At 37.9% G+C, this 144,179-nt stretch overlaps 10 protein-coding genes and 4 long non-coding RNA genes across 16 annotated transcripts; 6 read left to right on the top strand and 8 right to left on the bottom strand.

Annotated features, from left to right (window-relative positions):
• Positions 1-8,627: 8,627 nt before the first annotated feature.
• Positions 8,628-24,916, top strand: LOC134820946 (hypoxanthine-guanine phosphoribosyltransferase-like). 2 transcript variants are annotated; one of them, XM_063831618.1, is made up of 11 exons: positions 8,628-8,704; positions 8,886-8,989; positions 9,142-9,221; positions 9,471-9,577; positions 9,724-9,789; positions 12,621-12,721; positions 14,436-14,482; positions 15,138-15,184; positions 16,764-16,793; positions 24,288-24,367; positions 24,521-24,916. In XM_063831618.1, the coding sequence occupies exons 1-10, from the start codon at positions 8,663-8,665 to the stop codon at positions 24,333-24,335; spliced, it is 672 nt and encodes a 223-aa protein (XP_063687688.1). In that variant the 5' UTR covers positions 8,628-8,662; the 3' UTR covers positions 24,336-24,367; positions 24,521-24,916. The 2 variants fall into 2 exon arrangements, with proteins under 2 accessions (XP_063687688.1, XP_063687695.1); XM_063831625.1 differs by lacking the exon at positions 15,138-15,184 and adding an exon at positions 16,175-16,221.
• Positions 24,917-28,913: 3,997 nt separating this feature from the next.
• Positions 28,914-61,533, bottom strand: LOC134820974 (septin-7-like). Its single transcript, XM_063831644.1, has 10 exons — positions 61,523-61,533; positions 42,045-42,200; positions 39,893-39,999; positions 37,232-37,332; positions 35,098-35,229; positions 32,800-33,007; positions 32,342-32,610; positions 31,989-32,124; positions 30,437-30,594; positions 28,914-30,004 (listed from the first exon to the last, which is right to left on the bottom strand). The coding sequence occupies exons 2-10, from the start codon at positions 42,184-42,186 to the stop codon at positions 29,950-29,952; spliced, it is 1,308 nt and encodes a 435-aa protein (XP_063687714.1). The 5' UTR covers positions 42,187-42,200; positions 61,523-61,533; the 3' UTR covers positions 28,914-29,949.
• Positions 42,726-43,949, bottom strand: LOC134820985 (plancitoxin-1-like). Its single transcript, XM_063831653.1, has one exon. The coding sequence runs from the start codon at positions 43,913-43,915 to the stop codon at positions 42,857-42,859; it is 1,059 nt and encodes a 352-aa protein (XP_063687723.1). The 5' UTR covers positions 43,916-43,949; the 3' UTR covers positions 42,726-42,856.
• On the top strand, positions 60,221-65,593 carry LOC134820995 (palmitoyltransferase ZDHHC3-A-like). Of its 2 annotated transcripts, none has more exons than XM_063831664.1 (7): positions 60,221-60,347; positions 60,482-60,644; positions 61,314-61,383; positions 61,626-61,741; positions 62,389-62,566; positions 62,723-62,853; positions 63,147-65,593. In XM_063831664.1, the coding sequence occupies exons 2-7, from the start codon at positions 60,510-60,512 to the stop codon at positions 63,312-63,314; spliced, it is 798 nt and encodes a 265-aa protein (XP_063687734.1). In that variant the 5' UTR covers positions 60,221-60,347; positions 60,482-60,509; the 3' UTR covers positions 63,315-65,593. The 2 variants fall into 2 exon arrangements, with proteins under 2 accessions (XP_063687734.1, XP_063687741.1); XM_063831671.1 differs by having other exon boundaries at positions 60,270-60,347; positions 60,505-60,644; positions 63,147-63,386.
• A 225-nt stretch (positions 65,594-65,818) lies between these two features.
• Positions 65,819-70,037, top strand: LOC134821021 (uncharacterized). The gene is made up of 3 exons (XR_010160962.1): positions 65,819-65,902; positions 66,352-66,440; positions 69,784-70,037. It is a non-coding gene; the product is annotated as an uncharacterized LOC134821021 (long non-coding RNA).
• Positions 66,530-68,066, bottom strand: LOC134821013 (uncharacterized). Its single transcript, XR_010160961.1, has 2 exons — positions 67,281-68,066; positions 66,530-67,150 (listed from the first exon to the last, which is right to left on the bottom strand). It is a non-coding gene; the product is annotated as an uncharacterized LOC134821013 (long non-coding RNA).
• A 3,284-nt stretch (positions 70,038-73,321) lies between the features above and the next one.
• Positions 73,322-74,866, top strand: LOC134811998 (organic cation/carnitine transporter 2-like). Its single transcript, XM_063819211.1, has one exon. It carries the CDS (start codon positions 73,322-73,324, stop codon positions 74,864-74,866), a length of 1,545 nt encoding a protein of 514 aa, XP_063675281.1.
• A 305-nt stretch (positions 74,867-75,171) lies between these two features.
• Positions 75,172-77,751, bottom strand: LOC134821026 (uncharacterized). Its single transcript, XM_063831693.1, has 2 exons — positions 76,168-77,751; positions 75,172-75,997 (listed from the first exon to the last, which is right to left on the bottom strand). The coding sequence occupies exons 1-2, from the start codon at positions 77,135-77,137 to the stop codon at positions 75,834-75,836; spliced, it is 1,134 nt and encodes a 377-aa protein (XP_063687763.1). The 5' UTR covers positions 77,138-77,751; the 3' UTR covers positions 75,172-75,833.
• Positions 77,752-78,850: 1,099 nt separating this feature from the next.
• LOC134821044 (kynurenine aminotransferase-like) lies at positions 78,851-87,371 on the top strand. The gene is made up of 7 exons (XM_063831715.1): positions 78,851-78,975; positions 79,467-79,575; positions 80,142-80,307; positions 85,601-85,691; positions 85,872-85,979; positions 86,217-86,354; positions 86,669-87,371. Exons 1-7 carry the CDS (start codon positions 78,891-78,893, stop codon positions 87,226-87,228), a joined length of 1,257 nt encoding a protein of 418 aa, XP_063687785.1. The 5' UTR covers positions 78,851-78,890; the 3' UTR covers positions 87,229-87,371.
• LOC134821034 (uncharacterized) lies at positions 80,642-84,363 on the bottom strand. Its single transcript, XM_063831703.1, has 2 exons — positions 82,561-84,363; positions 80,642-82,385 (listed from the first exon to the last, which is right to left on the bottom strand). Exons 1-2 carry the CDS (start codon positions 84,095-84,097, stop codon positions 81,994-81,996), a joined length of 1,929 nt encoding a protein of 642 aa, XP_063687773.1. The 5' UTR covers positions 84,098-84,363; the 3' UTR covers positions 80,642-81,993.
• Positions 87,372-90,292: 2,921 nt separating the features above from the next.
• Positions 90,293-95,375, bottom strand: LOC134821054 (ADP-ribosylation factor-like protein 2-binding protein). Its single transcript, XM_063831725.1, has 4 exons — positions 95,267-95,375; positions 91,112-91,173; positions 90,759-90,951; positions 90,293-90,637 (listed from the first exon to the last, which is right to left on the bottom strand). Exons 1-4 carry the CDS (start codon positions 95,326-95,328, stop codon positions 90,466-90,468), a joined length of 489 nt encoding a protein of 162 aa, XP_063687795.1. The 5' UTR covers positions 95,329-95,375; the 3' UTR covers positions 90,293-90,465.
• Positions 95,376-95,553: 178 nt separating this feature from the next.
• Positions 95,554-97,014, bottom strand: LOC134821064 (uncharacterized). The gene is made up of 2 exons (XM_063831735.1): positions 96,830-97,014; positions 95,554-95,916 (listed from the first exon to the last, which is right to left on the bottom strand). Exons 1-2 carry the CDS (start codon positions 96,984-96,986, stop codon positions 95,723-95,725), a joined length of 351 nt encoding a protein of 116 aa, XP_063687805.1. The 5' UTR covers positions 96,987-97,014; the 3' UTR covers positions 95,554-95,722.
• A 4,078-nt stretch (positions 97,015-101,092) lies between these two features.
• On the bottom strand, positions 101,093-122,618 carry LOC134811861 (uncharacterized). Its single transcript, XR_010159861.1, has 10 exons — positions 122,486-122,618; positions 122,139-122,207; positions 121,196-121,396; positions 120,754-120,948; positions 120,450-120,588; positions 120,115-120,240; positions 118,088-118,161; positions 117,656-117,766; positions 105,493-105,783; positions 101,093-101,646 (listed from the first exon to the last, which is right to left on the bottom strand). It is a non-coding gene; the product is annotated as an uncharacterized LOC134811861 (long non-coding RNA).
• Positions 122,619-130,194: 7,576 nt separating this feature from the next.
• LOC134819135 (uncharacterized) lies at positions 130,195-135,250 on the top strand. The gene is made up of 3 exons (XR_010160729.1): positions 130,195-130,286; positions 134,004-134,177; positions 134,309-135,250. It is a non-coding gene; the product is annotated as an uncharacterized LOC134819135 (long non-coding RNA).
• Positions 135,251-144,179: the final 8,929 nt, after the last annotated feature.

Raw genomic sequence — 144,179 nt, forward strand, 5'->3', positions numbered from 1 at the left:
ATCTCGCCAGGGGAGCATTTTAACCCAATGTCATGGTGATCGACATGGTATGGGGGATTCGGAATCAGCGTCCGAAAATACATCGATTCAAGTTGTTTTCATGAAGGGCCCTTTTAAAACAATCTCGAAGATCGAGTACTGTAATTGACCATTGTTAATAGTCTGACCCGGCGCGCGCTACTTCGTAGCACTTGCCATCGAGAAGCAAGCGGCGCGCGCTACTTCGAATAAATTTAGACGAGTAACATCCGTCAAGTACTGTAAGTGTAAAGTGATTTAGCACGCGCACGCTCGTATTTATTTAATTTTAAGCTACATTTGCATTTTATTTTAAGGACTACGGTTAACGGGTGATACTCGTAAAATATCTGTTCCAACTCGGCGCGCGTCCTGGTAGGTTGTAAACCTACATCATACATGCTACAAAAACAAAAAACTACGGCCGCGGCATGGTTTATATTTTTATTTAAGTCCTCTGCAGTCTGCACTTCTAGTTCTAACATTAATAATGATAGCACGATATACAAGCTTTATATTTTGACTGTTATTACCGTTGGAAGTGAAACAAAATAGATTAGATAGCTATTAGCTAAGAAGCCAATTTATAATAAAACCCAAATACACTATACAGCTATTATATACCTTTACTTGTTATGTAAAACTATTGTTATAGTCTTGTACCTGATTTGATTGACGATGTCAATCCTTCGCATCTCGCCGATCTGTGGTTGCGAGAAGCATTATTTGATGCGCGCGCGACCCAGTAGTGCATCGCGCTACAAGTACCTGATCTGAAAAAACACTTCTTTTTTAATAATTCAGTGTTTTTGGATTACTAATTATATTATGTCATCTGACTTGGATCAGATCTTTACACATAATACGTTGAGTTTTTTGTTTCAAAATTATAGGGGGAAATTTTCTTAATGAGCCGCGCACACCAGAAATGCGAAAAAAATTGTAAGAAATCGAGCGCTATCGGGAACCATTACAAATCTGCATACAATCCCGCGACTGGGAAGCAGTAGCTGGACTGTCTTTGTTCGTTTTTCTACTTTGTCCAGGTGCAGCATATATGTGCGGTAATATATTGAAAATAGTGCGATACCGACTAAAATTGTTGTCTGTGAGAAAATTTTGGAGAGAAGAAACTTCTCAATTTAAAGCTGAGCATTTCGCCAAAGTTGCAGACTCAAGGTTAATGGAATTCTCAGGTTGGATTATTCAACAGCGAAAGTTATTGTCTTTCACCGAGATTCCTGACAATTCAAGATGTATAAATCTATTGAATTACCCTCATAGAATGTTTTACAATCAGATCGGCAGATGACTAGTTGAGCTGGTAACATTTGAAACAGGGTATTCAATATTATTTTTTTATTGAAAATCTTTTCAAAATAGTACATACATCAATGTAATTGCATGAAAATAACACGGTCAAAAAGTGATTTCTATGTACTATAATGACGGGAAACCAGAACGTAGTTCGTGCAAAAATTACACCTACAAAATATGGTCCCTGACAAAACATTTCATACAATCAACACATATAAATGTAAGATATATAGTAATAGAGATGATTGTGCAATGATAAAATACAGCGTGCATAAAATATCATAATGTTAATAATTTGTTAACTTTTTAATGAAATAGATTATATCATACAATACTTTTAAAAACCCAACCCACAAGCCAACCCACCCCTAACCCCTTAAATAGTTTGGATCGGTTATTTTAGATTAGAGAATTGGCATTGGGAGAAATGAGATGCATCTAATCATTATCAGACAGGTAGAATTCAGCGTGACTATCGTTTGGATCTGTGGGTAGCATTTCCGACCATAGGTGATCCTTAAGTTTGGCCTTGAAGATATCAGGACAGCTATGGTCTCTTATTTCGAGAGGAAGTTTATTCCAGAGCAGATGTGTCCGATAAAAGAATGATTTCTTAAGGAGACTGCTATTACACTGTGTTTGAACAAGAGTCGTTACATAACTTAGGCTGTCATGGTGACATGATCTTAAGCGTGTGCTTCCTTTGTATAGTTGTAAGTAATTAGGAAGCTCTTGTGTGCATACACCATTGACTATTTTGTGAAACAAGGTCAGGTCATTCAATTCAAACCTCTTGCTGAGAGGAAGGATTTTCAATTGATGACATTTGTAAGTATAGTTTTCAAAGGACTGATAGCTTGTGAATTCCTCATCAAAAATCCACTTAATACACCTTTTTTGAAAAGCATCCATCTTATCTAGTTGTGTTTTATTAAATGGACGCCAGATTTGGGAACAGTGTTCAAATTGACTTCTAACAAGTGCAAGGTATAAATTTCTTCTTCGTCTCTCATCTTGGACAAATGAGCAAGTGCGTTTCAGCAGCCCAAATTTTTGGTTAGCTTTGGACAATATTTTAGTTATGTGTTCTTCAAAACGAAAGCCCTGATTTATAACGACTCCAAGATCTGTTTCCGTACTGGTGTAATCTAAGGGAGTATTACCGAGCAAATATTGAAATCTGATAAATGGAATAGGTAATATCCTACTGCTGAATTTCTTTCCAGGAATAGAGAGGACTTTACACTTTGATGGATGGAATCGCATCTTATTTTCTATGCTCCAAGAATTAAGTTCATTTATGTTATTCTGAAGTGTGCAATAATCGTTGTATGATTTAATAGGACTCCATATTTTCGTGTCATCAGCATAAAGTACCAAATTTGTGCACCTGAACTTAATCTCATGGGAAGATCGTTTATGAATAAGACAAATAGAATGGGACCTAGGACGGAGCCTTGAGGAACTCCAGACAAAACAGGTTTGATCTCTGAATGTCTACCATCAACTAAAACACATTGTTCCCGTTCACTAAGATAGTTGGTTAGGAATTTGAGTAGCCTTCCTTCAATATTAAAGACGAGTTTAAGTTTCTTAAGAATAAGATCATGATTTACAGAATCAAAGGCTTTAGCAAAATCAAAGTAAATGATGTCTACACTTATAGTCGAACAGTCATTGAGGGATAGCGTGACACTGTCAATAAAGTTAATCATATTTGTGGTACAAGATCTGTCTCCAAGAAATCCATGCTGTCTATCATCAAGAAGATGCATTGTTTTATTCAAGAGTTCCTGTTTTATAAGGCGTTCAAATGTTTTCATTATAAGACTAGTTAGGGAAATCGGCCGATAATTCTCAATGTCCTCCTTACTACCCTTCTTGTGAACCGGAACTACGTGAGCCAGCTTCCATTCAGTTGGAATAATAACGGAGTTATATGATATCTCAAATAAAATTGAAAGTGGGCAAGCGAGACTACCAGCGCAGTTTCTCAGTATCTTACCATGGATACCGTCAGGGCCGCAAGCTTTGTTAGAATTAATGTTCCTTAAGAGATGTTTTATATTCTCTGCACAGAAAGTTAAGTCGAATTCAGTATCACTTCTCCAATCAATATCAATATCATACTTAGATTCGTCAGAAAATTGTTCTGAGAAATACTGATTGAACATATTTGCTTTGTCTAATGGAGATTCTCTGTATGTTTCTCTAAGGTACATCCTATCCGGTATTCTTGAATTCTTTGAAGAGGATTTTACATGCGACCAGAATTTCTTTGAGATCAATGCAGGGTCATCATCGTTATATAGATTATCGTTCATCTTCTGATCAGATAGATTTTTGAACTGTGTTCTTAGTGAGCAAAACTTAAAATAATCCTTTTGTTGGCCGGTTAGTTTCCACTTTTCATGAGCTCTTTTTTTCTTCAAGTATGCCTCATGGGCCTCTGAGTCAAACCAGGGATTTCTATATGCTAACTTTAAAGTAATAGTTGGGATATGCTTTGAGATACTTTTCGATATTACAGACTTTAAGGCAAGCCAACAGTATTCAGGATCTCCTAGCTTTAAAAACATAGCATTCCAGTCAATAGAATTCAAGTCTTCGTTAATGGCCGTCCAGTTTGCCTTCTTAAAGTTGAGAATCTTTCTTTTAGGACATTTAGAATAAGTGATTTTTGTAGCAACTTTAAAAGCTATTGGATAATGGTCAGATTTGCAAGCACCGTGACCCTTCAATACCGTAAGATCTCTTACTAAATTTTTACAATTACTCAAAAGAAGGTCTAGTATGTTACCCTTAACATGTGTAGGACTACTTATACATTGATCTAGATCAAAGTTATGGAATGTTGTAATGAAGTCCTCTTCAATTAAACTAGAAGGTGTAACAATTCCGTCCTCAGAAAACCAATCTACTCCATTGAGATTAAAATCACCAACGATGAAAAGTTTTTTAGGGCGTTTGCTTGAGTAGAAAGACTTGATTGTACTGGCAATACTTTCATGGTTTACTGTTCCTAAAGTTCCGACTCTGTAAACCACACAAAAAATGTATTTACTTTCACCTATGTTTATTTCAATAGCGGCCATTTCGGACCCCTTACGTACAGACAGTCTTTTGATTTCAGCTTGAATATCAGATTTGATTGCTATCAGGACTCCTCCACCATTTTTCCTATATTTTTTCGGATTGTTATCATCAGGTGGATGTGATACTTTTGAGCGATCATTTCTAAATACTTCATAGTTAGAGCTTTGAATGACCTCTCTATCCATTACAGAGTTTTTAAGCCAAGTCTCTGTAAGCAGAATAACGTCAGGATGTGAATCTTCAATATGTGCATTAAGTTCATATATTTTGGATTTATCAAGATGAGGTTGCTTACTGTTAAGTTGAGAAAACGGTATCAAGCCTTGAACATTCTGATAATAGACTGATATGTGATTAGGGCCGGGATTAAGCATACTAGGGTTTGATATTGCAATAAGCAAGAAGTTTAAGGTCAATAGAAGTAAAATCGACATACTCAGAACTTGCCTAGATGTGCTAGTTACTGCACCAAACACTATATTAGCGGCAGTCAGCCTTTCAACTCGGTATCTCCGACTGAGTCTTTGGTACTGAGTAAAGATGAAGTTCTTAATTGCAAAACCAAAGATATACAGGTATGCACAATTAATATGAGACACAAGTGGGAAGGCCTTACTGGTATTAAAGTAGAATCTACTGGGATGAATAAACCTATCAATCTCATTGGACTCTTTCGAGCTTGTTAAAATCATACCAATTAGACAAAACATGATGAACAAGTGCAGAACATAGATACCAATGTTAGATGGTCTAGAATTGAAGATAAGTGCATCTTCAAATATCCTAGTCCTGATATCCGATCCAAACCTAACCCCCCTACCCCAAGCAGAACTATCCACTTGACAGGAATTCTTTGGTGCTCTAGAATTACAAAAGCAGCCGATTCGCATCCTGTAAAGTGTTAGATCGATCATTGTCAAAAATTTAATTCAAATGTAATTTAAAATATGCATACAGCCTACCAGTGTGAACCATTGGGTTGCACCCTGGCAATTAAAAATCATTTGTGTTAATGAAAACATATTTCAAAATTGTTCAACCCTGAATTGACTCCATTACCGCAGCACAGTAGGTATCAAATTTTTAATTGAATTGCGGTTTAGAAACCAAGAGGATTGAACCATTTTGAATGAATAATAAATATGTAGAATCTTGCAAGAACACCCATGCCTTTATTATTTGGGTGAATATCAAAACGCTGTTTCTTAGTGTCAAAATGCGGGAAAAGTCTCGTGTTGATGCAGCCCCTAGCATCCAAGAAAGCAGGAAAGATATCTAAGAAATAATGCCTATACCGGGAGCACATATTGTAAATCAGATTGTTCATTCGAATAACATTTCTCTCAGTAAATTTACAACCATTAGGATTAATTGGAGGAACAGATTGAAACCATACTTTTGCAGTTGGAAGTATCAACTTTATGGAACTCATTAAACTAGATACCGCACTTTTAAGATGTGCTATTCCATTATCACAGTACCGTATATCATTAGTACCAACAGACACAAATAATTTAACAACTTCTAAATTAGGGTTATCTTTCACGAATTTCTCGATATCTCTCTTGACCTTATCAAGTTTACTGCCTCCAACGGCGATGTTCTTAACTACTTGCTTATTCTTTCCTAACAATTTTTCATCTAATCTAGCAGCAAAAGAGTCCCCAGCAACAAGAACAATCTTCTGCTTTTTCGTGACTTGTTCATTGACTTGGGATAAATCCACTTGATCCTCTTCAGGAGGTTTAATCTTACGGAACGAGAGACTAAAACGTACTTGTTCATTTTCACCGACAACATTACCAGAATAAACTGCATGTCTCATTTTAGATTGAGCACCAGGTTTCATAATGTTCATGGTTTTATCAGTGGCTGGTAGCACATGATCAGGACTATCGCTGTTTTTATTACTATCAAGAACGATTGAAAGTTCTCGTGGTGCACCTAGTGAAACAGTACAAATTGAGCTAGTCTGAGATATGAGTGGCTCGTTATCACGATGGAGTCGGAGAGTAGACTTGCTCGATGCATAACGAGTTATCAGGCAGGAGTCCATATCACCAGATGTTGAAGGGTGATTGTTAACCACTTCCATGAGCTTGCAAAAATTGGGGTAATCGTTTATAGGAATTGGTTTGTTCATAACATGACCATAGTTATAAGAATGAGTGGTCGGACTAAGCCACTGAGTAGTGACTGGACGACCCCTCTGTTTTAAGTTAAGAGAGTCAAGCTCTTTTCGGAGGTCATCACAAAGGGTTTTGTCCAAGTTAAGGTCGTTAACATGTTCAACAAGGGATACAATGTCATCAGACGAGGCAGTAGATTCTGCAGCAGATTCAGAAGCAACGTCGAGGGTTAGGGCTTCCAACATTGCACGTTTTTCAGCTAGAGTGGCTGTTTTGAGAAGATCGACGAACACTTTGGGTAATTCTTGCATTGTTTGTCGAAGTAGGACGCCAGGTGATCAAGGGGCAGATCAGGAGTACAGCAGTGTCGGCAGGACAACTATCAGTGATCAGAGACCTGGGAAATAAAAGGGCCGAGCAGATCATGTAAATAAAAGGATCAATGACAAAAGAATGAGAGTGAAGGGAGATCTATGTAGAGTAATAGTTAGTAATGAAAACTATCAATCAAAATGTAAGTGAGCTAGAAAATTGGAAATTGAATAAATGAAGTTAGAAAACTGACCTTGTTAAGATTTCAGAGATGTCCCAGCCAAGCTGGGACAGAGAATAAAAGACTGCCGTACACCGCTACACTGCCTCACTACCCCCGTCTCAACCCGGGACACCGGCTGACTTTACTCCAGCGACATTCTGTCCACGAGTGGACCCATCGTCTTAGCCATGCCTAAAATTATTTGTTATATAGTAGTGTTGAAAGTATTAAATTTACAATGCAATTTTTCCCACAGTACAGCTTTGATAGGTTTGCTGCCTAGAATTTCAATGTTTTGATACATTGTGAGAGAGAGACATGAGCGGTGAGTCCTTAAATTTGGTCACCAGCTACATGTAAACTGTAGTTTAAATCAGTGCACCGCTTTCTGACGAAGTTAAGTTGTGAAATGTATGCAATTTACTAATTTCCAACGAAGAAAAGGCGATTTTTCTTGTTGTAACTTTAATAATCTTTGATTTTGCTGAAGTACTTCTGACAGCATAAATGTGCTGTATTTGATAACTTAAATTCTAGATGTTTTTAGATGCCTTTTAAATTATATTATTAAATAAATACAAACTAGGATTAAATCCAGCCATGGAACTCTGAATTACATTTCAATTACATTAACAAGAATTGCGCCCGTTGTTTCGTTTTGGCGGACGCTAGATTTCCATTTCACATTTACTATAAATTTAAGTATAAGCTCCAATCAGCTCACTTCAATCTTCATAATATTAATAATATTGATAAATTATGCATCAAATACGGGAAAAAATTCAGTTCAATTGCCGTAGAACTTAACTTGTATCTGTAATTCAAGAAATGATCAGCAAAGGTAAACTATACTCGTGTACAAATCAATACACTACGCGTGCCACGTACAAATTGGGCGTATTACCTAATAGTAATATTATACATTACATGCATCATATACATTAAAACACAGTCGCGCCGCGCATTCATAGATCACAGGCTATCTATACATCACATCTCCGCAAGCAATCCTCGCGCGCGCGCAACTTTTTCGTTGCTTGGTAACGGACGGAAGGAACACGACATACTCAGACCCACCTACTGCAATCTCCAAAATCCACGTTTTTCTGCAAAAACCTCCATTCGTAACCTTTCACTATTGCCTTTTTTCAAAAGGGTGAAAAGGAAAAAATCTAGCTGCGATAGAATTTCATGCAATTAAAGCCGTCATAAAAGCCATGGTTGTGTATTTTATGTTATTGGATTACATGGTTCCTCTTTAATATTCCTTGAATAATTTTCAAAATAATTCCTGCTCCATAATAGAATCTAATAAGGGAGTGGTATCAAGTTTCACTATAATATGTTATGAGGCTGCTACACTTCCCAATATATCGCATCTAATATAATTTATTGCAGCTTGTTTTTATCTCCTAGTGCCATGTAAGGCTATAATCTATGCACAGTGCTAATTAGCAGGTTTTTTCTGGTTTAGTGCTATGCTAATTCACTGTGGTTAATGCTTTACTATGTTTTTGTACGAATGTGACAAATTTATCTTACTTACATATCTCAGACACACTCTACAATGGCTACAGTGTCAGCTGACATCAAAAAGAAGTGTTTGGTGGTGAGTAAACACACATCACATTAGATAATGGATGTTAAAATGTGTTATTGATGTTCTTAATTGATTGACTTTTGACATACATTGTTACAATGTAAAGGTAATCCAATTTTAGATATTTAATAGTTTTCTGTGACACAGTGTTGAGTGTCGTTAATACTTAATATCCTTCAATTCTTGACAGATACCAGATCACAGTGGATATGATACCAACATGTTCAACATACCTGTAAAGTATGCAAACTTTCTCACCTCAATCCTTATCCCTAATGGTCTCGTCAAAGACAGGTAAGAGGGTTCATATTTAAAATAATACTTCACTTAAAACTTCATATTGCCAATTATTATAATATTCAAATCGAGTGTGCATAATATTAGTTTCTGTAATCTTATGCTTAATTTTAAATTTTGAGATGTGATCACGAGACTTTAATTAACAGGACACAGAAGTTAGCAGTAGACATTCTATCCTCGTTACCAGAAACCAAGTCACTTGTGGTTCTGTGTGTACTCAAAGGAGGTTCGTTAATTAATGTTAGATTTTGTAAGTTAATTATATTTACATTTTAACTAAGATAACATTGCCTTTACTTCCTTTAACCGACTTTAACACTTAGTAATCAGAACTCACGTAATGAAATCCACTGCACAGTTCAATTTAAAATAGCAGTGCGTGGTTTCTCAAGTGACCTCATATTACTAGAGTGCAGCTGCTGTCAAACAAAGAAGCAGTTCCGGCATTTTTCCACTTAATTCAATTTGTTTGCAGGATACAAGTTTTGCAGCGAACTTGTTGATGCTATGGAGCGTTACATCTGCTCGTGTGAGATCAACATGTCTGTTAAAGTAGAGTTTATCCGCCTTAAAAGCTATCATGTAAGTAAAACTCGCTTACCCATGTTTGTTGAATTATAAACCTACAATTTTTTTAGAAGTCGTACTGTATGTCTTATTAATTTTCTGAGACCTTACTGCCCCCAATTTTATAAACCTAACACAATTCATGATGACGTATTCTTCAGAATATTTCTAGCACTGGTGAGGTGGAAGTAATTGGGCTATCTGACCTATCTCACCTGACGGGAAAGGTAAGCTAATAACATTACCGGACTGATTAGCAATTCAGAAACTTTCACTTTAACAAGTTAAGATAAGACTTGTACAGACAACATATTAAGATAAGAATTTAACAGTCCACATACGATACATGAAATATGTAGAGCTATGAATGCATTCATTACCGGCAGTAAATTAGATTAACCACGAGTTCCGTATGACATCATGCTAAAATCACGTTTTTGGTTGTGCATTAATGGAAAACAGAGCTGCTGAATTTAGCCTTAAAACTGTATTGTAGAGTACAAAAATCTAACTCAATCTTTATTAAATTAAATCCCTTCCATACCCTGTTATAAACTTATAAAGAATTCAGTATTCAAATCTTACGATATTTTAGCTTTTTAGTGAAACAATAATCTGTCGACAACTTTATAAGGGCCGCTCACTCCACTCACTTCACTCACTCCACTCACTCCACTCACTCCACTCACTCCACTCACTCCACTCACTCCACTCACTCCACTCACTCCACTCACTCCACTCACTCCACTCACTCCACTCACTCTACCCACTCTACCCACTCCACTCACTCCACTCACTCTACCCACTCCACTCACTCCACTCACTCCATAGGGCCTGTCATGATATCATGGATCGCTTAGGTTCCACCAGGATCTGGTAGTCCTCATAATTCTGCGGCCTCTATGTATCGTTATCTCGCACAACTCTGTTGATTGGGTCTGAGGTCACGTGATTATGAGCCTGAGGGCACGTGACTGTGACGTCACCAGAGCTTGTTCTCTGGTTCCCGCTAATTGGACCAGATGTGTTCCTGATCATCATAAGCAGGAGCGGCAAGGTCAAAAGGAAATCGCGGCTCGTGCAGAATCGCGATTTTTCCCATTCCCGCTGCGACAAATCGCGATTTTTGACGTTTGCCGAGACAAACAGATCTCCGCGACAAATTGCGATTATTCCAGTTCTCTGAGGACCAAATTTGCGCATTCTCCTTTAAATCCGAGGGCAAAATATCACGATCTTTATAATTATATTGAACTTATCACATCCACAGCCTTTCGAATGTAGGACGTAGGTACGGACCGAAAAAGTATTTTCGGCTCATAATGCTCAGGGAAGCATGAAACATGAACAAAAGTAGTTTCCAGAAAAACTTTGAAAATAATTTTAGAAAATTTTCGGTCCGAGTCATTCTCGATAGGTACAAGAAAAGTGCCTCAATATGTAAGTTACTCTCCTTGTTTCTATATAAACATAACTTTTATTATAATTCTTACGTAATAATTATAATAATTTTCTATTATCACTAGAAGCCGCACAGACCTACTATCTACACACAAACCAACTAGTAATTTTCATTACCCTAATCCTATGAACCAGTTCATCCCTAATTCATAATTCGTGGAACAACATCATGAAGAAGAGTCTGTTTAGATCTTAACACTTAAGATTATTAATGTAGATGCTATTGTTTTGCCTAACGAGCCTGTCGCTCCCTAATCTATCTATACTCACAAGCTAGTTAACGAATTTATGACATCTAACTTAGCTATATATTATTAGGAATGGTCATCAAAATAAGTTTATAACAATGTCGATATTTTGGTAAATTTTTAGCTTCTGTCAGAAAATAAATTTACGGTTTCTATAATAGCGAGTAATTAGATATAAACTACAGTACAGCTGTACTTACACCCACATTCACAAGCATGCAAGCTTACCTGGTCCAATTAGCGGAAAATGGAGAACAAGCTCTGGTGACGTCACAGTTACGCGACGTGCCCTCAGGCTCATAATCACGTGACCTCAGACCCAATCAATTGGGTTCTGGCCTGGTCAGCCCCCTGTCACCCGATCTTGAGGTGACGTACGACACCTCGTTAACCCAATCAATGTCTGGAAGGCTGCAAATTTTTACATGCCAAACTCACAAGGGTCTTACAGAGTTGTGCGAGATAACGATACATAGAGGCCGCAGAATTATGAGGACTACCATATCCTGGTGGAACCTAAGCGATCCATGATATCATGACAGGCCCTACTCACTCCACTCACTCCACTCACTCCACTCACTCTATACACTCTACTCACTCCACTCACTCCACTCACTCCACTCACTCCACTCACTCCACTCACTCCACTCACTCCACTCACTCCACTCACTCCACTCACTCCACTCACTCCACTCATTCCACTCATTCCACTCACTCCACTCATTCCACTCATTCCACTCATTCCACTCACTCTACTCGCTCCACTCACTCTAACCACTCCACTCACTCCACTCGCTCCACTCGCTCCACTCACTCTACCCACTCCACTCACTCCACTCACTCCACTCACTCCACTCTTTCCACTCGCTCCACTCACTCTACTCACTTCACTTACTCTACTCACTCCACTCACTCTATTCACTCTACCCACTCCACTCACTCCACTCACTCCACTCACTCCACTCACTCCACTCACTCCACTCACTCCACTCACTCCACTCACTCCACTCACTCCACTCACTCCACTCATTCCACTCACTCCACTCATTCCACTCATTCCACTCACTCCACTCACTCCACTCCACTCACTCCACTCGCTCTACTCACTCCACTCACCTACAGTAAACACCGTCTCACCCTGCAAACACCCCTGTTAGTGTTAGTAAACCCTCTTCATTATCCTGGAAGTAACACTTTGCTGTTGACAGCTTGCTGCTTTACCTGCAATGTACACTTCACAGTCTATGCTGTGTATTGACATGCACACACACATACAAAACAGCAAATATTGCAAATGTAGTAGTGCTACTTTGGAATTGTCGCTGAGTGCTGACTACTACTCTTTTCAGGATATATTGATTGTTGAAGATATCATCGACACAGGCAGGACCATGACAAAAGCTCTGAAATTGTTAAAGGAATACAGTCCAAACACTGTGCAATGTGCTAGGTTTGTAAAACTTTGAAATCTACAGATTGTTTTATTTAGCTTTTCATAAAATTAATAATTCTAAATTGAATTTATTAATTACTATTTATAATAAACGGAGTTAAAGAATTTATCTATGTCAGACTAAATTTTTTAGTCTCTAAGACGATTTACGGGAGTTTAAATCTAGAGCTATGATACAGATGTTTCTTTGACGCCTTCAACTTAACTTTCTATCTACCACAGCTGCTAAAATCTAGATAAAATTAAAGCTTAGGGAATAGGGTTAGCTTATCAAGGCCGCTGTGTAGTCTATTTATAGATCGTACTTTATCATCAGTAAAAGAAGAGGGTATATTTTAAAATGTAACATAATTATCAATTAAATGGTACGGGTGCAGAGTATAGCCTAGAGGCTGCAGTCTGCACAGTCCTTAAGTCCTACAACTGATGACGCATTAGTATGTATAAATAACTTTCTCCACAACTGTGTGATAAATTCTGTGTTTATACTGCCCGGCTGAATATTTTATGTAATAACACCAGTGTTCAACTTGTTTAAAAATATTCTCCTTCACTAATACTTCATGTTAAAGAGGCAAGGAAACAATCACAATAACCGTCTTTTAGGCTAGTCGGCCACCACTCATGTCCTGTAAAATTGGAAATAGCCGCAAAAAATTTGTGTGGTCACTGTGAGGAAATGAGACTAGTTAGATAAACATTGACTAGATCAGGGAGTTTATTTCAGGGAGTGTGGGTTATCAGTTATTTTACAGAGAAGTACTAAATTCGGTGATCGACCGAGGCCTCGGTTTTACCTAGGAATGACAATTTTTCCTCGGCCTCGGTCAGAAGAATGATTCCTCGGTTTGCCTCGGCCTCGGTAAAAAATCGAGTTGCCATTCCTCGGTTAAATTATAATATGCCTTCCTCGGCTTCGGTCGCAAATCCTGCCCTCGGTCGATCACTGCCTAAATTCCATGCTATAATTAATACAGAATAACGTGTAAAGTGACAAATCGAGGCCCTAGGCTGACTTTTTTAGATATTTCAAAACCTGGGAATTCTTAAGATATTATGGCTCTGAAATTTAACTTGGTACACTTCTGGGATTAGAGGCTAATTTCGTACTGGATAGTTAGGGAAAATAAGGATTTTATAGTGTATAAGTGTAGAAAATTTGCATAGCTCAGTTCGCAAATGAGTTAATTGGTAGGATTGTTTCCACATCTAAACATTAGTCATCGTTGACCAGGATTATATTTCAAGCTGGCTTATTAAAAGAACGCCATACCAGGATAACCAGGGTGACCAGTAACCAGTAATCAGGGTGACCAGTATAGTAATCAGGGTGACCAGTAAATATACTGTGCAAATATGCTGGTGACATAGGTAGGTGGTAACAGAACCAATTACCAATTGGCCACCTTTTACCTTAGCTTCATTGTAAAACCTGGGGTAATCACTAATCAGGGATATTGCATTTCCACAAATCACACGGATTCTCAGTGCATGAATGTTACTTACCAAGGAATGTTCAGGAGGAATGATCAAAATCAGGAGGAATGATCTGAATCGGCGAAACATATTTCTGCTGCAGAGTGCAGACTCGCACTTTGGAGTGGAATTTGCATGGCAAACAAACTCGATCGGTGTCGACTGTCATATATGTATAATTAAATACTACAACCTTTTGCAGATTTTGTATCACTTTCAAGATCAATATTTTCAGTTTACTACTTAAAAGGACAGACAAGAGTTGTGGCTACGTTCCAGAATGTAAGTATTTAACAATGAGGGCTCTCACAGCATCACAAACTGGATACTGGATAAAGTGGGGATACTAGAACCAGGGGGGGGGGGCGCATCCCCCCTCATCTCTTTTAGTCATCCCCAAACTCGGCCGATTATAATGATGAAAAATTCTTGATACGTGATTGGCATCCCGATTTGATTCTCTACTTGATTTATATCATACATTAGACATTACTTCTAAAATTAAGAGACCGCTTGATTTTTCTCAAGTTTAAAACATTAAAAATGTCTTAACTTCTATCAAACGGAATTTATTTTGAAATTTTAAAAATTCACAAACTTACAACATACGATCTCCCTTTTAACATTTACAGAGCTAATACTGCTAACCAGAGGCAACATTTGGTTGTGCAGTCGGCCGTATATATTTTGCATTTTTATGTGTTATTTGCGATTAAAGAATCAAAAAATGCACATTTTACCGCCCAAATTTTGCCTCTGCTGCTAACTACATGTTTTTGTGAAAAATGGCATGTGCTATCGTTATTTTGAAGCACATTTGTCATCTCAGCTCGACTTCTATTATCACATTTTCACCGATTCATGTTACCATTATTCTCTACGGCACTCTATTTTTTGATATGAATGTTACGGGTATTCGATTTTGATTTTTCTTCAGTTATTGGGTTTTCCTGTCCTGACGAGTTTGTTCTAGGATATGGGCTCGTAAGTCGATTTATTTGTTTCTTTCTAAAATTGTATTTTTTACTTTCTTACTGTATTTTGATTTAAGATGATCTTTTAACTCAAAAAAACAATCTATATTAGTGTTATTACCCGAAGTAGTGCAACTTCAAAAATTATAATTCTGAATCAAATTTTTAAAAAATCAAAATAGAGTCTCGATTGCAAACACTGTAGAAAATAAGACATACTCGAAAATAAGTTTAGCACCTTATATAATGGTATTATATTAAGAATTAAGAATGGAGGTAGCAATTTCGCATAGGAGTGAAGCATAGTCTAATTAGCTCACTCATGGTTTAATGAACCTAGTACATAATAGATGGTCCTCATTTCAGTACGATTTAAGCCATGGAATTTAAGAACCTGTTCTGTTAAAACATTCACAATCCAGTTCACTTTGTTTTTTATTGCTAATCCCTCCTTTTAAATGTTTCACTTTTCATCTTCATCTAGCTGAAATGACCATTTAATTTTTCTATGTGAGTTCAAACTCTTTCGTCGCCTTATTTTTTTCTGAAAAAATCTTGGACGTCGAGTATAAAGCCTTTTATTCCTAAAGCATGTTTTCTTTCCAATATTTGTAAACTAAATTGCTTTGGAGCTTCATTATCATATAATGCTATTATTATATGATATAATGATATAAAATCGGAGATGTTTTCTTCTTCGAATGAATATGCTCAAGCCTCAATCTTGAAAGCTCAATCCTTATCTTTTATTGATCATTGAACATTCAGATGTGTGAATTGTGAGTTGTTTCTGCTATATCAACTGCTTTGAGCATGCCATGATGTTACTATAGTACAGTAAAATCCCGATTAACCGGGAAAATGGATTCAAACCTGAAATTCTTGAAAACGGGATTTTGATTTGAAATAAAGTCAGGGTTCCCGGTTAATTTGGATTTATCTGTATTTATTTGCATTAAATATAAATAATATGCTTATAAGCTGACATAAAGTACTTCAGACGTAGGATTCACCGTTGAGGACAGTTTCATAGTCGGTTTTGGAATAGTGAGTCAAACATTAGGATTTTCCGTTTTGTTAATAATTAATATACTGTCACTGTAACTAAAGCACCACGTTCTCGTTAGATCAACTGTATGTTTGTACTTACAGCCCTGCTGAAGAACGCTTATTGAGAAGTACCCGTAAATATAATATGCACTAAGGGGTCGTTCACATATAACTACTGTATAGAAGTCACGTGCTACACTAGCGTTACCATTTCCAAAACCCCTCCCCATACGTCATATATGTGAATGATCCCTTATCCTCTTTTAAACGTCTTGTATTCTAAGTTCTACGGTTTCTTTTCCTTTTAATCTTGTAGCTGCTTATAGAGAATAGTAATTATAAAATTATATGAAATATGCACAATTCAATAGTGTGATAGTTATGTACTTTATGTAGTTAGTTATGTAATTGTAGAATTAGGATGGTGGTGTGTAAACTTTGTAGTAAATAGAGAAAATAGCGGGTTATAAGATGGAATGTAATGATTTATCAACCAGCAAATCTATGCAGTCTCTTTAATTTACAAGCCCACATTTCAGGATTACAACGAATTCTTCAGAGACCTTCCGGTAAGAATTTCTTCGATTAGCCAAATTTTGTCATTCTACTAATAGCGTGCCAACCATTTAAAGTACCTTGTTGGAGTCAAAAAGGTCAAACTGCTGTATAATTTTTCATCGGCAAAATCTCAGCAGACTGCAACCAACTACGGTGTACCATGAAACCAGATTAGGTACTACATAATGCACGCATATTGAGGCCAGTGCACCAGTAACTAGTCATTATGAACCAAAATGAAAGGAACTAACGTTTGCACTATTTTGCATCTGAACTTGGGGCGACATTCCTTTACAATTCTTGTCTAGTTCAGAACATCTACTGAAATAGTCTTATCATATTTGTGTGCGTTTTAAATGAGCAGCTGATAAGCTCGTACATCGTGGGCGACTGCTTATACTTTACCAACTATACTACACACCATGGCCGAAACGGACACTACAACTACGAACCTTCCTGATGGAGAACTTCAGACGGAAGATAAGACGACTACTCCCGGGCTGCTAGGTAGCGGGCCGCCCACCGCTACCAGTACTCAAGAGGGCTACCTAGCAAACACTCTCGAAGCAGGTACGCAAGTTGAACATTTTCCACGCGAATTTACTGACCGGGAAACTCAAACCACAAACCTATACACCTTCACACCTGGACTATGCCTTGAGTTAATTCGCGACCGCCACCTCTCAGTTGCACAAATGCGCAATGAACTAGCTCTAGTTCTTGACGAGAAAGCTCTGAATGAACGAAATACAGAGAGGAAACTCCAAAACGCATTAGAAAAGCGTATTGCACCTGAGGTTGAGTTTTACAACAAGGACTTGACTCGCAACACTAGTGAACTAATATCAATTTTTACGAGGCACGAACAAGAAGCTGCTGCACAGATGGAACAGCTTAAGAAAAGCATCCAGCACGCGACTACACTGATAACTGAAGTCCAGCAGACAACACACACTGATACGGGTAACGAGGAGAACACAGGTACTTTCCTCGGCCTTGCCTATTTGACTTTCCCCGGTACACCGTTTGAAAGCTTCACACCTGACCTGTTAGACGCCGACACGGATTATGACCGCACATTCAGTAATAGGAAAGTGGCCTACTATGGGGACGTACCCTACAAGTACGCAGGGGGGTCACACAGTCCACGGGACATCAGCACGAATCCGTATCTCAAACAAATTGTTGAACACTTTAAAACACTTGCCCCCGACCAAACTCATCACTACAACAGTTTTATGGTCACTAAATACGACAAACACACGTCCAGTATTCCCCCACACAGTGATAACGAAGACTCAATAGACCCTGAAAGCCTCATTATGACCATCTCTCTGGGGGCATCCCGCCCAATTACCTTTCGGAGGAAACTAGCCTTCGGTTATGGCAAGGGAGAACTTACACCACACCACGGCTCTCTGTATGCTATGTCACGTGCCAGCCAAGACATGTTTGATCACAGCGTTCCACCCATTCAAGAATCTGATTTTACTGGGCCTAGAATCAGCATCACATGTCGAGTTCTTCTAGATCACTCTGCTAGATCAACCAGGCCGCCACGCAACCCTGCCAGCACTGCGAGCCGACCTAAAAAGGTCCTCATACTATCAGACTCTAAGAATGCGTCCTTTGACTGTTCCTTATTCCGTGAGCCTGTTATCGCATTTAGAGAGAACCTCTTCTTTTTGCGTGATCTCCATGAGCACAGCAAATCCATCGAACAGGCTGACGTGGTTTTGATATCAGCAGGCATAAATGACATGATGAAAGTCTCCGCAGCTAACCCGATAACACTGCACAACCACCTGAAACATTTCGTGCAAAAATACAAAACACAATTCCTCTTTGACTGCATCACAAACCTCTCCATGTCCGCTGATCCTTACAACAACATGAACAGACGCATTAACTATCTCAATGAATTACTTCTCAAACTGTCACTCAGAACTCCAAATTTCAAACTCTTTGAGAACATATGTTTCGGACTTCCTCACCTGTCACGTGACGGCTTACACCTGAACCACGCGGGGAAATCAGCAATGACTGACTGCTGGGTACACTGCATACTGCTAGCACTCGGCTTTAGACAAGGACCATTGCCACTACGCCGTCAATTTATTAGTATAGTTGAAGAGTTTTACTGCAAATGAGTGTTGTAACAAGATATTATCATGTACTATGAGATATGAGCTAAATTTTATTCTGAACAACATACCACTTTTGGTCCCAGAACTTAATTCTATGCTTGCCACAATCTAGCAACGAAACAAAAGAATTACCAAATCTAAGCAACTAATTCTCATCTTCATTCTGGAAAAATAAACATCGATAAAATCGCTTATCTTATATTATCTTAGCTCAATTTTTCGTTATATATAGTCCTTGATTAAACTTAAAACCTCGCCACACAGCTGCGTTCTTCTTTATACATTGTACATTACATTACACACTACACATTGTACATTACACACTGACAGTAGACGACTAACACAACTGACAGTAGACGACTAACATTAGACTAACATTAGATTAGCGGTCGCCCCACCCTGTACAGTGTTTACATAATTTCGAAGTAAAAGTAAAGTTTTCTCATAGTTAAGAACAGAACAGTTAGAACAGCAGGAGGTAATTAACTGCAGGAGGTATTAAGGTATAGGTACAGGAAACTAGGAAATCACGGGCTGATTTACAAACAGGGCTGAGCAGTCCTCGCTAAACAGTCCTGATAGGATTACGTGCTATATTAATACTACACATCATATCATTTTATTTTTACTTTTACTTTTACTTTTACTTATTGTTCATCTATGAAACCATGTGCGAGTTATGTAGACCAGATCAGGCCAAACCACTGTGACAAATGTGAAAAACGGATCCCAAAGAACCACCCTCATCTTTACTGTACACTGTGCGAACGATTGAAACATTACAAATGTGAAAAGTTAACTAAATTAGAAGCCGTTGAACTAGCTAAAACTTATTGGACCTGCTACGAATGCCTTAGTAGTATTTTGCCAATAAGAGCCTGCGATGAATGTATCTTAGATTCGCACAATACTTCAAAAAAATACAAGCAGCAATGTCACAGTTGTCTGGGCTGGTCTTACTCTTCAAGAAATGTGAGAGAGTGTGATTGGTGTGAACTAGCAGTCCACAAGAAGTGTTATAGATATGAGCTAGGATGCGTCAAATGCTGCGTAGAAAACATACCTGGTTACAGCACTAGCAGTATAGATCTAAATGATGATTATAACTCCTCCTCAATCCGGCACACTTACAACCCTTACAATAAATCCAGCCTCATAAATTCAATTGGTAACCAAATAGAGGAACTTGAGCACGACTCCATGTATTGGAAAGATCTTAGTGAAATGCTAACAAGATGTGAGTACATTCAACAAGTCCATATCTCACCATCAAAAACCAATGAACTAAAAGTATTTTCATTAAACGTACGATCTTTACACAAAAACATAACTCATTTCCGAGAAGAACTTCACACGTATCTAAATTACGATATACTGAGTTTCAATGAAACAAACTGCACTCTAAGTAAGCTACCTAACGGTATTAATGACATACTTCTAGAGGGATTTCATGAGCCGATAATACAGGAACCAGCACGTACATCTGGCCGTGGGGGTGGACTGGTGTTATACGTAAATAGACAGGTATGTACAGAGGAGCAAATAGAACAGTACAGGCCAAACTTCAGCTGTGAGGAAGAAACAAGTGGTGAATTCCAATTTATAAAAATCCACAACTGCAAAGGTTTTAACAAGACCAAGCTACTAATCAATGTTTACCGCTCACCATCGCGTAATGTTGATAAGTTCATGAAACTGCTAGATAATGTACTTAGAAGCCTAGACAGGCACTCACGTAAACACATTTTATTCACGGGTGACTTCAATATTGATCTAATAAAATACGATAAGGACGTGCACAGTCAGAACCTCGTTGCAACTTTTGAAAACTACGGTTTCGTTCAAATGATTTCAAGGCCCACCAGAATTACAGACCACAGTGCAACACTCATAGACCACGTGTATTCTAATGACATCAAGAACACGGCAAGTTGTCAGGTGCTTACTCTACACGTATCAGACCACCTAGCCACCCTTACTACGCTTCTACTTGGGGACAGAGAGGGGCCATGCGGGAGGGTTACAAGTAAAAAACCAAGTATCAAACAGGCACGGAGATTTGGCGAAGCTAACAATGCTAAATTTCAAAGTTTGATCGAAAGTGAGGACTGGTGTGAAGTGAGTTTACACGAAAATTGTGAAGTACAGTACGAAAAATTTTGTGAAATTTACACCAAACATTATGATGAGGCATACCCCTTGAACAAATCCAGGCCGCGGCGTAAAAATGAACGAAGAGATCCAAAACCTTGGATTCTTCCCTGGCTAGAGGATGCGTGTGCGCGAAGGCATAAGCTCCACCACCTAAAAATCACAACTTCAACCAAGGCCAATGATGAAGCGTATGAAAAAATTGATAAATTCTGCAACAAGCACATTGACTTAGCTAAAGCAAAATATTATAAGAAATTTTTTGACGAGCATTGTGAGAACTCTAAAAAGCAATGGCAAATGATTAACACGCTGTTGAACAGGAAGTTGAAAGAAAAAAATTCTATAAAACTGAAAGGCGACGACGGATCTATTATCAGCAATGGCACCGATGTTGCAGCAAAATTTAACAACTACTTCTCAAATATAGCTTCAAACATTAAAGCACAGATCAGTGCTAGACAAACTTTTGATCCTGGGGGTTTTAGTAGATATCTTAGGAACCCAACATCGAATTCGATGTATCTTAGGCCGGTAACACCAACTGAGGTGAGTGAGGTGATTCTAAAATTTAAGAATAAGTCAACACTGGATACCAAAATTGGGCCGATGAAAGTCGCAAACCATGATAGCAAGTTCACCGGTGTGATTTCTACTATCATAAACTCATCATTTACACAGGGCATATTTCCAACTGCTCTTAAAACTGCACGCGTAATCCCTATCCACAAGGGAGGTAGTAAGACAGATGTCACTAACTATAGACCCATATCTCTTCTTAGCTCATTCTCAAAAATTTACGAAAAGTTAATGCACACTAGAGTCCTTGAATTTCTTGATAAAAACGGCTCTCTGTTCGAAAGCCAATACGGCTTTAGACCGGGGATGTCATGCGAGCATGCTCTTCTTAATGCACAGAACTCTATCCTTCATTACCTTGGCAGGAAACAAATTGCGGTGCTCCTACTGTTAGACTACTCCAAAGCTTTCGACCTACTTGAACATAAAATTTTGCTTAAAAAACTGGAACACTACGGAATTAGAGGTATAGCACTAAGCTGGTTCGACTCCTATCTTCACGATCGTCATCAGTTCGTCACAGTCAACGGGGTTGATTCCAGTCCCAAGACGATCAATTATGGTATTCCTCAAGGCTCTATTCTGGGCCCCCTACTCTTCGTCATCTATATAAACGACCTCCCCGGAATCTCAGACCTGGCCAAGTTCATACTTTACGCCGATGATGCAAATATTATAGTCACGGGCCATAACGAGGAAGAAATTCAAAGTAAGCTCTCCATGATTGCAACACTTCTAGCGAATTGGGTAAGTAGCAACGGGCTTTCTTTAAACCTGAAGAAGACCCACTATATGGTCTTCAGTAACCGTAAAGTAGATTATTCCAAAATAAGTCTCAACATATCTGGAACAAACATTGAACGGGTTACTGAGGCACGGTTTCTGGGTGTTATAATTGATGAGAAACTAACATGGTGTAAACATATCACAGCGGTAAGATTAAAAATGAGTAGGTACATAGGCATCATGTTCAAATTAAAACGACATCTGCCCCTAAAAGTGCGACTACAACTTTACCATAGTTTTATTGAGGCACATGTTAACTACTGCTCGTTAGCCTGGGGATTCGCGGCAAAATGTCACATTGAGACATTATTCCGTAGACAAAAGCAAGGAATGCGGATGGTTATGCCAGGATATGTAAATTACTTTTACAAAGACGGCAAATTGCCAGCTCACACCAGAGAAGCATTCTGCAAATTTGAGATTTTGACAATACACGGCATCATCGTAAAGAATGCGCTTACATTAATGCACCGCATGAAGCACTTTCCTAACACAGTACCTGTATCAATTAGAAATTTGTTTCCAGATAACATACCCACGCATGGTTCAAATCATGAGAACAGTAGCGAATGGCTAGATACGTACAATAACCGATGTTTCAAAGCATCCATCTTTTTTAAAGGACCTTTACTAGCTCTAACAGACACCAACAAGAACATCACGTCCCTACCTAGCTTATTTTCAATAAATATTTACAAATCGAACGCAAAACGCGTGCTTCTTGAGCAACAGTCAACACTAGCTAACTCAGAGGACAGCTGGCCAGCATTTCTGCTACACAACGTACCTGGTTTGAGGAAGTCCAATAGATGAGGGATGATTGAGTAATACAGCGACCAATAATCGCTAAATCATGACATCATATCATAACATAACATAACATAGGACGACAGCAAACACACAATAAACGAGCAGTAATAAACAACGTTCGCTTAATGGACTGACATATTTCAGCATATTTTTCACTGCCAAAGCGCTGATAACAGCAAGCCTTACCCCACTCCGCGCGGCTTTTTTAATGCACTAAATCTTAAAGATAATTCTCGCGATAAAATTTTCATCGTCACGCTTGAAAATTTCTAGAAATTAGAATAGCCGTATATTATAACAAACTATAACAAGCAGAATTAAAAGATAAAAGGTTCTGGGACTTGAGTGGTACAAATAAAATGAAAGGCATGCTAATCATGCTCACGTACTGTAATGTGTCGAGAGTTTTTTTTTTTTTTTTTTTTTTTTTAATTTTTACTATTTGACAAAATAATTGATCTTTTTAGTGCGAGTGTGATTTCAACTTTGAGTTTGAAAATATTTTGAAACGACTTTCGATATTATTGATTATTATATTTAATAAACTGTCTCAAAGCCCTTAGAGGTGGCTCTATACGGGTCTTTACAACAAATAGAAACAGAAACCTTCCCTTGTGAAAATGGAACGCGCCAATTTTTCTTATTTTTGAATGAAATCAAGGCGCTCACAAACCGATTAAATTAAATTATGTAAGCTATACGAGCACGCACGGACGGTCGAGCGCAGTGGCGGCCTGAAGTTGTGACGTCAGGTACCAAGCATTACCGGGCACCGGCCTATTCACTATTACTAGCTTAACTAGACAGAATAATTGACGGAGATCTTAAATCACTACATGCATATGTTAAACTCATACCAATTATCATTATTAACGTGATTACATAATCACGTTATAATTTAATCCTGTATCGGAATCAAGAAGCCAGGCTAATGTAGTTCAACTTTCACATAGTACATTGTGAGGTGCCCTCTTAAACCCGTTAAAAAATCTAAAGATTCTATCTGAATATGTTATCGTAATATTACTTCAGCACATCGGAATAATCAACGAAGAGGGGATTAAGCACTTTGCTGTTTAAATCTTTAGTGAACTCTTGGTCGTTCAATTATGGTGAGTTTATATGCCACTAATTTCAATGATTTTTATTTCAAATTCAGAGACGTAAAAATGGGAAATATCCCTGCTTCAAAATGGATTTTACAATTCTTGTTGCCATTCAAGTTTCAATTCGCAATTCGTCAATAAATTATTGTAATATTTCAGGAATTATAACGCATACGATCGCCTAATCCTTTAAGTCCTGACGAGGCAATATTACTGCTGGGAATAATTCTTCTTGGGACTCCCTCTAATCAGCTGCATTTATTTTATCTATATTCTGTGGTGTTATATTCTGTGGTGTTAAACACTATTGCCGTCATACCACTGTCTGGATATTATGATTTAATAATGAAAGTTACTGGCGATAATGCGATATATCGTCTTATTTTTCTGTCTTTCGTCAGCCACGGTGTTGACTTATGTTTTCTGAAGTTTATATATACAATTAAAGTGTACGACTGTTTAAGTTTTTAATATATTATACGTTACTTATTACAAAACGCATGTCTTGAAGAAGTTACTGTACAACTGTCATTTAATTTCATCAGCGCAGAAAAACACATTTTTTCTCTTTTTGTTTGATATTAAGGCAAACAATTGACATTTGATGTCTAAAATTTACAATTCATATTAACACAAATAAAGTCATTCAAAACTATTGCTAGCCCAATTAATTATAATCCCAAAATCTTGTACATATGATATATCCATATAAAATTATGATTATATGATATCATAATTTGTTCATGTTAAGAACCGCGTGATTGACTACTGCAAAACGTGTGTGATAAGTCTTTATAGTTCTTTTATAGTTCCGTGATTCTGAACCTCTGTGAGTGTTACCATCTAGATATTATCTATATCTACCTCCTGATTCTCGTCCCTTGCTCCTTCACTTTCTGTAGACTCGTTGGAGACTGTGCGTCGGGGCATGACTTTCCTCTCTTTTTCGTTGTTGTGGGAGTTCATCATGTTCTTCGTGATTTTAATCTTGCTGGCAAGTTTGTGTCCTTCTGTTACGTGACTCTGCTTTTGCTTGGCAGCCTGAAAAATCGACTGTTTTGTATTGTCTTCAAATATTACTGATACAATTTTGGTTCATCATAATTTTCAAAAATTAACTGCATTTAACAAAATTTGGAAAAATGAAGTGAACAAACCTCAGTCTTGGATCGCCCTTTTCGACCAGCCCGTCCCTGAACCTCTTCATAGTCGTATTCCTCGTATTTATCGGCCATTGTTACTATATGAAAATAAATACAGTAAATCTCTAAATACGGGCCTCTCGGGGGAAGTGCACGCTATGAAGAAATCTGGTTTAAAGAGGTCCACATCATCCCAATCTCTTTAAGGGATTGGGATGATTGGGACAACACCGCACAATAATATTGTGCGGTGTTGTGATGGAATACAGCTTGATATGTACTTAAATCTCCACCAAATGAGATATGAGCTATGATAAATCAGATCTTTTGTACAACACAAGCTAGTTAACTAAAATTTTGGGGGAAGAGAAGAGGCCCGGCATATCGAGGTACCCGGTATAGTGAGGCACAGTTTAGTTGATTGTACAAATCCAAAACAAGGATAGAAGATAACAAATAAACAATGAACAGAGAAAATTGATATCATGTTCTGCGATACCTAGTCAGCAAATACGGTACTGGGTACGTTGCTTCGTCCTTTGACAAAGCATAACTGTATTGGCTGCATTCCAAATATGATCTGATACTGTAAACTCTCAGTTGATCGATGCAATGTTATGTAGACCTGTTATTGTGTTACATTTCTACGATGCCAGACAAGATCGAATATTTCAAATTCAATACTGGCTAATATGTATTATCTATGAGTATGATATTATACTCTAGATCATGCTAAGATTTCATAATCACCATGCAATGGCATGAACAGATCATTTACCATGCATAACCACGAAACAGATTGATAAGTCTGGAGTCGCAAATTCATCAGAAAAAGTCATTTTATGTATCGTGTATTTTAAAGTAAACTCATAACAAACGAAGCAGGTGGCAGTCAAGTTTAGTGTGCACTGTGCAATCAAGTGACTCCATGAGATAAATGCTCCTTCAGAAAATTAAATGTTTCTGAGTATTGAATGTCTTGTCCGCATGATGGGGTAACGGGAATTTCATATCAAGATCTGAGGCCAACGAGTACGTGAATCTACGGGCGATCCTGAAAACTCGAACTGTTACAAGCGATCATTTCTGAAAATTGTCTGACTACATATTACTAATATTATTTGGAAAATAAATCGCCTGATCTGAACTAATGTACAAACTTAAAGCGGATGATGATTAATCAATTTACGCCTACAGAAATTACTTAAAAGACTTCTCTTACGATAATTTTTGCCTTGGAATTGGATTGGTTTAGCTGGTTGCGGATATTTAATTGAGGCAATTTTGAATTGGGAACTGTGAAGCTCCCAAAATGCAAAAACGAAAGACTAAAAGACTTAGGGTCAATTTATTAATTAATTTATTATCATCAAGTTGATAAGGTTAACAATGTCTCATTTCACTTTTTCACCGTCAAACTTGTGCTACTTAAACCACCAAGCAAGAGTCATCTACAACAATTGTAGTACAACATATACGTTGACAACACTTTGCACTTAGTAATTTAACGTTAAAAATAAACAAGGCATATGTCTACAGTACATTAAACTGAACACTGTTATTAACAGTTTACGTTACTAAAAGTAACCTAATGAATATTATTTAAAACTTCAATACAACTTGAGTCTGAGACGAGGAAGAGCCGGAGTAAAAATGTAACAGATGTGACTGTGAGCAGTCAGCTATAGAACTAATTAAAGTTGTAAGGTGTGCGCTGTATTTAAGAATTTAAATATAGCACTGTCAGTATATGGCAATCTGGCACCGCAGCAAGGGCATTCAATGTAATAGTAATACTAAATAAAGCTGTAAGTGTACGGCAATTTTTAGCGTTATGTTATAACGGATCCAGCTTTGAAATCAACGACGCCGCATATTCTTATACTTTTTAATTAATCACATTCGGTTGTACTAGCTTCAAGACAAGCAAAGCTGTGCGGCCTCGCATAACGTTCTATTCAAAATAACAAATGAGATTGGGTGTTACTGGTTACTGTTGCTGAACTAAAGTATCTTGCAAAAGGCAATCAAGATAGGTCTAGGTGAAGAGAAAAGCGAACGGTTAAATGAGGCGTTACTGATGAACCAAGAGCTCTACAAGAATACTCAATACTGCAGCAAGATACTATCATAGTTAATCACACATTTACAATTTATGTTATATATGCATAGATTATCTCTCCGATTTTTAGATCGACACACGACAATTAACATAACTACAAACAACATAAAAAGTAGTCAGTAAGTAAACCATATAAACGATATTGCAATTTGAGAGTTTAATAAATGGTGCAACGATCATGGCTTTTTATTTTAAGTGAATGACTTTATCTCTTATCATGACTACACATATATCATGCACGATAAGTATAAAATGCATACGTGAACATGATTGCAATAAACGCATACGGTTACACTCAAAATAGATAAAGACGGCTGTCTCAGTTCTCGCAGCGTTTAGCCTTATTAGAAGACCTTCCATAAACTACTGGCTCACAAAAATGCAGGCTCAATAACTGTCATGGTCACACTCACATCGGTCACAAGTTATACTTATAGACCAACGTAACCACGGTAACAATTACACATAATCATGGTTCTAATATTTATATTATCAGCTCACACAATTAAGTAATGACTGAAGAGGATTATTCACGTTGATTACATTATACATCTGCAACAAATCACACTAAACAGAAGCAAGCCAAGCAAAGCCGAGATTTGACTGTCTGCCAAACGAGGCACCTGATCACAACACATCAGTATTCAACATCACGCGCACAACACCACATAAGTCAACATGTTAATAATAGCTGTACACTGTACAGTCAACGAGAGCATTGTGTTATAGTAACATTTCACAGAATATATGTTATATTAACAGTGCTCAACTGAATACCGCGTTTCAGAGAGTACATATTAACAGTGCACTCAAGAATAGACTACTTATACTTATAGAAGTGAGTGTACTGTAAAGCCAGGTCATTACATTTCATACATATTATAACCAGTGTATAAATAATAGTTGTACTTCCTGTACTGCGTCTGTGATGAGTCATAAGTGGGCAATGTGCACGTGTACAGTGTGATGTCATTCTCTGATACATTTCAAAACTATGAGATGAACTGTGTGATCACATGATTTTCGTAAATTTTAACCGCAAAACTGGGAAAATCATCGTTATTTTTGTGTTCTCGCACACATTCTTTTGATACAATGATTATAAATATATACACTATTTTCATTCAATTTGGAGGAGAGCAAATAGGAATTTTTATTTCTTGAACCACAATCTGCATGAGCTAATCACATGCCTCTGAAATTGTATGAATTTTATTAGATTCAACAGTCACCTGACTTCTACACACAAATCACACAAATTTACTTATTACTAAGGAAGACACAGGAATAACAGTAAATAAGTAAGAATAATCTTGAAATTTTCAAAACTCAACACAACACATAATATACCAGACTCAAACTGCAACACAGGTGCACAGGAGTCTTCTAAGGCTTTAAATTGGGCTTGGTGCCAAAAAGAATTGGCACAGCTGTGAGGGAGTATTGACCCTCAATACCACTTTGAACAACTTAAACTCGAAATTTTAAATAGCAGAAATAGTACAGCTTTATTCTTTCATGATATCGATTATTACTTAAAGGGCCAAAGTAGCACGGGGCTATCAAACAGACAGTGGTTTGGATACCCATTTTGGTTATTTTGTATTCATTATTCACGAGAAATGTATTTCAAAATAAAAACAATGCATTTTGGAAACTTTTTGTAACGTCAATTTTAAAACCAGCGTGAATTCCAACCAGCTAGACAATAAATCTCATTAACTTTAACGAACATTATATTACAGTTTTTCAGTCCGTTCGTTTGTCAGAGTCCTGGCTCTACAATAGCACTCTAGCTCTCAGAATAATTACCATCGAAATTAATTTCGCTAGCAATTTAGAAATAAATGACAAATATGGTGTATAAAATTTATACCGCTGTTAAATCAGTTTATCATTTAATTAACTCAAATTCGAATAATATTGATTGTTCCAGTAATATGGGCGTGTTTAAAGTTTATCAATTACAAAACAGTCACAGCTATAAAGTTACGCTTCTCTCTCTATCGAGCGTCAATTCCGCTTGTTGGCTGCACCACAATATCAATACACAATTACAAGTTATACATTTCTTTGCAGGGCAGTTTCGTGCATGAAAAAATAATAACTAAAATATATAGCTAGAAATCGTATATGTTTGTTCATTAATATCGTAAAAACATTGCTTTTCGAAATCAAAAAACAGTTTGCAGGTAATAGTTACCTACGTTCATAAGGCTGTTTAATTTCCTAATAGTGTATTATGTATCAAAGCATGCAGGAGTCGATAGATATGGTTGAAATATCGGGGGATGATCCTATGCCCTAAATCAGGATTTTTTTTCTCAGAACAGTTTCTTAGTGCTCTTGTTCTTCTTTCCTGAGATCTTGTCCTTAGTGCTGAAAAGAGAGGGATCAATCACGGGAAACAGGGATGTAATTCAGACAACACGGCACACACGCGGATCACACCCTGGTCTTACCCGGCCCAACCACAGGATGGAACCAGGCTGGAACCTGGACACAACTTAGCCAGCTCAGTCTTTCGGTTTTGTTTTACCACACGCGGCAGAAATCAGAAAGACTGAGAGGACCCGGCTAATAAATATCTCTTTAGTCTGCTTTATAATCACGATGTTATTATATCACCCAAATATTTTATATCCCGCAAAAAAACATGCCACATTTTAATTGGTAAACACGATAATGATCATTTAATCAAGATGGTGAGTTGCCACAACATGGTGAGTAGCCACATTGCCACAATAACACTAAGTGTGGCACCACAGACTGGCCATGCTCGGCCGTCTAGATTTATCTTTAGATGAGGACCTGTTGAGCGAGGAAGTCGAATTGTTGACGGTCACACCGCTGGACAATTGCAGTTCGTCAAAGGCTTTCTGGGCGTCTTTCAGTTCGGTTCGTTTTGCTTCGATCTCCTTCTTCATTTTCTCCAAGTGCTTGAGAGCTTGGTCGTGTTTTACCTTCAGCTGAAAAACTCGTATGTTAAATTCCTAGTTACTGTCCAAAGTATTGGTTTGTAAATGGGTGACCAATTATTTTTGGTATAATATCATGGCCAGGTATTAACGAGTGTTTCAACTGTAAAATTAGATTAGTATTACGATTGACGATAAGAGACCCAACCGGATACAGTAATTCAAAAAAACCTCGTTATCCTGATAATTTGATTCATGATTCTGTCCAGTTTTATCGTAATATGGCTCCATAATCAGACCATTTTACATTTCCATTTCAAACCTCAAATCTCACAACTCTTTTTTTATACCCACCTCACTAATAATAATGTAATGAGTGAATGAAATGAAGGTTTCTATAAATTTCAGGTCCATCCCACTTCGATTCTCCTATTCCATTGTGGCTTCCTGACACCAAGTCTGGCTAGTACTAAGATGCGACCATAGGGGTGGTATTGGCGAAGTGACCTCCGAAAGCGAAAATACGATAATTCTCGGTAGAATTTAGGCTAACTCAATCAGCGCCTCCCCATCAGGCATCACGGAAATAATAAACCCATTTTTTAAACATTTAAGATAAGAATCAGCAGATGAGCAGATGCCAACCAATCAGTAATTCTCCGACTTGATTGAAAACGCGTGAGGATATTGCTATAAAGCCACCTGACCGGTAACAATTTTCACTCTTTCTTTTGCAATCATGAAGAACTTTTCCTTCGTTTTGACTATCCTGCTCCTCTTGGGAGTCCTGGAAAATGCATCTGCTCTAGACTGGATGAATGGACCTATCAGGGATATCTACTATCTGGGAGTCTCGTCGGACAACAGAATGGTAATCGCATACCGTGGAATGGGGTCTGTCTACATCAAGGAGCGCAGAGGCCTGAGAGAGTACCGTGACTCAAACTGGATGAGGAAGAACGCAAAGTATGGTAACTATCAGTGCCACTACGCCGAGTTTCCCGTTATAAGCTTCCCGATGACTATTTCGATTGTCGGTAACACACTTCCTCACTCGGGCAGGAGTGGAACTGTGAGGAAGCCAGCCGTTGAGACCTGGACTCGAGCTCGGATCGCTGCAAATGGAACCCCAATATCTCAGAATATGTGGAGCAACAAGAGTTGGTATTGAACTTTGAAGTTAGTTTTATTGACTGAAGATTCGGACTATATTTCAAGTTATGATAGTAAAGATTTAATTATATTTTTGGGATTTTATTGTCTAAACGTTCATTCTTTCTGACCTGAATTAATTTGTACTGTAATAATTATACTATTATATCCAAATTTTGTGTGACAATTTCTTTTGATTTTATCGAATTCGAAAACCGGGCAGGTAACCCTGAACCCAAGCAACAAAAACTGCCATTTATAGAAAAAGTAAAATTAATCAAACGGTAATTTACCTCATTTTTCTGTTCATCCATTTTGGTCATTTTCTCCTTAACTTTTTCCTCCATCACCTTTTCCATGCCAGCCTTCATGTTCTTCAAACGCTCTTGGTGTTCTTTCTTTTCTATTTCGAACTGTGCTAGTGGGTTTCTGAAAAATATTAAATCTTCCAATTGTTAATCCGAACTAATGAAGGCGAATTCTTCCTTATCTTGTAAAAACTTGCGTGGCAATATGCTTTCGTGCAGTTTTTTATGAAATTATTAACCTCAAATCATATAGGATGTCAAATTTGAAACACGATGAAAACACAAATTGTGCCCACATTCCCATGTATTTTATAATATTAACTCCTTTATTATATTACCTGTTGGAAGAAGCAAGTTTGCTATCCAAAGACACTGACGTTACTGCTGCCAACTTATTACACCTAAAGTTCTCATACAATACATTATTCGTTACATCCTTCAAGTCCTGCATATGAGTCCTTATCAACAGATTCCTCAAGAAGATAAAGTCGCAATGATCAGGATTTTCCACCTCGGCGATACCCCATGGATACATCCGTCCTCTCAATTTTTTTCCGTTGATATCGAGCATCGTGTTGCTGCCCACCACGGCGAACGGTAGCTGAGCCTGTGGCAAAGTGGGGTTAATTTCTGAGGCTTCACTTCGAATTACAGATTCTTTGGAATGAGGACATATTTGTTATATATTCTAAGGTTTGAGTCATGGGTTGTGTCAAAAAAGTTTTCGGAAGTGATTATGCCCGGCTACCCAAATGATAGTTAAATAAAAGTGAAATAAAAACAGAATTATTTTTACCTGCAGATCCTGAGCCTCCTCTTCCTCATCAAATTCGTCGATAGGGAACTGGTAGATCTTTATATCGTGGAACTCTATTTCTTTCATTACGTTAGCTTTGAATTCCACGCATTCCTCAGGAGTGAGGGTGTCTGCTTTGCCGATTACTGGTACGATGTTTACCTTCTCGTGAAGCTGTTTCATGAACTCGATGTCCAGCGGCTTCAATCTGAGGTGTAATGATTGAAGAAGTGAGCTAATATGCTACAGAATTAACCAGAGTGGCTGCGGTCTTTCTAGAAACGAAAGAATGCAGTGATTCATAGTTTTAGCTCCTTTAGGCTGGAATAATACCTTTGAACAAAATCGTGTATGACGCAATGCTAGATTGATAAATTATATCATAAATATATAAATTGCGCGTGATGACAAGACGTGCGCGAAAACAATCTTTCCCCACAAATATTTGATTCGGCAATCGCGCGCGCTGCTAAAAATACACGATTCCCTTCTTCTTAGACTCGATTTGCTTTCCCTTCTATTCATTTCCGTGCATGTCGTGACGACAGAGTACAAAAGTTCCGGTCTTATGTTACCAACTTTACGTAGATAGATAGGTTGGCGTCGTCAAGCCATCACGTGACTGACTTCAGACACAAGTAAACATGGCAAATCCTTCGTTAAGCAGATAAGTGCTTGCATCACCGTGTAAAGAAGCCAAACCTTGTTTAACATGTTTAGGCACGGGAACAGTTTAGCAGCTGTTCACAATTAATGCGGAATAGACGTTAACGTTGGAATGTTTGTTAAAAGTATTCGAATGCTGTTAAGTTATATACGTTATGCAGTATTTTTCGCCGACCATTCCTATTGAACGTCCTACTCAGCCGGTAAACTTTAGACGAAACCCGACTCTTAGACTGAAGAAAAGATATTCCTCTTGCAATAATTGGTGTTAATTTTATCCATTTTAGTTTATTTCAGCGGTTATATTTCAGGAGCTGCTTAGGCGGGATTTTATTAGCTCATAATTATGTGCTTAGCATGTATGTCGGAGAAAGTAAGGGTGAGATTCTAAGGGTTTCGCATAAAGCGTAGAGCTTCCGCCGAATTCAATGTAAATGTCAACTCTTAGAAATATACTAAAATAGATTCTCAATCTAGAGCAGAGAGGATACTTACACTGTACAAGTCGACTCTTAGAAGATACCAGAAAACACGAGAATCAATGTATTGTAAATCCAGTTAGAGGGTCTGAAATTAATTCTCTTGACGTGCTTTAAACATTGTTTCTGTAATCACCTGCGCCGGGGAAATGTGTGAATGTTGCTCGCACAGGCCAGCTTCAGTTACAGTCGCCCAGAAAGTTCTATACAGCACACCAGCTACATTATTATGTTCAAGATTGGAGTCTGGGATTCACGCTGTGTCAATGAAACCTCAGTTTTTCTTGTCCAATAAAGAAGCTGTCACATGTCAAACGCGCTGGTGCATTATAACGTTATTAGTGTCACAGCAGTAAAGTTCACATTTCTAGCAAAATGATCACAACTGTACACAAGCTGCCCGATCTTTAAGTTATTATTAAAATAGCAATAAGGATGTCTCGGTGTGTTCAATAACCAGTGTTATTAGAATATACGCAATCGAACGACCATGCTATTAGTCCAATTAGTGAATTAGTAGCTCTCAACCTATACCCGGAATTAAATATAATATCCCCGCTGATCAGCTTTAATTTCCTTAATTACAGAGAATAAAATAATAATGTGTACACACACTCTCTCTCCCCACACTTCACAACAATAGTAATTATCTTAACGACAGTGAGACACGGTGATCAGGTCACAACAGGTTATAATCTCCAGCTGCTGTGTAAGGAGTGAGGAGATAATTATTTGTGTCATTATGTGAGAAGGGTGGCTTGTTTAGTAAAGGTTCACCGTCTAGGTGGAGAGTTACGTGTTTCGCACGGCTGGTAAGGCTTGTGGTGTCGCTATGTATGGCTAAACGGTACAGGTGTATGCCTAATGGCTCTCTTTAAGAAATCAAATGCTTGTCGGTTGAGATAATCGTTTGGCTTGAAACATGGGCTTTTGAGCTGGAGGTGACGTTTTTAGTAAATCTTTCTCACGCTTGCGCGGTGAAATGACATTTTAAAAGATTGTTATGTCAAGATAGCCTATATTTCCGTCAAGAAGGATTGCAATAATGACCATTAAATAAGACAGACTATTTATAACAAAAACAGCGCGGAGAAGACAGTACAAAATAATTTGTAAAACAATTTGAAAACTGTAATTTATCACAACAACTAACCCGTGTCCGGGGGAGATGAAGTAGAGACAGCAGTGAACCCTGTTGTCCACCACGGTAGATCTGTTAACATGCCCCTCTGCGTTCAGGTACTCCTCATATTTACTGTCTATGTACTCCAGGATAGGCTTCCAGCTGTGAGATAACGATCATCATATAGACTGACTTATCATGACTAGTCGTAGTAGTCATGATAATGATAATGAGAAAGATGAATGGCCCACATCCAGAAAGTTTTAAATTTCCTCGCAGTTCAATGATTCCCCCTAACAATTTTCTTTAAAAAGTTCTTCTAAAAATGTCCTCTTTGGGCACCAGATTTCCTCCAAAATCAAAAATTTCCTTGCAGATTATCTGCTGATCTTTCTGGATGTGGGATAAATGGTATACAGATGTTAAGGGGAGATTATTGTAATGTTAAGGGAGATATAATGTGTACAACAGACAGCTCTCTCAAGTCCACTCTTCAATGACTTTTAAAGAATTTTTTGTCTTCTGTTTAAAATTTTAAAAGGTTGCAGAATGCAAAGTGGGTCTCGCTTTTCAAGGTTTGAAATTCAAATTTACTGTGACCATCACTGCATCACATCACTGTACTACAACAAGATAGAAATGTATATTGAAAGCCAAAACATCATGCAAAATCTTGAAATCTTAGATTTCTCCCACAATGACCATAATATAGCTTTTTAAAACCGCATTAACCTGCCATTGCTTTTTTCACATAAAGCAGCCATCCATAGCCGATTCTGAATCCACAAATAAAAAATAACAGCATACAGAAGACAAAAAATGCATGGTCAGATCGGGTTATTTTATCACGCATATCGTCAAGACTGGCATAATAAGATGTCATTTTGGATTTTTGCTAAAGAGCATGGCAACAATCGGCTAGGCATGGTCGCAAGTTTAGATATTTTGGTAGTCAGTGTGGTACAGATAAAAAGAACTAAACCCCTGAGGTCAGTTTAAGGTCACAGTTTCGCAAATTATAAGAGTAGCACTTGCTAAACTTTGCACACTGCCGAGGTTCTGCATCAGCCACTACAATTTGAGTAGCTGTTTAGTCAAGTCAGTTAAGCACATTTAACTACCTGTACATCGCCTGATACTTCTGAGATTTTGCACAGACCTTCATAAAGGAGCCAAAAGAGTTTAAATCATGGGCTTAACCCAGGGGGTCACGCCCATTTTTATTCTTCAGCTTTTGAAGGTCATAAAAACTTATGAACGGGCTTTAACAAAACAAAATCTCCCTATGTTTACACAAGTTGTTAAGAAAAAAATATTGCCTGAAATCTTTATTTTTCGAGAAAATCACCAAAAAAGTTTTGGGCGTGGCGCCGTGCTCGATTTTGCCAAATTTTGATAGAGTATGATGATAGAGTCTTCCAGAGAGGTGCAAAATAACCGAAACTGACATTGTTACATATAAGGAATCTAGAAACAGGTGCCTAAAAATGCTTACTTTTTAAGTTACTGTTGAAAAACTAAGTTTAGGTCCCAAGAAGATCATGCAAAAAAACGGACCTCAGTTAAATTGGGCTAGGAAGTAGGTCCGAGAAAAACGTTTATTTACACCTTAAGAAGGACAACATGTACCCTACAAAATGCTTATCATCTTTCGAGTATTCGGCAAAAAGAACGGAAGGTCTGTGCAAAGTTTCAGAAGTATCAGGCGGTGTGCAGGTAGATGTGCATAAACGACTAGACTAAATTGTGCCACTCCACAGTTCAATCCACGTACCGAGGCTTCTTTTTCCTGAGGCCACAGTAATTACCAAAAATTTTCCGTACACCACTGCGGTAAGAGGGCTTGTGTAGATTTTGCGGTCTGTGAAAGCTAAGTACTCTCTCCGCTCTTATCTCGGCCAATATATGTAGTGTTTGTTTTTATTTTTATTGTCAAACAGTCTTCCACCAATTAAAATGTAACAATAGTGCCACAAAAGAATTGCAACAAAATAGCTGCAATGATTGTGTGCTGGAATTTGATTGCAGCGGTTGCAATTGTGCCGCACAATAAAACAATTTGTAAAATGCTCTTCATTTCTATGAATTAAGATGTGGACTAATATTTATGAGGCACACTGCATAATTCCGAACAAAAATGCAAATATTCGAGGAATCTACGAACCATTTAGTGTTATTGATAGCATCACCGAAGCCAGGGGTATCAACCAGCGTTAACTTCAGACTGACGCCTCCTTCGACAAGATATACTGTCGAGTTCTGCACCTGTAACGTGGGGTTATTTCAGAAGAGAAACCTGATTTTCGGGTACACAAAACAAAAGTCTTGATCTTCGTCTTAATCCAATCAAAACAATAAAATGTCGGTGTAAATTCCATGTAAGCTATAAGCGTATCACCGAGGTATTCGAGCGTCGAAATTCAGTCCATGAATTGCATAAAATATTGCTAATCTAATATACTGTAATATAGATTATACAGGGGCGCCCACTGAAATATCTAGTTACTACCTAGAGAACTGTGTTGAAATAGCAGGTAATAACAATAGCAGGTAATACTGTATTATCTATGTAATTTACTATTCAGGTCGCTGATTTCACGACTCCAGATGATCTGTCGTACTGGTTATTAGCTAAACCTAGTTATCGGGGGAGGGAGGGAGGGAGGCGATGATTTATGCACTAAGTCATGCTGCCACTGTTATGTAGTAACTAGCATTACTGTTATCTGTACAGTAAATACCGGTCTGTTAGTCTGACTAATACATTCGCTGCCTTGTACAGAGCTTTGTAGAGGTTTTATAAAACAAACCCCCGGTTTTATTCATAGCCCTTTAAAGTTTAAAACAGTACAAATGTGTTGATGTGTAGTGTAGAGGATTATAATATCGTACTCTTACAATATCATTAACATCGGGCCGTGAACCCCCTAAACTTCACATAGTTTACACACTGCAGAGATATTATCCGTGAACCCCCTAAACTTCACATAGTTTACACACTGCAGAGATATTATCCGTGAACCCCCTAAACTTCACATAGTTTACACACTGCAGAGATATTATCCGTTAACATAAAGGAGCGTGCTGTCGGGTTTCTTCGGGGCTCGCGCCTGACACCACAAGTATCTCAAATATGCAGTACCACATTAACAAAATATTCGCAATTCCAGCCGGCTGTATTATAATTCCCCCCTCTACAGCTATCTTGTATATTAATGAGTGTAGCATAATAATAATAAAATATGCAGGTAACTCCAGGATGTTAAACTAAACGTCAGATTTTTCTCTCCCTCTCCCGAATAATTTATAAATTTCTCATAACTAAGTTTAAGCTGGTACAGAGCTAAACTAAACTATGTTTGTAAACATTCACGTCACTGACCAGGTTTAATGTCGCGCTCCAACACTGACCCTGTCAGTCAGCACTGACACATACTGACAGACCCCCGCTCACTCCCACTGTGACTTACACACTCTCTCTAAGTCAGACTTTACACTAGAGCTTCCCCGGGCCGTGAGTTGAGGTCATCTGGTGTGTGGACAGCGGAACTGGACTCCCTGTTTAATAATCTGACGTACAATAACCCCCACCCAGACTACACTCTCCAGCTTCGCGATACAGCAGGGCAACTTGCAATTAGGTGTGTATTGTAGAAACGGGTGTTGAAAGTCGCGTAACCCTTGACGGCCATTAGATCAGCGGCTAAGAACTTTTAATATTATATTTAGAGGATTTCTATTCGTCCACAGCTCTCTTCCCGCGTGCACTATAAATAAAATACGCCACACGCCCAACACGGCTGAAATGCTGTAATTTTTCGCCTCAAATCCGTATATTTTTCTAAATTCTCAACTTCAATACAAATCAGGTGATTGTGTTGTAAGGCGCCTTGTCAAGACTAATTGTTGAGTGTAACAAAGGTTTCGAGTTACACACGACGCACTCTTTCCACGCACAATCTCGCACACGCTGTACCAATTGACGGGAGCTGAGTTACACGCCACATTTCAACACACACTCTCTCAGGAACACATACAATATCCCTCCCTCCGTGTAGTAGCTCTCTTTATGTGTACATATTCTTATATACTGTGCATTATTTAGCTGTCACGTTCTGTTGGGAATATAATGTGAGAGGGGTTGAGAATGGATTGCGCACTCCCTAATCGGTGTAATGACCCATACTCAATACCTCCCCAAATGGGAGATTACGTAAGAATGTGTCACACTATTCCGGACAATTTCACCTGTTTATAACAAATACAAATGCTCTTTATACGACAGATTACAGTACAGTGGTAGTAATAGTAATAGTAGTAATACGTGTGCTCCACGTATTTCCTGTCTCTGTTAGAACAGCAGGTCGCTAATTTGAGAACTCGTTCGCTTCCTTGAATTGCGAGAACGGCTAGAACCTAGACACTAATTTGTCGTGGTGACGTAATCTAATAAAGCTCTCACGAATGGAGGAGAGAAGTTAGAAATGTAAGATGATTTAATCAGCACGTTTGAGTCGAGCTTTCAGAAATTGGCTTATTCTCAAGCTGAGGTGGCGGTACAAAGTAAGGGCTAGGAATCTGACGCCAGAGAAAGTTTGGGTAATGTAAGGCTTTGTTGCCTCTTGAAGGGAATTCTGGAACGTAAATATATATGATTATATAACAAATGTAAATCGTACAAGTGAAAATACTTTATAAGGACATGTTGTGGCGAATAAATTGAAACATTTAAAACAGCGATGGAATCCCGTGTCAGCAATGGTAGACATATTTGCACGTGTGAGAGACGGTACGTGTTATTTTATGTTAATCTTAAAACACATACCTTAACAGTTTTGTTGGGTGTTCCAGCGACTGGATACTTCTCATCCTCGTAGATACTTGAGAGAAAGAGGGAGTTGATAAGTGTGCTTTTACCCAAACCAGTAGCTCCTGGGGGTATAGTTCATTAGTCAGTTTATATTTAGTAAATACATTTTTCAGGTAAATCATTTGAGAATATAAGCTAGCAATTGTTTTTCTTCTTCATTCTTCTATTAGTTTATGACTGATTGATAAGTTGGGATAAATTGACTGTAAATCGCAAAATACACCATATATTTAGCAGAGTTATAGCCTTTCACTGATAACATTTCTGAGCAATAAGCTCTTTAACTTATAATAAAAAATGTCCAACAAAAAGGGAGGAAATGGTTATTGTAAGTTAGAACAACTGAAACTAAATAAGAAGGCGACGATATAGCTGTCTATTGACTCGAGAATTTCTTTTGACAGACACGATAACTAAGTTGTGATCAGACTAACGAAATATCAGTAAAATAGTCTGAAGTATTGGGCATCTTATCGTTTAGAAGTAGTTATTTGTACATGAGACGCGATTCACAAATTCTTACTGAGGAATTTCTCGAATAATCCTAGGAAATACATTGTCCTGGGATGAATTCTGACATTTCGGTGTCTGGTTCATAGACAGGTTAATGTTTTGAATAACTATCCTGTGGCACTAAGTCAAGGGAGATACCGATGGCGCCACGATAAGGTGCTTAAACAAATAGCAGACCAGGTTAAATTCCATTGTGAGCGGAGAGTCAACAAGAGGAAGAGTTCTTGTGTCACTCGGAAAGCCATTGAGTTTGTCCCAGCAGGAGGGAGGTTTAAGGAGGTGAAGAGGTCGAAAGTCAGTGGGTTTGGGATTCTGAGTGGGGCCACTGATTGGATAGTATTAGCAGACCTGGATGAGCAGCTGAAATTCCCGTCGGATATAGCAACGACCAGATTAAGACCAGATTTGGTTCTTTTCTCGAAAGCTTCCAAGAGAGTAATCTGGTGGGAGCTTACAGTACCGTCGGAAGAGAGAATAGCTGCATCCCATGAGCTGAAGCTTGATCGGTATAACAGTCTACAAGCGGAAATACAAGCTAATGGGTGGTCATGTTTCAGCTTTGCTGTTGAGGTTGGTGCTAGAGGTGTGGTCGCAGCAAGTTTGGAGTGTGCATCAAGGAAGATTGGTCTGACTGGGAGAGCCCTCAAGAAGTTGGTCAGAGATTGTGGGAAGGATGCAGCCCATTGTTCAAGATGGATTTATCTGCTGTCTAGGAAAAGAGAGTGGGAGATGAGAGCTGTTTGAGCTTTATGACTTCACCTAACAGCCAGAGGTGCCATAAGCTAACTCGTCGTAAATCGCGAGCTCTAGCAGGTATCCTCGGGTGATTGTCAGATCAGATGGTGGTCCAAGAGAGACTGCTGGGGCACCTGACAGAAAACCGTATCGCAATGAAAGCCCCGAAACGGTGTCAGGTTTGTGACTGAAGATTCTGATCAAGCTCAGGGTTGAGTCTACACAGTGTCGCCACTTGCCGATGCCATTTGATGCGAGAAGACACTGATGTAAGTGGGAAGTTATGTCTAAGAAACAGCGTGTGGTTCGGGTGCCGGTTGAACGCATGTAAAAGGGAGGGTATATCCGTATTTCGCTGCTAGTGATGCAGTCCTTGGCCCGGTAGCTAAGGCTTCCCCGTTTCTCGCTCATTTGTGCTCCGATGGGCTTGTGACCTCTGCGGGGGTCAAGTGCAGGATGAGGGACATGGCCGACCAGGAGAAGGTTGTTTTTGGGAGATAGAGTAGGGTTGGTTTGGTGTTGTGCCTTCGCAGTTTAACTGTATCTTTACCCTCGGCCCCAAAGATATAATATGATCAAAGCTGAATGACAGTCATGGCATATTTCTAATTTTTAGCATAACTCATGGCATTAAGAATGAGCTATGCTGGTAAACTTTTATACGTTCATATAATGCATCATTTATATAGGAGGTCATATTACTTCCCATACAATACTAACATAGAATAATTGTATTCCTCAGAAGCACAATAGAGTAGGCCGCACACAACATATAGTACACTAATTTATCATTACATCAATTATGGTATAAGCAATAAGCATTAACTTATAATTATTTAATATAATAGTAATTACGTACCTACTACCATGAGAGTGAACTCAAATCCTCGTTTGACAGATTTCCTGAAAACCTGATTTGGGAGGTTGGCAAACCCAACATATCCATTCAACTCTTTGTCAACACACGTGACTGCTGGGGGCGTCTCTGTACGCAGGACCATTGTTACAATGAACTAGGTAGAGAGGTTATTCAGTACTGCAGAGCAGGGAGAATGTATTATTATTAATATGCTTGTTTAATGTGTACTGACATTGCTGCTCAGGAGATTAAAATTCCGTGCATACTAAAACTCAAAACTTGATTAAATATCATAGTACTTATACTTGTCGAGGAAAATGTTCAGTAGATTAAAATTCCATGCATAAAAAAATCAAAACTGTACTTAATTTCACAAAACCGGTTGAAGAAATTAAATTATAACAGACATAATACAGAAAACAAACAGTTTTTGAACGTTAAACTTATCTATTAAAATATACACACAACAATTAAATATTATAAAATATCTTCTGGCAAACCATACAAAAATAATCAATCTGTCATAATAAAATTACGTCATAACTCTGTAGAAGGTACGAATGTCTCAACAATTAAATCATTAAAAAATCAAATTTCAGTATTAAAATTAAATTTGCAGTCATGACATCGACTAATAACCAAAATCCAAACATTTAAACATGAATGAAATTTCCTTAAAAATGCATCTGAAAACTACCGAGTACCTGTTAATCTGTAACTCCCTCACTGCTTTTAACAGCTGACATTATTTACTACAGTCATATGCTAACCTTTTCCCTAATTGACATGAACGTTAAACTTTTAACAGCTTCTTAAGTACATATCGGCTTTGTAGGACAGTCCTCTGTCATCCCAACAGCAGAAATCATAAACTCCCATAAAATGTCATTGAAGAAGCAGTACATCCCTCCACCACGCCTAAATTGGGAGCTCATTCTGTTAACACCTCCAAAACACAAGTATTTATACTGTTCATCAGCAGATATGGCCCACTTAGAGTGGTCTTGAGTCTCTTTATAATCCAATTGATCAGCATAAAATGCCATGTAGACGATATTCTTAACAAAGTAATTATCAGTACAGTTGGAGTGCAACTTACTTTCGCCATTCTGCCAAGTTTCAGTGTAAAGACTCATTGGTGGATCAAAATGTGGACTTATCAAAGCATCAAATATATCAGCTCCGAATGAGCCATTTTTGTTGAATGCAGTTAAAATTGTACTGTCAGTCAAGAATAGAGTTTCGATTTTAGAATGGGGATTCCCATTAGCAGGCAAAGGCTCTCCTTTGATAATTTGCTGGAGGTTTTCATATTTCCCGTACAGATCCTCTTTAATCTTGAAGTTGTAAACAAAAGGCCACATCATCCTGATTTGATAGAGCAATTTGGATAATTCACTAATCGGCAGTGTAACACAGAAGAAATGTTGCCCATAATAAATGCCTGTGTGTGGAAAACCATATCCTGCTGTATCATTGTAAGGAAAGTGAGGTGTACTGTGGATCAGGTAAACAATTCTTGTTTCATCAAACAGAACAGTTCCTTTTGTGTGACCATGATCGAAAGATTTTCCCCCACCAGGCACTTCATCATTAAACATGAAGTAGTTCAAAGTTCCATTGACAGAGTGATCTGAACCAGGTATATAGACACTCTCCATGGTCAGTTTAATGGGATTCGTGTCAGAACTTATTTCAACATCATGATGAATTAGGTATGGTTTCTCTTTGTCAGCATAGAAAAGTTTCTCAGAGTGAGGAGGTTTAAACATGAAGTACCATGGAGTTTCTCCTCTCAAATTTCTGCAGGACAAGCTTGAACAAACTTCTACACTAACCAGGAAGGTGAGTGCAGCTAGAACTGTTCTCATGTTTTATTTTATATTCAACTTCCTGCAGTAAATTTTTATAAAATCCTCAGTCATGGAAAACAAACTTGCAACAATCAGATATTTTGAACACGAGTACTCAGCAAAAAAAACGAATTATGAATGTTGCCATCTGTACAACCAATCATTGCCATTGAAACATTTTATAATACACTCTAATAATTTTAACTAAACGTGACCCGGTTGATCAGTTGATGAATTAAAATCTTTATTTAGTATTTATTAAATCATGTTCATTTGAAATCTTTAAATGATTATGTAGCTCAGATGATGATTAATTGCTCTGCAATCGACCATCAAGCAAATAGCTTCAACACGTTCTATACTCTGACCCCTACTCTTAACTAAATCCCAAGCTGAAGCAAATGCTAGAACCCTAATTAAAAATTAGGCCAATTCTTTGTATGGCCATATCACGTAAGCATTTTAACCTTGTGTCGAGTGAGTGATTCGGAATCAGCTTTTAAAAATACATCAATTCAAGATGGCTTCAACTGTCATGGGACAACTTTTAGAATATGCATTATGCGCGCGCTATATCTCCACCGAAAGCACGTCCAATTTGATGTGTATGAAATGTGTCTATAGATGATTCTGCACTAAGTTAGTGTGTCGACAAAAATTGAACGGGGAATCGTTTAAGATCAGTTTTGAGGCACCTCAACAAAAGCTACTCATGCTATTGTGTTTTTACGGAGAAATTAGACAGTAGCGTTTTTGATCATGTTATTCTCTTTCAAAAGTACTTTAAGTTTAAACTATTCAAACAACATACACATAATATAGCAATGACCCTATATAAAAATTGTTTAAAAATGGTACAAATTTTAAAAACTGAGGTAAAAATAAAAACACTTTGCAATAATATATAACAAATTCACATCACAACAAAAAGCAGTTTAGACCCCCATCCAACAAGCACTCCATGACCTTTTAGGGTTTAGGAATGTTGATCAGGTTAAGGTCCAAATCACGTATTGCCGTGGGTAGAAGAGTTCTGGTACCTCTGTATCCCCTGACAGAGATTATACAGGTTCTGAGTAGATGAAAGCGCAGTCTGCGTCTGACAAATGACATCACATCACAATAACGTTTACTGGGCCGCGCTCAGCCTGTCATTCCGCCAAATCTTTATGTTAATGACCATAATAGCCTGGGGTCCTCAGGTAAAATAACGTTGGCCTTTCTTAAGGCTGATCTTTAAGCTCAATAAGGAATAGAAGTGGTACAATATTTCGAATATTTAAAATTTATATTAGTGCACACTATTTGCTTCTGATTCACGGTGTCAATCCTTCGCATCTCGCCGATCTGCATACGTGGTTGCGAGAAAATGCGCGGCGCGACCCAGTAGTGCATCGCGCTACAATATCTGCATTAGCTAATAATTCATTTATAAAATATGCAGCTTAAGTCACGCTTATGGGGTGCGATTAAAGTTTTACCGTTCTGTGTACATGCTTATACTTTTTGTTTTATGAGTAAGCTGTGGGATTGTGAAAATAAGCTATTTCAATGTATTTTGACGCTGATTTCGAAGAAGACCTATTTGCTATTACTGCAAAAATAAAACAAATGCAATATGCGCCGAATAAATTATTACCAGGCGCAAATGTGAAGCAAATTTAATGGACGGCCTGTACAAACTTTTCAATTCGAAAATTTATAACTATATCATATATATACTTTAACGGGTGATACTCGTAAAACATTTACTGGGCCGCGCTCAGCCTGTCATTCCGCCGAATCTCTATATGTTAATGAACATGATAGCCTGAGGTCCCCAGGTAATAAAATATCTGTTCCATATGTTGGGACCGTCGACGAGTCCAACTCGGCGCGCGTCCTGGTAGGTTGTAAACCTACAATATATACTGCTTGAAATCTTCCTTTTTCAAATAAAAGCAAAGCAAGGTAATTATGCATAAACATGATGTGCGCGGCACGTCGACGTGATAATGCAATCTCGCAATGCTGAATGCACAATTCCAAATTTAATGAGCAAATGATAATAAATTTTAAAAACTTTTATTTGTACTATTTACTTAAATACTGGATTATCCTGATTCCTGCTGATAGAAATTAAATTATTTAAATGTGTCTAAATTATTAAATTAAATTATTTAAATGTGACTATACTGAACAATTTATTCATTTTTAGTTCGTTAATATATTACATTTTTGGGTTAGCGCGAACTACTTCCTATTCGACAAAATTATTCTATCATCTGCAATCTGTGCTATTCTGGATACACTGACCTCAATACAAGGGTCTTTGTTTAACCACAAATAATTATTGCCCAAGCCTGATTCAGTGGCCTTGTGTCTGATAATTTCCAGCTGTAAATAATTCGTATTATTACTTTTGGATGCTTGGTTGGATTATCTGGAAACTGATTCAGCCCTTCGAAACCATTGCCAAAGATGAAGGAAGACGATTGAGATCCAAAACACAATCATAATTTAGATCTGTTTTTAGATCTAAATTATGATTGTTACTTTACTTTTTCTTTACCTACAGAGGCGGCTTGTTGGATGTCCAATCGACGGACTGGGGAGGAGAGGGGGTGGGGGACTTGGGGCTGGCCAAAGCTCCCTCCAAACTACTGATTGCATTACACACAGGGCCTCATGAATGTAATGTGTCACACTTCACTACACAGGGGACAGCAAACAAAAACAAAAACTTATAAATTGCTATGGACGAAGCATATATTTCATGAGCCGGGGTCAATGTTAGACCGGACGAAAATATGGCTACATCTCAACAGTGGATAACACAGCAGAGGTTCTATTACACTTAAATTCTGTTACCTGAACTCAACTTAACAGTTCTAATATTATAGCATATACTATTGACTATAATATTATGAAGACATTTTGTGTCAAAATGAGGCTGTTTAATCATTCTTGTGTGTTTTTAATTAATTTATTATTGTTAAAAAGTTTATATTGAGAATTTTATACAGTAGTCTATAGACCAATTAAATTATTTACCGGTCACATATGGTCATTGTAAAGTTTGCTTTGCCCAAATTTGACTGCCAAAATTGGTACAATTTGACCGGTTGAGCTATTTAGTGAGCTAGCATGCCACCTGGTGTTCACCCTTTGTTAATATTTCACCCAGATGGAAACAAATGTTCACTGGACACTTTAACATGTAATCTATATGTGTTACTCAGCCAATGTGGAGCATATCAGTGCTTCAAAGTGACATTTTAAAACTTTTTGCAATCTCGTTGGTAACTGAATCTGGCAGTCAAAACAGGTTGAGACTCTCAGAAAAAGGTCCCATCTACACAGAAAGCCCCGGTTGAGACAACTTTTAATGCTCAGCCTGTGTGGAGCAGTAGCTTGAAAGTTAGGCAATTTTCAAGACCAAAAATCATACGCTAAACAGTCAAGTTTTTGGTTGAAACTCTATGAACTTTGATCTCTGTGATCTCCACCTGCAACATCTCCTGATTAAAGAAGACGGGTTGAAGTCCCATCAGGCTCAAATGAAAAAGTTAGAAGCAGCACTGTCCTCATCATCCAGCTCTGCCACAGACCCTCTAGAATACAGCATAGAGCAGCTGAACCAGCAACTTGCACAGCTTCAATCGCATCAAACTGCAGCATCTGAAACACCTGCTTGCACTGCCACTCATGAGCTACTTGAGAGAGTCTCACAAGAACTGAGTGAGCATTCCACCCAACTTAACAACTTAAGCAGTCAAATACAGGATTCTAAAGCATCTCCTCAATCTAAAGCACCACCTGTAGCCCAGTACCCCTCTCCTCCAGTGCAGGCTCCTCTCCTCTCCTCTCCCCTACAACCTGAACAACCTACCCCTCACTTACCACATGATCAGGTGCCAGTAACTGAAACCAGGCCAGATTTCATTCTGACTACTGAATCTGAGAAAATTATTGCCTTTCTTCAGTCATGTTCTTTCAAACAAGAGAACGGTCACTCCGTCACTTCATTTGGCACCCCCTACCACTACATGGGTTCTAAATCTTCAGAAAATGTGCCACCAATTCCTGAGGAACTCAAACCATTATTTGATGAAATGAACAAAGTACAAACTGAACTTTTTAACAAGAGCTACCCGGATCAGCCCCACCTGACGGCCCCGGTTATCAATTCATGTCTCATCAACAAGTATGATGGCTCTGATAGTCACCTGCCTAACCATTCAGACCGTGAAGTGACCATCCATCCAGAATCATCAATACTTACTTTGTCTCTCGGCCAGATCTGCAAAATCAAGTTCACTGAATGTGACTCTAGAACTGAATCCTCTCTTGAATGTCATGATCGCTCCCTGTACATAATGAGCCGTAGATCACAAGAAGTTTACAGTCATATGATTGAGCGTGGCTCAATATCAGATGGTATTAGGTACTCGCTGACCTTTCGTGCTGTTAGCTGGACAAATAAAAATTGCACAAGCTTACATGGTGATTCAAACACAGGCTTCTTGCGTTTTGGGTCTGACAAGAGGGGTACCTTTGGCGAACTCATGCCAGGTCAAAAGTTCTGGGCTCCCAGAATTGAAGATATCAACCCTGTGTCCTGCATGGGTTACGCCAATGTGGTGCTCCACTGTGGGATCAATGACGTGAGACAGCCGGATATTAGTTGTGAGAATGATGTTGCTGATTGTTATAATAAACTCAAGCTGAAAATTAAACAAATTAAGAATCTTAGCCCCAGCACTAGAGCTGTTTTTGTTTGTAAACTGCTGCCTACTAAGGACTTAGAGCTGAATGTAAAAGTTAATGCATTTAATAGACTTATTCATTTCGACCTGCTCCCTACATGTAAGGATGTCGTATGTGTTAACGGTTTCGAACAGTTTGCCAGCAACTATGGTCTTGCGGACGAACTGTCGAAACAATTCGACAGACATGGTCGACTTGATACACTTCATCTTAACAAGTTAGGGGCAAGAGTCCTTGCTGGACTCATTAAACAATCTGTATTTATTAGGTTAAATGGCGGAGAAGACAGAAGAAAACACATCGGCAAAGTCAATGGACGGCTATACAGCAACGTGGCTAGTGGCCCGCCTGCACTGCAGCGGAGGGGACGGAACGGTTAACAGGTATGGTTAATCGTGTTCAAAAGGAAATTTGTAGTCACTGTCTGAAGAATATTGGATTAGGGCTTCCCCACTTTGAATGTTTTAACTGCAATAGTATTCTCCATGCCAAATGTTTTAATCCTTCCAAAGCGCAAGTTATCAATGACAACTTTTACTGCAACGAGTGTAAACATTCCATATCTAAAAAATATAATCCTTTTAAAGTAATGACCGATCCTGAAGTTAATGACTGTGACCCATGTATCCAAAAGATGTCCGATGCTTTGGAAAACTGTAGATCCTATACAATTAAGGACTTTAACACACATATCAAACCGTGTTTTGCAAGCAACTGCTCCACGATTTTCCAGAACATAGATGGTAATAAAACAAATTTTGATGCCTTTAGCATGGAACTAAACCGATTAGCCGAAAAATTTAAAATTATTGGACTTGCTGAAACCAATATTGGAATAGAGGAAAGCACTGTCTACCATCTAGAGGGGTACAATTGTTTCTATCAGGACAAACATATCAATAAAGCAAAGGGAAGTGGAGTAGCATTGTACTTAAAGGACGAACTTAACGGAGTTGTAAACGAAGAATTATCATGGGTAACCAAAAATCTTGAAACCCTATTTATTACTATTCAACATGATGAACCTGTACATGTAGGAGTACTGTACCGTCCTCCTAGTGGGGACTCCTCAGAGGCACTAAATGAACTTAGAAAAATTATTGAATCATGCCCAAAAAAGAATGTTTACATACTAGGTGACTTTAACATTAATCTCCATGATGAAAACAGTAAACTTGTTCAAGACTTTGAAAACCTTATTCTAGGTCTAGGTTTATCACCACTTATTTCTACTTCCACGCATCATAAACCAGGATGTAACGAATCATGCATTGACAACATACTCACCAACAACATAGAGAACTCTATCTGCTCTGGAACAATTAGTACCTGCATCAGTCACCATCATGCTGTATTTAACATATTCAACTCACCCCTAGTCAGTACTGAGGTTCATGAACAAAACTATTTCCAGTACTATGACTACTGTGCAAAAAATGTGGACAAATTTGTGGAAGTACTAGACAATGAATTAACTAGTGATCCACCAGAAGACTTCAGTAATTTTTTCACTGTATTTAATCATCAACTAGACAGTGCATGTAAACTAAACCAGCCTAAGTGTTCTAAACGTACTGCTAAGAATAATCCATGGATTACATCAGGCCTGATTGCCTCTATAAATAGAAAACATGAGCTTTATGACCTGTGGAAAAAGGCAGTTAAGAAGAAATGCCTCAACGCCTCTTCAACCAACCATGCAGACTGTCTTACCCTTTGTTTTAATTGTACAAATAAAGTAACACGTCATGAAGAATTTAAGGCACACCGGAAGTTATTAAACCACCTTATTAATTCTGCAAAACGTAAGTATCATGGTGTTAAGATTACAGAATGCGCTGGAGATAGTAAGAAAACTTGGCAGATAATTAATGAACTGCGTGGTAAGAAGAGACGTGAGATTAAACCTAACTTTGTGATAAATAACGAGCGTGTGATTAATCGGCGTGTAATTGCAAATGAGTTCAATAAATACTTTGCCTCTATTGCAGCTAACTTGAACGAAGCTTACTCTGGTGACTTCTTAAGAATAAATTCCCTGCCGTCATTTACTGATTACCTGCCCACATCAGTTACGTCCAGTATTTTTCTTTGTGATTGTGACTGTATTGAGATTAAAGAGATCATAAACGAACTAAAAAACGGGAAATCTAGTGACATACCTATTCATGTGATCAAGAAGTCGTGTCAAATTACTGCACCGTACTTAGCTAGATACTTTAATAAATGCATGCAAGAAGGCCACTTTCCCGATGAATTAAAAACTGGGAGAATCAGCCCCATTTACAAAAAAGAAGATGAACAGCTTTTAGAAAACTATAGACCAGTATCAACTCTACCTGTATTCGGGAAAATTCTAGAAAAGTTAATATATAAGCGGCTCTATAGTTTCCTTACTTCCAAGGGTATAATACATGAAAACCAGTTCGGCTTTAGAAAAGGACACTCCACCAGCCATGCACTGAACTACTCTGTAGAACATATAGAATCGTTAATTAGTAAAAAGCAACATGTCCTAGGGGTCTTTATCGATCTCTCAAAAGCCTTTGACACTCTAGACCACTGTAAACTAACTACAAAGTTAAACAACTATGGCATAAGAGGAAATGCTCTGAATCTTATCTCTAGTTATTTGTCTAATAGGAAACAATTTGTAAACGTTTTGGATACCAAATCTGATGAATTACCGGTTGAATTCGGGGTCCCTCAGGGTAGTGTATTAGGACCTCTACTTTTCCTACTGTACATCAATGACATATGCAATATAACTAAAAAGGGTAAATTTGTCTTATTTGCAGACGATACTAATATATTTGTCGCTGCCGATTCGAGAAATAAAGTATACGAATTGGCTAATGAAGTACTACAGGCCGTAAACAAGTATATGGGAGTTAACCTACTGCACATTAATGTAAAGAAGTGTTGTTACATGTATTTTTCTCCCTCTAAACGTAATAATAACGAATTAGATGCCGATATAGATAGCCAAAACTTGTCCATTAATAACAAAATAATTAAACGTGTAAGTCAGACAAAATTTCTCGGAGTAATCATGGACGATAAATTGAGCTGGAAACCACATATATCATCCCTCAACAAGAAACTAAGAAGTGCTTGTGGACGTATCTACCGTATTAAGAAATGCTTACCAGAATCACTATATAAGCAAATATATCATTCCCTCTTTGAATCACACCTAGGTTATGCTATTTCTGTCTGGGGAGGTATTCCCAATAATCAGTTAAAACCGCTATTTATTACTCAAAAGAAGTGTATCAGGATTCTATTTGGAGACTATGAAGCTTATGTAGACAAATTCAAGACATGTGCTAGAGCAAGACCAATTAATTCTCAACGTCTAGGATCTGAATTCTATGTTAAAGAGTCCACTAAGCCTCTATTCACAAAACATGAATTACTTGTTACAGAGAACCTGTACCGATACCGTTGTTTAATGGAACTTTTCAAGATCATTAAGTCACGAGTACCAATTTCGTTATACTACTTATTCAACATATCAAATAGGAAAGATAATCTGTTCATTACACCCTCTCCAACTAATCAATTTATTTATAAATCTGCATGGCTTTGGAACGAATTCCGTAAAGTTGGCCCGTTAAATTTCACCTCCACATGCGGATCTGTCAAGAATTTACTTAAACAGTCACTTCTAAGAGCTCAAAACCGGTATGGAACTGAGTGGTGTGACAGAAATTTCACTGAATTCTGATTATGAAGTGATATTCATTTGCCCGTTATTCCCACTTAAGCACTTACTGACTGACAAGCTTATCTATGAATACCATGCTTGAATTTAGGTAAACAACATACAACTCATTCCCAGTTACGCTGAGCGCAACCGCCGAATGACACAGTAATATGGGCACGCGCATAGCATTGCGCGCCGATGCTGTCTGCGCGTTGTCGGCCGAAACTTGGGAAGTTCCCGCTCTAATATTCAGACGACAGTGATGACTCATTAAGAGCACTAATTTCGACCACTTTCCCGGTCGAGCCATACCAAATCAAACTAATTGACCCACGTGTATAGCCAATGTCCTGGCGGTGCTGAGCCGATGTAAAACTCTTCTGTAAACTCTTTTGTCTCTTGTAACTTGTTTATATTTTATATTTAAGTTATACTGTGTACTGTGTACAATAGTTATAGCGTATATATAGTGTGTAGTGTGTAGTGGTTATTTTGTTGTGACGTGTCACTTTATATTTTGCTACCAACGTCAGCCTTGACTTACCATTTATTGTAATTGGTACAGCATATATCAAAACTAAAACACTGTTTTCGATCTGACGGGTGATGGGCTCTCTCTGATGGGACACGGTTCTAGGGGGTACCCGGGGTACGAGTTAACGAATAGTGTTCGTGTCCTTCCACAACCCCCTCTCATTGTGTTTTTGACGGAGGAGAAGCCTAGTTCATCCGTCTGCATCGCTTAATCGAGTTGAAAATTTAGCCAATAACAAACTAAATTACATGTTATACTGATAGCAGGTGTAGAGTTTATAACATACAAATTCTAAATTTTTGACGGCTGACGATGGTAAGTCGCTATGTTTAATTCGGGACTTTTATAGTCTTAAGTCTTGGAGCTCAAAATGTCTCGTGCTGTGGGCCGTATAAACGGCGCACACCACCGCCCCGCCTTACTGCTTACATTACTTCATGGTTGCGGGCGGAGCTGGTGCCGTTTGTCTCGGCCTCGAGTGGCGAGTGCTTGCCCATCGAATACACAATTGAAACACTAATTATTTATTGGAATTCTACAGTTTCCAAAACGAAGTACGAGGATATATTAACTTTGAGCTTTGTTTTGGCGACTGCTTCATCGATGGGCGAGTAGGTATTTGTTGTTTAGCAGTGTTGAATATTGGAGCAATTATATAATGCAATGTATATCTCCATCATAATATAGGCTAGTGTAAACATATATAATCAATAATACAAACAAATGGTATTAGTAACTCGCTAGATTATAGATGTTATTTAAACACATATGTTTACGTCAATTATTACTAAAATTAATATTCTTTTTGCTTTAATATAATTACATGTCACATAATGGATTAGTTGAATGAAACGTGTGCTACAAATGTCTACGCCTCACGCAAAACTGCGTACCGCTTAGTACTTCATGCTTGAGCGGTACTGCGGTTGACAGTGGCGCGCACTCAATTTAATCACAAATAACGAGCGCGCGGTTTTTTGGAATCTCTCCATTATTATATTAATTAGGTCGCAGTGTTCACGGCCTGTACTGCGTGAACGACAGAAATATCTTTTAATTATTTGCTTCTGAAATTTTGGCTCTAGAAATTAAGAAATATGACATGTAATTGTAAGATATGTATTGACATGTATTGTAAGATAACAATTAAATAGATCAGATCATGTGCGCGGCGCCTACAGCTGACCTACGAATTTCTGAACAATTTTAAATTGTGGCTGTGTGCGCGGCGTACTGTATATGTGTTTGAAATTGAAATTTGAATTTATTTATGAATATAACATTATGTATTGATTGTTTTGTGGTAAATAAAAATTTTTCTTTCCTAAATTTTTCTTTCCTAGCTGAAACCCCTCTTAAGAGTTTTTGACTATTTGCGATAACACACTATGTCTCAACCGACGTGGAGCAAGGTTTTTGCAATGTAGAAATTTGTAAATTTTTAATTTATTAGCTTTTCATAATGCTTTTGTTTAGATCTGTAAGATTTTTTTAGCTTGGTAACTCTTACTAACTCTATTTTGAGTACTGAAACGGATATTTATATTCAGTACACTTCTCTCAACCCTGTGGAGCCCAAAATGGTTAAAAATTTGCCAACTTTTAAATTCTTTCTGGGTTGAGATAAAGTGACTTCTGTGATTTACATCTTGACTCCTGTATCTATATTTTTACCGTTGATGCAGACTCTTTAGTCGAGAACAGCCTATCTCAACCATGTGGAGCAAAAAGAGGTCTTCCTTTTGATCAATCGAGACAACTTTTAAGTGCTTCATGGGATATTATTTTTATTCATTCTAGAGAAAATATGTTATAATATTGGTGGTCAATAAACTTACTTCACGGGAACTATTCAGTGCTCAACCTGTGTGGAGCAGAGATGATTTCTGTTGTATTAGATTTTCGAAGCTCACTACTTCATTCTACAGCCGCATGCAAGAGAGATCTTCATCAAATGTTAGGCAGTTGAGGAATCCCGTACATGACATGTCATTTCTAGCTCTGCTCCACTCTGGCTGAACAGTTCTGGAACATCAATCATGGCCTAATCATGGTAAGAAAAGTATTTAAAGTATATCAGTAAACTTTAAATTGCATTACGTACAAATTGGCTACAGATCGACCATCATGGAGACTCTTTTTACCGTAGAAAAGCCTGTTGCTCCTCACGGTTGAGCATATTGTCTTTTTATATGGTGGCATATTTCTCTTTAAAGGACACAGTACTACATACATCAACAGCTTCTTAAGTATTGATGATATCATTCCTCCTTTATCCTAATATAACAACACTGATCCTTACAAATAGTTGTGTTATCAATCTATCATTCCATTCTGCTCCTCTCTGGTTGAGCCTATTAAATACAATTTTTCAATCTGTTCTGCTAGTTATTTATTATAAAAGCTAAAATACTCATTCTAATTTCTCATCCAAGTCATATCAGCCGATGAGGAGTCATGTTATGCTGTAAAAGTCCTCTGCTCCACATGGTTGAGCATTACTAGGTTTATCAGCAGTTCCAAAGAATAGAGTCAGGGGGTCTGCACATAATCACAAGAAAAAATGATATTTTTATGGCCTGATTAGATGTATTTATCGTTTTTAATCACACTCACTTTCAAAACTCAGTTTCTTCCCAATCAGTTTTCCCAACTAAGGTATAATAGTTTCGTGCTCCGCATCGGTTGAGCAAGGTGTACCATTATTGATAATGTTATCTGGTGCGTATTCCTTTAAACTAAGATTTTGTGAAAAGACGGAGATTCTACTGTAATGTTTACCCCTGGTTGAGACGAAAAATATGAGGATATTTCGACTGCTCCACACTGGCTGAGGTCCATTTTATGATTTGGCAGTGAAAATATTTTGCAATTAACGTCCAGGATCTATTTGTTAAATGGCGATCAAAATAGTCAAAAAGCATAGATTTTATTGGGGTGCTCCACACTTTTTTGCTCCACATCGAAAACCAGGTCATAACTTTTGCTCCACATGAGATAGAAACTTCATTCCAAAGAATTCAGAAAATTCGGAATCTTCAGATGAAAATGATATCAGAAAGGATTAAATTGCTCTTTATCAACCTGCTCAAAAATTTAAATCAAAAAGTAAGCAAAATGGGCAAAGCAAAATTGACAATGACCATATATATGCGGTTTTAAGAATTATATAATGACATTGAACGAACTTATTTATTGCAAATTTAAATGATTGCTAGTATTTTATGTATTTGTTTTCACTTCTGCACGTTTAGGCAGTTGCTCTTGTGACCAGAGTTTTAGAGTTATATATATATATATATATGGGTGAAACAAGACACCACACGTGTACGATCTCAGCTGCACAGTATCATAACAGTCGATGGTTCAAATTGCAAGGTGTACTGGACGAGCAAATCATATTAATTACCTGTAGTGGGATGCGCTTGATGTGCTTTGTACCGTTTACAATTAACTAGGTATTAAAACTGCGCGGCTTAGTCGTCCAAACGTAGGATTAGACGACCATTAACACAAAATTTTACAAAGATCATGCATGCGCTTTCATTCGAATGTTTGAGTGAATACAGACAAAAGAGCTTTTTATTGCGATAAGATATTTCCAAACACTATTACTAATCACTATTTCTATTTTTAAGCACCAGCCACCAGATGGGTGTCCACGAACGCCTGAACGCCCTCAATAGCCGCCTCTGGGTACCTAGACTAAGCTGCATTTCAAAGGTTAAGCCACCAAGACACGTAGAATTCACTTATATACCTTGCTAGTAAATTGTAGTAAATTGTTGTGGCTATAATATAATCGTTAGATGCGTGACTTTTAAATACCGATTAAATCAATGCCTGTGGTACAATACCATTGATTGATGCAGGAAACATTGAGAAAAATGTGACTCAGATCTGGTATGCTGATGACTCTGCTGCTGGGGGAAAACTTGAAGAAATGAGGAAGTGGTGGGATAACCTCTGCATTAAAGGAACTCTCTTTGGATAAAAACCTAAATCTTCTAAGACATGGGTGATAGTCAAGCCTGAGCACGTAGAGAAGGCAAGAAAAATATTCCCAGGTGTAAATGTGACACACAACTCGTTGAGAGACACCTTTGCAGAACTAATGAGAACTGTGAAATGCAAGGATGTGCAGACTGAGCCAGTTCTTCTTCCAGTTGATGGCCTAGAGTTACCAAAGGGAACAGTCCTAGGAGACCAAGCTAGGCTGGACATTTCTGCAAGATCGATTTGGAATGCTTCAGAGAGGGCATATTTTGATGTAAGGGTATTCCATGCCCCAGCCCCCTCCAATGCAAGCAAATCGATCCCAGCAATGTACCAGTCCCATGAAAATGAGAAGAAAAGGTGTTACAATGCAAGGGTTCTGGAAGTAGAGAAAGGAAGCTTCATGCCGTTAGTTTTCTCAACATCTGGTGGAATGGGTGTGACGCTGAAAGACTAGTAAAGAAGCTTGCTAGCAAGATGGAATACCACACAGGGCAAAGGTATTCAGATGTTGTTGGATACATAAGAAAGCGCCTTCGTTTCGAAATCCTAAGAACAACAGTGATTTCTCTACGGGGGGACAGAGGTGCAAGAAAGAACTTTGTTGATATAAACAGTTTAGATTTGAATTTGGAGCCACAAGGCAAAGGTTGATATTCAAATTTTTCTCCCAATATCTGAGATAGGGAATATATTGATTTTTTGAAGGGTTGTTTTTATATAGGGTCATTGTGACAATTATGTGTATATTGTTTGAATAATTTTACTTTAAAAACGTTTACTACTTAAAGGGTTTTTATAAAATTTACTAAGATTTTTTATTGAATTTCATATTGAATTTTTATATATAATAGGGTCAATGCTATATTATGTGTATATTGTTTGAATTTTCCTATTTTGAATTAAATCAATTGTTTATCCTTCGTCGCAGTAATTATAAAACTTTCTTTACAATTGTATTTCTTTGTTTTTTCAAGATTTTGGGGCCACAACACGCCAAGGAGTCACCCTAGCTCTGGACACGCTAGGAATTTGTAGGTTTGAGAGTTCTAAAACAAATGCTATTCTGCAAGATACAGAAATTAATACAAGAAAACAACCAATTTCAAGAAAACAACAAATTTTTATTTAAATCAATTACGTATAGCAACAGTTTGAAAAACTTTAAAGTTATTCTATTACCAAGGAATATACTACGGGTATCCCAGTGGAATAAATTTTAAATATGACTAGGAATCCAGTTTGGGAAGAAAAAAAGGCTATATATTTTTCGGCCGCTTTGCGGCCGACTTGTCACTGGTCAGCTCTTCTCCCAGGTCAAGATTAGTTTGAAATGCTTAGCGTATCCATTAGAATAATTACCGGATGAATATGCAATTGCAAATTTTGAAATTAAATAAAAAATTTCTGAGAATTCTTTAATTTATTTGAAACGCAAGGAAATATTTTTTAAAAGAAGTATAAAGCCTAGCTCACAAACATCCTTACACTTTTCTTCATACCAACTCGGTAGATCGAATTCTAAGATTGGACTCTCATCAGCATGATGAATGATTCGCTATTCTGAAAGTGACTTCGACCTTGTGTCGATATTTATGGCCTGACTTTGGATCTGAAGCTTGCTTCTGCCAGGTTAGATACAATATTGGACAATAAACAATGATAAACTTCGGACTTAAAGCGGGATAGGGATGTATAATGGAGGGGGTTGTCTGCACTGTACTCTAGATGATCTAGGATGTGAAGCTTGCTTAAGCCTAGAACACACGAGTTCCCCTGATATAGTAGCAATGGCTAGATTCACTTCCTTCCCACTTGCACTGTTGTTGACTTGTAGCTACAATATTAAATTGATTCGTGGAAATCGGTCTCGGATGTGAAGCTTCCTTAAGCGCCAAACCCTGAGAATACTGTATTACTCGAACTTCGAGAATTTTCTAAATGAATCTAGACTAAAGGAGCCAACTTGAATCCATAAAATTTTGAATGCTACATTTTAAAATACCGCTCTATATTTACACCGTTCACCAGTTAATATGGCTGGGAGGATTGGGAGGATTCATATTAGATTGTCGATTGTTTAAGATTAACTTGATATTTTAGCGTATCAGAGCTGAAATTTTGCATGACTATTTTAAATGACTATTTTACATGACTATTTTTTCATATTCCGGGATGTTGAGGAAGGAGGAATGGATAGCGCGCGTTTTCTGCGCGTTTTTTGGTGTCTGAATGCGCAAAAAATAGTCAAGCAATCTTATAGGTAAGAAATAGTCATGGAATCTAGGAATGCGCTCGATTCGAACTTCGAGTCGATAAAATGATGTAACATCGCGTTAGCCCTGAGAGCGACCAAGTTTGATTTAATTTTAAATTAATGTGAATATTTTTTCCACAAGAATCTTTTTTTACCGGTTATCAACAAATTTTGACTAGGTGTTAAATTCCTGGACGCCTGACTATTTGCCACTGGGACGGGTATGGTGACTAACTGGCTCAAGCACGGCAGGATTCTAACAGGCTATATACATAACAACATAGTATAGTGGCTTATTAATCAGTCTGCAGCAAAGAAAGATTACTATGCTTATCCCAGTAATATTAAATCTTAATAATTCTGTTTAAGCTACCTATATTTACCTTGTTTTATTCAGTTGTCAGGTATTGGGCTACAATTATCACATAATCTTCTCTGTGCATCTGTTCCTACAAGGAAACCCTGCAGGAGCATTCCTCTAGTGACCAACCATGCTGGTCTATCTTAAGAGATGATAGTGATAACAGCATCACTGCCTTCCGCTCTTTAGCACAAATTGCCATTGGTGAACTATCATGAAAATGATTATTATAGTGCTCTCCCTGCCCATCTTCTTGTGACATTTCTTCTCCTTCAGCCTCTTCTACTCACTTTTACTGCCTCATCTTCTGGACGTCATTATCTTTAGTCTAGTTGAGGATTCTCAACACCCACTTTCAAGTCGAGTACTCTCGACCCACTTAGTCCACATGCTTTGCAAACTTACAGCACGGTATTTGTAATGGTCTAAGTCCTTAATACTCGCCAAAGATGGTTCCTCTAGTCAATCGTAGGAGAAGAGAAAGCTTAACAACAAATTAGGTGGCTGCATTTTGTTTTGATTTTATTAGGTCCTAGTATTTGTTCCTATTGTCTTAAAGTTTTAAGAGAACTCTCCTTAAATTATTTGAATGCAGTCACTCAGATAAGTTTATATCAGGACACTTCAACAAAGACACATACTCTGCCCACAAAAAGGGCCATAATTGTTTCAATTATGTAACTGTATAAGATTATTATTATTATTATTCAATTGACAGTTAGATATGAAATTGGTGTATGTGGCTCCAGTGGAAGGTTATACTCACCTACTTTGAGTTGCCATACCTGATTTCCTCCAAGCATCTCAGCAGACAGATCTTCTACTCATAGCTCATACGATTTGGTATAAGATACATTTACAAAATTATTCGCTGTAACTGTGGTGATACCATTATTAAAACATGCGTTTAACATTCGTAATGTTTCATTGACTAATAAACTATCTGTGATAATTTAACTGGTATTTCTTTGCCTCAGATTTATCAGGGTTTGTGCTTCAGACATAATGTTTGAGTGGTTTGTTAACGACGTCGCTGGGATTGTTTGCAGCACATTCACCTACCTGTTAGTTTTATACTCACAGTTTGTCATCATCTCAGTTGTCTTACTTCCTGATCCTATTGTCAGCGAAACTATCCAGGTCAGTCAGTTTCTTTAGTTTCATTATGATAATTTTTAAAAGTTGAATTATAATCAAACAAAACTTTATTTTGTTAATTTTAATAATATCATCATAAACATGATAAAGTATTTACTCATCAGGCAGTGTATTGCTACGTCATGCATTGATATTTTATGTGAACTGAATTACTTCAAATGATTTGAAGGCTCTATTTATTACATAATATGATACATTAACGAAAATTGAAAGTTTACTGCGACCGTTTTATGTTCAAATTTCGTTCATGCCATATTCCACTTTTATATTTAATATCTTTAATTAATATTAATATCTTTATCTGTATCTTCCTAGTAGGGTGTACTACTAACAGTCTTACGATCTGATTTGCTTCTTCCTTGACAGCATCATCTATGGTTCATTTTATAACTGACTCAAATATTTACTGATAAAGTGCTTATAAAATTTGCTTTATTTATTTATTTATTTATATTATTATCTGCAATGTGCATGATAGGTTATAGTTCACGACTTAATTGTGTGAGACTGTGATAGGGCACCAAAAGTAGAGAGTTCTTGAGTTAATAGATAACCTGTGCTATTTAACATTTTGCCCTCATTTTGGTTCTGTTGCTGTTTACTATAAGTTGTTTAAATAACCTAATAATTTAGTTAAAATATTAATCACAGGTCGGAATTTTCTGGACGTTTTCTCTGCTAGCACTGTGGTGTCATATCAGAGCAATGACTACCAATCCTGGTTAGTTTTCCCTCCTTCTCTTTCGGTTAAGTTACTCACAGGAGACTCAGTAATTTTCACAAATTGTGCCATGTGAATAATTGAATTCTTGTATGTATTCGTTCTGTTGATTGAAGAAATATTAAGCACATAAATTCTACAAATTATTTGACACGGATTTTACACTTATAATTTGATTTATCAAAAATGTGCCACATTATGTTACCACATATTACCACCCTAACTTTACCTTAATCACACAGGTACAGTGCCGATGGAAACATATAACGTGAGATACACGGGTAAAGATGAGCTTCGAAGTGCAGTGCTCTGTCTTAAGTGTAACAGTATTAAACCTGAACGTGCGCATCACTGTAGTGTAAGTACCAAGTGCTCAGTGCTCAGTGCTTATGCCTAATTTAGTTGTTTGACTTGATGTTATTTTGAGACCCAGAAAATAAATACGGCCTGAATGCGGAGCACATTTTATGGAAATTGCCGGGTAAATGTACATTGTAATTGTATAATTTTGAATAAAAGATTTTTAATATACGGCTGAGCATTTGTGTACCCGGAATACCATCGTAACATGTATACTATATAGCAGTAACAATATTCACAGTCATATCTTTGTTCATTTCATTTGAGTGCAAACAAATACACATTCACCATATACATTCCTCAGCTCGACTTCTTGTGAATATTTTACAGTTTAGACTTGGTAATTTAAATAATATCAGGGATCTTTGATCATTAAATCCTTCAGACTTAGGTTATCCATTATTTCACAAGCCATAAAGTAGATTTACACTCTCTGAAATAAAAAATATAATTATATACAACTATGTACAATAACTTTGTACGCGACGTAACCTACATCTGAAGCTGAGTCTACTATTTTCATGCCTAAACTATTTCACTACCTAAACTAGTTCACTGCCTTTTCAACGGTTCAGTCTGCTGCCACTACTTTACAAGATAACTAACCAATTAACTATAGTCTCTTACACACATACTTCTGTTCAGGTTTGCAAGAGATGCGTAAGAAAGATGGACCACCACTGTCCATGGGTCAACAACTGCGTGGGCCAGCAAAACCAGAAGTTCTTCATACTCTTTACTTTCTATATATTTGCCATATCAGTCCACGCGATGTATATGGCGGTACAGAAGATTGTTACTTGCAGTGATTCTGAGTGGAGAAGTAAGTGAAAATAATCGTTCAGGTCGTTAATTTCTAGAAATTCAATCTGCTAAATGCTCCGACCTCAGTGCAAGTCCAACTACTACATTCTTTCTACTAGCATTTAAATTCCAAATAATTACATATCCCAGTAACCATATAATACAATTTGTCCAGGTTGCGGGTCACTCTCCCCTCCAGTATCGCTGATGTTACTCACAATCCTACTCTTTATTTCACTACTATTTGGCCTTTTTACTGGTATTATGTTTGGTACTCAAATATACGCAATCTTAGACGACCAAACGGTTAGTGGAGTGCTGTGTAGACTTTATAACTTTACATTTTGTTTGCTTCCCCTTTTTGAAATTGTAGATTGCTAGAGATTTTTTACCACCAACTTTTGACTATATTCGTGTATGTATAATGTATTATATTGTATAAGTGCATGATATTATGTGCAACAATATTATGTACAACGATAGATAATAGCCCAGTATGCTGGAGTCAGATAATTTTACTTGGCTCCATGACAAAATGTATTATCATTGCACGGTCAATAGTTTATAATAATAATACAATAATAATGCTGATAATGCAGGGAATAGAGAAGTTAAAGAACGAGACAGCGACGTGGGAACGGTTAACTTGGAAACAGAACCTCCAAGAAGTATTTGGCACACAGGCAGGTTGTACCTGGTTACTTCCTGTCATGCCATCTCACCTTACTCCCGGGCCCAAGATGCACCAGAACAAATTCCAAGTGTAGCGCTAAAACTTTTTATAGTCCCCAGAGAACAATAATGATCTGATATTAATTGATCATGATATTGTTATGATGATATGATATGATATTTATGTAGATGAAGAATGAAGCGCTTTATAAGGATCTTAATAGTTTTTCAACATCTGGCATATGTGAAATCCAGTATTGCAGTTAAATAGTACAGGTTTAACTAGGATATGGAACTTTACATTAATGATTTATATGAACATGATGTATTAAAATTTCGAGATTGTTCGATAGTCAGTAGATTTAGTTACGATAGTTTGGTAGTTAAGTGTACAACGGTGTTTATAGTAGAGTTACATTTTACATTTATCTTGTATCGAGTAAATTGCACCAGGCCACCACCAATCACCATCCGTACTAAAACGTTTGATTAATTTGTTTGAAACAGTAACCACGGTTGGCTATTATTGTCTGCGGTTAGCTAAATTGTAAAGTTTAAGGCATGGACATTCAAATCACAACTAAAATTTTCCCGTTTTATTACCCAGATCGTCAGAAAGCCATTCCGAGCATAAATGATCGGAAATGATTGGAAAACTAAAACCGGTTAAACCAACACTTGGCACACGGATCACAACACTTTCTTTGTAGGGTCACATTATCAGTCTTTAAGTAATGTCATCCATATCTGAATACCATGATGTAACTATTGACCGATTAAACAGTATTGTTGTTCGATTAGCTCTGCTCTATCGCCACATGTAATGAAGAGGAAACTTTTTAAACGAAAGTATGTTGAAAATGTCAGTATTGTTATTACTATCGGAATGTACAATGTACAATGGCAGATATTCGACTCAATATACATCAATGTATATCATTCTGATCGCTAAATGATATAGATATTATATACAGAGGAGACGCCTATATAAATTTATATTGCGCACAGTGGTTTTATAATTTGACCTGAAAATCGCGGTATAATATTTTACCGGGGTAAGCACAGGGCTCCAAAATGAATGCTCTAAATTACAGTGGTCCTATAGTGATAATGACCACAGTCTCCTGCGAAGAAGTAGAACCTGAAAATCCGATCGTTGGGTTCAGTTGTGATATGACCTGGGTTCAGTTGTCGTTTTGGGATTTAAGCTGATTGGTCACCCAATTAAGCTGATTGGGTGCCTGTTAACTGCGTGGGAACTAGGTTCAATTGGGTTCAGTTGTCGGTCACCCAATTTAAAACATTAAGGTTGTAGTTGGTGGACTTATAAGAAAGAGGATAGCAATCACTCTATAATATGCAAATGTTTAGATTATAAATTGCCGTATGTGGTTAGGCTTTTTTTGGAGCTGGTTTGACGAATCAGTGTTCACTACTTGGGAACTGTCAGAAAACGAATAGGTCACCCTGTATCTAACAATTTGGGTATAATTACATGACATGCAATTCTAGTATAAAGCCTTTATTTCTTAATCTGTCCAGTCACGCCTTAAACCGGGAAATTTATTGAAGCTCTCACAGAAATTTCGGCTGCATCTCTCATTCTAAATTACTTTGCAGTTTCATCAAATCAGAGTTAAAATTAAATTGTAATCGAGGGTAGTGTATAGTGTACAGTGTATCGTATTTCTGTAAAACTAAAACACAAACTCGATTTATAAGCTGTTGCTTGTAACAAAATCTAAAATAAAATTTCAACCAAACTTCTAGTCTCCACAAACAATAGTTTTACTAACTGACATGCGTTAATACATGCAATCCTACCTGTGGATCAGGGTTGAGGAGAGTGTGGACCCTTCTATCTGCTGAGTTGCTTTGCTGTGTAGAGGACAGATTGCGCTTTAGTACTTTAGTCTTTACTCGACAAATTACAAATTACAAAAGCAGAAAATACTGGAACAAGAGCAATGTTATGTAAGCAATATTTGAGAGAGAGGTTTCAACAAATTCCATAGTAATACTAGTGTTAAAAGGACTAACAGCGATAATTAAACTTAGACTGAGCTGAGACTAAAATTAACAGCTGAATTCTAAAAGTTCTTAGGTGGCTCTTGGTGGTGTAAGATCCAGAGGTGTTTGAAGTTTTAAAGAATTTGGAGTTGATTATTTTTGGCTTGACATCGGTTTATATACATTTTAAGCATTTGTAGTGAAATAACCTAGTTTAAGTCCTCTCCATTGAATTTTAATAAGGCTGGAAAGTTTAGTGCTGTTGCAAGTTTGATAATAAAATGTTGATTAGAATTCTTTCTATAAAATTGATAATATTCCAAGTTGTTTATACAGCTAAAACATTGAGATCAGTTTCATAATATCTGGTTGTTTCAGTTTTCTAAATTCTTTAGTTGATTGGCTACACAAACTCTATGATAAAGTTGACCTTAGAAGCATTTAGAATAGTCAAATCAGATTCCAATTCTCACTTCAGTACTTGAAACTAACATATTACAGATTATCGTGGATAAATTGATTATCCTAAAAATCAACAATAAATATCATTTACTACCAACCATTCAATTTTTACACCACTATTCTACATAGATCTAATTTAAAAGATAAGGATGGGAAGCAAAAAGACTCAAAAACTCTGGTGTAAATCTCTGGGCACAGTTCTCTCAACAAGGTCAACTTATTTAAACTTTCAGTTCTTGTCAATAAATGATCATTATCAACCAACTTTGGTGTCTCACAATGTCGAATTAATTTTTAGTCCGTGCCGCGACAAGTTTGTCCTAATAAGATTACAATTATCATCTTATTGTACTGAAGCAATGTCGCAGTTGATTGTATGATTGCACAAGCTTGCCGAGATCTACAATTGCGAGTGTTATTATACCACTGAGGTATAACAGTACATATTATTATGTATAAATGTTTCTTGCCAACGCTTATTCTCGTCTGTTGCCTTTTTCTGTTGCCATTTGACGGAATCAGCCCGACTCAATAATTAATCATGGTGCCGTAAGATAATTACCGTGCCACTGGTACCGTCGAAGTGGGACTGAGATTGGTGTCTCATTCTAAAACTTATTGGAGAGGAGAAACAGAAGTTTAATTTAAATTCCGTTTCAGGTAAACACGAGCTCACTGAAGCGATGACTGTCTTCATTGATATATAAAACCTCTTTTCTCTCTCTCTCTCTCTCAGCAAAGGAAAAAAGGTTAGGAGATCTTTTATAGATAGTACTAGTAATTTTTAATATTTAATTACTGTACCTTGTTTTTATTTTTGAAGATCACAAGTCTGCTGTGCAATTAAAAGATGAAAACGAACCGAAAGTTTGTTCAATAGATTAATTACGCAGTTCACTATAGATTTAAAACAATAAACGTGTACTAGAAATAATATTTTTGTTGATATTCAAACTTTTTTCACCGTTTTAATAAACACCTCGCTACGTGATAAATGTTAATTCATCTGAAATGGTTACATCTTTAAATTAGACAAAAAAATACATGTACCATGATATCGATAGAAATATAGTTTGTCGAGAGTGAATGATTTTATGTTATTCTAGGATGGAGTAAAATCTTTTCCTTAGTTTGGTATCGTACCTCCATTCTTTTTCTGTGTTTTCTCAGCAGTTTTTTCGCTTTTATTTTTACTGCTTTCCCACGGTCAACCCCTTCAATGAACTCATCTTTCTCATCGCAGCATAATCAGGAGCGATAGCACTTTCATTGTGAAGATTTAATGACTTAATCCGCTCAAATTGTCTCTCCACCTGAGTAGTTTCTGATAGTTCTTCTTCGTCTTCTTCGTCTTTCTTCTTTTTTAAAACCAATACGCCACACTGGACACACAGTGCAAGAGAGAAGAATAAACATACAGCTGATATCGCCACTGTCAATGTTTTCTTGGCTCGATATCCTAATGGGGATTTGTTAACGGTTAAAAAGTTAATATAAGCTTACATAAAATGAAGAATGAAATTTAATTATATTGACATGGAGATTGTTTCAACTTATTATCATGCCACAATTATTAAAAAATATCTTACCAACGGTATCGTGAACTTTGTAGCTGTCATAATCGATGTAATAATCGATTGGTTGGTTCTTGTACGGGACAATTTCACATCTTGAACACTCATCACCGCCAGTTCTGTGTTTGTTATACCAGTCCCCGTGCACTTTGATCGTTTCCATGACTTCAGTCTGCAAGCTGGACACGTGACAAGAATACTCATTGTGGTATGTGTACTGAAGTTGCGAGGGTAAAAGTTTCAGTGTGAGAGTCAGCGTTTGTAGTCCTTCTGTGTCACTAAGTTGTTCAGTGACTCTATCTATCCTATGATGACCCACTTTCCAATAGCCTTTTAGAAACGGTGGTCCAGTTGAAGTGCATATCAGATTAACAGCTTCCATTTTGACTTCCATGGTGAGAGAGATTGTGGGTTTTACTGGCTGGGGAGTAATCTGCTCCTTTTTTTCTGTTTCATCTGACTGGTCTTGTCTCTTTTTTGGTGCGATGACCAGTCTCGCGGTTGTAGGTTTAGTGGTATTCACAGGTGCTGAGGTTGAGAAATCAATTTCAACTGGGTGAGAGTAAGTTGTGTTCTCAGAGGCAGCAGCGCCAAGCAAGACAACCAACAAAATCAACATGGCATAATCAAACAATGGAACTATCTGAAAATCTATATCCCTTTGTCTCGGAAGCGTGCGTTACATTATATATTCATATATTCACTGCTACTAACCACGAGAATCGTCTGGGCGGGATTCCAATAACCAGTATCGACATTATATAATACAGGACCAATTTGAAAAGGCAGTGCAATTTTTACAAAAAATATTTTTATAAATAGAGCAGTAACACAGATATAATAGGAAAGCAGGTAACTACAATAACTAGGTGACAGATCATTGGGAGGCCCTGGTGGGTATTGGGCCACTGATGGGTATTGGGGCCACTGATGGCTATTAGCAGCCACTGATGGGTATTGGGAGCCACTGATGGGTATTGGGGCCACTGATGGGTATTGGGAGCCACTGATGGGTATTGGGGCCACTGATGGCTATTAGCAGCCACTGATGGGTATTGGGAGCCACTGATGGGTATTGGAGCCACTGATGGGTATTGAGCGCCACTGATGGCTATTAGCAGCCACTGATGGGTATTGGGAGCCACTGATGGGTATTGGGAGCCACTGATGGGTATTGGGGCCACTGATGGGTATTAGCAGCCACTGATGGGTATTGGGGCCACTGATGGCTATTAGCAGCCACTGATGGGTATTGGGGCCACTGATGGCTATTAGCAGCCACTGATGGGTATTGGGAGCCACTGATGGGTATTGGGGCCACTGATGGGTATTGGGAACCACTGATGGGTATTGAGCGCCACTGATGGGTATTGAATCCTTCAATTAACTTCTGAGTACAAACCAACTCATAAGAAATAATGTCTCGCCCATTGGTCCGCATTTACTGCATCCAGCCTGGGGTGGTGACATGAACGAGAATGTACCATGATAAAAGGAAACGAATGTCGCCACCCCACCACTCACCAGCAGTCAAGTCCTCAATATGCTATTTTGTAATTAGATAAGTTGGAATTCAAAAATATTCAAAAGTAAGTTGTTTACTTTTTTACTGTTAGTGAATAGTGATAACCAGGGCATCACTGCAGTGTAATATTTTACAATTATACAGGGTGGGCCAAAAGTCAGTGTGCAAACGTTGGCCTTAATAGCTCAGTCACTGAGTGCCCAATTGAAATAATTTGTTCTGGTATGACTTACTACTACCACTGGTTCGAGAAATTTTTCAAATCGAAACATATTTGTGTTCATTTTTTTCAAAAGAAGGTTCATTTTCGCATTTATTTGATAGTTTGGATAGTCGGATCGAGCCAAATTTTATTGAATTGTGTTTGGCCATTTAAATTACGTTTGCCCTGAAAAAATGAGAGTTCTATAGCTTCTCAGATGACCGAGATATCAACCTTAACGAGGTGTCGAGGTTATTCATTACGTGTGATCATGTGATTGGTTTACCTAATCACGTGATTAGGTGACCCCGTTAACCACCCTGTTAAACATTATGGGAATCATGAAGGCTGCCCAATTAAAGTGACGTGTCGCGGTGTCACATAATCACCCAGTCAATTTTGTTAACGAGATACAGAAAATGCTTGATAACTTCGTCATTTCTAATCCGTTTTGCCTCATATTTTCAGATCATATGCAATATTTAATAATCTACCGTCTCTGAAAAAATTAGACATCTAGCATGTTCGGGGAGAACAATATAAGTGTTTTAATATTGAATGGGCGTGGTCTAAAATATTCGAATTTTCAAATTTTGGTGACGGAATCCTCGAACCAGTAGGTACAGTAAACCATCTGCAAAGCAACAACCCTCAAATATAAAACACGGCGGAGGTATAAGACCCAACGTTTGCACACTGACTTTTGGCCCACCCTGTATAAGTTGGTACATATATTTTGTACTATAAAGACTTAACTCTTAAGAGCTTAAGCTTATATTTTTATTTCTCAGGTTATGTGTCTCCTCAGATGGTTCTAACTGCTCATTCCGCTGTTCTTCAGTCCTCTAAATGAATAAATATTTGGACTTTGAAACCATCGATTATGAAGTTGGTAAGTGGAGACATATTTCCTACAAAGACTGTGTTGCGTATTACTAATTACTGATTAATGATGATTGATCATATTAAGTTGTACTATAGTGTAGTTTTCACTCTTCTAACATCGACCCCTTATGCGTGTTATTCATGCTTCCAAATATTAAATTAATCCCAAATTTTTACACCATGTACTTAAGGGGGCATACCCCAAATCTGTCCAGACCTAATGACCTCATAGGCAGTTCAGTGACCTTCTAGCGCACCGTTTCCACACAAACAAAAATTATTTTGAGAATTCCCATTTTTGTAATCGACCATTTCCTGGTTAAGATCGCAATTTTCGGAAAAAATTATTTTGTGGTTGAGACGCTATAAGTTAATCATTTCTTGCGGTATCGGGTTGAAATTTCGCCGTTTATTCACAACTATGTCAAGGTGTGTGTAAAATCTTGATATCGTATCTAAAAAGGCTGGTGTGTTAAAATAAGTCAGAAAAGGACAATTTTAGCTTTTTGACTTTAAAAATTCATAAATGAATTTTTAAATATTTACTGATTTTTCTAAAATTTTGATAGGAATGTGCTAGTGACTTTTTGAAGGGTGCAAAATAACCGCAACTAGCACATTTATATATGAGTTATGAAGAACAAAACACCCTAAAATGCTTCCCTTTGAAGTTATGGGAGAAAATGTGATTTTTTATCTGCAAAATTTTAGAAAAATCAGTAAATATTAAAAACGAAAAATGTGCCTAAATTTGTTGTTTGGCTTTGAGGTCCAATAGATCAGGAGGTGAATGAGTAAAAACATTTTTGAGGGCATCAAAAACTGCGCCAGAATTCAGAGAACAATTTGATGTCAAGCATCAAATAATCCGATCTTCCCTGACTGACTTTTTGTTAAAATAAGTCAGAAAAGGACAATTTTAGCTTTTTGACTTTAAAAATTCATTTATGAATTTTTAAAGTCAAAAAGCTAAAATTGTCCTTTTCTGACTTATTTTAACACACCAGCCTTTTTAGATACGATATCAAGATTTTACACACACCTTGACATAGTTGTGAATAAACGGCGAGCAAAATTTCAACCCGATACCGCAAGAAATGATTAACTTATAGCGTCTCAACCACAAAATAATTTTTTCCGAAAATTGCGATCTTAACCAGGAAATGGTCGATTACAAAAATGGGAATCCTCAAAATAATTTTTTTTGTGTGGAAACGGTGCGCTAGAAGGTCACTGAACTGCCTATGAGGTCATTTGGTCTGGACGGCACAAACCACTGTTTTGGGGTATGCCCCCTTAACTGGAATGTTGCAAACAGAGTGATGTATTCACGATATTATAGATACAATTTTGTAAAATTAAAATGTGAAATGTATTCTTGCGAAACGTGAGTTTATTCCCTGGTTGCTAAACTGCAACTGCTATCTAGTCAGCTTTAAGGTTGGAAATGGAAAGTATACAACATCGATCCAAAATTTATTGTTGAGGGATGGTAATTAAAACACGTACGGGTATTTGCCTCACAGAATGGCCAAAAAAAAGGAAGGTCTCTCAAAGTCACAAAACACACTTTATTCCAGTTTTTATCTCATAAGAAGCTAAGTTGACACTCATTTTTTTCTTCCCGGGGGTTCATTTAATCTCATAACCATTTTTTCTTTGAGAAAAATTGGCCGGAAAATCTTCCACCAAAAAAACATGCCTCACAGAATGGCCAAATCTGAATTTCTATAATTTTGTTGATGGAGATACTTTTTAAATTTCTATCACCACACGTTCTTAGAAAACCTATTGAGGAATGGGGTAATAACCTAAAACTCACGAAAAAACTGAGCTGTGAAAAATTATTTCACAAAAAAGAAAAAATGCCTGACAAAATGGCAAAAAAAAAAAGAAAACGAGAAAATTTTATTTTTCTAAAACCTTTGGCTCTTGTTTCAGGCATGCTGCTGGTATTAATATGCCTTGTTAACACCCCCATATAGGTGAAATTTCTTAGAACTGAATAAAAAGGGCATAGTTTCCTACACCAAAAATGGCCATTTTGTGTGGCGTTGTTCATATTCCCTGATTTCATGATTTATAACCTTCATTCGGCTGTAAAAACACTCCATCTGGGGTGTTATTGTATGATAAATAGCTTGTGAATACTTTAGACTTATGGTTTCATTGAATAAAAGGAGTTTTAAATTTTGGCCATTTTGTGAGGCATATTTTGGCCGATTTTGTGAGGCGTTTAGCCATTTTAACATTTTGTTTCTTCCTAAATTGAACAATGTTCGTTTTGTTTGATGAATACTATTCTTTAAACATCTTCTGTCATACTGGTGCCAGAAGTTTTCACCAAAATGCAAACTTAGTTCAAAAATTTGAAAACAAATTTTGTGAGGCATATTTTGGCCATTTTGTGAGGCGTGTAGCCATTTTAGAATTTTTTTCTTCCTATATTGAACAATGTTCGTTTTGTTTGATGAATACATCTTCTGTCATACTGGTGCTAGAAGTTCTCACCAAAATGTAAACTTAGTTCAAAAATTTGAAAACAAATTTTTCAGTGCTCAAAATTTCTACATAAACAGTCATATTTATGCCAGAAAATGTGGTCCTAGTTAATGATTTCACCACAGGAAGTGTTGCCAGAAGACTTTTGTTTCATATGGTATCCACAAAACCTACCAGTCTTTTATAAAAATTTAGTTACAAAAACATTTACAAATTTGGCCATTCTGTGAGGCTAGCCATTCTGTGAGGCATTTACCCGTAGATGATTCATGAAGTGGAGCGATGATAATAAAGTTTAATAACTAATTGAAATTATCAAACAATTCAAATGGAATGTAAGGAGTGAGTAGGAAATGGAAACAAGCAAGCGATAGATGAGGTACTGGGTCAACGGGCCATAAAATACAAATACAAATGAACGAGTGATATGTACGCAATTAGTAGAGTAGTAGGATCTCCTTGAGAAAGAAGCAAAAAAATTACCATTCACTTCGTAGATCTGTTATCACATGCTGATTTTTTTGCATATATATACTAGGTTTTTTAGATAAACATTACTTGTTCAGACCACCAACTCATCTGAAGTATGAATATGTAAATTAAGAGCAGATCTATTATAATCTTGATCTAAAACCTGATAACATATTTCAAATTTCACGGTTCATGGCGTTACAACGACAATTAATCAATCATACCGAAATTGTGAACCATGATGGATAATTATTGATGATGTAGGCCACGGCAAGGGCCAAAAACGAGGATTTACTGATTAGATTATTTAAAGAGCAAAAACGATAATTGCAAGTCTAATCCTAATTTTTACCCAGTTCCCATACACTCCCCCCAACGTGTGGGATTTTGGTCATGCTCTTCTGCAAACACGTCTGATTTCATCTCAGCTCATTTTGGTCGTTTATCCTTTATATTTTGATTTGATTGACCATGGAAGAGGTCTCAGTAAATAATGAGCCGCCACAAGATTCGGTTTACAAAGAGTCTCTGACGATCGAACAAGTTGTAGATAAAACTGTAAAAAGATTGAATCTCCCACTGTTTCTTCTCTACTGGGCTGCTTTGAGCACAGCACTTAATTCTGGTGCTGTAGCATACGTAACTGTTATCACGGGCAACATTCCTTACAAGGACTGGAAGTGCACTTCGGATAAATGTGCATCTCTCCACGCAGAAATGTCTGAGAAAGAGGACTTCTTCACCCAGAAGACAATGTGCGATAATGAAATGGAGGCAGGGATGGACTTCATCTGGACGACAAGCAAGATAACTTTTACCACTGATTGGAATATCTACTGTAAGGAAGAAAGCAGACTGGCCACAATATCAGGCTCTTTTTTCATCGGAGCCATTGCTGGCTTACTGTGCTCCACCGGACTCTTTGATAGAATAGGACGGAAAAAGGGTGCGATTGTAGGCGGGGTGATAACGATAGTAGCGACAGCAGCAAGTTGTGTGGCTCCTAACTATCAGGCTCTCCTTGCGTTTAGGATAATATCTGGGTTCGGACTTCTCATCAACTACACTGGTGTATATTGCTGGGTCATAGAGTACGCTCCTATGGGTCTAAGGAATGTGGCCGCTGGTTTTTTCAATATTTCCTGGTCCATAAGTTACCTTATCTTAGTGCTGCTGGGCTATCTGATTGATGATTGGAAGTATTTGTACCTGGCTCTGACTGCAGTTTGTGTCATCTCCACTGCTATGTTCTTTGTGGTCCCGCTCCCTGAGTCTCCCAGGTTTCATTTAGTCAGGGGTATGGAGAAGGAGGCCAAAGAAAACATTATTTCTTTTTTCCAGATCACAAGAAATGAGTTTTCGTTTGACAGTATCAATCTTGTTTACGAAGAAAGGGCCCAGAATTACCTGGAGCAATTAAGTGATTTTAAGAAATATCCCTGTCTGCTGAAAAGAGCTCTCCTTTGTATGGCCTGCTGGTTCCTTGTGTCTCTTATTACCTACGCGTACACAGTGGGTTGGAGTAAAATAGGGTCAGACCTTTTTACCAGCTATTTGTTCGCTGCTCTTGGTGATGCTTTCGGTTACGTGTCAGCAATCCCTATCTGTCGACTTCTCGGCCGAAAACGAGCAACAATCTGCCTGTTTGGAGGAATAGCCGTGATGAACTTCTTCGCAATGCTGAACGTGGATATCACGGACACCTGGACGATCGAGCAAATAGCCAGTTTACTGGGGAGTGTAGCCACCTCCGGCACCTTCTCCATGGTGTATCTGTACACGGGGGAGCTAGCTCCTACTTCCCACCGGGGTATGATAGTGTGTCTCAGTTCCAGCTGTGCTAGATTAGGCAGTATTTTCGGGGCGTATGTGAGCCTCCTTTACGGGGTGACCGATAGGAGAGTACCTCTGGCACTGTTCTCGGGTTTGTCGGTCTGTGGATGTGTGGCGGTCCTTTTCCTGCCTGACACTACTGGGAAAGGGATACCAGAGACACCGAAAGATGTTGTTAATTAAAATATATTTAATCGGATTAACGTTTTTAAAGGAAGCGCAGAGAGCTATTTGTTTAAGAAAGGAAAAACTCAATTCTTAGACGTGATTTGAATTATAACGATCAGACTTTAAAGAATAAAGATATATGTATAATGCAGGTCCGGAATTCGACGTTTCACTTTATTTTCACTATTTAAACATTGAACATATTATTATTATGTTAAATGTTTACTTCCATGCACAAAATTACTTAATGTACAAGATGTTATAAGATATTATTACATATTATATTGCCTAGTAAATTACTGTAGATTTCGATTATAAGTGATGATGTTTCCATTTTTATAGAAATATTTTCAGTTTTCAAAGAAAGGCAAGCTGTAGCTTTAAAAACAAATTAGATTCAATTACAAATGAAACGCGAAGACTTGCGAAATTTAGGTTCTACGAAATAAATCGATCATCATAAATTCATTTATTGATTTTTCAAACAAACGCAAGCTGTAAATTCAACAAACATTTTTTGTTTGACTTTGAAAAAACGTTAGCTGTCAAAAACTGTGGAAAATCCTTCAACAAAAATATTCGTGAAATGTAACTGTTTTATGCAGAAATAAAATTTGTGCAGTTTAAAAATTAACTTCGCGTTTAAAAATTAACTCCGTGTTTACTGTTCACTCTGAAATCTTGATCAAGTATTAATTATAAAATCGAAACAAAAATGCAATCGTTCAAAACGGTTAATTTAACAACTCAAAAGCAAACAAAAACTCATCTATAATAATTATGCAACCATCTGCCACATATAATTGCATCTTTTAAGGTTTTAATGTAAGTTTCTTAAATCTTGATTTGCTTAATGTTCACTTTGTAAGGTATAAAAAATTCGAAATCGCTTCAACAACGAATCCTTCAACTGTACTATTTCATTAAGTCAATTCTGTAACTATTTGGATCATCTTCTGGTGCCAGTTTTGATCAAGCTAGTTCAAACGGAAGTATGCCGAATAAGTCTGATAGAGCTGTCTGGCCCATCTTCTTTCTGGCCACTTTGTTCCTGAGAAGTTGCTCCTTCTGTCGCCATTTTCGCTACCATCCCAACTTCTGCTTTACTTTCTTCGTTTGCAACTCGTGTTGATGCTGTCGTTTCTCCTGAAAAAATAATTGTTTAAATATTGGTGATTAAATAAGCAATAACCGTCACATGTTTACTCGAGCTTATCACATTACCATACATATTACATATTATGTAAATGCTCTAGTACTTAGATTTATAGCTAACAACTGAATTTTGAACAAAGCAAAGATGAGGAAGTATTTACCTTGAGAAGTCCGAGTAAGTTGGGAGAGGTTACCGATGGAGAGACACGGTAATAATTTCTTTATCAGCTTCGTCTTTAAGAAATCTCTAAAGCTGGCTACGGTGAGGCCATACGTGAAGAAATTTGCCATAACGTTAGTGAACAGCACAGCTTCTGTCACTCTGTAGTACCTGTTGAAAAACGGCCCTGGCTCCTCGGAATCAGTTTCTAGGAGAGGTCCAGCGATGAAGTAGACAGTAATGGGAAGGAAGGATATGGTGAAGATTGTTGCAGTGATGACAACAGCCATGGTTCCTTGCCAGCGTAGATTTTCCTGCATTCTTTTGGCCACCCTTCTTGCACTTGTCAGCAACAGGATTGTTGCGATGATGATGATTATATTGGGAGTGAGGTAAGCCAGCACGGTGGTGATCGGCATCAGTGTGTTCCATATCTCGGAGGAGTACCTGTAGTTCCACATGTACGTCCTGCAGTCAAACACAACATCGTCCATGTCGACGAGAAGGTGCTGCACTGGAACAGTAAGTGACAATATCCAGAGTCCAACACACAGCTTGTGTGTCTTCATTTTGGACCAGCTCCGTGCTCTCAAAGGATATCTCACCAGAAGAAACTTGCCTACTGACATGGCACCTATGAGAAGTGGGCTCGCAGAGAACACCCAGTAACCGATGAAGAAGCGAATGAATTTGATGACCTCATTAGAACCACCGCTGTCATAAATCAGTGACACTACTACAGGTAAGAGCATGCCTACAGCAGTGAACATATCACAAACAGCTACATGCTGGATGAACACTACGACTGTCCTGTGTAGACGGAAGGCTTTGTACTTTATGGAAGCAACGAGGATTGTGGTGTCTCCCAGAAGAGAAGATATGACTACTAACGTCAGCCAACTCCCATAGATGTATCTCTCAGCCTCATTCTTTATCCCAAACAGATCGCAGTCATCGTAGTTGGTAGACATTTTTAAAGGAAATGAGTTGTTAAGCGTGTTAACAACGGTTGGTACCGTTAAAAAGTCTTATGCAAGTTATAGAAATATATGGATGTGTACCAAGATCAGACGCTACCAGTGAAAATACAAAGATTTCTTGACGTAACCTTGCTATATTACACTTTTTATCTACCCTACTCAACCTTAGCTTTCACGTAATAATGTGACCTAGTGTTGCTGCATCCAATTCTTAATCACGAGCGTATTTCTGGAATATGAGAAATATAGAAATAAATCATGTCTGCCAAGATCACTAGATCAGACGCTACTAATTGAAAAGCGAAAATACAAATGAAAAAACATCATGTAATAACATCTGATAATGAGTTTATTACATGTGTTTTTACCAGTATCCACTATCCATATTCCCATATTATATTCCATGAAGAACTAAGCCTAAGCAAGTGAATGACTTGTGAATATAGCTTTCTGAGAATCTGAAATTGTTACATGTGCCTAGATACAAATGAAACGTGAAAACGTGCGAAATTAACGATTTACGAAATAAAAAATAAATCGATCATCGTAAATTCATTTATCAATTTTTCAGAAAAGTAAAAGAACGAGACAGCAACGTGGGAACGGTTTACGGTTAACTTGGAAACAGAACCTCCAAGAAGTATTTGGCACACAGCCAGGTTGCGCCTGGTTACTTCCTGTCATGCCATCATAATGGAACATAATATAATAAATGTTAAAGCACCTTGATATATGGTATCTTATATATTTAAAAAATCTGCTATAACTGCACAGACACCTTAATATCATGAATAAGATGGCGGAAGTTAATTGTCAATTGTAACAACAGTTTCTGAGATGCTTATTTTTCCTTTTGATTTGTTCCGTTCACCATTTTGCGAAGCAAAAATGTTAAGTGAAAGGTTATGAAAGGTCGTTTTTGCAGAAAAAGAGGGATTTTGGAGAACGAGGAAGGTGGGTTTAGATATGTTGCCATTCCTTCCTTCCGCGCTTGTATTTTAATGTATTAAGTGATAAGCCCAATTTGTACGTGACACGCGTAGTGTACACTGTACTGAGATGTATAAGACATGAGTATAGTTCACTTTTTGCTTACAATTTCTTAAATTACAGATAAACTTTAAGTTCTAGTGTTTTTCGTATTTGAAGCATAATATTATGAATTGAACTGATTAGAGCTTGTAGTGAATGGAAATCTAGCGTCCGCCACGACGAAAAAACAGGCACATGTTAAAACCTTTTAACGTTCTTCTTAAGTTTGAATTAGAATTTATTCAGTAATTTTGAATATTTTACGTTATCATACAACTGATGTTTTTTAAAAGTATGAAGTTAAACGATCGGGCCATTTTGAAAGCAACATGGAATTTGATCTTTTATCAGCTGAAGAAGTGAAACGACGTTTTAATGATCAAAAGTAATTTTCGTCTGACATCTTTGTTAACAATGTTTCAATTGTTCAGATAATATTGATATTACAGAGAATCTTCTGATCTGCGTTTTTGATAATGTTGGCGTTTTGTCACTTGTTCAGCTCATGCTAGACGATCATGTAATAAACTTTCATCATTAATCCTTAAGTATGGTTCCGCATAAAACTGTGTTCTGGTTCAGCAATTAATATTGTTTTTCTGTTATAGTTTGGGAACTACCTATCAACTTAAATTTCAAATTTAATTTCCTTTTTTATTGATTCTGCTGTATAACTAACAATTTCATAATTTATATAGATATCATTTAAAAGATGAAGTTAGACAGCACAGTGCCACCACCAGCATCTAGACTGAGAAACTTTGGTGTCAATCTCTGGGCCGAGTTCTCTTCACTAGGTAAGTTTATTAAACAATTAGGTTCGTACCATAATATAAATATAATCAGCATAAAACGGACCTTTACCGATAGTTTAAATTCGACATCTAGCGTCATCTAGCGTGAAATGATGCTAGATGACAGTAGATGACGCTATCTAGCGTCATTTAACGCTAGTTACGCGACACTGTCGCCAGGCGACAGCTAGCGCTTTTTGGATAGAATTTCTGGCTAGACAGCGCTAGAATAATTAGATGTCGCCCACAAAAAGGCCCGAAATTCAGTGCAAATAGCGCTAGCTGTCGCCTGGCGACAGTGTCGCGTAACTAGCGTTAAATGACGCTAGATAGCGTCATCTATCATCATCTGGCGTCATTTCACGCTACATGAGTCATGACGCTAGATGTCAAATTTCAACTATCGGTAAAGGTCCCATAAAACAACCTACTTTTTAATTTAATGTAACTCAGAACTCATTGGCGTGAGAGTACAATGATCATTACTTTTTCAGCGAATGAGCACAAAGCAACAAATATCGGACAAGGGTTCCCGGACTTTGTAGTCCCTGAGTTTCTGCAAGAAGAAGTCCGTAAAGCTGTGGCTAAACCCGCTGCTAACTGGTAATTATCAGACAGTTAGACACTTTTGTCTGGGATTAATTTTAAAAGTTTAATCTACTGCCATCATGGGCTCATGATTGATAAGCTCGCTGTGATCATTAATCATTATACCTATTAATTTATGTTTCTCCTGGAATTCATCATTAATAATTGCTACACTATGTGTTCCAAAATGTGCTTGCCTGCATGTGTAATGTGTTTAATCTCCAATATGAGTAGACTCGGTTAGAAGTTAATAAAAGACAAATTGTGTTTGAAATGATGATTGAAATCGCAGAATTGTCGAACCATGAAGAAAGTATTGGGTTATTGAATATTGATACTATTGTTAGCTTTAAAAGTGATGTGATTTACAAATAACTCGGCAGTGTCCCTCAAACTGAACACAAAAGACAGTTAGTGTTTTGTAGTGTCAATATCAGACTGCTCAGCAGTCAGCTACCACAACTTCAGCCCTTGATACGATAATATCTAACCAGTAACCAAAGTTATACATACAAAGAAGAAAGTCAAAAGTGAGGTATAAAACTAAAAGTACCTGCACCCACACTGAGTATCTATTTCAGGTACACACGAGCCCAGGGGCACCCCCGACTAGTAAAGGAGTTAGCAACAGAGTTCTCTCCTCTCTTCAACAGGAACATTAACCCTATGACGGAGGTCATGACTGCTGTGGGTGCTTATGAAGCTATCTACGCTGCTATCACTGCTTTCATCAACGAGGGAGATGAGGTGAGGAGACCTTCTTGATTAGTTTGTGTATGATTCAGACCTCGTTATCGTAACTCTTTAGAATTGATGGCTAAATACTGACTTGACAAGTATCTAGCGACATTTGATTAACTAGGAACAGATAACTTGGTAACTTTGTACGAGAACCCGCTTTAAAGAGCATTTCTCGTTTGGTCCAAGATAGGTACTGTTTCTGTCTTGTATAGAATATACAAGAAACACACCGTTAGAGAATAGATAATTTAATTGATTTTCCAATTTTCATCAATGGTGAAAATGGGTAAAACATTATAAAGATTATAATGCTTTTGGACACGAAGGGAAACACACAACGTAAGGCTTGAAATCTTCGTAAAACTACATAATTAGAGCCTGTAAAAAATGTAACTATAAGATAAGCACTCTATTAAGTAAAATTCATATTATATAATCATCATAGTTTATTAACTCAAACGTTAAAAAAATTCGTAGCATGTACAAGTAATTATGGATGGGCTACATTGTACAACTCCATTCGGAAAATTATAGTATAGTATGAAACAAACTAAACACTTTAGTAAAGCTGATAAGCAGTGACTAGAACTACTTATCAAACAAAAATGCACTAATCGATCTTAGAACTGCTGTGTCCCATTACTGTTAATTGATAACGCTAAGAAATCTCGTTAAAGTAGCGACGATAACACTAAAAGCATAATATTATCTCTTCTACATACCAGCTTTATTTGTAAACACGAACAAATGTATCAAATGATCCAGGTTGTAAGTATAAATTACAAAATTGTTAAGATGCACTGTGTGAGATAATTAAAGAAATCTAAAAATGTACAAATTACCGTTTTATCTCCATTCTATTAAGTCCCCAAACGTTAGTTTTGAATTTTGAACAAAATCTTGACTCTTCTCTATCTAATAAAATTGGTTTTGTTCTCTTTACGATCCCAAATCTAAAAGTTTCAAAATTAAAGGTATTTTTGTGCTCAATATAAACAGTGCGTGGATAAGGCAGAATGTTTATACATTTTTCGGTCATCTAAATTAAATTTACTACGGTGGCCATTAAGACGGATGTGAAAGATTAGCTTTATTACCAAATTTTACAAAGTCTTCGTGTCACCAAGAAAACGTGTAACATATTATAGAAGTTTTAATTTAAGATTTTTCAAAACATGATCTTCAGAATTCGAATTTTTCTGTACGTATCTGCCCATAGCTCAAGTTCATATGTTGACTATATTTGATCATCGATGGCAAACAACGGTAAAATCTATTCTGGCCCGCCAGATAACGTAATAAACTTGAAAAAACAAAGGTATTTAGACTTTAGTTCTTGGAGTGCAAATCAAAAGCCTCATCCTAAGATTCCTTCAAATTTAAATAAGTTCAATTACTGGCTCTTACAACAATCTGGTCATCTTTAATGCCCTTTAATCAAATATTTGTTAATAATCATGTTTTATGCATTAATCATTCTGAATAACTATTAAAGTAATAATAACGAAACTGTAAAATCATCTTTGAAGGGAAAATGCAAGAAAGCTGTAATAACTACTAAGTCCGATGAAATGTTCTGGAATGAATTAAGGTAAAATGCAAAACCAGGAACTTTACCAAACGTGGCAGCTGGATTTTCTATGTTTCCCTTTTCCTATCTGCAAATCCGCGTCCCCATTTTCACACGTTGTTCTAATCGAAAAGACCAAGTTCCCTTTGTCTCAACCTCAAAATCTCATCTGCAGTCAACTCTTTTTTAAGTCCTGTTTTCTCGGCTTCTTCCTTAGCTGCAGCTGCAGCTGCACGCTCCTCTTTGTAATTCTCTCCGTATCGTTTCCTCCTCATTTCATCGTAGTCAGGATTGTAGGTCGCGGGGTACATACCATAGTCCTTGTACCGATTCACTGTCCTCTCCCATTTGGTTACTTCTGACAGTTCCTCCTCCTCCTCTTCCTCCTCCTCCTCTGCATTCACTTTCTTTTCTTTTTTGTAGAGTCTAAGAAGGTAATACTGGAGGAAACACATGAGGAGAAGGAGGCCACAGACTGATCCTAGCGCTATTGTCATCCTTTTTTCTTTCTTTTCTGAGAATTATTTTTGTTAATTTATTTGCATATATTTAACATTGACATATCATTCTCAATCACGAACATTTTTTAATTTATTGGATACAAGACTGTAGGCAAGGATATATAATTATATCAATGATGTGATTCTTATAATAATTAGCTATCTAACTTATTAAAAACGCCTAATAACCTGCGGTCTTCAGCTTCTCTGCCTGTTCAAGGGCTGCCGCTTCTGCCCTTAATCGAGCTTGACGGGCTTCCTCTTCAGCTGCTGCTCTACCACCATCTCCACATTTCGAACAGTTGGGATCTTTTTCTCTGTAGTCTTCCCCTCGTACTGTGATAACTTTCTTAATTCCCCTGCTATCAGGCCCCTGATTGGACGTACTGAACACTATACACTCGTAATTTCTAGTTTGTAGATATGATGGTGTAATTTTCAGAGTTAGGGTCAGCGTTTGTAGTCCTTCTGTGTCACTCAATTGTTCAGTGAATCTAACATTTGGTAGGTCTCTATTGTAGTAGAACCTCTGATAACCCACTTTCCAGTAGCCCGTCAAAAACGGTGGTCCAGTTGAAGTGCATATCAGATTGACAGTTTCCATTTTGACTTCCATGGTGAGAGAGATTGTGGGTTTTATTGGCTGGCAGATGGAAATATAGTCAATGGACACGCCATTGACATCATCCCCGATACTTATTTGGGTTAAATTTTTGAGATCTTCTGGGGGTATCCTGATGGATCTCAGTTGGCCAGTCTGTTGTGAAGTTATTATCTCTAACGATGCAATCTCAGGATTGTACCTCAGTTGGAGCTTCAGTTCCGTACTATCCTCCAACCAGAGCGGGCTTTCGTTGTAGCCGTCATTGAAGGGGTACTTTTTGGTTCCGTCGACGAACCAATCTGCCCTAGTTTGACCGATTCTCCTGTTTGTAGTTTTTTTGATGATAACTTCAATTGAGCCTTTTTGGTGAAAGGAATCTTCCGGTTGGTTGAGTGATAAGACCTTGAATGTTTCAGTCTGGGTCTTTATCTTGGAATTTACGATCTCTTGTGTGGGGTCTATTTTAGTAGCTATCTGAGAGGGCGCGGGCGGGGTCGCGTCGGGTGTCATATCTTCCTGGTTCTCTAATCTTTCATCGGGAGCTCCATTAAAATCTGGGGCTTCTTCTGAACCCTTGATATCCCCGCTCCTTCTTTTGGCAGGTTTGTTCATGTTTCCCCTTCTTTTTTTGTGAGAGCTCCAATCTGTATTATCCCAGGATGAACCATATTCGTTACCCCGGTTTAAGTTATTATAACGATTGTAGAAGATGTATCGTGCCTTTATCGTGAGCACTTCGTTCATCAGGCGACCTTTTGGGATGGATAGCACATCTCCTGCCCTATATTTATCTTGATTCCATCCATAGATATGATCTACTTTCAACATCTTACAGATACTTCTTTCCGCAATTGGCGTGGTTGTAGGTTTAAGGGTTGTTAATGTTGAAGCATCTTTTGAGGTCTGGTTATTTGTGGCAGCCGGATCTGCTGTGGATACGTTTTGGTCATCATTCTGGTCTGGTTTACTTTGGGGAGTAATCTGCTCCGTTTTTTCCGTTTCATCTGCCCGGTCTTGTCTCTTTTTTGGTGTGATAACCAGTCTCAGTACCTTGCCTTGCCGAGTATAAACTAAGCCTTTTCTTTTAAACCTCCATCTGCAGCTGTAGTTCCCCAGATCCATACTGCTGAAGTTCTGTATCTTGTAGGTCACTCTTAGGAATCCATTCTGTCTTGTTTTGTTCTGGGCCTTTTTTTCAAGGTTCTCCCCATTTCTGAGCCAGAATGCGTGGCTAGCTTGGCGATCTTTTAAAATACAGGTTAAGGCATAGTCCTCACCCCACTGCACATTGGATGACGGTTCGATTTCATAGTCAACTAAACGAGTAAAATTTGTGTTCTCAGATGGCGATGCATCGATTGCCAACAAGAGAACCCACAAAAGAAACATGGTATAATCTGAAGAGGCGTTTCTCTTGAAAATATATCCTTTGTCTTCTCAGTTTGCTACTCAACACAAAATTTATCCGGCGGGAGTGAAATCAGACTAGTGGCTGAGTATAACGCAAATCAAGCTCCATTGTTCAGCGCTATTTAACAGTGTATATTATTCATGTTATTTATATATTATTTATGTTATTATACTACACAATAATTGCGGTTATTACAAGAAAAAGGTCAAACTGTTCGATAAACACTGTTTTAAAACCATAACCCGTCAATTATATGAAATGTAATTTATAAATTAGCCACGTGCGCGCGTTCCCAGTTCTCTGATGATCGTTGTACATGACACCAGTTTGTAAGACGCAAGATCAGCTAATTTGGGTTATGTGTACCCACGTGAACTGAGAGAATAAGTTGGAGCGTATCATAGCGCCACAATATGTTGAATACATAATGATAAGCGCATGGGTATATGCAACAACTCCTCCATAATTACTCGTACCATCAGCCTTGGGTTGAAGCCAGTTTAAGACTGAACATAGCGCAAAATAAGACAGAGTACTGTCACTTGGTTCATGTAGCACTTAACTGTTGATACTTGACAGACATAAAGGATAGTACTGAGTCAAGGGGGCCGGGGGGGTCTTCATCAAAATTCTCTCGAAATTGATTTCATAGATTTTTTCTAATAGAGGGGAGTGATATCTATCAGCTGCTTTTAGTCCCATGGAAAAATATTGTTCCTAGCCAAAATTATCGCCGGTCAAAGGTCAACGCTTATGTGTAATTGTATTGCGCAAGCGATTTTTCTTCTCCTACATTTTTAGGGCGATCACCCTGACACTTTCAGGATATGTTCTAGGGATCATTTAGAAGAGACCAGTCGAGCCGAATTTTGAGATAGGCCTTAGAAAATATTTTATTCGATTTTGAAAATCTTGGACCTGGATTGAAAATAATTACACATAAGCGCTGACCTTTCTGATAGATTTCACTCCCCTCTATCAGAAACAACTATGAAATCAATTTCGAGAGAATTTTAAAGAAGACCCCCGGCCCCCTTAATATAATCTAATAAATTACGGGTGGGGCGATGACCGTATTAAAGTATATTACAGTATATCGAAGCCGCAAAATCGATTTCGAAAAGCTAATACAAATTGTATACGATTGTTTATTGTATAACATGGGCAACTTTCTTCGTACTACAACCATGCTTTATCTCATCACAATATTTCAGGCAGTAATCATTGAGCCCCACTTTGACTGCTATGCTGGGGACATGGAGCTGAGTGGTGGTAAATTAGTGAGAGTACCACTGCGACCTACTGGTGAGTTATTAACAGCCGGAGAACATCATCCATTACTCAACTCTCAATTTACTGATCTCACATTGCCCCCGTACCGGTGCTCGTCAAATAATATATGTATATATTGATGTTATTTCACCTAGTACATTATCAGAATTTAACTGAGATGACCTTTGGTAGTGATGAGTTCAATGTTATCAGGTGACGAGAAGTTTGCCAAGAATTGGAAGTTAGATAAGGAAGAGTTTGAGGCGGCGTTTAGTGAACGAACTAAACTCCTGATAACCACCACACCCCACAACCCTGTCGGTGAGTAACTTCTTTAATCTTACAAAATCTTAATACATACTATTATATAATTCTTACTCCTCGGATGAATTCCTTATTTTTGGGGGTGTCATCTACTTTCTTGTTATCTTTTTAATCTTAGTAGGTCAGTGTAAAGTTCTATTTAGTTTTGTCATCTTTAAAGTTGGTGTGTACTAAAATACTCAATAAAGCACTTCTTATAGTTACTAAAATACTCAATAAAGCACAACTTGACAGGTAAAATGTTCACGAGAGAGGAACTGGAGTACATTGGGTCCGTGTGTAAGAAACACAACGTAATCATCCTCTCTGACGAAGTTTATGAGCGTGTGGTATTTGACGAAAACGAACATGTGCGAATCGGTGGTTTACCTGGTATTTGAACATGTTATTCCACTGTTAGATAATAATTGTATTCCTCTGCTTTGCTTATTGAGTAATGAGTCTTAGTTAGGTGCAACTTTTATATATAATGCAGTAGTAATTTTCCAACGGAAACGTCTGTAATCATCTACAATTATCTGTTATATGGGTTATAGTGGTAGTGTTGAAAGTAATAAAATTTAAAATACTGTCATCACATCTACGTAAGTAGTGTTAAAAGTATGATGACCTAGCTTGACATTTATTAACGCTCTAGTCACCATGTCTTTCAAATGTGCCACTACGGCTGACCAGTAATATTTCAGATATGTGGGAGAGAACACTTACTGTGGGCAGCGCTGGCAAAACCTTCAGTGTTACCGGCTGGAAGATAGGTTGGGCTCTGGGTCCTGCCAACCTCATCTCTCAACTCCAACATGTCTCCTCCTGCTCCACCTTTACCGCTCCCACCCTCCTTCAAGAAGCAGTTGCGGGTGCGTTCGAGTACGAGCGAGGCGTAGCCCAGACTGATGAATCATATTTCAAGTGGTTGTCAGCTCAACTTCAGAAGAACTGCCAGATGCTGGCTGATGCTTTTTCTGACATAGGCTGCACCCCTGTCTGGCCTGATGGTGGCTATTTCATGTTGGTGGACACGGCTACCATGGGCTGGGATTTTACAGATCTGAAAACTGGGAGGTGCTACGATGTGGACTGTGTCAAGTGGCTGACCAGGGAGTTCAAGCTGGCCACTATCCCGATTAGTGTGTTTTATGGAGATAAGAATAGGCATCTTGCTGCTAAATATATCAGGGTGTGCTTTGCTAAGTCTGATGGGACTATCGAGAAGGCTTGCCAAATTATCCGATCTTTTAAAAAGAAGTAATTTTATCTACTAATTTTAGTAATTTAATAGTCTTGCTGGCCAAGAAGTCTTTATCAATTTAATGTTCGGATTATTGTATCTGTTTTATGGGTTAAGATTGTCCTATATGATTTGCTATTTTGATTTATTATGTCATCGCAAAACTCTATTTTTTCCTTCTTCTGTCTTACATACATGTACAGTATTACGAAAGTTATCAGAGACTGATAATTGTTGTTTGGTGATCTCAGAGATGGCTGATACACATAGACTGTGCTCTGTAGCATGTACTACGTTTTAAGATACTAATTATGGTTACGCAGTTCAGCTCATAATTACTGGGAACTCGTTTATTCGACCGTTCTAAAATGTTTGCCTTGTGACAATATGTGGGCGAAGGGCACTTCGCGCGCGTGGTGCTGCTGGAACACGCTGTAAATATATTACTATCATTGCGCACGCACGGTGCTGTTATTATTTACAATCCAGCTAGTTTAAGCTAGCTGGCTGCGACGTAGGTCGGTCACATGTTCGTATCTATTGGCCGGTTCCAAATCACCATGTTAGGCAAAATCACACGAATGTGAGCTTATTTTACCACGCTGAGCTTATTTTTTCCTGCACATAGTTAGATCATGCATGTAATGGGAACTGAGTACTAGGTTCATATCGTAATTCGTAAGGTTATTCCTTAAGCCTATGTTGAGTATGTATGTGATGGGGGGGGAACCATAGGGCATTAATGGGCATTAATGGGCATTAATGGCAGTGGCAGTCTGTGCAAAATTTTAAAATACTGCCATTAATGCCCATACTTTTTTATTCGCTTTTGAAACTTTCAGGTCACGTCTATTTCATACCTACAATAAATATCCTGTCTACAGACCTTATTAAAGGTTCATGACGCCCAAAAATAACCCACCCTTATATTTTAATATATTGTTGTTATGTAACATATAACTAAGATTAGTCAAAACCGGACCTTTTTATCTGCTTCCTATCCCGAGATATTGGGAGATCTAATTATGCTCCCCACTGAGCTTGTGACGTCACGTTTGTGCCCACCTTGCTTGGTTAAAATAACACTGCTCCTACAGCTATAATAAGGTTGTTTCTGTTGTTTCTGACATAAATTAGGTTGCCCCCTCTCCAGGTGACCAAGAGCTTAGGGTACCGCGACAATTGACCCCCCGACAATTGACCCCTTATGTAATTACACTGGGGTCAATTGTCGCAAAATCTAGGGTTTAGTACGACAATTGACCCCCCGACAATTGACCCCTTATGTAATTACACTGGGGTCAATTGTCGTGAAATCTAGGGCTTAGTACGACAATTGACCCCCCGACAATTGACCCCTCGACAATTGACCCCCGACAATTGACCCCCCATGTAATTACACTGGGGTCAATTGATCGAGTTAGGGTCAGGGTCCTAGGTCAGGGTCCTAGGTCAGGATCCTAGGTCAGGGTCCTGGGTCAGGGTCCTGGGTACGGTTAGGGTCCTGGGTCAGGGTCAGGGTCAGGGTCAGGGTCAGGGTTAAGGTTAGGGTCAGGGTCAGGGTCAGGGTCAGGGTCAGGGTCAGGGTCCTGGGTCAGGGTCAGGGTCAGGGTCAGGGTCAGCGTCAGGGTCAGGGTCAGGGTCAGAGTCAGGGTCAGGGTCAGGGTCAGGGTCAGGGTCAGGGTCCTGGGTCAGGGTCCTGGGTCAGGGTCAGGGTACTGGGTCAGGGTCCTGGGTCAGGGTCCTGGGTCCTAGGGTCACTGACCCTGGGTCAGGGTCCTGGGTCAGGGTCAGGGTTAGGGTAAGGGTTAGGGTTAGGGTTTGTAGCGCGATGCACTACTGGGTCGCGCGCGCATCAAATAATGCTTCTCGCAACCACTTCGGTAGATCGGCGAGATGCACCACTGTGCCTCACCGAGCTGCGAAGGATTGACATCGTGAGTCAAGGTTAGGCCTAGGGTTAGGGTTAGGGTTAGGGTTAGTGTTAGGGTTAGGACTTAGGGTTAGGGTTAGGGTCAGGGTTAGGGTCAATTGTCGGGGTCAATTGTCGGGGGGGTCAATTGTCGCCCACCCGAGCTTAGCCAGCAATGCTATGGATCATGCGATACTGATACAGACGAAGAAGGATCATACATCCCGGAAGGATCTCGCCTCAGTGCTCTAGTACCGATTGAAAGCTGACGCTCATGTGGTCTGTGTATTAGACTGCCATCTGAGATAGAGAACTACTACTGTCGAGAAAGCACGTGTCTCATGGTTTCGATTTTTCTATTAAATATGGGCATTAATGTGCATTAATGGGCATTATGGGCATTAATGGCAGTGGCAGTCTGAGCAAAATTTTAAAATACTGCCATTAATGCCCGTTGGTTCCCCCCCCCCCCCCCCCCTATGTGATCATTTGCTCAGTTGTCAATGAAAGAAATATTTACTAATACTCGCCACGTTCAGATCCTGTATGAGCCCCAGAAGACAGTTAATAATCATGTCTGACCCTTACATCTTATAGGTAAACTGAGTGAAACTGTAAGAGGTTCCCAAATCCAAGGTAATCAACGATAGAAGAAATTTAATGTTTGAATAATACTTTACTTTGTAATTTAATAAAGTATAAATAATAATACTATGTATTATGCGACCAGTAGATTTTCCCATAAGCATATTAATTATTTAACATTCACCAGAATGTTCGATTCTGATATCTGGCAAAAGAACTGTTCCTCAATAGGTAACGATTTGGTATCTAGTAAGAGTCACTTTCGCTACATACAGTAACAAATTCACAGCAGATTAGTTTTAAAATATAATAGTTTGTCCATATTTTGTATTTGTATTGCTTCCATCAATAGCAGTGTGCGAATTAATTCCATCGGCCTAAGCGGCCCTAGTTCTTTGGGCTGCATAACTGGGATTCGCATGACTACAATGGTGAAATTAACGCCTGTACTTGCCTTTGTCAAATAAAGGTATTTTCATTTGAGGGACACTATTTGAGTGCCTTTAAGTGAACCAGTTTTGGGTAACGGACAAGTAAAATTGTTTGCTCTTATTTGTTCAACTCTAAGACAATCAACAGACAAATATCTCATAATCCATATAAAATATATTACAATGTACACATATCATACAATTTAAATCTTGGTTAAAATAAACTCTGATCAACAGAAGTACAGCGCGCTATTCTGAAGTAAGGGGATTCTGTAAGCAGCAATATTTTATTTAGCTGGGGATATTTCTGAATCTAACTAGGAATGTTTACTAAGATCTGGGCAGGCCACATGCCATAGAAGTGACAACCAAGGTGGGGAATTCGCCCATTTCATTGTCTCTTTGGGACTTATAGTTGAGCATAGTCTCTTTGAATAGGACGAAGTCTGCAAAAGATGCCAGTGTGTCGAACAATTCTGGATCAACTTCGTCCCTTCGTGATCTGAAGAGAAAGTGTTTAGATTTTACTCCAACTCTAATCGAAACTAAGGCTATGTTAAAAAAGTGAAGGACACGGAGATGAACGGCGAAAACGTATGTAATAATCATTTAAAGTAACTTACTGAATCATAGACAATAAAAGATCCATTTGGAAGCTAGGATGAAGCTCTTTTAATCGTTTAGAAATGTAACCCTCAATCTTAGTTATGTAGCTGTTGTATATTTCCATATAGACGAGCTTATTTTCTTCTTCCTCGTCGAATTCGTCGGAATGTTCAGACAAGAATCCATCTTGCAGATCTTGAAAGCCGACCTCTAGGAAAGACAGTAACTTTAAGATGAAGTAAGACGTATAGATCAGTTATCAAGGAAATTAATTTTGGCAGGAAATTGCATGCAATTTCACAGAAATGTAGTGTTAAGGCGCAGAGATGAATTACCATAGTTACAGTCATTATTCAGAAGTTTTACTCACCTAAAACGATATCCTGCAAGTGTCCGATAAGTGTATCAAATTCAATATCTTTGTCGTTGCTCCTGCAAATAATAGCGGTGAGACACCGCTCATTTCTAACAGCCTCGAATGTTCGACGGATTCATTCCTTTACATTATAATGGGCCGTTACCATAGTCCAAAACTCTGCGCGCGCAGAAAAACGTCAAGATTTTGCTCACAGGAGTGTGCTTTTTACAACCAGATAGGCGAAATTTTTAGCCTGCAGAAGATGAATCCGAGTTCGTGGAAACATTTGTGTCCGATTTGGAAACATGTTTTTGGCTGTATATGTCCGTAAACAGAGCTGGATTTACCCTGGTATGATACAGTGGCTTGAGAACTAACATTTTAAGCTTCCTGTGAAATATTTCTATGATTCATAGAATGAACGAAATGAACAAAAAATGAACATTATCCTAGAATCGCCTAAAATGAGCTGAAACCGATTGGGATCGATTGTTATTGATACCACAAGTGTCCCAGAGAAGTTTGGTGGGTCTAGCATGTCCAGAAAGGGCTCTGGGGCAATGTTTCCATTTTGGTGTCAGAGTAGTTGAGCTCGTGGAAACATTTGTGTCCGATTTGGAAACATGCCCTTGTAGCCGCAATTATGCCTGAACTGACTTGGATTTGATCTGGAATGGTAGAAGGACATGTGTACTAACATTTCTAACCACATAAAAGTGCGAAATATTGCCCTGCTTCATGGAATGAACGAAATGAACAAAAAATGAACATTATCCTAGAATCGCCTGGAATGAGCTTAAAGCGATTGGGATAGGTTGGTATTGATACCACAAGTGTCCCTGAGAAGTTTGGTGGGTCTAGCATGTTCAGAAAGGGCTCTGGGGCAATGTTTCCATTTTGGTGTCAGAGTAGTTGAGCTCGTGGAAACATTTGTGTCCGGGGCAGGGTGGACTGCTGGGGCGCCTGACAGGAAACCGTATTGCGATTAAAGCCCCGAAACGGTGTCAGGTTGGTAACTGATGATTCTGATCCATGCTCCTGTGAGTTTGCTGTTGTATCTCAACTCGCTAAACTGAGGCATCTCCGCATCTTGGGTGAATATGCGTACATCTTCATACTAAACCCAGGTGTGGGATGTGTCAGTGAATACGGGCGAGCGGATGCAATAGCGAAGGTGGTGTGGCAAGGCCTAAAAGACACAGTCAGATAGTTGTCAGCTCGCTGACTGTAAGGGAGAAGGTATATCCGTATTTCGCTGCTACTGATGCAGTCCTTGATCTGGCAATCAAGGCTTCTCTGTTTTTCGTCTAACTATGTACCGTTGGGCTTGTGGAACCCGTAGGGGGGACATACATAGGTTAGAATGGTTTTGTACACCAAGAGGAGTGAGGGAATGAGGGTTGAAGAGAGAGAGAGCTAGAGAGTTGTTAGGGTGGTTAGGATCAGTAGGTGGAGTGTTTGGTTGGAGCGTTCTGTTTTTGCTGTATAGCATTTTAGTCACTCCGCAGTTTATTAACTGTGTCTCAACTCAGCTCGTGGAAACATTTGTGTCCGATTTGGAAACATGCCCTTGTAGCCGCAATTATGCCTGGACTGACTTGAAATCGATCTGGTATGGTAGAGGGACATGTGTACTAACATTTTTAACCACTCAAAAGTGCGAAATATTGCCCTGGTTCGTGGAATGAACGAAATGAACAAAAAATGAACATTATCCTAGAATCGCCTGAAATGAGCTGGAATCGATTTGGGGAGGGGGGGGGGGGGGACAAAATTCAGTATCCATACGTTGGGTCTTATAACCACCGTGTTTTATAATATATATTATATACTGTACTGTACCTACTTGTTCGAGGATTCCGTCACCAAAATTTTAAAAATTCGATTTTTGGGGGCCACACGCAATCAACATTGAATTTCTTATATTCGTGTTTGTGAACATGTTACTATGTTAGAGACTTTGTAGGTTTATAACCTACCAGGACGTGCGCCGAGTTGGACTCGTCGACGGTCCTGGAATATGTATATATGGAACAGATATTTTACGAGTATCACCCGTTAATAGAGACTCCGTTGTAACATTTTGCCTAGGTCATTTAATCCGGAATATAATCTGAAAGATGGTGCGAAACGGAATTAAAATGACGAAGTTATCAAGCAATTTGTTTATCTCGTTAGCAAAATTGATAGGGTACTCAATGATTACCCAATTACGACAACCGTAATTGGGCTCTCTGCATGCTTCCCATAATGCGGGTCTAGCCTCAACCTAATCACCTGATCACATGTAATGAACAAACTTGTTATGCTTCATATGTCTTAATATTTTCAACACTACTATATAGCAAATAATTTGAGCCAGATGAAAGTGTAGTACATTGAAAGCTCGCGTTTCCTCCTAAATAATAGTTTGATAAGTCTCTACTACCGGATATTATCTATAAAATTATTATCTTCATATCTCGGTTATCTGAGAAGCTAGAACTCATTTTTTCAGGACAAACGTAATATAAATGACCAAACACCATTCAATAACATTTGGTATAAATGCGAAAATGAACCTTCTATTCATTTGAAAAAAATGATCACGAATATTTTTCGATTTTAACCAGTGTGGTAGTAGGTCATACCAAAAAGAATTAATTCAATTGGGCACTCAGTGACACGTTTGAGAGCGTTTAGGGGTCCACCATCACTTCTCATTCTTTTCAACGACATGTTTCCAAATCGGACACAAAAGTTTCCACGAGCTCAACTACTCTGACATCAAAATGGAAACATTGCCCCAGAGCCCTTTCCGGACATGCTAGACCCACCAAACTTGTCAGGGACACTTGTGGTATCAATACCAATCGATTCCAATCGGTTTCAGCTCATTTTAGGCGATTCTAGGACAATGTTCATTTTTTGTTCATTTAGTTCATTCCATGAACCAAGGCAATATTTCGCACTTCTGAGTGGTAAGAAATGTTAGTACACATGTTCCTCTACCATACCAGATCGATTTCAAGTCAGTCCAGGCATAATTGCGGCTACAAGGGCATGTTTCCAAATCGGACACAAATGTTTCCACGAGCTCAACTACTCTGACACCAAAATGGAAACATTGCCCCAGAGCCCTTTCCGGACATGCTAGACCCACCAAACTTGTCAGGGACACTTGTGGTATCAATACCAATCAATCCCAATCGGTTTCAGCTCATTTTAGGCGATTCTAGGACAATGTTCATTTTTTGTTCATTTCGTTCATTCCATGAACCAGGGCAATATTTCGCACTTCTGAGTGGTTAGAAATGTTAGTACACATGTCCCTCTACCATACCAGATCGATTTCAAGTCAGTCCAGGCATAATTGCGGCTACAAGGGCATGTTTCCAAATCGGACACAATTCTGACACATGTTTCCAAAATGTTTCCAAAATCTCGGATTCATGAACTCTTAGCCTGTATGCGGAATTTCCATTTATCAGGAAGGAACGAATAATGAAACCGTCCACGCTTAACAGCTTCAGCAGACATTGATGCAAAATACTATGCGATCGTACTTATAAGAGTACTATGAAAAAGTTATCACAAAAGTTATCTCAGCCAGATATTCAAATCAGGTTTTATGCAAAAGATTGTTGCAAGTATACCTTCAAATTTAAAGTATAGTGTATACTTATTTTGAACTTTAAATCGGCTGTAATTTAGTCGCCGAAAATAGAGACTAGCTAAGATACCGGGCGGCTAACTCATTAGGAGCAAATATTTCATTGGGAGCAATAATTCAGGTTTAAATAATAATTCAAAAGAGCAAATATGAAGAAAGGATACTAATTTATTGAGAATGTAATGCGCAAAACCTGTCCAAGTAATGGGCTTCGATATAAACTTTCAATAACATTTTCATGAAATTGAGGAATAATACATATTTATGGATTTTATTACTTCATCAAAAATATAGCGGAAAATATTTGAACAGTGAAGATTATCATCGGCTAAAATTTTGGCCATGAAATAGTTGGTCGGCGAAAAATTAACAAGGCTTTTAAAAGCATGAGCACAACAGCCGTTTGAGTCCACCTTTTAGCAGATTTAGGTATGCAATTATGGAAAAGTATTTTAAAGAAATGATAAAGCAGTTGTGGAACAGAAACATATTGCAAAGCGACTTACTTGACTTACTTGTGTGCAACATCTTCCACAATACCCATGACCCCCAGATCTTCCGCATTGGAATTAGCCATGTCTCCCCTACTGACACGTTCGGGTTAAAAGTGATTTTATAAAATCTGTACGTTTCATTTCTTTAATATTGAGCGTACAATGTGTGTCATAACTACGCATACAACATTTGATAAGCACAATTTGGAAGATTCGACTACAGTTAAAAGATTGATGTTTTTGCGTTATATGTGCTTGATAGTTGATAATATTGGCAAGCAAGAGCAATTTCAGTAAGACACAGCAGCTCTTATCAAATTTCCATAATTTTATATCGAGAAATATGAGCTTACAAAGCAAATGTTACTAGGTAACACCTGCACCTTAATTAGAATGACACTTCAAAGTTATGTAACAGAATCATGATCAACCACAAAATATAACTTATAAAAGGTTCAATAAATTATCTAAAACAGTCTATAGCGCGAAGAGGATCATGAAAGCAATCATGAGACAGAAAAGACCCATAGCCTCGGAGAGAGCGAACCCAAGAACGCAGTAGGAGAAGAGTTGAGTTTTAAGGGAAGGGTTCCTGGCGTATCCTTCTACTAAAGATCCGAATACTGTTCCAATTCCGGCTCCGGATCCGGCTACTCCAACTGTAGCACATCCTGAAATATAATTACCGTTAGACATCCGTGGTATACGGTTCCAACCCCATTTTTCCCAAACCCCAAGTCCAAATTTTTCCTTGTTTTTTGGGTGAAATAGGACTAAATTTGAGAGTAAATTTATACTTACTCTAATACGTTTTTAAATGCAATTTCAAGATATGTTGCCCCATTTTACCCCATCTTGAGAAAAAATGTAACCCTCAACAATTGTAGTATGCAAGGGTTGCGAACTCAGATATAATTTTGAAATTTGAGGAGGCTCTAGCTCTAGGGTCATGAGCATGTAGGTCCAATGAAAAGGTATGGGAGAGTGTGCCCATAATCGAATTTGAAGTGAGCGTCGGTAGTAATTAATACAGATAGAATTAATAGATAATTGCTGAGAACCCGTTATTCACAGTGGGAAGTACAGTATACTATAACACTTAAAATAGCATGCGAGTAGAATAGTAATTTTTCTAAACATGGTATTGAAAGTCGTGGGTATAAAGAAATTGCACACTTAAGAAAATCAAAATTCGATAACTGCGGCGAATTTCTGCTTAACTTGATGTAAGAAAGCTTTTGCACGATTATCTCATGTAACGCGTAATTTTAAGATTGAAAACGATCTGATACGCCAATTGACGACCGAACGTAAGCTTATAATATACGATAAGTCCAGCCACAGCTCAGTATTAGTGATCGACAGGGATTAGATTCTGTCTCGTATCTAGAAGACCCACTTTTTCAGACCGAAATTTAGCAGTTCTAATTCTGGGAATTTGGCAAACTTACTTCAAGACACGATTTGTATCTCATTTAGGAACCCAATAGAATTATTGAAGTACAAATTCAAGGAAAATCATTTTGCAGGTGATTTAAATGACATTGTAAACTCAAATTCAAGAAAAAATACAAATGTACAAACCTGCTCCAATAAACTTGCAAGCCTGTTCGAGACTTTCATCGAGAGCCTGAGGGGTAGTCTGGAAAGTCCGGACTGCAAAGACTGGCTGAGCACATGCCAGAGGTTTAATGAGAGGTCGAGCAATAGCAGCACGGGTACAGAGACGAGCAGCCAGCATTATGGAGATCTCAAGAGCCTTCCCTATTATTAAAGTTCGGTGTTACTTTATCATTCAAAATTACGGATTCTGTTATTTAAATTTCATTGAGAAATGCACACATTACAACAATGAAATGAACAAATAATGAATGATATATATAATATATATGACTATAAAACCCTAGCTCTGGTCACAAGAGCAACTGCCTAAACGTGCAAAAGTGAAAACAAATACTTATAACATATTAATAGTCCTTAAAATTTGCAATAAATAAATTCGTTCCATTAAATTCTCAATATAAACTTTTCTCTATTTACACTAATAAATTAAATTAAAACCCACACCAACAGAACTTTTGATGTGTAAGAATGATTGACACAACACTCTCACAATATTACAGTGCATGCTACAATATTAAAACTGTTTAGTTGAGTTCATGTTACAAAATTTAACTGCAATAGCACCTAATAAATTAATGAATAATAAATATAAATTCAGTCAGATTTTTTAAAGCACTTTATTGGTAAATATTTGTGTCAGTTATATTTGGAACGATAGATGATGCTGTAAATGATGCAGCAAATCATATCGTAAGCTGTTAGTAGTACACCCTACTAGTAGTACACCCATCCTTGGAGAACCCGGTGGATGTCCTTGCTGTATGGCAGTGTTAAACAAGGAACTGAAACCGAGAGGTTCCGTTCAGGCCCTTCACACTTTGTTTCTGTCTAGTTCTAATGTACCGTCACAATAGTGACTTTAATATATAATACAACTTGTCGTCAATTTATCGATTTATTTACGTACTAAATAACTTGGGCTAACTTGGTTATTATTAGTTATTTCAATCAACATAAAATATCAATGCATGACTTAGCATAACGCTGCTTGATGAGTAAATACTTCATGATTACATTATTCAAATGATGAACATGTTAATCACCTCCAGTACATTAAAAAACTAGTACCTAAGATGGTTAAAAGAAATGGAACAGTAATTTATAGAAAACATAACTATAAGCAGCAAATAGATTCCTCTGAAGATGATTAGCACACTTTACTACGAACTATCGTATATGTTTCAAGAACCTTACATTCCTTAAATGCACATGGGAGAGCACAACACAAACGAATGTTGAGCCACCAACCTACTTGTACTTGTGTGCTTCAACTAGAAGTAGAACCAGGTTAAAACTATTAGAACCATGTTAAAACATTACAAGCTATCAAAGCCACCACTACACATCTAGTCTCTTCTGGTTGAAGTCTTTTTATTTCTTTTTTGCAAACAGTAGAAGGAGGCTGGATAAATTATGATATCAATAATTTGAGATAGAATGTTGATGGGGGTTAACAAAACTGGATGAAGTTGATACGAATAAACGGGGTTCCTCTATACGTGCAGCTCAAATAAGTGCCCAGTGGTCACGAATCATTAACACATAATCGAATTAACTGCCTGCAGAAAGACTCCTAATTTAAGGTGCCAGACGCTTCAGTACAGAATCACTGTAAATTGTAACGATTTGCATTAGTATGTAGTCGATCATAGTCGCATGGAGCAGTTCTTACATCTGTCACGGGAGTTGTGTTGGGAGTTTTGTGCTATCCTCTACAGCAGATAGTGGAGAAATCCGTAATTAACGGTTGCATGAGGATGAACAGGGAAACAGCCACAAGATTTAAATTCTTTAAATGTCCTATTATGTATTGTGTTTGCACTACTTGTGAGAGTTCCAAGGCATTTATTGATTTATATCAATTTATTATCACATTTCTCTGTTATTTGCTACACTAGGATGTCAAACGCTAAAGGGACGAGTGGGTGGACACAGGACTAATTTGTATGATATTATTGTGAAAAAGGACCTATTTAAGAGACAAATTTGTTTGAAAAATGAAGATGATTTTACCAACTTAGTGAACTTAGCAAGAGATAAAGTAGGATGGAGGAGTTTATTTACTTTGAGACATATTGAACGAATGAGTCTTCGTAAGCGTAAATAGGCCAGCACTTTGCTGGGCCTCTTTAGGTGCTCTTTTGTTTATAGATGTTATTATATATTATATATTAAAGTAGGATGGATATATTATGTAGGATATATATATTATATATTATGACATTTGACAAATATATCAGAAACGAAATTGATGTCTCTCGTACATCACGAGCACACTAACTCACAACTGTGATCAACAATTTATGATATTAACTTAAATATGATAAATTCCTGGAGAACTACTGAACGACGCTCGATTTTCATGACGATCTTCTGGTTGACTGTTTTAACAAGTGCGCGGCGTGAATATCATTGGTGATTGCTAAACCAGTATAGCCTTGCGCGCACTTAAAGGATTTTACTTTACTTGTAAGACTAAAACGGTCAAAAATAAGCAACCATTGACCAGTAAAAACTAAATATTTCCAGTTACCCTACACATGTATACAACTATTTTAAAATTTCTTTTACGTGACGTTAGACTTACCTGGGGACCCCAGGCTATTATGTTCATAAACATAGCCTGGCGTAATTGAACCCTCTAAACCGCGCAAATAGGCGCGTTTATGCAATTTTACAATCAAATGATCAGATTTTACAATCTAACTCAGCGCGCGGCTCTTGTAGCGCATACGTCACTTTTTTTTCTTATTGGTAGTTGGCTGTTGGCGTGCCGTGATCTTTTGCGCGGCTGTAACTGGTTCTGAACGGTCACGTGCGCTCTAACATCCAATGAGCATTCGCACTTTTTTCAGGGCGATGGAGATCGTAATTCACTCAGCTCGAATAAATAAAAGGTTCGGCGGAATGACAGGCTGAGCGCCGCCCAGTAACGTTGGACGTGACATTTTGCAGTTTCTCTACTCCGCGCATATCCCACATTTGTTTTAGTAATTCTTTTACAATACATACAACATTTGTAGCGCGATGCGTTACTTTGCCGCGCCGCGCACTTAATAACAAATAAGGCTTCTCACAGCGACAGATCGGCGAGATGCGCTACTGTGCGAGATGCGCTACTGTGCCGCGCCGAGCTGCCATGAATTGACATCGTCAATTAAATACAACATAAAATATCGCAAACAAGCAAGCTATTAATAATTTGTGGTCATGCGTTTCTTGAAAGCGTTGATACATGCGCGCGAAAAGTGGCATGCAACGTATGTCAATGAAAGCGGCGCGCGCTACTTCGAAGAAATTTAGACGAGTAACATCCGTCAATACGTTTCGTGATCTTACAGTGTTTTGCAAATAATACCTCAGGAAAGTAATTAAATTTATATGAAATGTGGCATGGTAATTTGGAATTTGTAAGTTTATAACCTATCAAGACGCGCGCTGAGTTGAACTCGTCGACGGTCTAATATTTGAAACAATTATTTTACGAGTAATTTGGAATCTGCTATAAGTCTCGATAGTCCTATTTTTAATAATGGTTCAGACTCAGTAAAAATGTATTTGATTAAAATTCCTACTACGTAAGAGCATTTACTAAATTACGTTGTTCTGTTTAAATTGTTGTTTTCCTGTTGTACTTACTTGGGGACCCAAGCCTACAATGTTCATAATAAACACAAATAAAGATTAGGCGGAATGACAGGTTGAACGCCGCCCAATAATAGTAACATTGTACATGAGTTCACAAAACAATCAATACATATTACGTTAAGTTCAACTTGATAAAACGTTTTTAGTTGTATCACGCGGTGACCCCCACGGTCGCTTCACTATAGTGGGTGTCATCCGAATTGCGAGATTCGCGAGAAATCTCAGGTGCAACTGTACGACAAGAACTCGCGTGCGCGAGGTGATAGATGCAATACTTAATTGTTACCGCGTGTGCGGTAGAGTCACATTTAGAAGGTTCTAGACTATTTGACGTTGTATACTAACTTCTTCGATGATGTGATAACAATTAACAGAAAAGCTTAACCCTCAACTATTCACAATTTTTGAACTTGCAACTCTCTCTCTATCTTATTCTTACTTGCTTACTTGGGGACCCGGGACCCCGGGCTTTAGTGTATCACTGTATGAACACTTTAGTCCCCCGGTATTGAGTTTGAGACAGGAAAGCATTTTACAAATTAGAATTAGAATTAGAGTCAAATTTAAACAGCAATATAATAGAAATAGTAAATAAATTAAAAATGCTTCGATCTGCTGTGCAGGACATCAAAATTAGTATTATAATCAGAACAAATATTCCAAATTAAATCCGTAAAGCCATAATTTTAGTCACAATCAACAATATTTACAGAATGGACAACATATAATTAAAACTTGTACAATTGGTATCCTGGAGATGATAGATAACACAACTAAAATTCATCTGCATCATAAATTAACGAAAATATACGGATGCCTCAGCGCTTCAAAGAACTAGATTTTGTAGTAGTTTAAAAGTAAATATTTGGTTCCATATCAGCTAGGTATAAACTATTAAAGGTCATGCAACATCTTTTTTATTTTATCCGTAATCTGAGTCATATTACAGGATCATACAGTGGTAAAAAGATCTTTACACCAAACACTGTGCAAACAAATACAAAAGCGCGTAGATGATGTAGGTATTGCACTATTCTGATGTAGGTATTGCACTACTCTTCGAACAATAGGATGTAAAATCCCCGTTGAATTGAGAGGTACAGTTTTTGCGTTGACTCCTCGAACCGTCACTGAGGGAAAGAAAATATGATAAATCTGAAAAAGACAAAAGAAGAAAGACAAGGTTGTTCTACTGACTGGTACTAACTATGTCATCAACACAGTAAACTCTTACAGTGTCACAAAAGACATCGAAGAATTTGTTGAAACATTGTGGGCAGAATTTAATATCGCAAAAATACGTATTTCAAACATTCTGCCTAGAGCTGTTACAAGTAAGAATAATATAATCCAGGGACTGAATCGATACTCGGAAAATGTGTGTTATAAGCATAAGCTATCGTACATAAACACAGAACACGAGAAATAGAATAAATAAGGAATTGTCAGGCTCGGATCGAGCCAAACGGTAAATTAACCAGCAGATTGTACCGCAAGCCGCAACAAAAGGATATTACCCTGCACAACAACTCTTGCCATCCTGAGTCTGTTAAGATTAATACAGTGAAGAACCTATATAGCGAGGCTTGCCGCATCTCATCTGGCCCAGCGGAAAAGGAGCACTCTCTCAGACTCCTTGAAGATCTATTACAGAAAAACGGTTACCAGAACCCAAGACGTTATTGTAGCAGTAGTAATTCTAACAGGCGTCAGAGTGTTGAGGATGATTCCAGGACAGTTCTTAATTTAGATTTTATTTCGGACAGTGCTAGCAATAAGATTAGAAATAATGTAAAGCAGAACAATTTACCTATTAAAGTAAACTTTAAACCCACTTCGAAATTGTAGTAAAAATTTGCAGTATTAATTCATGTAAAATTCCTTTGATAGTTTGTAATAAAGATTGTGAAGTGAAGAATGTCGTATATAAGATTAAGTGTAAATTATGTGACCAGCTGTACGTTGGAGAAACCAGTAGGAAAGTACATGCTCGTGTAGGTGAACACTTACGTTACGCTACCTACCCTGCTACCCCTTCTAATGTTAGTCAAGCTTTTGCCATACATTATTCGAGCTGTCATGAGGGGTTAAATCCCAGTTTAGAAGTAGATGTTTTAAGAATTGAGCCCAATACTGTCAGAAGAAAGATTTTCGAAGCGATGTTTATTATTAATCTGAACCCTACAATTAACAAGAGAGAAGAACTGGATACTATTAAACGTTTTATCATAGCTAGTACTGAAGAATTTTAGATATTTTAGTTTCATTCCCTTTTTATTGCATACAGTTTCAGTTTTCTAGTAGTAGTAAGTTTTAATGTTTTTTCACATCTCGTTCACAATCAGTAACCACTCACTATAATTTCACTCACATTGTGTATACACCATCTCACATGTATTGTATCTTTTACCTTATCATCTGTTATCACTGTACATGTCATTCCATCACACGATCACAATCACGTACTTGCTGTTTAGTTGATGTTTTAAGTTTATTGAATAGCAGATCGAGCATTGGTGTATATATAGATTTTGATTCTAATTTTAGTCTAGTATTTGAACAATTTGTTGTCGTTTAGCCATTTTTGATTAATAAATTTTATGAGACAGTTTTCTCACATATTTACCAATTTTGTCAGCATGAATACGAAGTTGTTACTTTGAAACAGTGCAGTATCATTTGTCGCAAGAAATCAGAATAACTAGAAACTATTTGGAACTCCCAAAAACTGTCTATTAGAATACTATGTAACCTTATCATCAAAAATATTTCGATGAACTAGTTATTTTGCCCGCAAGGAGCTAACAGTCATAATAATTTGTTTGTGACATAATTAACCTATTTTAAACCTTTTGCGATGGTGCAATTGTGACACTGTTAACATAATGATTTATGTAACTGGTGCATGGTACAAGTAGTGTTATTTGATCCATAGTACGTAATATAATATATATATCACTAAACAGGGGAGGGGGGGGGGGGGCAAAAGTCAGTACCCATACGTTGGGTCTTTTACCACCGCCGTGTTTTATATTTGAGAGTTGTTGCTTTACAGAGGGCATACTGTACCTACTTGTTCGAGGATTCCGTCACCAAAATTTGGAGAATCGATTTTTGGGGGCCACACCCAATCAACATTGAATTGCTTATACTCGTGGTTTTGAACATGTTAGAGACTCCGTTGTATTGTAACATATTGCAATATGTCATTAAATCCCGAATATAATCTGAAAGGATGGTGCGAAACGGATTTAAAATGACGAAGTCAAGCAATTTGTTTATCTCGTTAGCAAAATTGATTGGGTACTCTTCCATGTCTCCAATGAAGAAGTTCTCAGGCGTGCTGGAATTAAGTCTATTAAAACTTTCATCGGTTCGGCTAGACTAAGGTGGTACGGACATGTTGTCAGAATGCCAGAGACACGGTTTCCCAATTTTCTACTGAATTGCAAACCAAACTATGGAAAGAGACTGAGAGGACGAACCGGCAACGTCTGGATGGCCTGTGTACTCGAGGATGCGGCTGACTTTACAGGTGTCGCAGTAAAACTGTTAGCTCTAAAACGAGTGGAATGGAGGAACATGCTACACCGTAGAAGAGATGTGTGTGATGCAGACCACTCCAACGACTAGGAGGAGACCTCTTCATGTAGCCTGTATGTAGTTGGGCTCTCTGCACGATTCCCATAATGCGGATCTCGCCTCAACCTAATCACCTGATCACACGTAATGAACCAGAACAAACTCGATATGCTTCACATCTCGGTCATCTGAGAATCTAGATCTCTAATTTTTTTCAGGACAAACGTAATTTAAATGACAAAACACCATTCAATAATATTTGGCTCGATCCGACTATCCAAACTATCAAACAAACGCGAAAATGATCCTTCATTTGAAAAAAATGAACACAAATATTTTATGATTAGACAAATACGACTTACGAACCAGTAGTGGTAGTGACTCAGTGACTGAGCTATTAAGGCCAACAAATGGGTACTGACTGCCCCCCCCCCCCCCCCCGTATTATAATATTATTAATATAGGGTGTAATTCCTATAATTCCTGCAATTAATAATAGGGTGTTCAAGCTGGTATATATCATTATTTGTTCAATTTCACACATGTTCAGATATCATCAAGAGTATGTGACAAAATACATTTGTTTGTGCCTTCTATGTTTTAGTTGCTTTTAACAATATAATAATAACGATTCCCAACACATCCGGGTAATCAAATAATTGCACACCTACATAACAACAGTTGTCCCAATGTGTAAGTAACGGATATATGTACCCATCCAGTGAATTGAACACTCGAACATTTGATCAAAATGGCAGCAAGGGGTCTATATTTACATCGTTACATGTCTAAAGTGTCAAAAGGTAAACATTTACGTGCCAGCCGTATTTAACCGATACCTCCTGATTAAGATATCGTTATGTGACAAAGTTAGCCTAGAGAATGATACGATTATCATAACTATCAAGGTTTTGTGTCATTTCATAGTGTGGCAAAGTCAACTACACCGTGCCTTTTAATACGGTCACTTATATTTACCAACATCCTCAAACTCAAATGAACTTGTCCATATAGCGTACTCTACAATCTAGATAAACAAACGAAGTTTGAGTTATTAGTTAGTAGTTACTACGTATTTTATCTAATCTTCATTCATCTTTATTTTTAGCTAATCCTACAATGCTGCAAACTAACGATTGAGTATGAGGTCAATTAAATGTTCGTAGATATGGATTATAGAGATTACCTCACACATAATTTAACAGCATGAGACAAGTGGAAATCAAACAAACAAATAGATTTCAAGTTCCTTAAGGATTGCTGCACTAATTGAGATCGGAGATTTTAAAACTCTAGTTCGACAGTTTAAGTTCTTGATGTAGCTGTTGGTAGTGCAAGTGAAAGAGTAATTTAGAGCTCCTGCATACATATCATAAACGACAGGATCAGCTTACTTGAGTAGTTCATTCTGCATCTGATCAGGTCTTGTGGCTATATCAAACTTCACTTTTCGAGATGCTGTCTTGTGTCGATGGTGTTGATAATCTCAGCAATACGGTCAGACCGTGGCCGTCTCAGCAAGACAGTCAACAAGACTTGAAATATCAAAATCCTGAACCGATAAATAACTTATTTACAGAGATCTTGTCAATGCACGACTTTTTAGTTGCACTCGTTTCAATCCTGTCCAGTTCCCGTACGGAATTTCAGGTCGGCGGCAATTTCCTCCTCCCACGAATCCACTCCTGAAAATATTCACGTGTTAAATCATGTAATTCTTGATTGGTGATCGGCTATTAAGGAGATTTAAGGCACTTTATTTTACTAAAACAGTGGATTAAGATGTTATTAACCTTAATTTCATCGGTTACTAACATTTATATAGTAGCCTAAAGGTGACCTCCTAGTGGCCAGTAAATGGTAATTATACGTATCTCATGGCTTGTGACCGCACTTGTGACATGTAGCAATCTTAAAGAATAAACATAGCAATGTTAATGAAGGTTTTAGGTTAAGTTAAGGTATGTAATGTAAGTAGCAGCTGTAGTCCCTCTACTATACCAGATTAATTCCAAGTCAGTCCAGGCATAATTGTGGCTACAAGTACAAGGTCATGTTTCCAAATCGGTCATTCTGCCACATGTTTCCAGAATCTCGGTTAATGAGACATTTTTAGACGCGCGCATTAAATATACGTGCTTTAATTGGTTAATTTCCATCGCGCTTGTCTGATATGATTATGTTCAAGCGATCAAAGAATGTATATATAATGCATATATGATTTCATAACGACATATTTCCTGATTTTTACTATCTATTTCCTACGTTTCCGATGCCAAGAAAACCTGTAAAATGTGTACTGTGCTGTGCATTGTCATCACATAGGTACATGATTATGTTATATGATAAACCACTTGTTGTTACAAATTGTTACTGTCACGAAATTTAGTAAATTATGTTATGATGGTCGTAGTCGTATGGTTATATTAGACAGCGAGCGATCGTTCTCAATAGCCATCTCGTTAGCATTTCGTGTTAAAAGCGATTTCTTGACGATTATCACATCTATTATAGATAGTGCTTAAAACATTTGGCCATTTGAACATTTGGCTCTGACTAATTTTGGCGGATTTTCGGAAAACCTGTCATACGTTTACCCGCTATTATTTTTACCCGACACAATAAAACCCGCCACAAAAAAAAACAAACTAGGATACTTATCACCCCTGAACTGAGCGGTTTTTAGTATATCATCGGCAGTGCATGTTCACGAAATAGACACCGGCCCTCTCAAAGATTTATACTCAAATTTCTTGCAGGTTAGAGGCTGCAGATAACCTCTTAGAGAGTATCGGGTACTCTTTTCACACGGGAACACTAGTCTGTGTCACATGTTTGGGAAAGCTCAAGAACACACTGGAGATGGTATGCACTTTTTACTGTTTCAAGAAGTTTAACCGTGCCGGCTATCTTAAATACAGATTCTTATTTTGCTGATGTATGAACAATGAACATGTAAAATGAACAATCGATTAGTATTAAATCACATTTAAAATGTTCAGGAGACTATACTTTCTGTAAGAGGCAGTAAGAAGAGAAAGTTGACACGGGATGAACCACGAATCTTCTGTAATGTAGAAACACAGACTGGGACCAACACTGCAGACGCTGCAACAGCTCCGGTGCCCAATTGCCAATCGGTAAATTTTAACTATTGGCGACGCCCATTTACACGATTTATGGCAAAACTGTTAAAATAATTTCGTAACTTTCAAAAGTTATGATGTAGAAAACTATGATATTTCTGCCGAATCGTGGTGTGATACTAATACTGCCTATTATAGGTATACAACATAAAACAAATAACAATACCATATAACAAATAACAATACCATACGTAACGGTACAGTAACTTATAGCACAAGACAGTACAGACAGTAAATATGATATACTTAAGTACAGCGTATAAAGCGTGATATTTCACTATTAATATTATAACATTTTATAATCGCATTTCAGTTTACATCGAATGATCTTAGAAGACAGATAAGGAAAGAAAGATCCGCCATCGTGTCAACGAAACACCCATCTGTACTGAGAGTACATACTAAGGGTGGCATCGGTCAGCCAGGTACTTAGATTGTTTAAGATAAATTTTACGTTTTTACAATTATATTTTAATGTCGCCTATGCCTTTATAGCAGAGGCACTTGCCAAATTATTATAGTCGTGGATCTGAAGACATTCTCGTCTGTATAACTTCTGCCCCGGGGTTTGAGACTTGGAATAGCTTAAGGGACCCATCAGAAAAAAATTTGACTTAGGTAAAAATGTTGGCTATTGTACAGTTTTGCGCAATCGACCACGCCCTTTTTTGGCGCTTTGAAACCAAAATAACTCTACTTCTATTTGGAGCGAGTAGCGATTGCAGCGCTTAAAATCAAAATTACTCAGCTTCTGATTGAAATTAGGAACCAAACTAGAGCAGCGAAATGTCCAGAATTATAATATTGAGTGGGGTAGAGCATGGTTTCAAAGTCCTCAGACATCAGGTTGTTGATATTTTAACGCTATCGCGTTAAATGAAAATAACTCTGATTCAGATTGGGGTTAGGGAGCTAAACTCAGGTAGCAAAATGTTTAAAATCATCTCATTGAGTTGGTAGAGCATAATTTTAAAGTCCACAGACAATTGGGTTGTTTATTTATTAGGCCAAACCCTATTTTTAAGCTCTCGCGAGTCACGACTATACTTAAAATTAGTAAAACTCGGCTTCTGATTAGAGTGAGGAGCTATTCCAAGTCTCAAACCCCGGGGCAGAAGTTATATAGACGGGAATGTCTTCAGATCCATGACTATTAAGGATACTTTCATATTTAACTAGGCTGTAATGCACATACACAATTTGTGTATTTCACATGCTCCTTAAGTTATCAACTAATCACAGAAAATATTAACAGTTATATTTCTAATTTATACAGAAGCCAGGAGTCAGATTACAGACCTTACGCCAAAAATGGTAGTCCGGGAATTCGAAGAAAGGGCTGAATTGACTTTGCTCGTTCTCAGAACATGGATAGAAAAGTCACGCCACCAAAACGAAGAGGTATTTTTCGTTTAATAATCTATTCTTATTTAAAGAATATATTATCAAAAGCACTGTACTTTAATGAAATTATCGGGCATATTGCAGCGTAGAACTAAAATTACGAATATGTGTTAAGTAATACAGTAAAATATATTGTACGATGTATTGCAGAATAGTTAAGACTCGAGGGCACAAATAATGTCACTACAGGATTATGAAGAAGGACTGATGAGTCGTCTTGGGATGATACTGGCTATGCTGGGCAAGCTATCGAACAAGAATCTGTCCGTTTGGGCGGCCCAAACGTCTTTGTATCTGTACAGTTCTAGTAAGTTTTAATCAATTTAAAAATGCTAAATACCTAATTTGGACTTTAAAATTAGTTCTCCTATGTAATACTAATAGGTCCGCATTGAAGTCTTGTGAAATTGCGAATTTATAAATAGTGCTTAATTTTTGATTTGTATTGGTTCAAAATTTATAGGGCTGACTGTGGATGCAATAGATCAGCTACAGTATACTGGTTTGACGGTCGGAAAAACTTCATTAAAGCTAATCCTTGCAAACGAGACTCAGATATATGACGCTGTACCAGCATTACTAAAGGAAGCGGTTAAGGCTGGAACTCCGGTTAATCTGGCAGCTTTCGAGAAACTGCCGCATCTCCATCTCGGCGAAAGCAATTTTAAAACCAAGATCGTCCAAAATGGTGAGACATGTACTCGGTTTATGGCAATTTTACTCTGTAACATGGCAGCATTTTACGATCTATATTTATCTTGTTACAGTTATATCTTAGTCACTATACTTTATATTTTATCAGATTCCGGCGGAGTTTCCATCATAAATGAATATGAACAATCAACAAGGGAAGCTGTTTCCCCGCTTACTAATGCTACCCTGCCAATCTTTCATCCGCGAACGCACCAGATGGGAGACAACCTCAACATGTACGAATATTTTCAGCTATAAATTCCATAAAATTTCTCGTTTTGTTTGGATGACGTTTACTCAAGTTAGATTAAAATAATACTTAATCATGACCAGTTTAACTTGTTTCTTTTTATAAGCCACGTTCATTACACAGGAATTCTCAAGCAAGATATGTCGGGGTATCTAAGGATAGCACGTTAGATGTGTTCGCAGTTGCTGGCAAGTTGGAGGAAATACGAGATCATACGCTATCTTCTACGGAACCCCTTATAAGGCCTGAAGATCTGAAAGGTAGTGATATAAATTAGATTAAATAATGAATACGAACGGCCATATAAGCTTATCGTTAACTGATAAGCTTGAATTAGTGGGAAATGTCGATCTATATTTGTATGAAATAAGTGTATAATCATCATACATTTCAGCAAGCATGGTATTGCCAACACAAGAACATATCAAAGAAATTAACGAAAACTTTAAAGTTTTGATATCCCGGGCTTTGGTTGTGCATGTTCCCTGTCTAAAGAAGCATCAGAAATATGCCACACTTCACATCCCTCACAAATATTCTAAGGCGATGAGTCATTCTACTTTCCTGGTACGCATGATTCTTTTTCAACTCTAATTACCTTAAGGCAAACAAATTTGGTTACAAAAATGTTTTTACCATAATTTCAGTCACAAATTTCTGAAATTTTTAGTCTACAATAGTTTTAGTCACATTTTTCGAGACCATTTTCCATTCCGTTTATTTATTTTTCCATTATTGAGCTACCTAAAAAATTCGCACGTACTTTAAAGTTTCACGGCAGATGGGGAAAGGAAGTATGTGAATGTGAAAGCATAGAAGCAGTGGATTACACGTGCAACGTGTAATTATGTAATTGTCAACGTAGTTCAGTAGTAGGAAGTAAGAACGGTGATGTCATCTTACTACATAGTATATATAAAACGAGACGATATATTGTACACATCTGTTACCATTTTACTGACACCACGGCATCAACTTTAACACAACTTTCCGCAAAAACCGTAAAAGAACTAAAACTTTTTTGACTGGTTCAGATGCTTAAATGGCCTTCCCATGGCCTTGAAATCAGCATGAAAAAATAAAAAATTGGCCAAGGAATAAGAAGTTTAGTGCCCAAAATTTAGCCCTTCAAGTGAACAAAACGAGAATCAAATAGGTAATAATAATTTTAGTCCCTTTAGGTTTACACGGGTTCCTGATAGTTCTATTAATTGCAAAGAACGTAAGCTCAATAATATTCATGTCATACACGCTCTTATGAAATTTTGGTCTGCTTTTAAATTATAGAAGCCGAAAAATTAAGTCTCAAAAAATTTAGTCTACTACATTTTTAGTCTAAATTATGACTAAATGAAAATGTATGGTAGTTCTCAACAGGTGGACTTTAAATTAGAGTATGATTTTATTAAAGTCTACCGCCCTTAAATGTGCTACGCGATACATGAGTTCCCGAATGTTTACATGACTGTAATATATAATAATATGTATATATGTATTGTACATATTTTTATTATCAGTTCTCGGAAGGGGTCTTGGATAACAACCAAATGCAGAATGCCGAGTCAGCTAAAATATTAGACCAAGTTGCCGACATTCTCCCTACAGACCCCAACACTGGAAAGGTAATCACAGCACAATTGATTTGACATTACCCGATAGTACGTTCAACTTTATTTTGATTCAGTGAAAACATTAGCATACATGTGAATACGTTGAGTTAAACGTACGATTTACATTAACAGATGCCGGAGACAGTTTTCAGTGGCGATCATCTAACATTGTCGAGAACTCTGTCAGTGAAGAAATTGCGGACTAATGAGCCAGGCAGCAGGGTTCACCAATTTCTTCCTGACGCTGGAGAGTTTCATCTCCAGATGTGTTACATGGACGTGAGTTTTCCGAACATAGACATAAGTTTTTTCTAATATTAGAAAAATATGCTATTTAGCATACTTTTTTCGCCCGTTATTGAAGCATTAAGCTTACAGTACATGAAGCGATGAACCGACCAGCATAGGCTTTTATGTCAATTAATAAAATAAAATACAGGCAATGATGAAGGAATACGAAAGCTCTGGTACGAAAGCTTTCAAACCAACTTACACGGGCGCTTGTACAACTGCCGGAAACAAGGGGGCAGCGACGAAGGATGTCAAGCACCGATACGATAAGGTGCTTGACATGCTCTCGGCTATGTTGGAGGTAAAAATACACCTTTTACAATTTACTACACCACACACCAAAAAAAGTCATAAGTTTAGTGTAAAAATGTGTATTGAACCCCTGTAAATATCAAAATTAGTGGTCGTTCTGGTTCACATATTACGTAATCAATATTTACGTAATTTAATAAATAATTTACGTAAAATTGTTACCCCTCCCCGGCCCCCCTCCGTAATTAAAACCCAACCCCCCCCCCCCCTCTCCTGACAGCAATATTACGTATCTTATCGGACCTTATTTGAACGGACATTAATTGAACGCTGAAGATTCTAGCGTTCATCTTAATGTCCGTTCAAATTAAGTCCGTCCGTTTAAGGTTTTTAAAATCTTTCCACTGCGAACTCATGTTTAGTATATCTATATATAATATTCTGTATGACAACTTTTTAATTTCAGTCAATTGTAATTTCTATCATCGGATTCGGACTAAACTATATCATATAATAGTTATTATACAATTTATCATGCCATAAGTAATAAATATCACAGTATGGCATGATCACTTTCTTGATCTTCGGCTTCCTCGTTTACTTCTTCTGAGTTATTATTAACCCCCACATCTTGTAAAAGTTTACACTGATATGCAGGACCAAGGTGGTCAAATAAAAAATTGTTTTAAAAAAGCAGGTATTATTTGGAATATTTAATGCACGATAACCTGTTATCTGGTCATATTTCGTATTTGTTGTTTTTACACAACTTCCCTAGTCACAGACTAGACTCTGATCTACAGATATGTTGACGTTTTTTACTGCTTAACGACTGCCTTTCTTGCTCATTGTGTGAACAGTTAATTTACACATTATCGGCTAAAATTTTTAAAACGCCCAAAAAATTCGGATATTTGATGGTTTTGGATGCCTTCGAGCGTTTATTTTAATGTCCATTCATAATTATGTCCGTTCCTATAATTATAAGGTAATCATGGCCTAACCCCCTCCCCCCCCGGCCCCCCCCCCCCCCCCCCCCGCTGACTAGTTTCTCTGGAAACACTCTTTACGTTTGATGCTACCCTGATCATAATGAGCCGAAATCATTGTTATTTTATCCGGCCAATCACCTTCTATTTCTAAACCAGGCTTGTCCGCCGTGGCTAAACCAGTCGGCGGCAGTGTGAGCCCTAAACCTACCGGCGCCACCGGCGTGAGATCGACCCTTAAAAACTAAAATTAGGTCTGTTATCATGGTTTTTGCCCGGCAATTTGAGTAAGTTTGAAAAAATTTGATTTTAATCTTATTTATTCATTTATCTTATTTTTCAATCTGAAATTGAATTTTGAATGGAGCTTTCAGATGATCATACGGAAAAATTTGATTTTACATAATTCACGCCACGCCGTCGTACGCCGGGGTGGTTGGTACCGGTGGTGTGCGGTGTGGTCAAATTGACCGGCGGTGGCGGGCAATCCTGTTCTAAACTACTGACTATAGTCGGATATCCGATCAATTTCTAAATTTTTACATTATCAGAGTAAAAATGGAATTTGAATTAAAATGTTGTCAAATTGTTACTATTCTAGCATCTAGAGGGTAAAAACAAATTAAAATGTTGATGTAATCAACAACCAACCCCCCCTGATCAACCGTAAGCATTTGGTACCCCCCCCCCCCCCCCCCCCCCCCCGCTGGCTGATTACACGTAATATGTGAACGATCCCGTAATTAAATTTCTCATTTACAATATTTAGTATAGACATTTATTAGTATAGTATTAGTATTTATATATATTCGTGATTACAAACTTGATTTCTTTAAAAGGTTTACGCAGTTGCCGCTTTCGAGACAATGTGGGAGAAGTTGAGGGAGCTTCACAAAAGTAACAGCGGAGCTGATTTTAATCCTGACCTATACGGCAACCTTGATGATGAGAATCTTCTGGATGAGAGGATTAAGTCGAAAGCCGAATATACTGCCTTTATGAGGTTATTATATGTTATTTCTAATACTATATAGATTCTTGAATTATAATTAAACAACCTGTATGAGGAGATATGCAACATTATCAATAACAAGTATCGGCAAAAACGTTTATATTTGCAAATGGTCTGGCAGCTTCGTCATAAGTAAAAGTTGATATGTGAAATAAACATTTTCAGTACAATAACGGACATGGTCTTGAATCACGTTCTAAATCTGGCGGGAACAGAATGGGCAAGTAAAGAGAATAAGTGTGACCTATGCGGAAAGGTGTTCAGAAGAGCAAACACCCTCCATAAACACCGAGCAAAGGTACATAATGCTCAACCACCACCAGCAGCAGATACGGAAGATGGCCGGTAATAATACATGCTTACAATTTGAATACATTTTTACAGTTGGTGCTCATATAACTTTCAGTATGAATTTGGTGTGGGTCAGTATCAATCTCTACACTGGAACTTATAAATTCTTTCAAAAGGCTCTTTAACCATCTCAAATCTATTTACCTTTGAAAGGTGATTCCTGGTCCATGTGTTTAGTGTAAATTGATTTATCCGTCAAGTGTCCGAGGCTAACTAATTAATTTATTAATTAAGTGATAATACAGTTTCTTAATGTGACATTTACGCTCGCCAGGTTTAACTACTGCGTGTCGCTTATGTTCAACATCCTCTTACTGAAGAATCACGACGACGCCATCAAAGAGGGTGATGCTGACCGACAAGAACTTTGCCTGAGATTTATGCTAATGTTCTTCCGAAAAAAAGGGAAAAAAAAGTATGAACTATAGGCGTACCATTAGCTAAAACAATGTTCTGTCTCAATGATGCTTTGAAATGTTATATAAAGTTATAAGGACTGCCATGGTATCAACTTTCCTTTCGAGTATGCAATTCTTAATTCAATACGTTATGAATTTCAGTTACGTGAATGTTTGTTTGAGGAGGCTTGCATTAAATAAGGTAACTTTGTCTGCTCAAGCCGAACACGCTCTTAGACACAACGCAACAACAGGTAAACAAACTGCATTTTGTCATAACGCTTTTCCGTACAATTTTTTGAAACTTATAATATGGTATTCAATTTTTGTTTTTACTGTGCCTTACCGTTGAAAAATAAAATCACTCAGCAGTCAGCAACAACAGACAAGATTACAGAACTGCAGTTCACCTCATCACGATTCACGGGTCACTGGCCACTGCGGCTTAAACAAACACCTTCACACCATTTGAAAATCTAACACCAATGGTTGTCCTATGTGCGGCGACGGAGAGGATACTGTCTCACACTTCCTTGGACAGTGTCTGGCTATTGCCCAAATTACTAAAATAAGAGGTCAATATTTCCAGGACTACTACCTCTCTGTCAATGACATATTCGACAACCAACAGTCAAACACATCACCACGATTATCAAATTCGCAAACCGCACCAAACGCTTAATTGTGCCGGAAGAGTTGGATCAGACCGGAGTGACTTAGAGTATTAACTCATATGCTGTCTCGTCTCATTTTACTTTTCCAAACCCAGTTGTCACTTAAGCGTATCATTTTGACTCATGTCATTTTTTACAACATCCTCAACCATTCAATCTGATTTCACTGGCAACCTTCCCCAGGGTTGCCACACCTCGTGGGCTAACTTGGCCCAGTCTCTCTTTAAAAAGATTTAAAAAATCGATGCAAATTTGTTAAGCATTTTGCCTTACAAGGATTACGTGAAGGAGCTGGGAATAGAATTCCAAACGATTTGCTGTGCGAACTGCACAATAATCTAATAAAAAAGACGGTGAGAAAGAGAACTGTTCCTGGCTTAAAAAAAGCGTCTTGTACACTTGGACTGACTACAAAGTGTAGAGCGCAATTTGAACGTTCTTGTAAAGGTTAGTAATTAAATAGTATATATAAAGTGATGAGCATCATTGTGCTGGATAGGTATCCGTTTCCGAAAAACTTAAGTTTTAAACAACAATTCTCGTTGAGTGGAATATAACACTGTTGGGACTGTACATTACTATTAAACAGTATAGATAAGCAGCTTATATCGTTACTGTTGGCATAGCAATAACATATTTTTATTTCGTTTTAGGGGTGAAGAAAAGGCGACCGAAGAAGCCGCTCAGAAACGTGCGGGAACTAATCGATGCGGTCAAAGAAGACAAAATATTTGTCAAGAGCCCTGGTAGAGTTGGCTTCCCAGGGTTTGAAAACCTGAAAGCCAACTTTCTCTTTGACGAAAGCTGCCGGGTAAGTTATTTTGCCATTAAAGGTTGTAAGGCCGGCAATAGGCATTAGGCATTGTAGTTTCTTGAGATCAAAAAACTTGCCTTTTTATTCGGACGATAAATTGATCATTGAATATTGATGCAAATTCTCATAACGAATATCTTATCATTACGGCTAATAATAATATGTTTTATTTCAGGAGGATATATACAAGGTCGTGGACAAGTTCATTATAAAGCTTTTAAAGAAACTGGGGATTACCCGGCCTGCTAGTGATGATAAAGACGCGTCCGATGATGACGAAGAGGATGTAGAGGACACCGATTCAGAGGAGTCGAACTACGAATCCGATGTAACAGAAGATGACGAAACTGATAGTGATGAATATGATAGTTGCTAAGTGAACTACTATTATATTATGCTGGCTGATTATACTAATTCTATACTTTATACATATAAAGCTATAATGCTATTTTATGACTACTTCAAGTTACAGTATTTTACCCTGTCAGTTGTACCGCGTATACGATTCAAATTGGACACTATTGTGAGGGGATTTCAGAGGGGATTTGTATCGAACAATGTTTTTCACTGGCTATGTATTACTTGACAATTTAAGAACTAACAAGGAAAGTTTTGTACCTTAAGGATTACATTAAACAATGGTATTATAAGCACCTTCCAAGTATCAAAACTTTGTAAAATTTAGAGGTGGGATTTGGACTAATCTACTTACACTTAGGTTAGGTTATATACTTTATGGAAACGTCTAGTTCTGCGGAAAGCTTGCTCTCGTTACAAGGTAAGCTTTTTATATCATTATGAGCAAATTGTAAAAGTTCGCATAGATGCTGTTAACACTTATGACTGTCGCGTGACCTTAGGATTGACTGTTGAATCGGATTGATCAGCGTAAATACGAAAACCAATTAAAGTATGATTAATATTCCCATTTTGTTGCTATATTCCATATATTCTGAACAACTGACAATTCTCAAACATTTATTATTGTTAATTCTCGTCAAATAACTGTCAGTCACGTAGGGGTGTAGAAAGCGGGCAGGGGGTGAATTTGGTCTTCAGACTTTAAGTGTACAGGAAAAATGCGCGATTTCTCGCGGAGAACTGAAAAAGGAGGAGGATCTGAGAAAATCGCGGCAAACGTGAAAAATCGCGATTTGCTGCAGAAAATGTGAAAATCGAAATTCTGCACGTGCCGCAATTTCAATTTGTCGTTCCCAATTCTTGTGAAACGCCAAAAAATTCAAGCTGTAGCGCAAAGCACTAAAAATATAAATAGGATTTGCCCCCCCCCCCCCCCGTCCCCCCATGAAGACAATTATTCCTACACCCCGGCTCACACATCTTTCAAATATAGAAAATAATAGTAACTGTCACAGTGTGTAAAGACGAGGTTAGTAAGTTCAACATGGAGCTAAGGGATGACCAGGTATCTATTTTGGATGCGCTCTGCCAGAAAAAAGATGCCTTATGTGTTCTTCCGACAGGTTTGTATTTTTGAAAACAGTGTATCACCCCATGGGACCATGATATTGATTAACCCACAGAGGCATTTAAATTCGCAAGCTGCACTTAAACACAATATAAGAGATGGTAATTGACATTGGGCCGATACGTACGTCGTACCTGATACTTTCAGTCTTAACTTTTGGATGATATAATCTTATCAAACTAACCTATTCTCAGGAAGCGGGAAGTCTCTAATTTTCATAGCAATGGTACTGGGTATGAAGAAAGTTTATCGTGCAGATAACTTCATCGGGATTGTCGTCTCACCACTTGTTTCTCTGAACAAAAATCACGTGTCAACTTTTGATAAGGTTTCGAGCGAGTGGACGAATGAATCCAAATTCTCCACTAAAAATACAACATAATTGATTGAAAACCATAAAAAACAAGCAGTCGTGCGCCTAACGATTGATCAAGATTTGAATACATCAAATGTGTGCCGTTACAACTTTCATCATATATATTGCAAATAAAAGAATAAACTTACTTACAATAGTCTAAGTCAACAAATATTTCAGTATGGACTCAAGTACTTGGATCTTAACGGCAGCCAACGATCAATAGATAATGATGATGTCCCTGATATCATAGTCACCAACCCGGAAATGTTGAAAGAGAAGAGAAAGGTCTGTACAGTCATTTTCATTATCGCGGACTAACTTGTGGACCGTACCTGAAATACCGTTAAAAATAAAATTGATTGAAAATCTATTTATATTGTTGTTAATGTGATTAAGAATGTATACACAAAATTCTGTAACCACAGAGTATTATTCCAAAAACACCTCAAATGGCCGGGTGCGTGCAAATCTATGATCAACACGTTTACTTATATTGTCTTTTTCAGGAGCTTAAGAAACTAAGCCATATCAAGAATGTACTGTTTGTCGTTGACGAGGCGCACACCATCTTGAGCTGGGGCAAGGAGTTCAGAAAGACATTCGCCGACTTAGATTATGCGATCAACAGTTTTAAGGTGATCTTATAGCACTTGCACTCTTTCATGCTCACAAATCACATACTACTCGCCACGGTAGTTAAAATACGGATTGCGATGTGAGATAAACTCTGCCACTTTGGTGGTAACTTTAGAATATACATATAAAGTATTAAAATATTTGATGAATTAACCATAATAATGTGATATATTAACCATCATGTTCACCCTAGACGAAGCCAACTGTTCTAACCCTGACCGCGACACTCACAACGTTGAACAAACATCAACTTTTTGAGCAGTTGGGTTTCCAAGAGGAAAATATTTTTCAGCTTGTAAGGTGAGACAATTTTTAGAATATTTATGCAGATATTATGTTATTTTTGTGAAACGAAACTTTTTCCAGTAATCTCTTAGTATTAGTAAGTAGAGTTCATTGCTAGCTTATTAATTAGGAAGTACTGTTTAAAAGTGAAACCAACATCGCAATTAGTACCGAAGAGTCCGACCATTCAGAGTGGCATGGAAACTGCAACAATTCCATCCATAAAAATGGTCGGGGTTCTTCTAGATACTGTCGTTATCAGATATTTAACTCATGACACAGATAAGAGGTTTCTGCTGTATAGGGGTTCGTTGACATATTACGTATAATCACTTTTTTAACAATTTTTAGGAACCCTGTATTGCCAAACATGACGTTTGTCCGTATAGAGGATAACTTCTCCGAAAGGCATGCAAGGGTTTTAGCAAACCTTTTGAAAACGAAAGAAGCGGAAGCCCCAAAATGTTTGGTGTTTACATATTCTACCAACGAAACTATAGTTATAAAAGATATGATATGGGAGGTCAGTTAATAATTATATATAATTATTAGTTCTTCGTTTTCTTATGTATTATCAACATTATTAGTGAAACGAATGTTAACAATTAGTGAATTAGACTCGAAGATTCGAACAAGTCAAAGATTTGTTCCATAAAGCATGATTTCATCAGTTATATTTAATCAGGAAACGGAGCCAGCCCTCAGGAAACATATAAACTGGTGCACGGCAGTAAACTCACAGGAGCTGAAAAATTATGTGGTGGATTCCTTGTTGAGTTCGACTAGCGAGACCCGAATCATGATCACAACGTCACTGCTAAGCATGGGGGTTGACATGAAAGGTAAATAAGAATGAGATCTCACGATACTTTAATGTACTCAAAGTTACATTATATTAGCATCAAATTACCGAAATCTTATTGGAATAAGATGCCAATTATTATTGGAATAGGATACAAGCCACAAGGCTTGAAATTTTTTGAATTAGTCCTGAACTTGACCATTAGCCTTCTGTTATCTTACATTTTTTAATTCGTTCCAACTTCCAGGAGTAAAGTACGTAATTATAACTAGAATGACAAATGATATCGAGGAATTGTTGCAGAGAGCAGGTTGGTAAGCACAAATTACAAAAGCACATGGTTTTATAAAATTAAGTCTGCCTCCCCCTTATAAGATTACCAGCTTCCACATTCTGGTTCAAGAAGTTTGAGAAGTTTAAATGATTTTTATTTTTAACATATCACCGAATCGGTAAGAAAGGTAATTATGTAAATCTTACAAGAGAATATGTAAAGAAAAAGCATGAATAAAGAAGTATACAAAGTAAATATTAATGTGAAATATTACAGAACAATAAATACCCAGGGCGTAGTGGAAGAGACGGCGAAGATTGTGTCTGTATTATCTTCGTCAAAAGAAAAAACTCAACCTCCAGTCCATTCGCGGAGACATTTAGATTGAACAGATGTCACTGTTGCAGAGTCCTTCTGAACAGGGTATTTATGGGTGAGCATTTACATTATCTTCATTCTATGGTGTACCGTATACTTAAAACCCTAGAATTTATGATTAAAGGTTGATTACGATCTGGGAAATATATTTTATTACAGAAGAGTGTTGTGGCCATTCACAATAAACCCCAATCTGTTGATTATTATCGATATCAATGATTCTGCAATTTAAGTTTTTAACTGACACGTTTTGATGTCCTTGTTTATTTACAGGTGTTTCTTCTCCATACAGTGGTGCAGATGTTTGCTGCAGCAATTGTTCCACGAACTTCAGAGACGAGATACCAAGAGCTTTAACAGAGGCTTCTGTATGTTCAATTTCAGCTGCCAAATTGTTTGCTAACGGTTAGTATAGAAATAGTGCATCTTTGCTAGAGAGTTTGTTCTTATAAAGGAGCTAAAACTTCTACCGATTAGATCCAAGTTGAAAACATAATTCAATTACGCTCTTCTACAAAATACTAAATGGTTTAGTAAGTATATCTCTACCTAAATATATTACTGTTATTGAGACTGGAATGTTGAGGTACAAGGAGCACAAGGAGCACGGCGTCAGTAGTTGAAGGACTTGACGCCAGCACATATACCTGCTCTGTTGTACCGAACTGTAATGTAGGCGTCCTAGCAAGCTTTCCAAAAGAGGTGGCTCAGTTTGAACATCATGTTGCACGATTTCGAGAAGTCCTGCAATGAAGTTTCTGATATTAGCGTGTCTCATGTGAACATACTTATAATTGAAATAAAAGAGCCACTACAACCCAGTGCTCCTTTATCAAATTCATTAATTAAATATCGAAAATTACAAAGTTTATACAACACATACAATGCAATCTATCAGTATCATTACAAACCATTATCTAGATATGTCACATTCTGACGATTTCTAAAGCATTTCTATACAGATCACAAAAAAAGAAGGATGACTACCGACGATAAGACATCCCTGACGAAGACTCTCGAGGAAGAACGGCAAGCGATGATCGAGGGCACCCTCAATGTGGCGATAGCTCCTTGTCCTTTGACAAACGGGCTGATAAAGGCTATTGTTGACAACAGCCAGTACTTGTTCTCCATCAGCGATGTCGAAAAGATAGTATCTCACAAAAAAACAGCTGCAGCAGTTCTACAAATCCTGTCAGAGGAGATGGGGGATATAGAAGAAAACATGGAGATGGGTTAATTTCTAAAAGTAGAGGTGCATTGATCGAACAATCCGCAGATTAGAAAACTCTGGACCTATTAATTTTTTGTAGAGGATAAGTGAACTGTGGGCATTTTAATACTACTTTATTGCACTGAATTGATCTTATTTATCTTCGTGCAAAAGTTATGTTTTCAAACATTTTACCAACTTCTCTAAGATATAGTTCATTATTATAGCAGCTTAAACGTTTTAAGGGGATGGGCAACGACCAATTAACGACAGTGGATGACCATTTGCATTAATGTGATAATGTCTTTAATGACCATCAAATTTAATGACAATGTATTAGCAAAAAATACTGACGTTAATGGTCATTTTTTTCAGCACTTTATGGAACATAAGTTAGGGCACCTAGACTCTCATTTTATCTAATATTAGCAAACATAGCTATAATTATAGGTCTTTCATGAAGAGATTTTATTGAGAAAATTAAAAGGCTAAGCTTCTTTGGTTAGGTGCAGTACAGAATTAATCTAGACACTTGAAAAATTAGAGAAATCGAACGTTCTTAAAATACAATTTATAATTAGCAACTTATTCTACAGACGAGTCAGTTCTCGAGACTGTTAGAAGATCCATCTACTGTGGCCTTTATCGTAAATACATTTATATCTTTATATCTTATTATTATCTATTATATTAAGACTGGTGTAACCCCTAGCCTACTCACAGTTTACTTGATTAAGCCAACGAACGAACGATCCATATCCCAAGATATGACTTTTTCTCTGTTCCTCACCTGCAAAGTGGGCGTAATGTGTTAAGGGTTAGAAGAATTGTTATCATAAACTTAATATTGTAATCATGGTATTCACCAGGCAAACCATGTACAGTAACACCACGATTTACTGCTCAGTTTGCAGTTTGAGGGAAAGACAACTGTGCAATTAATCGTGGTGTATGATAAATCAGGGTTTTGATGTGGTTCACAAGCACTCAAGTTAGGGGTAAGTAGGGAAGCAGTTAGAATTTAGATATTATGAGAATATTAGAATTTAGAATAAGTCCATAACTCACCTTCGGGTTTCATCCTTCATGAATGCATAAATAGGTTCCCAGAGAGGTATTATACGTGTTGACCGTTATGGAGCTTCAGCAGAAAAGTATAAGGTCGAACAAAAATCCAGTATTATCTTTGACTTCAACACATCTAATAGAGAAATCAGATTCTGGTAAGTATAAAATAATAATAATAATAAATTGAAATTTAATAACACCGCTTTTAAGATTAAACTTATACTCAGCAGTGTTTGAACTAGTCATCCCAGAAAATATCATGAATACTGAGCTTAAAGATAACATATGCTTGAAAATATATCGTCAATACTAAAGCCCGAAAATGGTACTTAAATATATTATGTTATGCAAAGATCGAATTCCAAATATGACCACAATAGTTATCGATAAAGTTTTTCAAGTTCATCTGGAGACAGTTTGAAAAGGTAAGTTTTTATAAAAGCTTTAAAAGATTCCAAAGATTGAGCTGAGGTGATGGTAACAGGCAGACGATTGTAGATCTTTGGAGCCACTACAGAGAAGCTACGCTCACCAAACTTTGAATTACAAGAAGGAACAATAAGCTTCAATGAGTGACCATGATGAGCATACTTGAACATGTCCTGCAGATAAGTTGGTGCCAATCCTAACTAATAAAATAGCAATAAATATAATCCTTCGTGGACGGTAGTTGTTTCAAATATAAAAGCAAAATCTCTAGAGTCGATTAATTTATTAATATAATAGTCACGTCAACAGTGTTGACTTGACACTATAATAATTTTATTTGGAACAGAAGTTCCAAATAAAATTGGGGCGAAAGAGTCGGAGACTTGACAAATAAGGACACTTCGTTTATAGAGGAGTGTAAGTGTAATACAACAGCTTACACTGCAGCCAGTAAAGATGAGGACAAATAACTGAAGTACAGACATAGTGGACACTGGACGACTTGCCCATATTTGGATTAATCGTTAATTGTACGGGTAGATGACAGCAAAACCAAGTGTAAACAAAAAAATATTACATAGAGTTACATTTATAGTAATAGAGTTACAGGTCCAGTCGGAACGGTGCCTTTAAATTAATTGCTGAAATCACGAACGTATGTTCTACTTAAGGCTGTCTCCAGGATATGATAACCAGAGTTTAAAATGCGGGAGAAGTTTTAAGAAGAACGAAGTTCCAAATAAAATTGGGGCGAAAGAGTCGGAGACTTGACAAATAAGACCAATTCGTTTATAGAGGAGTGTAAGACTGTGTAATACAACAGCTTACACTGCAGCCAGTAAAGATGAGGACAAAATAACTGAAGTACAGACATAGTGGACACTGGACGACATGCCCATATTTGGATTGATCGTTAATTGTACGGGTAGATGACAGCAAAACCAAGTGTAAACAAAAAATATTACATAGAGTTACATTTATAGTAATAGAGTTACAGGTCCAGTCGGAACGGTGCCTTTAAATGAATTGCTGAAATCACGAACGTATGTTCTACTTAAGGCTGTCTCCAGGATATGATAACCAGAGTTTAAAATGCGGGAGAAGTTTTAAGAAGAACGAAGTTCCAAATAAAATTGGGGCGAAAGAGTCGGAGACTTGACAAATAAGACCAATTCGTTTATAGAGGAGTGTAAGACTGTGTAATACAACAGCTTACACTGCAGCCAGTAAAGATGAGGACAAAATAACTGAAGTACAGACATAGTGGACACTGGACGACTTGCCCATATTTGGATTAATCGTTAATTGTACGGGTAGATGACAGCAAAACCAAGTGTAAACAAAAAAATATTACATAGAGTTACATTTATAGTAATAGAGTTACAGGTCCAGTCGGAACGGTGCCTTTAAATTAATTGCTGAAATCACGAACGTATGTTCTACTTAAGGCTGTCTCCAGGATATGATAACCAGAGTTTAAAATGCGGGAGAAGTTTTAAGAAGAACGAAGTTCCAAATAAAATTGGGGCGAAAGAGTCGGAGACTTGACAAATAAGACCAATTCGTTTATAGAGGAGTGTAAGACTGTGTAATACAACAGCTTACACTGCAGCCAGTAAAGATGAGGACAAAATAACTGAAGTACAGACATAGTGGACACTGGACGACATGCCCATATTTGGATTAATCGTTAATTGTACGGGTAGATGACAGCAAAACCAAGTGTAAACAAAAAAATATTACATAGAGTTACATTTATAGTAATAGAGTTACAGGTCCAGTCGGAACGGTGCCTTTAAATTAATTGCTGAAATCACGAACGTATGTTCTACTTAAGGCTGTCTCCAGGATATGATAACCAGAGTTTAAAATGCGGGAGAAGTTTTAAGAAGAACGAAGTTCCAAATAAAATTGGGGCGAAAGAGTCGGAGACTTGACAAATAAGACCAATTCGTTTATAGAGGAGTGTAAGACTGTGTAATACAACAGCTTACACTGCAGCCAGTAAAGATGAGGACAAAATAACTGAAGTACAGACATAGTGGACACTGGACGACTTGCCCATATTTGGATTAATCGTTAATTGTACGGGTAGATGACAGCAAAACCAAGTGTAAACAAAAAAATATTACATAGAGTTACATTTATAGTAATAGAGTTACAGGTCCAGTCGGAACGGTGCCTTTAAATTAATTGCTGAAATCACGAACGTATGTTCTACTTAAGGCTGTCTCCAGGATATGATAACCAGAGTTTAAAATGCGGGAGAAGTTTTAAGAAGAACGAAGTTCCAAATAAAATTGGGGCGAAAGAGTCGGAGACTTGACAAATAAGACCAATTCGTTTATAGAGGAGTGTAAGACTGTGTAATACAACAGCTTACACTGCAGCCAGTAAAGATGAGGACAAAATAACTGAAGTACAGACATAGTGGACACTGGACGACTTGCCCATATTTGGATTAATCGTTAATTGTACGGGTAGATGACAGCAAAACCAAGTGTAAACAAAAAAATATTACATAGAGTTACATTTATAGTAATAGAGTTACAGGTCCAGTCGGAACGGTGCCTTTAAATTAATTGCTGAAATCACGAACGTATGTTCTATTTAAGGCTGTCTCCAGGATATGATAACCAGAGTTTAAAATGCGGGAGAAGTTTTAAGAAGAACGAAGTTCCAAATAAAATTGGGGCGAAAGAGTCGGAGACTTGACAAATAAGACCAATTCGTTTATAGAGGAGTGTAAGTGTAATACAACAGCTTACACTGCAGCCAGTAAAGATGAGGACAAAATAACTGAAGTACAGACATAGTGGACACTGGACGACATGCCCATATTTGGATTAATCGTTAATTGTACGGGTAGATGACAGCAAAACCAAGTGTAAACAAAAAAATATTACATAGAGTTAGATTTATAGTAATAGAGTTACAGGTCCAGTCGGAACGGTGCCTTTAAATTAATTCCTGAAATCACGAACGTATGTTCTACTTAAGGCTGTCTCCATGATGGTAACCAGAGTTTAAAATGCGGGAGAAGTTTTAAGACAAATAAGGGGTGTATAGAGGAGTGTAAGTGTAATACAACAGCTTACACTGCAGCCAGTAAAGATGAGAAACAGGTCCAGTCGGAACGGTGCCTTTAAATTAATTCCTGAAATTAATACCTTTAAATTACAGTTTAAGCCAAAACGAGGATGAGAATGCCAAACTTTCGACAAACGAAATTACCAGTATCAATTTATTAAAGTAGGGCCGAAGTTGCAGAAGTTATTTTTTATCTAGACACTTATTTTACTTCGGAGTATTCCAACAGCCATATTGTTACACAAGTGCAACCAGCCAATTACAGGAAGCCGAAGGATTAAATGAAATGATGAAGAGGGTCACGAGTCACGACGCAAAACTTAATGACAACTGACAAGGCATACACATAATGGTCATCACACATGAGTGCAGACGAATTAACTGTTATTGTTAACTTAAAAAGCAATGTGACATTCATTCCGTTTACACCGCAAGCATTTTAAAATAGATCTTTATGTGGCCAAATAGTTTCATATCTTAAAAGCTTTGCAACCTTCGGCAAATAAAATAGGTCCATATATGGCAAAATAATTTCAAATTAAAAAAGCTTAGCAACACTACACAAATAAAATAGATCTATATATGGCCACATAGTTTCATAGTTAAAAAGGTTATAGCAACCCTCCGCAAACAATTCATCTTAGCAGCACACAAATATTCTGTACAATCACGTATGGCGCGGCGCTTTATTATGGAGGGAACTGACTGAGTTCCCTTTTGGTTTGTTATTGTTTGCAAAACGGCTATGACCCCCTGTAGCGTCTTCGACGCTACAGGGGGAGCCGCGCACTTCGTGCGCGGCGGGTCATACAACGTATGACAACTTTCACTGGGAAGCGTTTTTTAGTTTTACCCTACACGTTGCATGTGGCGTCATTCGGCCGGATCCCAGCAAGCAAAAATACGTCGACCATCACAGGACGACGCCAGCACTCTCTATGCTCGTCGAGCTCCGATTGTCCTGTGACGAAGTAAAAACGAAGCCTGAGGTCCTCAGGTAACATCGACCACCGATTGAAAATTCAGAGATTTTTTTGACATAAAGGTCAAATGTAAAACTAAAATCTTGATGTTAATTGATTGACGACGCGACGTCAACTTTTGAGCACAGCGCGAGCGGCGGCGAGCGCATGCGGAAAAGGACCGCGTAGCTAGTCAAGATGTTGATAAATATTTGGCTTGTGGCGCGATGTGTTGCTTTAAGTCTAACTATAGCCCTCTCGCTTGCAGTTACTGGGCCGCGCTCAGCCTGTCATTCCGCCTAATCTCTATTAACAACATTAAAGCCTGGGGTCCTCAGGTAAGCTTGCAGTAGCGCGCGACCGCCGGAGGCGGAAATGACCTGGTTAGCTAGGTAAACGCGATGTGCCTTGTAGGATGAAATCCTACTAGCTGACGCCACTCGCAGCTGTGCTGCTCGCTGTACGTCAGCGATCGAAATTTATACGCGTATCACCCGTTAAGATGTGCCACCCGACGTGCCACACAATTTTTCTCATTGCTCGTCGCACGTCGACGAACAACGAAGCTCGTTGCGACGCGCAATGAGCTGCCAGGCTAGGACATCGTCCTGGTCCAACAAATTTTGGCGAGCGATTTTCTCCAAAAATTTAATGAGGGCGCCGACTTCCACTCTGGCTAGGTTTCTTTTTACCCAGCGCGCGTTCCTTAATGTAGGTAGTGCGCCATCGACAGTGAGCCGCGCGTGCCGACTGTAGGATGGTTTTTTAGCGCTAATTTCGGCCAGCACAATTTTCTTCAAACAAATAGATATTAAGTATCCTTCCCGACCTCCGATTGCAACAAAAAATGGTAAGCTTACTCATAGACTTACAAGAAAAGTGTCCGAAAAGTTTAAAGCATATCCAACCATCAGACATTATGTTACAGCTAAAAGCAGCGTATTTTGCTCCATTTTGATCACTATATCAACTCCGATATCCACCAAATTTTTCGGACAGTTGTGAAAGCCCTATTGGAAGGTCTTCGCCAATTTTCAGAATGATCTCATTCAAGGAACTGAAGATATATCCAAATAATACGACAAAAATCAACGAATTTGGTCAAATTTGGTCAAATTACGCGAGTTTTACAGCTAATTTTGCTCCAAAAGCCGCGCACCATCAAATATGGCACCTAGGCGAAACTCACTGATCTTTCCAAAAAAGGTATGACAAATTTAGTATTGTGAAAATTCTCACAGTCTCTAGAAAACAGTGGTACAAAAAATTTTAAAATCCGAGCAAGTTTATTTTTATGGTGCACCCCCTACTTAATGGGATGAAGTAAAATTAGGTAAAAAGAATCCACTGACTTGGCCAGAGTGCTTTCATAAAACTCTATCACTAGCTTGGCGTTGTAGGATTATATACTTTAATTTCGGATCGAGTGAAGCGAGTGATACACATTACTTTGATTAAACTCATGCTGATCACAATACAGTACAGGGAAATGGGTAACACGGCTTGCAGTCGCAGCTGCGGCTCCTCGCTGGCGGTAATATTTCAATGAACAAGAATTAAGAAAAAGAGAATTTAAGAAAAAGAGAATTTTATTTGCCACAGAATAATCAATACATATAATATACTTCAAAAAAAAACTTCAAAATATATTGCCCCACCGCGAGCTGTTTACTCAGAATGCGCGAACGCGTCCACATAAAAAAATTTGGCGCCCTACAAACTTCGGTAGAACTTGATTTGCAACTGAACGCTCGTAGTTTACTGCGCGCGCAGCTTTTGCCGTGTGAAGTTCAACATTAAACATATATAACTATTGTTAATATTCATACTTGATACTGCATTTAATCTTTAATTATTGATGGAATTTATGATGTACAATTGTTGGTTTTTATAGGACTTAGTATGACTATGCCGTTTACATTATAATGCATATTATAAATAATACGACCCTATAACATCTTATTTACAATTTCAAACATGTTACGTTGTAAATCAATGTTTGTATGTACATCACTATTTGTTCCGTATTGAAGTTGATTCATTTGGTTGCTTTTATTTCTCTTTGAAGATATAACAACCTTTTGCAGTGTAATTTACTAAACAAAAAGACTGTTTATATGAATTATTCATTATAACTTTGTAATTTTATCGCGCGCGTCTTTATACATTATATGTGATTATGATATGTTTAATGTTGTAAGTTTTAGTTATTGATAATTTTTATTAAAGCTCAAAATATTGATTGAAATGATAATATCACAAGTAAATTCCAAAAATCTATTTGCAATCACAAAGTTTCATTAAGTCAGTAGCCCAAAATCATAATATGTAAGGATAAATTTATACTTCTTAATCTTTATACTTGTTTAAAAATGTATGGACATTTCCATACATTTTTTGATAAAAATTGTTACAGCATGTTGTTCATAACGTTTTTTTTGTCTACGAAAAACATCCTCTTGTAATTTTATTTTCCATTATTCAAGTAAAAAATAATTTATTTTGGATCATTAGAGCACGCACTACGCCGCGCGTTTATAACTTTACGAGAAAGATATTTAATTTAGTCAAAATATTGGTTGCGCGTTTACTCACACGTGTTACGTACTGCATACTGCTAATGATCGAGATTTGTTTCGTTTGTCGACTCACCAGCATTGTATTCTACAGCTTGGAGTTTGGATAACTCCACCGAACTTGGTTTTTATTGTTGGATATTTGTGCATTGTATTGACATGACGAAATATTTTTATTAGGGTAATAAGTCGACTCTGCCTTTGCGATGGCATCTAACTAAATGCCTGATACCTATTTCTAAGCCTGGTTTAAATTGGTAATACTAATAACGTAGCACACGTTCCTAGATTTTGAATGACATTTTACTACAGTTCTTAAGTTTGGGATGGAATGAAAGTCTGCACGCTCCAAATTATTTCATTTGTGCCTGATTTTTGTGTTAAATTGTAAATCAAGCTCTGTTTAGGTTTGCTTTGTTGTTAGCAGTATTCTTCGAAATTCACTTCGAAATGTGATGCAATTGGCGGAGTGAACAGGTGTTGAGTATCACGAACATTCTTATTTTTCTCACATTCCATATCTGAATAATGTTGTTTTATAATAACCAATCGCTAAGGCTGCCCCCGCTTTTATATTGATTAAGTAGTCTGCCAAAATGTTTCTAATATGAATTACCAGTTTTAAACATATATTACAAACATCCCAATTTCTAGCTGGAACAGAATGACTCTTGGAACAAGTAGATTTCCTGACAGATGTTATTGAATTCTGAACTAACATCCGATGATCGTTGTCAAAAATAGGTAAGCACTTTTTTAAAGATTATGTTTTTTGTTATGATACGTACAATACCTTAAGAACGACGAATTTAGTCTACAATAAATTTAGTCAAACTTTTCGTGAGACTAAATTTTCGGCGTCTAATTTTAAAGGAGACCAAAATATCAGTTGAGCATGTTTGACATAAATAGTGAATATTATTAAGCTTACATGGTTCATAGGGCTTTGTAATTAATATAATGACATCACCGTTTTAAAAAAACCGTACCAAAGTCCTATTGCACTTAAAGGGTTAGAGCTCCTCTTGGATATCACATTTTTAATCGATCAATCCCAATGCATGCTCTGTTGAAACGGCTGGGTGATCACATCGACATAAACAACGTCGTATGGAATGGAAACTGGTCTCGAAAAGTCGAAAAATGTTATTAAAATTGCTGTAGACTAAAAATTTGCGAAATTTGTGACAAAAATCATAGTAATCAAAATTGCGGTAACCAACTTAATTGTGAACCAAATTTATTGGCCCTAAGGTACGTACAAGGTTCGACTGGGATCCCAGTTCCGGTCCAGGTTATCATGCCGAATCAGCAGCGGATACCAGGTTTTAGTGTTCGAATTAAGTGCTGGTTTGTTGTGGTGAGCTGTGATCGTAATCAGAATAGGATACCCAGGTTGTAATTATTAATCAACGCGTGCTACCCTACGCTACATCCTCATTATCTGGTTTGTCAGCAAGTCTAACTCTCATCGTCCGAGTCCTCTTTTTTCAAATTGTTCAAGTTAATATAACCAATAACCATTAGGTGTGAATTTGAGCTGATATTTCGAAGTATATATGGTAACTGGCCAGACCTTACAATGCCGCTTGTCGTCGTGGGACAGAAATCAGCAATCTATCTAAGTCGTCCCTAGATATATAATAAAGTCATAACTAACAGATAGTTTAAACACAACGCTGCCGTTTAAACTTTCTTTAACAAACAAAATTATAAACCCTGCATTCTGCGCCAATTTACGTACGTTACGTTTTTGTACGTTTTGGTGAGTTTGGCAGGGCGTGCTCAGGACAACTGCATCGAGTGCGTCCTCCTCCAGCTCAGCATTGAGTTATCGTTTGTCGGAGTGTAGCCTGGAACCAGTGGCGTGTCTGCGGTACTGTTCCAAGAATCTGCCTAGACCAACTTTGAAACTGTCTAGCAATGTGGTACTCCGGAGCTCCGATGGGAGCACGTTGAAGAGCTGAGCTGCTCTAACTCTAAAGCTGTTGTCGTAATCTGTTCTTACCGACAACTGTGCGCTTTTGTTCATGCCTGGGATCTCTGCCTTAATTCCATGCCTTTGATGAGACTTGAACTCGAAACCCGTATCGTTCGGAGCATGTTCATTAAGAATTTTCCATACATGAATAATAGAATTACGCTCTCTCCGCCTCTGAAGAGACATAAACTTAAGCTTCTTCAGCCTGTCCCAGTACTGGAGATCACGACAGCCAGATATCTTTCTAGTAAAGGATCTCTGTACAGTCTCCAGCTTTTGTATCTCTGTGACTTTTGCAGGGTTCCAGACTGGACAGCAGTACTCTAGCTTGGAGCGAACCATGCTTTTGTATAAAGTCAGCATGACTACTTGTGACCGGTCTCTAAAAGCACTCTAAAAGTCCAAGCCGCCATTTTTCTAGCTCCTTGTGCTCTGTCAAAAGCAATATTCCTAAGATAATTTAAATCATATCTATTATTAAGAAATAAATTCCGGCAACATAATTCGCGCTTTATCAATGAAAACAGGTTTTACTGAGGTCGTCTCTCCCTGGCATCTGCAAACTATGAACTGCAAAAGCCAGGGAGTTTAGGGCAGGTCCATTATCTGGACCCCTCAGTATATGACCAAGCTTTCTCCATCGACTTTTCTCCACTCAAGCTGAGAGTGGTTCACTGAGAGCTCACAAATACGCCTGTTCTGTGCAAGCGGGACTCTCGTTCTGTTCTGTACACTCGGAATACCAGAGACGACTCAGGTTGACTTGGTGCTCATGCTCCAGGAGCCAACTCCCGATTTCCGTAAAAATCTGTGACAGAGCCCGGTTCCGGGTTCCGCCCATCTTTCTCAGATAACACACTTAGACACAAAATGATTTTGAGAGTGCTAAGCTGCTAAAATTCAAGTCTAATTTTTTGACTTGTTGCTCCCATCCCAGTTACCTTGGACTGAGGACTCCTCTCCCTCGCAAAAACATATAGCACTGAAGTATTTTGTTTCTTGTTCTGATTTGAAACCGTAAATAAAATCTTGGACTAGTTGACATTTTGGCCAAGTAGACTTAAAACAGGATTAAGAATTATATTCCGATAACCGGTCGCGGTTAGTAGTTGCTTTACGAAGGTATTTGCAATGCCTGTATCAGCTTATAATATATACCAATTCTGAACCAACTGTGTGAGTTAAATTAAAAGAGCTGGAAAACCTGCCCTGCTATTTCGCAAATTCATCCTCTTAGGCGAGAATTTATTGTTCAAGACTACAGCAAGTGTCACAACAAATCCCATTTCCTAATACTTTTACAATTGTTTGTACAAGGGCCGGGCTGAAGTCAGTGACACATACTTAACTTAACTTGATACAAGTTGCTATGTCGAATTTGTTCTCCACTAGTAGAAGTGTTGGGCAATCTACCGTGCAAACCTCTTATTAAAGCCCGATATGTTTTGACCATTTCTTTGCTTGGATATAACTTGTTGTGGAGTTTCTGCATATCCCGTAGCAGTCTATCAAGTTTTTCGATATGGAATTTCTGGTCGCGTGGTAAGTTTCCTGCCGCTGTTACCACTAGCTCAGATCGATCTTCTAATACGGCGGAGTTAATGAATCCGAGATTTTGGGACCAATTTGGAACCAATGATACGGTTTTGATACGGTTTTGATACGGTTTGGAACCAACGTTATTTTGACTATATTTTGGATCAAAAATAGATAATTATGGTTGTACGGTGTAGGGGGATGTGTTTACTAACTATTTTGACGTCAAAATTGTCGCCAGAGGCTCCCTGAGTCATGGAATGAACGGAATGAACAAAAATGAACCAGCTTTTTGATACGGAAATGGAATCAAGTCTCTAGTGGGCGTTCTGGGAGTGCTAGGGCCACCAAACTTTGTAGGAACACTATAAGAGTCAATACCAAACGATTCCGACCTGTTTTGGGGCAATCCGACGAGTTTTAGAAAACAATTTCATTTTTGTCCATTCCGTTCATTCCATGACTCAGGGAGCCTCTGGCGACAATTTTGACGTCAAAATAGTTAGTAAACACATCCCCCTACACCGTGAAACCATTTCCAGCACTCTGAGACTACTTTAACAGACTAAAATGACCGTATCAAAATGCCTCGAAAACCGTATCATCTGGTTCCACAATCTCGGATTCATCTTCTGATGCGAGCGCAATTTGATTTTTTCAACGAAACTAGACAAACTTCAACATTCGTGACTAATTTTAAACGCGCGCACCGCGACGCGCATTTATTTTTTAGGCAACATTAACCCGATCTGATCATAGCCATGTGTGATGAAATACCTTAGTTTATTTAATTAAATTTGGCGAAGTAAACATGACTTTTTGCTCTGAAAATTAATAGAGAAGTATAACCCAACTTTATCAAACTCTACGCATCGGAAACTGATATTAAAAATTATAACTTGTAAGTACTAATGTTAGCTCTCGCTTAACTAGACCATTTTCAGCTCAGATATTATGTTAAGTTACGTGCTCAAGATTAGAAACAACTTGCATCATTGATGTGAAAAAGACCTGGGAGAAACTCCTTCTTGCCACGCGTGATGAGTGATTAGCTAAAATCGAGCTGATATGGAAAAACCCACTGACGTGTGTCATCTCACCGAGACACTACAGACATGGTGTGTAGTTTATACTTTTGGAAATTACACATTACCTCACTGGAAGATTTACAGGTTATAATTGTGGGAAGTCTCTATGTTTAATAACCCTTAATAATTCTTGGTTGACTATTAAAAATTATTTTCCTCAGGGAACGTGCGAAGGACGAAGTCTAAGAATTGGAGAATAACGTCAGTAGAGAAGCAGCTAACTTCCCCTGTACCCAAGCATACCAACGACGTTAAACAATAGACATGAAGAGACTCGATGCCACCGCTGACCCCCTACGAAGTACTTGTGCTCGGAGGCAGAAACTGGCATCGTTTAGGTCGAGAGCTAAAATGTAATCCTCGTGACCTGGATCTGGAGCAACTACAGCACAGCTACCTTCACACTACATCAGATTCGAAATAAGACTCAACAGAGCCTCGTATTCTCCGCACAACACTCTCTTGATAACATTAGTCTGAAAAAGTTGGTTAAAGAACTTAATCCGGACATTAAGAGGCTGTGGGGATGTACGGATAGTATTCGCCATTAGGAAACACCCTTCAATCGATAATACACTAGTGAAGAATTGAAAACTGGAAACCCTTGATGTAGGAAAACAGAGGTGTAATGGACCTGGCTGCAAAACTTGCCCGTACTGTTTGACAAGGACTCAAAGATCAACAACATGGACCTGGTGCTAGACGGAACAAACAAGGACAAACATGTTATCTATGTTGCCCAGTGCCAGCTATGTTGCACACATTTGACCGCTTTTACAATTTAAGCTGGTATGAAGAAGAGATAATATTTTGCTTTTAGTGTTACCGTCACTACTGTAACGAGATTTCTTAGCGTTATCAATTTACAGTAATGAGACAGAACAGTTTTAAGACTGATTAGTGAATTTTTGTTTAATAAGTAGTGCTAGTTACTGCTAATCAGTTTTACTAAAGAATATTAAATTTTGCCGGCTAATTTTTACGTTTGATTTAATAAGTTATGATGATTATATATAAATTTTACTTGATATAGTGCTTATCTTAAAGTTAAATGTTTTTATAGGCTCTTAAGGATGTAGTTTTACGAAGATTTCAAGCCTTACGATGTGTGTTTCCCTTCGTGTCCAAAAGAATTATAAGTTGTGAGAACTCTACATGAAACATTACAACACAGCATACCCTGTTAAGAGCATTGCCGTTTTACCATATTGTACCATCAGAACAAATAATTCTTCGTGAACAATCTCTAATATCGACTGTAGAGTGATTCATCACGCTTGATACATTATTACGCTTGATACATTATTACGGGTATTACGCAAGTCCCAAGGTCTGTGATTTAATCCTAATATGTAATAGTTGCAACTGGGTTAAGAAGCGGTCATACGTAATTAAGGTTGAAATAATTTGTCCAACCATCAAATTCAACGATAAAAGAATATAATACTCTAACCCGAACTGCTAACTAAACGAGAAACTATGCTTCCTAAGAATAAACCCATATATTATTGAAATTATTATTAAACCCATATTGTAATATTGACGTGATCGAGACAGTTTATTGCCAGGCAAGCATTTTAACCCCGTCATGAGATTACAATTACATCGTAATCAGTGTCCGAAAATTGAAAATGCATTGATTCAAGTTGGTTTCAACTGTCAGGGGCTTTACTTGGCGGCGCACAGCCTGTGATTCCGTAAAATTATTCGACGGTTTATCATGTTCATGATCATAATACATGATACTAATTATAGACTTGTATTGGGTCCCCCGGGTACCGGTAATCGGGGACCATTCAAATAGTGTTAACGGTAACAGTACACAGTAACAGTAAGTAATTTAGCACGCTTGGCCAGTCTATCAACAACTAAGGTCAATGAATCATGCATGATTACAGCACTTACAGCGCTCAGTCTTTCATTCTGCCGAATTTATTTATTCGGTTTATGAAAATGCAAAATGACAGCCCGGTTTATAAACATCATATAATAGCCTGGAGTCCCCGCTCCCAGGTAAAATACATAAATAAGGACCGCCAAGGAATGAAGAACGAAATTTAATATTATCATTACCTAATCGATTACAAATATTGCGCATTACAGATTCCTGAAATTAAATGTAAAATGCAGTTTAACTCGTGCATCTCATAATAATATGACGATATATTCATATTAGAATTGTAATAATGCTACATGCTACGCGCGCTAAAATGATGAATGAGCGGTCTGCTCATTACTATATTTGGGCATTAAATGACGTCAAGCGGTTAGTAACCATATCAACGCGCAGTAACCATAGGTACGCGCTCGATTCAATTCCAGTATATTGCGACGAGTGTTTACATCACTAAATTAGCTGTAACTTTGTGTGATTATGGACGATCGTGCTAAATTTAAGGCGCTGTGGCTAAAATCGTCCACTGAACCAACAGGTAAAATTTCAGAGAGATCGTCCCCAGCGCTCATTTTCACCTCGCGAATAATCAGCTCGCACTGTTAGTTCATCTATCGTTCATAAGATGGGGTACTCTCAATAATCAAGTACATGAGTACCCGACCCGCCGCGCCACGCAAGCACCACACTGCAATTGAAATTGGAGATGTAAGCATAATGGGCGCGGGGACGGTTTGGTGGAGGGTTAGGGTCAACGTTTATACATTATAGGGTCAAAGTTAGGACTAGAGTTGTACACTATTGACATTGTGAGGGTAATGGTTAAGGTTTATTACTAGCGACCTTTTCATCTGACCACAATATTTCAAAATGTTATGTTGTATATCACGTGACAAATTTAGCCGAGGGTCGGAAGTCGGAGGTCGGAAGTCAGTGGACTCTGTTGGAGTCCGGCGGACTCCGAGCGGAGTCCGCCGAGCTGGCGGACTCCGCCAAGCTCCGCCAAGCTCCGCCGGATTCAAGTCTGGCGGAGAGGTCCGGCGGAGTCCGCCAAGCACTCCGCCGGAGTCCGCGGCGGACCGGAGTCCGCCTAGTGGCTTAGTCCGCGGCGGACACTCCGCCGAGCCGCCGCGGAGCCGCTCGGAGTCCGCGGCGGACTTTAAAGTCCGCTCGGAGTCCGCTCGGCTCCGCTCGGAGTCCGCCAAAATGTACTCGAGTCCAGTGTAATTACATTTTGGCTTGCTCTAACCAGAGCCCTCTCGCTTGCAGTAGCGCGCGACCGCCGTAGGCACATGGCTATGTGAACATTTTGGCGGAGCGCCGCCGGAGTCCGCTCGGAGTCCGGCGGCTCCGCCGCGGACTCTACTCCGCGACGGAGAGTGCCGAGAATAAGGCCAAAAGATATGGCCGATCTGTTGTGAATTATTATATGTTGTCAACTGTTTTCTGTGGTTAATTTTCATTTGTTGTCAATATTCTTCAGTTATCAATTATTGTCACAGGGAAAGGTTTAAAGCAGAACCAGAACAAATGACAAAGAAACCCACATACATTTCTCGTGCATTGTATAACAAAAAAGACGCTGTATGCCTGTATTTATATTTCCACACGAAGGCTTTAGAAATTAGTTTGCATATGTACATGTACAGTGTAGAGTCTGGTACTATAGCGATTAGCACTACTAGACTAGCACTAAAAGTACCAGATTGAAAATGTCTCACCGAAACGCCCACAGCCAGAAACCATCGCAGACTAACAAATAATCTGCAAGGAAATTTTCGATTTCGGAGGAAATTTTTGGTGCCAAAGAGGAAATAACTGTTCAATTGTTCTCTTAGAATTGCTTATATTGCTTATACTACTTAAGGATTCCAGGCTGTTATGTTCATAAAATAGAGATTCAGCGAAATGACAGGCTGATTAACGGGTGATAATTTTACATTTTAAAATATTTGTTTCAAATATTGTTTCAAGACCGTCGATGAGTCCAACTCTGCGCGCGTCTTGGTAGTTTACAGTTTATAAACCTACAATGCAATTACAGGTTGACGGATGTTACATTTCGCCGTCGTTGCGAGAAGCATAATTGAGTGCGCGGCGCGGCACAGTATCGCGCTTCACATAGCCATGTGTCTACGCGTACTGCGTGACGCGCGGTCGCGCGCTACTGCAAGCGAGAGGGCTCTGGTTAGAGCAACATCGCGCTACAATTAATAAAGCCGAAATTTCAGAAGCAAAATAATTTTTATGGAAATTTCGGTCAGCGCAGTAAACAAACCAAAAACATTGCAAAACCAATAACAAATAACGGGGAAACTTCAAAACCGCGGACCGCATGGCAATTGGCGCGTTCATGATTTAAATATTGTAGGTTTACAGCCTACTAGGACGCGCGCAGAGTTGAACTGATGAACTCGTCGACGGTCCTGATATAGGGTCCCAATATATGGATCAAATATTTTACCATTTACGAGGACCACCCGTTAAATTCATGATTTGTGATTGAGCGCGCGCCTCTGCGTTACCCATGGTATGGGGTATGGGGACATCAGGCTATTAGGTTCATAAACCGAAAAGAGATTCGGCAGAATGACAGTGGACAGGCTGAGCGCGGCCTCTGCGCAACATCGGTACCGCTCAAGCTTGAGCCAGTGCAGTGAGCAGCAGTGACAAGTGAGCAGCAGTGAGCAGCAGTGAGCAGCAGTGAGCAGCAGTGAGCAGCAGTGAGCAGCAGTGATCGAGCGGCAGTGAGCAGCTGCAGTGAGCAGCAGTGAGCAGCAGTTTCTTTGCACTATAGTCCTCCTGTGTCATTGCATGGGGTGATATAGAGATTCGGCGGAATGACAGGCTGAGCGCGGCCTTCACATAGCCATGTGCCTACGCGTACTGCGTGACGCGCTTGTTTCACAAGTAGGATAGGATTTTGCCGCCTACGGCGGTCGCGCGCTACTGCAAGCGAGAGGGCTCTGGTTAGAGCAAAGCGCGGCCGAGTAATATCTGCATGCTTATAAACAGTAAAGACTGGGGTCCCCAGGTGATATGGAATATGATAAAATACGCGGCCATCGGATCGGGAAATTGAGCGGCCATTCACAAAAGAAAAGCGGCCGCATTTTTTGTTTTTTCATGTGGCAGTATTAATATTGAATATAAGTATTTACGGTAATTTCTAGTAAGTTTTTAAACTGTATGCTGTTTGTTGTAATTTTAGAGCATGATTGAGTGATTGACGTGTTTTGTTGGTCAATTTTACTTTATCAGTTGGTTTAATTTTTCTTATTTTATAATGGCTCACCGACCTGACGTTAATGTTATGTCATTAATATTGTGCAGTATAAAATGTGATTTAACTCTTACATTTACAACATTCAACAAACAGCATAAAAACGCTGAAAATTTGCCAAAAATTGACCCTTTGTTGAGGGCAACTTTTAGCAGGGTTGCATAAAAATGAAATGCATGGCTATTGTAGCATTTTTAGAATTTTAATTAATCGCACGTGCGAAAGGTTCAAATTTTGCTCATTCGTGATTTTGAACAAATTCTGCTTTGCCACGACAGTTCAATGTCATTATATATGAATTTAATGCCAACTTGAATGAGTATAAAGTGGCATATTCAGTCAGTGATCGACCGATATGCTTACCTAAACACAAGGAAATGTTTTTAAAGGAAAAATTTCGAAATCGTTGAAATCACCTCCTTATTAATATTAATGAAGTTATGAGTTTACATTTCGGCTTTGTAAAGTACCCTGACATTATGATCAAAAAGAGATGATATTTGACCAAAACCCATAATCATGGGTAGAGTGGACCGCTGCCAGTGTCTCTCTTTCCCAAACAAAAGGCAATAATATCAATTTGAATGACCGTTATCAAATGCAAAATGATACCGAGAATGAAATCGGTCGCTCGCTTTTCCCATTCATCTACAATTGAAATAGATTACATGTTATAAATCGAAACTTATTACAATTCGTAAGCCATGAATGATCATTCCCACTGATCATTCATGGCTTACGAATTGTAATAAGTTTCGATTTATAACATGTAATCTATTTCAATTGTAAATGAATGGGAAAAGCGAGCGACCGATTTCATTCTCGGTATCATTTTGCATTTGATAACGGTCATTCAAATTGATAACATTGCCTTTTGTTTGGGAAAGAGAGACACTGGCAGCGGTCCACTCTACCCATGATTATGGGTTTCGGTCAAATTTAGAATTTGAATGTGAGGAAACTTTAAGATTTTGTCGTTATGGTCAAATAAAATCCATATTTTCTACAATACGGAGCTAGATGATAAAATAGATTTGAACGAATGAATTAAATTTTCTCGAATAAAGCTTGCATCTCTATTTCTAATCGGATTTCCAGTCAATTATAATTCAAAGGCTGAAATAATTTTAACAAAGTAGCCGTAAGATAAGGTCTTATCTATTCAGTATTGTTTTTTAACTGATGAGGAATAACATAATTATTATCATTATTCCAAATTATTCATTGCATTTGTTGTGTTCTTCTTTTTTAACTGTATGCTGTTTGTTGGTAATTTTAGAGCATGATTGACGTGTTTTGTTGGTCAATTTTACTATATCAGTAAAGACGATTTACACATGTATTTTGAAAGCTCCTGCTAAAACAAACTTTCTGTATCACTTATATGTTTTAAATAATCCCCCTCTAGCTTTATCAGTTGGTTTAATTTTCTTATCTTATAATGGCTCACTGACCTGACGTTATGTCATTAATTTTGTGCAGTATCAAATGTGATTTAACTCGTACAATTAATTTATTCATTTAACGTTTCGTGTTAAAACTGTATTATAGTACACTATTTTAGTTCATGGCTCAGTGTTCAGTATGACGTTCAAAAATTTAAAATCACGCTTTGGTATTTACCTGTACATTCCATTGCTTCTTTCGAGCTTATACATGTGTCTTTTACGCTGCACATTACTTGTATCCGCGTAATGTAAGGTGAAGAGGAGGTTATTTTCACAGCCATCTTAACTTATTGAACTATCACTACTCATACTGTTACTTCAATCTGATAACATTCCATAGTCAGTCTAATCTAATACGCTGAAATTACCTGCATTGCTGAAATAGTTTATTCAACAGCAAGGCCAAATTTAAGATCAGTTTAGCCTTTGAAAGTTAATAACTGCTTTCTTCGTTTTTATTCTTAAAGTTAACCTCATGAATTTGAAACAAACAATTTGCAAAACCAATTCTTGCAGGGTTGTAATTGCCATAGGTTATCTCACGGATTCCTGGCCATGCGGTGGAGGAGCATGTATATTTCGACACTGTCAATATCACGTGACCCGGGGCCTCACACAGGTTTCAACTTACTAGTAACAGAGTGAAACACGATTAGTTTCCATTTCAAATAGGGGCATAGGACATAAGGGCGGTACTTCTTTAGAGGGTGTAGCCAAGTAATTACCATGATAATGGGCGCCATATCTAATAACGTATACTAATGTTTATTGTTCAATAATTTTATAATAACCTTGTTGCAGTCGATCCTACAAATTATAGTTATACTGTGCCTTTCTATACGTTAAAATTGTCAAGGCGCACAGAGTGTTATATTCCATTTTGTGGTTTTAGTAAAATCCAGAAACACCCATGTCACTTAGGCGATAGAGGTTAAAAACCCTGAAATGTTAAGCGATAGAGGTTAAAACCCCTGAAATGTTAAGTGATAGCTTGGAAAATTGTTTGAATTTGGTCTTATATCAGCTTATTCTAGCTCGTGTAGATCGTTTTAATAATTATTACGGTATCGTTCTCATATTATTTAGACATTTTGCCCTGTAGGACTAGGACTATCGAGACAAATTGCATACCTAGATGATCTCGATGCAGAATGATATACTAAGGACCTTGTGTTGTCAAAAATTGTGTATACGAAGTGCATACTCAACTCCACTCTGCATACTCAACTCCACTCTGCATAATCAACTCCACTCTGCATACTCAACTCCACTCTGCAAACTCAACTCCACTCTGCATACTCAACTCCACTCTGCATACTCAACTCCACTCTGCATACTCAGCTCCACTCTGCATACTCAACTCCACTCTGCATACTCAACTCCACTCTGCTTACTCAACTCCACTCTGCATACTCAACTCCACTCTGCATACTCAGCTCCACTCTGCATACTCAGCTCCACTCTGCATACTCAGCTCCACTCTGCATACTCAGCTCCACTTCGCATACTCAACTCCACTCTGCATACTCAACTCCACTCTGCATACGCAACTCCACTCTGCATACTCAAATCCACTCTGCATACTCAACTCCACTCTGCATTGCATACTCAACTCCACTATGCATACTCAACATCACTCTGCATACTCAACTCCACTCTACATACTCAACTCCACTCTGCATACTCAACTCCACTCTGCATACTCAACTCCACTCTGCATACTCAACTCCACTCTGCATACTCAACTCCACTCTACATATTCAACTCCACTCTGCATACTCAACTCCACTCTGCATACTCAACTACACTCTGCATACTCAACTCCACTCGGCATACTCAACTCCACTCTGCATACTCAACTCCACTATGCATATTCAACTACACTCTGCATACTCAACTCCACTCTGCATACTCAACTCCACTCTGCATACTCAACTCCACTCTACATACTCAACGCCACTCAACTTACTCAACTCCACTCTGCATACTCAACTCCACTATGCAGTATGCATACTCAACTCTACTGTGCATACTCAACTTCACTCTGCATACTCAACTCCACTCTGCATACTCAACTCTGCTACTAGATAAGAGTAACTGTAGCATGATATATTTGTAAATTATAATTCTTCAAAAATTCAGCAAGCTAGGTTTCCTCACGAAAAATACTTAACACAATAAGAAATTACCAATATTATGCCTACCCAGATGAAGGAGGTGGAAGTCAGGCCACTCCGCAAGAGAGCTATCCTGACTCTATTTATAGTTCTGACTATATCAGCTGGATTTCTCAGAATGATACCCCTAGCTATCCTCGTCCCTGGCTCGGTGGAAATGAACATGACCTGCACTGAGGTTGCATTCCTAGTGGCCGCCCATCCTTTAGCCACCATACCAACCACAATGATGTACCCTCTTATAAGTGGGTGGAAGTCCAGCATATATATTCTTACTGTCGGGATAATTGGAATGCTGGGATTTTCTTCATTCACATATGCTCCACTTGCTGGTAGATTGGGATACTTCTATATCGGCCTTATTGGTCGTTCATTGACTGGGGCAGCTGACGCTTTGAGTAGCATCAAGATTGGTGTTGGTTGGACTATAATTTTGGACGGGGATCTCGCAAAATCCTCCGCGGCATGGGAAGTGTTATCTAACATGGGCAAGGCCATAGGTTGCTACATTGGGACATTGCTGTCTACTCATTTTGGTTTTCCCGTGACAATGGGCATAGCAGGGGTCTCCTGGTTTCTACTCTCAGTCCTGTTTGCCTTAATTTATCCTCAGAAAGATGAGGAGTTTGTCCCATTGATAAAGGATTCAGCGAGAAAGTGCAAGAAAGAGGAAACTTTGGCAGAGCAGTATCAGCGTCACTTCTCTTTGGACACTCTTGTCTATGGATGGGTAGTAGATGGGAAATTGTGAAGGCCAGTCATCAAGTAGCCCCCAGCCACTCACAGCACGCCCTCAGGTCACGTGACAGCACGTCACAAGGGTCACGTGACAGATCACATGTCATGTAACCACGTGACAAGCTCGTTAATTAAATGTCAAGGTCACGTGACAAGATAATTGACCAATAAGGAGTCAGAACGTCATGATGAATCAATCAATAATCCCGACTAAAGGATCTAAAGTCTGATTAAACGGTTGCCAAGCAGGTTCCTGTTACTTGATTACCGGTCACGTGTTTAGCTTAAGCATCATGTGACATGAATGTTATTTGAACCTCGAGATCACGTGACAGGAGTCACTTGATTACCCGTCAGAACGTCATGATGAATAAATTAATAATCCCGACTAAAGGATCTAAAGTCTGATTAAACGGTGTGTCAAACAGTTCTGTCACTTGATTACCCGCCATGTGTTTAACTTTAGCATCATGTGACACCGTCACGTGTTTA

The sequence above is a fragment of the Bolinopsis microptera genome, chromosome 1, assembly GCF_026151205.1.
Source record: "Bolinopsis microptera isolate Bmic1 chromosome 1, MBARI_Bmic_1.0, whole genome shotgun sequence".
Taxonomy (NCBI): Eukaryota; Metazoa; Ctenophora; class Tentaculata; order Lobata; family Bolinopsidae; genus Bolinopsis; species Bolinopsis microptera.

Excerpts from the sequence above, each read along its gene's own strand:
- LOC134820946 (XM_063831618.1), top strand. The coding sequence starts at position 8,663 with ATGGCTACAGTGTCAGCTGACATCAAAAAGAAGTGTTTGGTG. Across the intron at positions 8,705-8,885 it reads TCAAAAAGAAGTGTTTGGTG|ATACCAGATCACAGTGGATA; the intron begins GTGAGTAAACAC and ends AATTCTTGACAG. Across the intron at positions 9,578-9,723 it reads TCCGCCTTAAAAGCTATCAT|AATATTTCTAGCACTGGTGA; the intron begins GTAAGTAAAACT and ends CGTATTCTTCAG.
- LOC134820974 (XM_063831644.1), bottom strand. The coding sequence starts at position 42,186 with ATGGTCCTGCGTACAGAGACGCCCCCAGCAGTCACGTGTGTTGACAAA. Across the intron at positions 32,611-32,799 it reads AGGAGGCTCAGGATCTGCAG|GCTCAGCTACCGTTCGCCGT; the intron begins GTAAAAATAATT and ends ACTTTGCCACAG. Across the intron at positions 32,125-32,341 it reads AAACTTGCTTCTTCCAACAG|AAACCCACTAGCACAGTTCG; the intron begins GTAATATAATAA and ends AATATTTTTCAG.
- LOC134820985 (XM_063831653.1), bottom strand. The coding sequence starts at position 43,915 with ATGAGAACAGTTCTAGCTGCACTCACCTTCCTGGTTAGTGTAGAAGTT.
- LOC134820995 (XM_063831664.1), top strand. The coding sequence starts at position 60,510 with ATGTTTGAGTGGTTTGTTAACGACGTCGCTGGGATTGTTTGCAGCACA. Across the intron at positions 61,384-61,625 it reads AGCAATGACTACCAATCCTG|GTACAGTGCCGATGGAAACA; the intron begins GTTAGTTTTCCC and ends TTAATCACACAG. Across the intron at positions 62,854-63,146 it reads CAATCTTAGACGACCAAACG|GGAATAGAGAAGTTAAAGAA; the intron begins GTTAGTGGAGTG and ends CTGATAATGCAG.
- LOC134811998 (XM_063819211.1), top strand. The coding sequence starts at position 73,322 with ATGGAAGAGGTCTCAGTAAATAATGAGCCGCCACAAGATTCGGTTTAC.
- LOC134821026 (XM_063831693.1), bottom strand. The coding sequence starts at position 77,137 with ATGTCTACCAACTACGATGACTGCGATCTGTTTGGGATAAAGAATGAG. Across the intron at positions 75,998-76,167 it reads ACTTACTCGGACTTCTCAAG|GAGAAACGACAGCATCAACA; the intron begins GTAAATACTTCC and ends TTATTTTTTCAG.
- LOC134821044 (XM_063831715.1), top strand. The coding sequence starts at position 78,891 with ATGAAGTTAGACAGCACAGTGCCACCACCAGCATCTAGACTGAGAAAC. Across the intron at positions 85,980-86,216 it reads CACACCCCACAACCCTGTCG|GTAAAATGTTCACGAGAGAG; the intron begins GTGAGTAACTTC and ends ACAACTTGACAG. Across the intron at positions 86,355-86,668 it reads GCGAATCGGTGGTTTACCTG|ATATGTGGGAGAGAACACTT; the intron begins GTATTTGAACAT and ends GTAATATTTCAG.
- LOC134821034 (XM_063831703.1), bottom strand. The coding sequence starts at position 84,097 with ATGGATCTGGGGAACTACAGCTGCAGATGGAGGTTTAAAAGAAAAGGC. Across the intron at positions 82,386-82,560 it reads AGAGAAGCTGAAGACCGCAG|AAAAGAAAGAAAAAAGGATG; the intron begins GTTATTAGGCGT and ends AATAATTCTCAG.
- LOC134821054 (XM_063831725.1), bottom strand. The coding sequence starts at position 95,328 with ATGGCTAATTCCAATGCGGAAGATCTGGGGGTCATGGGTATTGTGGAA. Across the intron at positions 90,952-91,111 it reads CTTGCAGGATATCGTTTTAG|AGGTCGGCTTTCAAGATCTG; the intron begins GTGAGTAAAACT and ends TGTCTTTCCTAG. Across the intron at positions 90,638-90,758 it reads CTTTTATTGTCTATGATTCA|ATCACGAAGGGACGAAGTTG; the intron begins GTAAGTTACTTT and ends CTTTCTCTTCAG.
- LOC134821064 (XM_063831735.1), bottom strand. The coding sequence starts at position 96,986 with ATGCTGGCTGCTCGTCTCTGTACCCGTGCTGCTATTGCTCGACCTCTC. Across the intron at positions 95,917-96,829 it reads TTGCAAGTTTATTGGAGCAG|GATGTGCTACAGTTGGAGTA; the intron begins GTTTGTACATTT and ends ATTATATTTCAG.